The sequence below is a fragment of the Macaca mulatta genome, chromosome 14 (assembly GCF_049350105.2).
Source record: "Macaca mulatta isolate MMU2019108-1 chromosome 14, T2T-MMU8v2.0, whole genome shotgun sequence".
Classification (NCBI taxonomy): Eukaryota; Metazoa; Chordata; class Mammalia; order Primates; family Cercopithecidae; genus Macaca; species Macaca mulatta.
The window spans coordinates 1,361,429-1,501,865 of NC_133419.1; the positions used below are offsets into that span (position 1 = coordinate 1,361,429).

The 140,437-nt window shown below is 56.5% G+C and overlaps 3 protein-coding genes across 11 annotated transcripts; all 3 read right to left on the bottom strand.

Moving 5' to 3' along the window:
* Positions 1-6,409: 6,409 nt before the first annotated feature.
* MOB2 (MOB kinase activator 2) lies at positions 6,410-78,508 on the bottom strand. 5 transcript variants are annotated; one of them, XM_015113322.3, is made up of 5 exons: positions 78,424-78,508; positions 18,520-18,680; positions 18,190-18,283; positions 8,230-8,354; positions 6,410-7,443 (listed from the first exon to the last, which is right to left on the bottom strand). In XM_015113322.3, exons 1-5 carry the CDS (start codon positions 78,438-78,440, stop codon positions 7,127-7,129), a joined length of 714 nt encoding a protein of 237 aa, XP_014968808.1. In that variant the 5' UTR covers positions 78,441-78,508; the 3' UTR covers positions 6,410-7,126. The 5 variants fall into 5 exon arrangements, with proteins under 5 accessions (XP_014968808.1, XP_077817788.1, XP_077817786.1 ...); XM_077961662.1 differs by lacking the exon at positions 78,424-78,508 and adding an exon at positions 77,774-77,837; XM_077961660.1 differs by lacking the exon at positions 78,424-78,508 and adding an exon at positions 59,596-59,672.
* Positions 78,509-98,209: 19,701 nt separating this feature from the next.
* DUSP8 (dual specificity phosphatase 8) lies at positions 98,210-117,575 on the bottom strand. Of its 5 annotated transcripts, none has more exons than XM_077961657.1 (7): positions 117,435-117,575; positions 110,320-110,658; positions 108,573-108,711; positions 102,957-103,123; positions 102,169-102,328; positions 101,851-101,974; positions 98,210-101,621 (listed from the first exon to the last, which is right to left on the bottom strand). In XM_077961657.1, the coding sequence occupies exons 2-7, from the start codon at positions 110,548-110,550 to the stop codon at positions 100,553-100,555; spliced, it is 1,890 nt and encodes a 629-aa protein (XP_077817783.1). In that variant the 5' UTR covers positions 110,551-110,658; positions 117,435-117,575; the 3' UTR covers positions 98,210-100,552. The 5 variants fall into 5 exon arrangements, with proteins under 5 accessions (XP_077817783.1, XP_028688848.2, XP_028688847.2 ...); XM_028833015.2 differs by lacking the exon at positions 117,435-117,575 and adding an exon at positions 116,594-116,964; XM_028833014.2 differs by lacking the exon at positions 117,435-117,575 and adding an exon at positions 116,594-116,775 and having other exon boundaries at positions 110,362-110,658.
* LOC106993156 (uncharacterized) lies at positions 98,883-99,704 on the bottom strand. The gene is given in 6 exon segments (XM_077964788.1): positions 98,883-99,085; positions 99,088-99,105; positions 99,108-99,339; positions 99,341-99,492; positions 99,495-99,574; positions 99,682-99,704. Coding segments are annotated over 6 exon segments (708 nt in total).
* Positions 117,576-140,437: the final 22,862 nt, after the last annotated feature.

Sequence of the window (140,437 nt, forward strand, 5' to 3'; positions counted from 1 at the left end):
GGGCCTTTTCCTGGAGAATGAGCCACCTTCCCGCTCCTCACTTGGGAAGAGGCCGGATAGGATGCCATGACCCAGCCTTGGGAGTGAGGGGCCCAGGCTGAGCACAGCCCCGGGAGCTAGAGCGGGGATGGTCCCAGGCATGCCTGCCACAGAGGGCAGCCAGGGCCGAGGGCTCCACTGGCACGACGCCCTGGCCCAGCTGCCCCTCTGCCGCCGCCGAAGCCGAAGGGCAAGTCCAGGCCCATGCTGTATGAGGCCAGTGGCCGGGAGTCCACGCAGCCTGGAGGAGGCCAGGAGCAGGCCTCAGCAGGGTCCAGGCAGACTGCGGCATCCACAGAGCTGCCCTGGGAGGCGCACGCCCACGCACACTCCCCTCCCGTGTGAAGGACTCGGGCATGGCCGGACTGCACCCAGCTGTTTATCATTGGAGCAGGTGCTAAGCACAGGGCGGCTGCGGTGGGACGATGGGGTGGGGGCCACATCCCTGGTCTCAGTCCAACAGAAGCTAGTAGCTGTCCCACCTCCACTGTGACAAAACATTCCCAGACATTGCCATGAGTCTCCTGGTAGGGGACAGAATCACCCCCAAGTGAGAGCCACTGCCCTGAACTTCAAGCTGTGCCTGTACCCATCTCTCTGGAGGGAGCCAGGGGGTCACCATGTCTGTCAGGCTTGGTTAGCTCCACTCAGAGCCTGGGACACGGAGGGAAGCTGAGCCATCCCGTTTGATCCTGGACTGCCAAGTGGCTGAGCTCACAGGAGGTGGGTACCCCAAAGAGAAGGCACTTGGGAGGGGTTCAGGGAATCAGACTCCATTCCAATCCCTGGATTATCCAGTTTCCCGGCTCATTTTACCTTAAGAAACAGGCTGAGGAAAGGAATTTGGCTGCTACAGTTCAGCGAAGCAAGGACGGTCTGTGGGGTCACAGGCCCCAGACCGGAAGCCTTCCTGACCTGTGGTCCTGCACCTGCTTCTCTGAGTGGCTGACACACACACTCCTGGTCCTCCTCTCAACATTCACGGTGAGGAACCAGCCTTCTCAGGCACATGACCGGAGGCCCAAAAGGAAACAGTCTGTCAAGAACCCTGCCAGCTCCCCAGTCTGCTCAGGAAGGGGCTGTGTCCTGCAGTCCCACTTCTGACACCAAGCTCTCTTGGTGGTTAAGTAACAGAACCCAAAGCGAGCTAAGCCAGAATCTGCTGGTATTTCTATGAAAAATGAAAACAAATATGGCAGGACTCCTGATGTGGCAGACACTAGTCTCGCTTTACACCAGTCGGTCCTCACATCCTTTCTATGAAGAAATTAAGATGGAGATTGAAAAAGGATGTGGTGGTCGGTCTGCCCACCTAGAGGACGGCTTCGCAGTCCTGGTCCTCAGTTCTCAGGTGGCACATCTGGGGTCAGAGCCTGCCACGGCCTGGCCTGAGAGCTGGGGCCCTGCTGAACGAGCCTACTGGTGAGCCCACCCATGGCATGGCAGGTGGGTGGTGGGGACGGATCTGACTCGCCCCCCGCACAGGACGCGGCCCCAGCAGGCAGGAGGTGGCTGCTCCAGGGAGGGGCCCTGCACACAGCAGTCCTGGCCTGGCTCTGCTCTGTGGAGAGCCTGCGCTGGGCTTTTCCCAGTCAGCTGAGGGCAGAGGCACAGAGCCCGGCCGCCTAAGCTGTAAGATGAAACGACTCCTGGTGTTACAAAGCCTCAGAGCTTGCAGGAGGAGGCCGACGCCCGTGTGCCGGCTCCAGGGTGGGACGTTCCAGCTGCCCTGCTCCCATCCCCTGCCAGGGAGCTCACCACAAGTGGCCTGGCCCTGCCAACCCGTCCTGCCTTCCTCCCTCCCTCCAGTGGTGTGGTGCCCAGGCCCTCTGCCCTAAGTCCAGTGCCTCCCCACTCGCTCCAGTGACTTCTCCCCCTCCCACCCCAACTCCCCGCCACCAACCCAGGTCTCGGTGTGATACGGCAAGGGGTCGGGGTCCACAGACAGCCAGAGAGGAGGCAGCCGGCAACAGAAGGGGAACCAGCGCGACCTTCCAGGCAGCGGGGCCTGCTGGAGAGTGGGCAGGGCTGACAGACGTGCAGGGAACACGACCGGGGAGCCATGTTCGTGGCCAGACGGGCCCGGGAGACGACGCTGTGGGTCTCATGCCAGGGGGTTGGGCCCTCTTGTGCACCTGCCCCTAGGACCCTGTAAGAACACCGTGGCCTGTTAGGTAGATGCATCGTCTCCTGTGGTTTCCTATCACCGCCATAGTTAAGTTATTGCAAACTAAGAAGCTTAAAACACCAGTACCTCACAGTCCCAGAGTCAAGGACTGGGCAGGTCGCACTCAAGGGGGTCTGCCTGGTCTAGAATCAAGGTGTGCTCCTCCTGGAGGCTCCAGGGGAGGACCTGTGGCCACCTGCATCCCGGGGCCCGGGGTCTCCACCTTCGCAGCCAGGAGCGTGGGTGGAGCCTCCTCACAGCTGTGTCCTGCGCGCCCCAGCCTGAGTCCAGCTTCCACGATGAAGGCCGCGTGCTCTCACTGGGCCTAGACCACCTCTGCCTCTCAAGGTCAGCTGACTGCCTTAATCCCATTGCTGCTTTCATTCCCCTTTGCTGCCGGGGGGCACGTTCACTTCCACAGGACTAGATGTGGACACAGCCGGTGGCGAGGGATGTCTCCCACAGTACCCTCCCGCTCCCCCTGCTTCACACCCATGCCACGTGCGAATGCATCCCTCCCCTCGCGGCCCCAACAGTCTCCACCGAACACGGCACCCAGTCCCGTCCCAAACCTCACGTTCAGCTCATCAGTTTACAAGTCCCAAGTCGCACCCTCTAAGCCACCCCGATCAGGTATGGGTGACACTCTGGGCCTTCCACCCAGGGGCAGTTTCCGCTCCATCTGTGGACCCCAAAAGCTAGAAAACCAGTTACCTGCTCCCACAATACAACCGGAGAACAGACGCGGAATGCCAGTCGCAGGCATTCCTGTTCTCAAGGAAAGCCTGGCTGGGTGTGCTGGTCCAGCACTTTGGGAGGCTGAGGCAGAAGGGATCACCGGGGCCCAGGGGTTCAAGACCAGCCTTGGTAGTGAAACTTCACCTCCACAACATATTTCAAAACCAGCCAGGCATGGTGGCTCACACCTGTGGTCCTGGCTGCTCAGGAGGCTGAAGGGCGGGAAGTCGGAGGCTGCAGTGACCGCTCCAGTTTGGGTGACGGTGAAACCCAGTCGTTTATACGTGCATACACACACACACACATACACACACACACACACACACACACACGTGACACACAGAGAAAGCTGCAAGGTGCCTGTGTCGCTGCTCCCAAGAAATCCAAAATCCAGCTGGGCGTACTCCCTCGGGTCCCGGCAAGGCCTGGGAACTCCTTCTGTGGGTCCAGACTCTGCCTCTGTGCTGACACCTCCACCCTCAGGGCCACGCTCTTTGTGTGAAATGTGGCGAGTGTTTGCAGCTGAACAGTTTAGTCTGCTTCCTGCCTGCTGATTTTTGGGGGCCCAAGAGCCTTCCACCACATCCCCTCTGCCTCAGTCCAAGCCAGCCAAGCCTCTGATGGTGTAAGAGCCGCTCGTCGTTTCCACGGGGCTTTCCTCCGTAAGCCCCGAGGCTGGTCCACAGACCTCCCACAGCTGTCCCCGGCTTTCAGCATCTGCTTGGGTGACCCGGAGCATCCACCAGCCACAGGCTCGCCCTCCTCCAGGAGCTCCTGGTGTGGCCGTGACTCCAAGCACACATTCCTGACAGTGAATCCCGTGACATCAGCATCTTTAGCTGAGAATTCCCGACGGCAGGGTGCTCACCCCTCTGCTAATGTCCTTCCCTCACTTGGCTGACCTCAGCAGCGAAAGGGGGCCAGGCTGACCGCCCGCGAGTGCGGCCCACACATGGCAACGGGACAGAGTACAGCTGTGCCTCTACCCCCATCGACAGGGCTCTCCCTGGCTCCCGTTCCTTCCTTTCCCTCTAGCTCCCACCTGCACGTTTAACCCCACATGTCTGAGGACGGGTGGGTCACAGCAGCTGCGACTCTTCTCAACGCCCAGGCCGGTTCCTCCGAGCCCCTGGAGCCCCACTTGCCTCCATCCTTCTACCACCTGTTTAACAACATCACAGGCTTTTTCTATCACCCTCAAAATTCTTTCAGCCTCTGCCCGATTCCAAAGCCACTTCCACCTTCCTAGGTGTTTGCTACAGCAGCGCCTCATGCCTCAAACCAAAATCTGCCTTCATCTCCTGTTGCTGCAGTTGCCGTGAACTTCGTGGCTGGAGGCAAAACGAACTTATGTCAAACGGGCCTCACCGGGCAAGTCAGCAGGGGCACTTCTTTCTGGGCTCCTTCCTTTCCCAGCTTCTAGGAGCTGCTGACTCAGGCCCTTCCCACGCCGCCTTCCCAGCTTCTAGGAGCTGCCTGCGCTGCTGACTCAGGCCCTTCCCACGCCGCCTTCCCGCTCAGTGCCCTGGACCCTCCTGACAACACTGGGCCCATCCAGATAACCTCCCCATCCCCAGGTCAGTGATCGGGAACCCGATTCCATCTGCGGCTTCCATCCTCCTGTGCTATCTAAGGAGAGTCTCTCAGGATTAGGACACGGATCTCTTTTGGGGACCATCATTCTACCTTTCAGAACAGAGACCTCAGAGGCTGGGTGAGCTGGGGGGTGAGGGCTGAGCCCTCATCACTGAGACCCCGCTCAGTGTACAGGCCTCCTGTTCACAGAAGGAAATGGAGGCAGAGGCAGGGAGGCTTGGCCAGGACTCCAGGTCTTGCAGCAAGAACCCTTCCCAGCAGAGGACGGCGCACAGCAGTCCCCTCAGCCCAGGAGCGGGACGGTCTACCAGCCTGTGGCCTAGCAGCAGGCGCCCCCAACACCCAGCGCCAGCCCTCATCCCAGGAACCCTTCCCAAAGGGACTTGTGCCCGCAACTCCCATGTGCCCTGGGGACCCTGCAGCTGCATCCTGAGTGTGAGACCGGCATGAACGCGCGCCCTGGACACCTCCTAAGGCCGTCCCGCAGGCTCCACACACATTTCATCTGAGGCTCCAGCTGGAATCCCAGTGTCCTCCTAGCCCCTCCAGGCCCTGTGGAGCCGGTCCCCAGCCCCCTGTGCCCCGCAGCGCTCTCAGTCCAATCTTCCTCCTGGCCTCCGCTCGGCAGCCAGGCCCCAGGTTTGCCAGCATACAGCGACCCAGGCTGTGTGCCCGGTTGGCTCCCTGTGGCCTCAGCCAGGAGCTCCGTGCACACCCCAGCCGGGAGCCTTAGCCAGAGAGGGCAGCCCCACCAGGCCACCCGCCTCCGTTCTTGCCCTCCCTTGCCGGGAGACCTCCGTGCTGCCTAGGCCAGCGCTGGTCCCTGCCTCAGGCTCCTACACTCAGCCCCTTCAGTCAAGTTCTGTGGGTGTCCTGGGGCCTCCACTCTGGGGGTCCACGCAGAGCATCAGGGGACAAGGGCAGGTGGCACCCAGCAGGCCTCCCTCTGGGAACTGGGTTTGGCTCCAGGCACTGACTCACTGTGTGGCCCAGAGTCACAGTCAAGTGTGGGCCCTCGTGGGGAGGTGGTGGGCGTGGATGTCGGAGCAGATGCCGCCAGCTGACTCCAGCCATGTTGAGAAACCCAGAGGCTGTCAGTTCTTGAAGTGGGAGGCAGAGACAGGGCAGGGGAAGGGACTCTGACCTGCAGCTTGGTCCCTGGGAAAGCCAAGAACGGGCCTGTTGGCCACAGGTGCACCACGCAGGCTGAGCCCGAGGCCAGGGGAGCACCATGACCTGGACAGGCCCCACTAGCTAAGCAGGGGGCGGGGGGCTGCATGAGGTCACTGTGCAGCAGGTGCCACTGGCAGGGACCCAGAGTCCTGAGGTCTGTACCAACTAGGCCCTGACCCGGGAAGCCCCCTCTTCCCACTTCTCAGCCCACTCAGGTCCCGATAAGCCCCAGGCTTCAGTTTAGGGCCCCTCTCCCTGCAGCACGTGCCTACCCACTCCCAGGCTGAGGACACAAACCTGCTTGCCCCTGGGCCACACTGTCCCGGCCAGGAAGGGCCCCTGCGGCAGAGCCACTGTTTCGGGCTGGCTGGCCCAGAGCCCTTCGGAGAAGATGTTCCCAGCTGACTGCAGCCACATTTGAGGGTCCTCGCCACCAGCATGGGGAGAGGCAGGTGGCTGAGGTGGCTGGGGAGGGCAAGTGACACGGGGTTTGTGCTTCCCCCACGGCACCTGCAGGCTGGCTGTGGACCCTCACAGGCAGTGAGGGGCGAGTCTGCTCTGACCCCCACTCTCGGGGCAGCCTCCGAGGTGCCTGTTCCTGAGGCTGCCCACCAAGGAAGTGGCCGGGCTGCCCACAGTGTGTGTGTGTGGGGGGCGGGGGGGGGGGAACCGAGACGCTGAGACGCACACAGGCTCTGACCTGAGAGAATTCTTTTTATTACGAGTGAACAGATGAACTAAGGTAAGCGGGTCTCAGCCTTCTGCTGGTGCAGCATCTCCACGCAGGGCCTCAGCCCCGTCCTGGCCTTGCCTGAGGACTGCACCATAGGCGTTCCCTGGGCATGGAGGAGGCAGCAGGAAGGGGCGACAGGAGCAGGTGCAGGGCACCCCACACCACAGGCCTCCCCCACCTCTGAGCTGCCAACAGCCAAGACTCCTGGCAAGGCCAGGAGAGGAGGGGGTGAGAGGGAAGGAGGGGTCTCTGTGAAAGCAAGCCCCACCCCCAAAGCAGAGCAGAGACCCAAGTCGGCAAATCACACCCTCCTGGGGGAGACGCCCCCACCAAGTTCCTCCTTTGAGGCCAGCAGCACCCGAGGGAGGGCAGGGGCTGCACGGAGACCAGAGAAAGGAAAACCCCACAGAAGAAAACTCAAAGCTTCAGTCCACGCGTGTCTGCTGAACGAGCGAACGGGCCCAAAGGCTCTTCTCTACAAACGGCACGCATCCATCCGACAGGGGGCCGCAGGACGTGGCCGGGGCTGTCTGCGTCTGTGCAGCCCACGCCAGCGCAGCCCGGGGCCCTCTCAGACCTCACCACACGCGTGCCAAGCACATGTGTGCACACGCAGATGCAGGAGAGGACACACACCACCGTCTTTTTGCACACGTGCGCCCCTGTCCAGCCCGGGTGGCTCATCTCTCCTTCACGTGGTTCTGTGCTCCCGGGCCCCCGCTGCCGGCCCCATCCCCGCTGCCCCCACTGTGGACCCCGCCGGCCCCGCTGCATAGCACCTCGGTGAGGTCGTCCATGATGGCGGTCTCTTTGGGGTCCAGCAGGTTGAACTCCCGAGCAAAGAGGATGAAGTGGACGTAGAGCGTGTTCAAGTGTCCGTGCAGCTCCAGGGCCAGCGTCTCCTTGAAGTGGGCCCAGTAGATGTGCGCCAGCACGTGGAACAGGTGTCTGCAGATCTTCCGCACCAGGGACTCAAAGGAGCTGGGGAATTCTCTGCCTGGGGGAGGCCACTGTGTCACAAGCTGCAGATGTCCCTTGGCCCCAACAGAGGCCAGGCCCCTGGCACCCATCCTGGTGGGTCGGGTGCCTGCCACCCACATCCTGACCCTGCCACCCTCGGGGCTACGAAGTCCCAACAGCAATAGCTTCTGCCCACCAGCAGGCACCACAGGGACTTGCCAACCCCAGGTCCGGGCTGCTGAGACCCCCCTGTGAGCTCAGGCTCCGGAGGCTGCACCTGCCCTGAGGGCTGGGCGCTCGCTGGGCCATCCTGGCCACCTCCTCAGGGAGGGGCCTGTGACTGGGCACTTGGGCCCCCGTGTCTCCCTGATGGACACCTGGGGCCCTCTCTCGGGCCAGGATGGAGGTGGCAATGGTGGCACAGGCCTCTTCTGTTGTCCCCTGCTGTCCCTCTGGCAGCACGGGAGTGGCGTGGAGCCCCACCACATCCCACCAAAATCCGGACACAGGCTCCGCAGCTGATCCCCAGCCCAAGCCCCCACAAGGTGGACGGTGGTCTCTGCGTGAGCGGCACAGACCAAGAAGGGCCCAGAGCAGCGGCATGGCCCAGAGGGCCAGGGAGATGGCCCTCGACCCTGGCCGGGCTGACTCCTGCCCAAGGCTCCGGCCTCACCTCACAGCCCAGGGGACTCCATGCTAAGCAGGGGCTGGGGTGGTGCAGCTGCCGCCCTCCATGCCTCTGCCCCTCGCAGCACAGAGGTTTGGTCCTGAATGCTCCCTGCACCCCCGCGAGGATGACCGCCCAGTGCTGGGGGAGACGAACCGTATTTTGTGGGGAACACGTCCTCATCCGTCACCAGCTTCTGCACGGAGCTCATGACGAAGTCAACGTACTGCGGGGCCGTGCACTTGACCTTCTTCCCCCGCTCATCATACCAGTAGTACTGTCTGTGGGGACAGAGACACGGTCAGGGCATGTGCCTGCTGCACACCCACCCAGCCAGCGAGTCCCTCCTGCTCAGGTCATCTGCAGGCAGAGGCAGCGCCAGCAGCAGAGGTGTGGCGGACTCAGGCGTCTCCCTCCTCGGGCAGACACACTGTCCCCGCCGTCTGCGGGGACCACACTGCACTCCATGGAGGGGTCTGCCTGAGCTGACTTAGAACGACGCCAGGATCATGCCGGGGACCCTGCCAGTCACACGGCTGTACACGCGTGTGATTAAATGAAAGGGATCATCTTCATTTTCTCCACTTCTAAATGGCTTCAGTTGTATTCATTCACACAAATGTGTGCTGCTGTTTTTCTGCTGCATTAAGCACAGAGGCTCCTTCTCTGCCCAGGAAGCTGTGCTGTGGCTCGTGAGCCAGGCCCCACCCTTTGGGAGCGCCCCGCTCTGACTGCTAGAAGCCAAGTCCCTCTCCCGGGAAACCAGGCAGTGCAGTGGCCTCTGTGGCACCTGCAGTCCACAGACTGGCCAGGACAGGGACCGGCCCCGGAAGGCCCACCCCGAGGCCTCCTCTTGCCCCGGTACACAGGGCCGCCTGTCATGTCAGACTCGTGGCCCCTGAGCAGGCTGGAGCATCCTAGGGACATGGACACCCTGGGTTTGCCTCTTACTGTTGGGTACAACCATGACAACAAGGGTGTGCTCTAGTTCATAAGGTGATACCCAGCCCCTAACACCCTTCCAGCCCCAGCACACAACCAAGACCCAGGGCACCCACCTGGTGGCCACCACCCCTCTCCCCCTGCCATGGTGCTGGGCCTCAGTCCTCCAAGGCCATGCCTACAGCGGCTGCCCCCGCAGGCCTGAACCAGAGCATCTGGGGCCAATTCCCACCCACAGGCAGTGGAGAGTGCTGCGTTGGGAGTGCTTACACCTGAGACACAGCGGCTGCCCCCGCAGGCCTGAACCAGGGCATACTGGGCCGATGCCCACCCACAGGCAGTGGAGAGTGTGGTGGGAGTGCTTACACCTGAGACACGGCCAACACTATGGGTCGGGGTTTCCTCCCCGAGAGCCAGCTCCCAGCTCACCCCAAGTGGGAATGGGCCACACAGCACAGGGCAGCACTGGCCACTGGGCAAACGCCCCTCCACACCGAGACCACAACCACCATCGCCTCCACCGCCCCAGCTAGACCGATGGGCAGCCTCCCAGTACTGGGCTCCACACGAACCGCTCCCACCCTCCTCATCCAGCCACGGTTCCTCTTGGAATGGCCCCGGGTGGGGCAGTGCCGAGAAGGATGGATCCAGGCTCCACTCCGGAGGCCGTTCGTCTCTTAGCCGGCTCCGAGCATCGTGCCCTGGGTTCCAGAGCCCACCAGGCACCTGGGGAGATGCCCCAAGGGCTGAGACGGGGGCACTGGGGGCTCGCCCGCTTCCCGCACAGCCAGAGAAGCCATCCTTGCAGCTGGACACAGGACCTCCGGTGTCTCCGGGCACCCCTCTGCTGTGTCCAAGCAGCCCCTCAGCCTGTGCACTGCAGGTACCAGGGGGGTCACCAGAGTTACCAAGAGGCTAGAGGATGACACTGCAAGCCCCGCATGCTGGCACTCCGCCCTCTGCAAGAGAAACAGCCACCAGGCCACCTCCCAGCACCACCAGGGCCCTAGGACAACCTCCTCCCAGCACCCACCTCCAGAACACAAACCAGCTCTCACGTGTGCCCCGTGTGGGGCGGAGTCGGGCCACCCGAAGGGGAAGTGTGGCCCCAAAATGGACAGGCCATGAGGAGGGGGACGCAGTGCCCACCCCTGCTTCTCAGGTGCCATCCTCACCCTGGGGCAGCTCTGCATGACCTTCGCGCCCACCTGCCCAGGCTGTAGGCCTCACCGTGGGCATCGCCACCGGGCTGTCAGACCCTCTGAGAATGCAGAGACGACAGTCCTTTCAGTATCTGCTCCTCGAGAACCATGTGGAGAACGCACATATCCCCACTGTCCCGGGGTTCCCAGATGGCGTAGCGGAGGCCCAGGCCCCTAAGGGCCAGGCTGAGGCCCACGTTTCCAGGACAAGGACCCAGCCAGCACGGCCCAGCAGTCTGTAGGAGTCAGACACTGGCTCCAGGGACCCTGACACTGCCCGCTGACATCTGACGCACCTGGCCACAGGAATACAACAGGTCTCAAAACAGTGGAGGTCAGAGATGGAAACCCTTTTCCACGACGCAAACCAACAGAAAGTAGCAACTGAGGGACACTGCAGATTGTCCCATCTGTTCTGAAAGATGGAACACCACTGTTTCCTGTACTTTTTGAATTATCAGTAAACCGTTTCTGGTATACAGTTCTATGAATTTTATCCACACATGGACTCACGCATTCAAGACCACAATCAGGACACGCAGCGGCTTACGTGGCCACTCACAGCCGTGCTGCTCTGTCCCCAGCACCCCGGGGGTGGCTCCTCAGGAATGGGCCGCAGGAAGGAATCGCACCGTGAGGGTCCTCCCGATCTGGGCTCCTCTTGCACGCAGGAGGTCCCTGGGACGCAGTCACGTGGCGGGAGTGTTGGGCGTCCACGGCTCCTCACTGCCCAGATGCTGCCCCTGCAGACGGACATGGCGTGCTCATCTATCCACCTGTGTCCCTGCCAGCAGACACAGTGCCAGGTGGCCACACCCTCGCCAGCACCAGTGTCCCGACCGGCATGTGAGCAGCCGGACGTGGGTCTGCTCCTGGCTTCAGTTTGCCTTTCTCTGATTGCCAATGACACACGATTGCCCCGGCTGCCATCCTCACACCCTCTTTGCTGAACTGTCTGCTCATTTATTTTGCTGACAGTTAACTGGACTGTTTTGTTTTCTTATTGCTGAGTTGTATGCGTTCTTTATGTATTCTGGATATCAGTCCTTCGTGGGATGTGTGATTTGCAAATGTTTTCTCTCCCAGCCTGGAGTCTGCTTCTTTCTCTTAAAAGTGTCTTGAAGCAAAAGTTCTAAATTTTGATGAAGTCCAATTCATTGGTTCTTTTCCATCAATGGATCGCATCTTTGGTGTCAATCCACGAACTCTTTGCCTAATGTCAGGTCATGAGGATTTCCTATGGTTCCTTCCAAAAGCTTTGTAGTTTTAGACGTTTGCATGAGGCATGAGGGTTAGGTCAGCGTTTGGTTTTTGACACAAATGACTGCTTTTCCCAACATTTGTTGAACAGGCTGTCCTTTCTCCCTTGAATTTATTTTGCTCTTTGTCAAAACTCTGAGGGCCCCGTTTGCGTGGGTCTATCTCCGGACTCTCCATCTCTATCGACAGTCCTCTATCTCCGCACTCTCCATCTCTGTCGACGGTCCTCTATCTCTGGACTCTCCATCTCTGTCGATGGTCCTCTATCTCCGCACTCTCCATCTCTGTCGACGGTCCTCTATCTCCGCACTCTCCATCTCTGTCGACGGTCCCCTATCTCCGGACTCTCCATCTCTGTCGACGGTCCTCTATCTCCGGACTCTCCATCTCTGTCGATGGTCCTCTATCTCCGCACTCTCCATCTCTGTCGACGGTCCTCTATCTCCGCACTCTCCATCTCTGTCGACGGTCCCCTATCTCCGGACTCTCCATCTCTGTCGACGGTCCCCTATCTCCGGACTCTCCATCTCTGTCGACGGTCCCCTATCTCCGCACTCTCCATCTCTGTCGACGGTCCCCTATCTCCGCACTCTCCATCTCTGTCGACGGTCCCCTATCTCCGCACTCTCCATCTCTGTCGACGGTCCCCTATCTCCGCACTCTCCATCTCTGTCGACGGTCCTCTATCTCCGCACTCTCCATCTCTGTCGACGGTCCTCTATCTCCGGACTCTCCATCTCTGTCGACGGTCCTCTATCTCCGGACTCTCCATCTCTGTCGACGGTCCCCTATCTCCGGACTCTCCATCTCTGTCGACGGTCCCCTATCTCCGGACTCTCCATCTCTGTCGACGGTCCTCTATCTCCGGACTCTCCATCTCTGTCGACGGTCCTCTATCTCTGGACTCCACTGTGTTCCACGTAGCTGTGTACCCCTTCCTTCAACACCGCACACTGTCTTAATTACTAGAGTTTCACAGTAAGTCTCAAAAGTGTGAGATTCCTCTAACTTATTTTTTCAAAATCACTGTAGCTATTTCAGCTAATTTGTCCCTCCATGTAAATTTTAGAACTGGTGTACACTTGAACTCTGCTGGGATTTGGATTGGAACTGCACTAAATCAACAGATCAGTTTGGGTGAAAATTTGTGTCTGCAGTCATCTTCCAGGTGATAAGTGCAGTGCATCTCTCCATTTACACAGACCTTTGATTTTTCTGCATCAGCATTTTGTAGTTTCCAGGGTGCAGATCCTGGGAATGTCTTAAGTTTATAACTAAGGATCTCATTGTTTTTGGAGCTATTACAAATGGTATTTTAAATATTAATTTCAGTTTTCAATTTCACACTGCTGATATCCAGACCTATGACTGATTTGTATGTGCTGACCTTGCCAGATTTATTATTATTATTTGCTACAATCCTTGAGGTTTTCCCAATCACACTATGTGTGCACAGGGAAACAGCAATCCCCCCGTCCACAGGGGATGCACCGCAAGACGCCAGGGCATGCCTGAAGCCAAGGAGAGCCGCAAACCAGTATATGCTGCGCTTTCTTCCTGTACATACATTACTAAGATAAAGACAGGAGAATTTGATTGGCTGACTGAGATAGGGTCTCGCTATGTTGCTAAGTTGGTCTTGAACTCCTGAAGTGATCTGCTGCCTCAGCCTCCTGAGTAGCCAGGATTACAGGTGTGAGCCACCACACCCAGGGTAACTGATAAACAGGACAATCAGCTGCAGTGAGTGGCTGGTGTAGCATCTCAGGGGGTCCCTTGCTGGCCTTCTGCAGGCTCAATGGCCACACGCTGCTGCTCCCATCCTCTCACCTCTTCCACCCACAGATCCAAGTACTCGACACGCACTGTGGCTGCCACTTTCGCAGTTTCAGGTGTCACAGCAAAATTGACCTGACTTTTTTTTCCCTCCTTCACAATTTCATGAAGAAGAGATTTGTTCTTCCCTTAGACCTTAGCAACTTCACACACAATCTTTTTCTTTCTACTCAAGAACTTTCACCTTTTCATCTTTAGGTCAAGGAAGCACTTTCTGTCTTCTCTTTGGCATATCTGAATTGCCAGCACCAGTTCCTGTGCTTTGGGCCACCTCAGGTCACAGAGAGGCGACCTGAGCACAAGCACCCTGGCACTGCAGCAGTGGATCGCTCACGGGGGCCCAGGCACAGCTGGGCCGAGGGAGGAGGACGCACACCTGGAGCAGGACGGTGGAGACCGCATCACGATGCTCAGAACCGCGTGCAGTTTAAACCTTATTGCTTATTTTGGGAATTTTCCATTTACTATTTTCAGACCACAGTTGACCATGGGTAACTGAAACTGCAGAGAAGGGGGCCTACTGTTTTATTTCTTTTCCAATTTGGATGCCTTTTATTCTTTCTTCTTACCTTATGGCACTGCCTATCTGAGGCGAGTTTTGGTGTACTGTGCTTTCCAAAGAGTTGGTCCGTTTAACCCAAACCATAGAATTAATGTGCACAGAGATTATTTTCGCAATACTTACTTCCTATCCTTTTAACATGCACTGGGTCTACAGTGATACTCCTCTTCACATCCACAGAGTTTAGTGACATTCACTCCTTTTTACTGATCATTGTATCTTCTCTCTTATCTTTGTACTTACTACAGGTTTACCAATTTTATTATCTTTCCAAGTCATCACATTTTGATTTCACTCATTTCCCCTATTGTTTTAAAAATCAATTTCACTGCTTTCTGCTCTTATTTACTTTCTTCTGCTTGATTTTGATTTATTTTGCTCTTTTTCTAGTTTAAGTTGGAAACTTCAGATTATTGAAAGTCATCTTCTTTTTCTAAGAAAGCATTTAATCCTGTAAATCCCCTCTAAGCACTGCTTATGTCTCACCAGTTCTGACGTGCTGTATCTTCCTGTGCAGTCTGTTCAAGTTTTTTTCTTGAAGCATCCTCTCGGACCCGTGGATTACTCAGAATGTGTCGGTCTGCAAGTGTCTGGAGACCTTCCTGTTCTGTTCCTCATCTCCAGTTAACTCCGCCACGGTCAGAAAGCTTACTTCGTACCGTTTCCATTTTTTAAAATTGTTAAGGGCTCTTTTGTGATATGCTCCATTGTGGTGGTTAATCTTTGTGAAGTTGAAAAGCGGGCTGTTCTGCTGTTGAGGCTGCAGTGTCTGTGTGTGTCATTTCAACACAGCCGACTGGTGGGTCATCGGGCTCCATGCTCTCGCTAACTGTCTGTGGGGCTCTATCACTGAGAGGAGGGCTGCAATGCCCGGCTATCAGGTCTCCGCGCAGTTCAGTCCGTCCGCCTGCTTTGGTGGAGAGCCCCGCTGTCTGGTGCACACACGTTTCAGGCAGGATTTCAGTTCAGTCCGTCCGCCTGCTTTGGTGGAGAGCCCCGCTGTCTGGTGCACACACGTTTCAGGCAGGATTTCAGTTCAGTCCGTCCGCCTGCTTTGGTGGAGAGCCCCGCTGTCTGGTGCACACACGTTTCAGGCAGGATTTCAGTTCAGTCAGTCCGTCTGCTTTGGTGGAGAGCCCCGCTGTCTGGTGCACACGTTTCGGGCAGGACTTCTTCTTCAGGAGCTGCTCCTTTTCTAAATAGACAGCCTTTTTGTTCCTGGTCATTTCCTTGCTCGGAGTCTCCTTTGCACTGACACGGCCACTTCCGCTTCCCTCTGAGCGTGTTTTCTCAGCACATTTTCTGTCCTCTTACTTCTAACCTGCCTGCACCACAGCGTCCAGAGTGATGCAACACACAGGATGCTTGTGCCCCACATTCCTATGTTGAAAGCTTAACCCCAGATGCGAGGGTATCTGGAGATGGGGCCTTTGGGAGCTGATGAGGTCGCAAACGCTCATGAACGGAATTGGTGGCTCCCTCACCCCGCCTTCCTTCCAGCAAGAAGGCGCTGTCTGTGGACCAGGAAAGGGGCCCTCAGCAGACACTGAATCTGGCTATCAGACCCAGTGACATGGTCAGTGCCCCCTTCCTGGTCCACAGTGGATCTTCACCTTGGACTTTCAGCCTCCAGAACTGCAAGAAATAAAATTCTGTTGCCCACAAGCCACCTAGCCTACTGTGTTTCGTGACAGCATCCCAAATGAAATACGACAAATGAGCTTCCTGTAGACACCAGAGAGTTGGTTTATTTTAAAAATCCATTCTTATAAGCTGCGCTGTGACTGGTGTGTTTACACCAGTCCCGTCTGTTGTTCTGTTAGCATTTAGGTTTTCCATTATTTGCTGTTTGTTGCCTCTGTTTCTCATTCCTTAGGGTATTTCTTCTTTCCCGCTTTCTTCTGGGCCATTGAAATGTTTTTACATTTCATTTAAATTTACCGATTCTGATTCCGACTGTGTCTCTTCACACAAGCTCTGCAAGGCCTGCTCAAAGGGCTGTAACACGCACCTTAACCCACGTGCTCTCCACGGCACCCACACGTGCGCTTCCCCTGGAGCATAGCAGCTCTCCTGCCCACAGTCCCACCGCCACCACACGCCCCGCCGCTGCCACAGCTGCCCTGGGAACGGCGCTGCAAGGGCACTGTCAGACGCTGCTCTTGTCTTCTTGCACCATCACTGGCGTCTCCACAAACACTCAGCGGGGGGAGGCTCTCCTGTCAGGAGACGGCTGCAGGGAGCCCCTGGAGCAGGTCTGCTGGCTGTGAGGGCTCTTGGTTTTGAGTGACTCTGGACACTGGCTGGATGTGGAATTCTGGGGTGACCTTTCTTTTCTCCCAGCACTGTTAAGATGTGTGGGGCTTCCTTCTTCCTTCTGGTCTCCCAGGTTTCTAACAAGCGCCACGGTCGTTCACCGCGGCATCTCTCGTCAGTACCGGACCACCATTGTCTGGCCGCTGACAGACGACGGCTGCCGAGGGTTTTTCCTTCGCCCCCAGTTCTCGGCGTTTGATTGCGTGCATCTGCAAGTGTCTGTGAGCCTTATTTGGGGTTTGCTCAGCTTCTTAAGTCTGCAGGTTTGTGTCTTTGTGTTCTCAGCCATTACGGCTGCAATGTGTTTCTGGCCCCGCCCCCTTTCTCCCCTCCCTAGGAGTCAGACATCAGACTTTCTGGGACTGCCCTACAGGCCCCAGCAGGGAGGACACACGCCTCAACCCCAGGGCCCTCACACAACCCAGGCAGACTTGCTGGTCTTTTGGGTGGCAAGTGGCCCTAAGGCCCTCTGAGAAGCCTCCATGTTTCTCTTCGTTTGAGTGGATTTCTGTCCCTTGGTTTGAAAGGATTCCTGGGAAGGCATTACGTGAAATTAATTCACACACATCTACACATCTACCACCACCGTGATGCCGGCTCCAGATGAGAAGGACCGAGAGGCACATCTAGGTGGCCTAGGCCCTCCAACGGGATGCAGGTCTGCCCAACACCACATCCTGTGCTCCTCCAAGGACCCCCTTTCCAAACAAACCCAGTACCACAGAATACACAGGAGCAGAGCCACTGGGAAGGGTGCCAGGCCCCACCTGCCCAGGAGCAGAGCCTCTGGAAAGGGTGCCAGGCCCCACCTGCCCAGGAGCAGAGCTGCTGAGCCAGCGCTTGGCCACAGGTGGCTCCAGAGCCACAGCGGACACAAGGCTCTCGTGTAGCTCTCGGGCGCTGCCCTGCCACCTCAGGACCCGTCTCCATGCCTGATCCACAGAGGCCACTGCCCTCTCACATTGAACTTGCTCCTCTCAAGGCCATAAGCACTGTCCCCATCTTCCTGGGTCATGCCTGGCTGTGACACCTCATCTTCCTGGGGAATTAAGAGAGTGGAGCCAGCTGTTGTCTGCATCTGCCCCCGTGTCACCCATAACCAAACCAAGCTGTGACCCATCAGGGCCATGAGGGCGGGGCCCAGCAGGGCTAAAGCCAAGGGGTCGCCTGCCACCTGCCTGTGCAGAAGCTCCCCGTGGCTTCTTGAAGGCAGAACTCAGCTTTGTCTGGGGACCACGTCTCCCTGTGCCAGGGCCAGGAAAGCCATGTCTGTGGGCAAGATGACTTTCAGGACGCGCTCACAACACACGTTCTGTCCCTGACCTGTGTGCACTGACGACAATGGGACATCAGGGAAAAGCTTCCGCCCTCCTCAGCCGCACACGTCCCAGGCCAAGCCCAGCAGACTCAGCCTCCTCCTGCCTGCAACCTCCAAGGCTGCCTCCAGCAACCCAGGCCTAGCAGCGCTCCCCCCCGTGCTACGCGAGTGACGCGCTCAGGGCCACTAAGGGACACCCACTTACTGAGGAAATCAGGGCGCGGTGCTTCCAGGAGAGAGCTACCGGCACCGGGCGTGTTGGACGGTCACAGAGAAGGCACCTGAGCTCCCACGAAATGAGTGGCCGAGCAAGGAGCTGTGGCCTGCCCAGCCCAGCCCTCACTGTCCCACCCAGAGCTGTCACGGTAGCCGGTGGAGAAGGGCTCTCTGCAATCTTAGGTCATTCCCTTTGGGAACGTCTCTGTCCCTAGAAACACAGCCCATCAACTCCCACCAGCTCCTGCACCTTCTGGGCCCCACTGGGGACCCGGGTGGCTGGGCCACTGGCCCCGTCTATGGCCCTCCCACAGGAAGGTGAATGCTGTGGAAGGCTTGTGCCAAGGTTTCTCAGGGTCTCCAGGTAAGCACGGAGTCTGAGAGGACAGAAGCCCGGGGCAGCGGGGACTCAGAGCCCACCGGGTCTCCCAAGAGGGAGCGGGCTGCAGCCAGGCAGCACTCACGTGTTGCACACGGCCATGGTCTGGCATGCCTCTCCTGTGCAGAACTCCGAGATGGTGCTATACTGCAGGTTGATGTGGTGGAAAAATGTCGTGGCTGGAAGAGAAGAGAAGGAGCCAGATGTGAAAAACCCCAGAGCCGAGCCGCCCGGTCCACCCTGCTTCCAGCAACAGGTGCAGGAGCTCGGCTGGGTGAGCTCTGCCTGTCCATGGCCACTCTCTCCCCACAAGGCAGGGGGCTGCTGAGCACAGCTGCGGGGGTCCTCCTTGAGGAGGGGCTTCGAGGAGGAGCGGGGAGGAGGGAAGGGGACCCCGCCCCAGGCCCCTGCGCACTGTTGCTGGCCAGCCACTCGTTAAGGTCGATCTCGCGGGGCAGCACCACCAGCTCCTTGAACTGGAAGTCGGTGATCCTGGCCTTGGTGTGCTCAGGCTCCAGGTAGGCCTTCCTCTCCTCCGCAGCAGGCTTCTTGCCATTGGGCTTGGCTTTGGACTTCCTGCCAAGAGAGGAGACATGGTGTGGTCACTGCATGCCCATCAGACCCAGGGCCTGCCCACAGGGTCACTTTTGGCCAGCGCAGGTGTAGCGGCAGCTGCCCGAGCCCATCGGGGCAACCCTGACTCCCTGCCAGGCTCCAAGGACACCAACGGGACATCAACGGTGAGGCTGCTCCGCAGAGGAGCCAGTGGAGCTGCCCTGCATGGCGCCTCCAGGGAAGAAGGGCTGGCGCTCCCACTTGCCACCACAGGCCCCTGCACAGACAGCATCTTCACCCCTCACCACCTCCTCCAACCAGGGAGGGGCCGAGGATTAGGGCCCCCATCGCCCACCTTCCAGTTTTCCAGTGCTCTTGGAAGGACGGGCGAAGCAAACCCTCTCACTCCTGGCTTCTTTTGAGTTGGCCGGCCTGCCCCTGCCCCTGGTGGCCCTGGTGAAAACATACCGCAGGCCTTGTGAAGGGCACCTGCCTTCCTGGCTGGCCTGACAGCACAGGGCCCCTGGCATCAGGCGGCAGCCTGGCCTGCAGCTCCAGTGTCCCTGTTGTCCACCAGGCCTGGGGAGGCCACAGGGTGATGGGGATGGGGGACAAAGGTCTTTGCAGCAACCTGACCTTGTCCTTATTTTTTTCCTTTCTTGTTTTGAAAAGCTGCTAATGGTTTATTTAAGAGAGAAAAATGCTCCCTGACTGCCAGGGAAATGTTTCCCTTCAGCTTCTCACAGCAGATCTTCGCCTTAAAAGGCGACCAGCGCAGGCCTCTGGGGGCAGTGCTGGAGCGGCCAGAGCCAGGCAGTGGCAGGGGCAGGGGCAGGGGCAGGGGCAGGGCCCACGGGCCCCGGCGCTCCCACTCCGCCATCCCTCCAGAGCACAGGGCGTGGGGTCTGAGGAAAAGGAGGTGTAGGTGTGGATGGACCACATGCAGCGTAGGCACTCGGGGTCCCCATGGTACAGGGGTGGGACAGACCGGGACTCGAGCTTCCGTGTAGCCTACAGCCCCTCGCCCCAGTACAGCGAGGCACCCAGACTCCACACCAGCCTCTGCCAGGCCATGCCCAGTGTGTCCACCACAGGGAAGGCTCTCCCCATGACGCTGGGCCTGGCTCTGACCAGGAGGCAGGCCTGCACCTCCCTGCCTTGAGCACTCACGGCAGACCACACCCCCCGAGGCAGCGACAGCCTGGGCTTGGCCTTCCCATTTGGAGGGGTGGGTTGCAGTGGGGGCCCAGGCTGCCAAGTGGGCTACAAGCCATCTCCCTGCTCTGTGTCTTAGGAGCTGTGTCAATAGGCAAGCTCCTGGTGGGGGTTACCTGGCGGTCATGCAGGGCTGCCAGCAGGAGCAGCTGTCAGCTCGCTCACTCTCAGGGTGTGCCCCAGGGCCCACTAAGGGAAGCTGCCCTACTGACAGTTCCTGCCCTCTCGCCAGCCTTCCAGGCCGGGGCTACCTTCCATCTCTGGTCCTCAGAGAGGGTTGGGCAGGGCGGAGCCTGGAGACCTGGCTTCCCTCTCCCAGGCTCTGGCTGTGGTCAGGAGTGACCAGCACTGGCGCCTCAGCCTCCCTGCCTCTTCCCATCCGCACCTGCTCTCCTAGCACACAGAAGAAAACTGTGCACCAGGCCCCCCAGGCTGGGCCTCCCCAAGCTGCTCCCCCAGTTTCACCCTGTCCCCAGGACCCAGGGCTGGCCGGGCCCTGGAGCTTGGTGCACTGTGAGACAAGCCTCCTGCGAGCCCACCTTCTTTGGACCTGGTCACTCATTCCAATGGGGCAGGAGGACAGGCACTGACCCAAAGGTAGTAGGACCAAGGGGATGCGCAGGACACGGCCTCTGCTCCAGGAAGGGCTATGCGGGCACCAACAGAGGGACTTCCACGGGAGAGCCCCAAACGCCTGGCAGCACCCACGTCTCCCTCACCTCAAGTGCCCTCCTTCCCAGAAGAGCAGGCTCTCAGCGAAGGCCCAGGCCCAGGCAGGAAGCAGTCACCCTGAGGCAGCCCATTGCTCGGTCCAAGCCAGCAGCAGTTGCTGAGGAAGCCTTAGAGCACAGGACACCTCTGCAGCGCCCTCCTCGTCCTTAGTCACTCTTGGCTTTGCCCAGCGGAGAAAACAGATCTCTGCTGCGCCCCCCGCAGGCTCACAGGCTCTGAAACAGGCTCTGTGCCGTCCAGGCCCAGGGGTCTGCCCAGTCACGGCCTCAGTGGCCCAGCTGCCCCTCACCCAGGGAAGTGCCGAGGCCCTGCACCCTGCTCCCAGGAGCCTGGGGGCACAGAAAGACCAAGTCCTTGGATGTGGAGGGAGGACTAAGGGAGCAGGCCCCGGCCACAGGCAGGACAGAGATGGCACTGAAGGGACCAGGGAGTGGACACTGGACCTCAGCCCACCCACAGGGCTGCTGTGACCACTTGGAAGAAGCAGAAAGGCAGATGGTGCATGCACAACCCCCAAAACAAAGTCCCTCACACTGTTCCCAGTCCAACAGGTGGGCTCTGAGTCTGGGTCCCGCCTGGCGGCACCACGCACTTGGGAGGGGCTGGGCCGGAAAGAACCACCTCACTCCTGCCTCCCACACACTCACCAGACTCACCCTCCTCCCTGCTCCAGATGCCCTGCCCTGCCTGCCACAGGGGTCTGCACCCTGCTTGTGGGCACCAGCTGCTGCTCTGCCAACTTGCCCATCTTACACCAAGCCTAGCAAATTTCTCCTGGTCCTTTAAGAGCCTGTCAAATGCCACCCTCCCCATTCTCGCCAGTGGTACCCATGATACTGTGCCAGTCAGCCTCCTTGTCACCCAGCAAGCACGTAACCGATCCCTACTGGGAAGAGAGGCAATCCCTGCTGGACACGAATTTGGTGGGCAGGGGAAGGGGCACAGGGAGACATCAGTGCTGCTGAGCTCCTGTGGAGAATGCAGACAGCCACACAGTCACCACACAGGGGGCCTCGCCCTGCCAACAGCAGGTGCACACTGCTTCACAGGCAGGGGGAGCTGGGGAGTGGGCTGGGAGCTGCCCACTCCTCGTCCACCCTGAGGGACGAGGACAGCACAACCAAGTGCCCCGCGCCTGTGCCACGAGCAATCAACTTCATTATCACAGGGACGGGACCCTGGCCAGGCCCCACGGCCCACAGGAATGGGGTGCTCCCAGGCTCAGGGACCCCCACTCACCCAGAGCGCACTTGCTGTGGAAGTCAAGAGAAGCCTGCAGATCCTGAGGTGGGTGGGCAGCAGCAGCAGGTGGCCCTCGTCTGGCACTTCCCACCACAGGTCAATGCCAAGCGGTGGGGCAGGCACCAGGGGCCCAGAAATGCAAGTCCCCAAGCCCAGGCCTGGAAAAATACGGTGACCAGGCAGGGTGTGGGGTGCAGGAGAGAAAGGCCCGCAGGCACCGCCTCCGAGGAGGGCGTGGTCCTTGGACCCCACTCAGCCTTCTGCACCAGGCCCCTCGCGCTGCTTGGTCGGGGTGAGTGTCAGTGCTGGCTGGTCCGCCCAGAGCCTGAAAGTCAAGGCTCCCAGTGACCCCTTTCCCCAAGACCCGGCCAGGCAGAGCCCCCAGCAGCCACCCAGGGCTCAGCACACCTTGCTGCCCAGGGTGCACGCCACGGGCGCCTCCCGTCACCCCAACATGCAGGGGAGGGCATCACATGCTGGGGTGCTTGGCACCACCCCCACCCCTACATTTCTGATGTGGCCTTCTGGATGTTGGGTGGGGCCTGAGAACTACATTTCTAATACAGTGTTCTAACCCAAGTTCTCCCTGGGTGCTAACCCCACTTCCGTCACAAGGCCTCAGGCCGAGGGGTGGGAAGGCCCCCGGAGCCCCTGTCCATCTCTCAGCACAGCCTGCACTTCCCACAGGCTTCAGCCAGCCGGAAGCTGTGGAGTGTGACTTCTTCTCTTCTGAGTTTAACTGTCTGCCCCCGCAGACAGGTCAGCAGCCCCAGACATAGCGAGCTTTCACCAGCCTACTGTGCCCTCCGCAGAGAGGCCCACTGAGAATGAAAAAGCCAAGATGGCACAAGGAATGCCTGCAGACACCTCAGACCAAACGTCCACACAGGCAGGTGCCGCTGCTGTGCTAGAACCTCAGCCCCACGTGGCTGCCATGCTCTGCTGCGCCTCTGCCCCTCCACGCGTCCGGCTCCCAGCCAGGGTGAAGCTCCAAGCGTCCGGCTCCCATCACTTCCCTTGAAACCTCCCTAAGCCCCAGGGAAGGGACTCTGCCCGTCTTCCTTAGGGCCTGGCTGGGCTCCAGGCCTGCCTCTGTGTTGCCTGTGGAGCTGGTTTCAGCATTTGGCCTCAGACACAAACACGCTGGCACACACACACGCACACATGCCAGTCCCCTCACACCACTGATGTCAGGCACCGTTCCTGATTTGAACTCAACGAGTTCTGCCAACCTGCCCACACATTTCCAAAACCTCCCAGTTTCACCTTAAGATAGGACATCTTCGGCAGGGTCCCCGGGAGGCACCCTTGCGTCTACTTGTGGAGTCCTCCGTGTTGAACGCACAGGTGATCAGGAGACAGGGAAGGAACCCATGAAGAGAAAGATGGAGCCAGGTGCCCAGGGACAGGCAGAGGCACGGAGATGCAGACGCGTGCCACAGCCCCCGCCCCTGGAGGGCACGTCCAGCAGGCCACGCTCGCCTCACACCCCTACCAGGCAACCCCACCAGGGAGGACGCGCCCACTGCTGCAGCTGGCTGTGCCTGCCCCACTCCCCTGGCCCCTCATGCCCACACACAGGTAGGTGCAGACCCCCCCCACACACAGGTGCACGCGCCCACACACGGGCGCACATTCCCACACACGCCTGTGCACACACCCAGCTGAGTGGTGTGGACAGGGAGGCACCCCTGCAGCAGGTCAGAGAAAGTACAGGTAAGAAAAGTCAAAATGGATTTTCCGGCAACATCCCTATGGCAGCCAGCACAAAACCAGGTACCCAGGAGCCCCATGCCACTTCTCTGGACAAGGCCACACAAGGACAGGCTCCAGGTCACCTCTGCCTGAGTGGCTGAAGCCCCTGCCCAGGGCACAAGCAGCCGAGGGCTGGGACAAAGACAGGCACACCTGCTGGTGGCGGAGGCACCACACCCTGCGGGCTGCGGGCGGACGCGGCAGGCTCCTGCGCTGGCAAGGTGGGTCAGCCCTGAAGGCCGAGGACACCGAGCCCTGCTCCTCTCCCACAGAGCAGCAGGAAGTGCAGGCGGCTAAGGAAAGCTCGACTCGGCAGGGCTCCAGAGCAAACCCGCCAGGCTGGCCCGGGACTGCACAGCTGCCTCTGCCCTGGACAGCATGCCGGTTGCCCGGCACAGCTTGCTGCACAGCCGCCGGCCACACAGGGAGGGCAGCCATGGACACAGTCCGCTGCCTCCCCAGCCTGACGTCCTGGGGGCAAGAACAGGACAGACAGACAGATGTCCTACACACCGCTCCCCCAGCCAGGCCAGCAGGTGTTACCTGAGCATTTTGCTGACAGCCTGAAGCACCATTTTGCAGCAGAGTCCAGTTTGCGGGGACTGGCTGGGCAGGGCTTGGTCTTCAGGGAGACTGCAGTGGTCTCCCAGCATGATGTGGGCGATGGGGAGGTGGGGAGGGCAGTTGAGGGGAGGTGAGGAGGGGAGGTGAGGAGGGGAGGTGGGGCGGGGTGCTGGCTGGCCAGCACTCACAAGTGCCTGCTGCCGGGCCCTGCAGCCTCTCTCGGCCCTCCACCCTCACTCCCTGACCAATGGGACGCCTGGCAGAGACAAACAGCTGCTCCCTTTCCAGAGGCAAGGGCCGGCCAAGGCTGGTTAAATAAGGGAGCATCTGAATCGGCCTTTCCAAAGTGGCACAGCTGTCAGAAAAGGCGGTGGGGGTGGGACCAGAAGGGAAGGGACAGGGCCGTCCTCGGCCTGCAAGAAGGACCCATCAGAGAGGTCCCGGGGTCCACCTCAAGGTCCTCTGGTGCCAAGCCCCCAGGAAAGCCCTTCTGAACACAGGTAGCAGCTCTGCTGATGAGCTCCAGGTTGATGGCACCCCCTCACCCTTGTCCGGCCCAGCCCAGCCCAGTCACTACTCGGGCTGGGGACAGACAAGATGGGCCGCCCTGCCCTGCAGTGTGTACACAACTGGAGGCACTCAAAGTGGCTCTCCCACTGGATGGCCCTGGGGAGAGACGGGGCCAACCAGCTTCTGGGGTGCCTGGACGGTGCTGGGCTGAGGCTGCGGCCAGCCAGGGCCACAGGGCACCCAGCCCAACAGAAACGCCCAGAGCAGCTCCCCATGGGGGCACACGGAGGGGCACGGCCCTGGCCTTCCTTCTGGCTGGCCTGCACACAGTAAGACCGCCACGCCCCGAAAATGCAAACACCTGAGAGGACAATGTTGTCTCCTCGTCCTGAGTCAGTGTGGACCCCACTGGCAGCGACAGCCCCTGACAACACGGGCTCATCAGAAGCCCCACCCACCCACATGGGAGCCGTACTTCCTGTGCTTCCTGCCAATCAAGAGACCCCAGCATCTCCAGCCACTGCCCCTCAGAAGCTGTCCCAGCACCTCTGTCGGTGTGAAGCCCTGCAGGAGTCAGGACACAGCCCGCAGCACCGGCTGCTGCGGGGAGCACACGGCCATCAGGAAAGCAGCCAGGGCTCACCCCTATCAACACCAGCCACCATGGGAGCTGTGGTGTCTCGACTGCATGCACACACACAGCCTGGGCGCACGGGGAGATGGCCAGCACAGACACACTCTCCAGGAGCCACGGCGGAGGAGGATGGCCCCAGGCCAGCCCCGCCTCCCTAAGCAGCAGCAGCAGCAGCAGCAGCAGCAGGCCCAACAGGCTGCAGTTTCATTTTCCCCACTAGGCCAGTCCCTAAGCCACGCTCTGAGCAGTGCGGAACTCGTCTCTACAGAACGAACAGCCCGGTGAGGCTCAGGATGTCCACGTGCCCATGGGCCTTCCTCTGCCCTGACAAGGCCATCCCACAGCCCTGTGGTGCCACACACACCCAGGCACCGTGCTCCCGGCTGCCGCTCTGCCCTCAGGGGCTCCACCAACAGTAGGGACACAGGTGCTGGCAGATCACCCAAGCAGCAAAGGGAGCCACAGGAAGAGCGGGCTCCGGGCGTGGGGAGGCCCCCGTGAGTAGCAGGGCTGGGACCAGAAGGTGCACGATGCAGACCTGCCCACTCTTGGGAGGCATGAGCTGCTGGGGGCTGGAGGGCACAACACAAGGCACGCTGGGGATGGTGGAAGCTTTGGGCACAAGAAGCCAGAAAACGAGGCACGGCAGCGGTGAGGGTGGCATGGGGGAAGGGAAACAGCACAAGGTGCCAGGTAGGGTGGGCAGAGCACATCAAATGTGCCCAGTGGGTCTGGTCAGCACATGGCAGCTATGTGGCTTATGCCACTGTCCTGAGAAGGCTGGGCTGGCATGCGGAGGAACGTCCACCTTCTTCTGTGTTTGTTCACTGGGGCACACGTGCAGGGAGCAGGTATTCCTATTGATCAAAACTTAGGGGGTGCGGCGGTGGTGGGGAGGGCCAGCCGGAACCCACAGACACTGAGCTACAGATACCACACTGGGAAGAGGAGCAGACGCAGAGCAGGCCCTGCAGACTCCACGGGGAGCTGCCACAGAGGCCCGCAGGCCAGTGACAGGTGCCGGTGTGGCCTGACCCCGCCACCCCAGAAAAGGAAGAGCAAAAGCACCTTCCGGGCACAGCCAGGGCCAGGAACAGAGAGCACAGGAGCGGGGCAGAGGCACCGCGCAGTGGGGAGCAGTCGGAACCAAGGCGGGATGGGGCGGGGGCACGAGTCATATGTCTGTGTCGGAAGTTATTTTACCTTTAATAAGCTTTTCGTTTTTAGAAAAGTGTTAGATTTACAAAGAAGCTGCAAACACAGAATCCCCACAGCCCCACACTCACTCTTCCTATTGCTAACCCTTACACTAGCATGGCCTGTTCGTTAACAATGAACGAATCCATATTGACGCAGCAAGGTCCACACCTGACTGGATCCACGTGCTGCTCTCCTCATGATGAGGCTGGGCTGTGGGTGTGGGGAGGAAGAGCACAGAGGGAAACGTCCCTCTCGTCGCCCCGTACCCAAGGCCCGTCCTGTCAGCGCGGCTCATCGCGGGAGGTGCTGCCCGATCTCCTGGCTGAGGTTGTGACTGTCAGGTCTCCCCATGCAAAGATGCTCTCGTACTTCCCGTCCCGCACTGCGCTCTCGAAGGAAGCTGCTGCACGCAGCCACACTGAAGGGGCAGGGACCACCCTTTACCACGCTGACGGGAGGGGTAGCTATGGGAATTACTGGAAGTTCTGCACCAGACAGCGGCCTCTTCTCAGTCACTCGTTTATATATTCAGCCATTTGTTTATATTGGGATGAAGTCACAGCTATTGAGGCTGCACTCTGAGCTAGAACACAACACTGCTTTGTTTTGCGAATCACACTGTCCGTCCTTGGCCCTGGGGAGCTCCTGCCGTTGGCTGCTGGGTCCCCTGACGCGCCCCCATCAACAGACTTTTCATTCTGGGGCATGTCCTGACTTCCCGGCACTGTAGGGCGCTCCAGGTTCCTCCTGCATTCCCTGCCCTGGCCCGGGAATCAGCCCCTTCTCCAAGGAGCCCTGGTTCTTTTTCATTGGAGAATATTAAAAACTGGCCAGGCATGGTGGCTCATGCCTGTAATTCCAGTATTTTAGGAGACCAAGAAGGGACCATCACTTGAGCCCAAGAGTTTGAGACCAGCCTGGGCAATAAAGTGAGACCCCATCTTTACAAAAAATGTACAAATGAGCCAGGCTTGGTGGTGAGTGTCTGTGTTCCCAGCTACATGGGAGGCTGAGGCAGGAGGATCACCTGAGCCCAGGAGGTGGAGGCTGCCGTGAATCACACCACTGCACTCCGGCCTGGGGGACAGAGCGAGACCCTGCCTCAGAAAAGGAGTGAATGAATTAAACACTGAGACCCGGCCAGGCACGCTGATTCACATCTGAAATCTCAAGAGCACTTTGACAGGCCCCCAGGTAAGTGAGTCACTTGAGGCCAGGAGTTTGAGATCAGCCTGGGCAACACAGCAAGACAAGACCTCCCATCCCTAAAACAATTTAAGTTATCTGGGCGTGGTGGCACGTGCCTGTTGTTTCAGCTACTGAGGAGCTGCGGTGGGAGGCTCGCTTGAGCCCAGGAGGCTGGAGGCTGCAGTGAACCGTGACTACACCACTGCACTCCAGCCTGGGTCTACACAAACGAAAAACAACACACTAAGATCAAAGCACTGGGTGGGCTCACTGCTAGTGGGTGTCACTGCTTCCAGGCCCTCTCAGCTGGAAGAACACGGAGGCACACGTGTGTACACACATGCACTCAGACGCCTCAATCTCCACCTACATGGTGACATTTGTATCTACACTAAGCTAAGCAGGGGTTCCCCCTGAGGTCTCCAGCCCACTCCTGCAGCCATCACTGCCTCGACCACACTGGCCAGACGACCACACCTGCGCATCTGTAGCCTCCCCTCCAACGAGGAGCCTCCTGGAGAGTTTCGTGTTTTCAATCATTTTGTGAAAACAGCAGAAGACGAGCTCAAATGCTACGGAAGCAGCAAAGCAATGCCCCTGGCACCCTCACAAAGACACAGGGAAAGGGGGTCACTTAAAAGCAGGCACAAAAAAGTTTCACGGTTGTGTCTAGTGAAAATCAAAAAGAATAAAGAAGAGAGTAACACCCCCACTGCCAATTAAAACATCCCAGAAAGACACACACGTAACACAGACCAAGACACACAACACAAAGACACACACACAACACAGACGAAGACACACAACACAGACGAAGACACACAACACAGATGAAGACACGAAACACAAAGACACACACACAACACAAAGACACAACACAGGTGAAGACACACAACACAGATGAAGACACAACACAGATGAAGACACACACATAACACAGACGAAGACACAACACAGATGAAGACACACAACAGACGACACACACATAACACAGACGAAGACACAACACAGACGAAGACACACAACACAGACGAAGACACAACACAGATAAAGACACACAACACAGACGAAGACACACACATAACACAAAGAGAACACAGACGAAGACACACAACACAAAGACACACACAAAGACACACAACACAGACGAAGACACACAACACAGACGAAGACACACAACACAGATGAAGACACACAACACAAAGACACACACAGACTAAGACACAAAACACAGACGAAGACACACAACACAGACGAAGACACACAACACAGACGAAGACACACAACACAGACGAAGACACACAACACAGATGAAGACTACAACCCAATAAGACAGGGAAACAATGAGATTTAAGAAAATATTTGAGGCCGGGCGCTGTGGCTCACACCTGTAATCCCAGCACTTTGGGAGGCCAAGGCAGGCAGAGGTCAGGAGTTCAAGACCAGTCTGGCCAACATGGTGAAACTCCATCTCTCCTAAAAATACAAAAATTAGCCAGGCATGGTGGCAGGCACTTGTAATCCCAGCTACTCGGGAGGCTGAGGCAGGAGAATCGCTTGAACCCGGGAGGCAGAAGTTGCAGTGAGCCGAGACTGCACCATAGCACTCCAGCCTGAGGGACAAGAGCGAGACTTCGTCTCAAAAAAAAAAAAAAGAAAAGAAAGAGAAAATATTTGAAAAAAGAGGCAAAATAAGAATCAGGAATGAGAGGATAAACCATTTTTGAAATGACGTCTAAATTAGAAAGAATACAAAACCTCCACAATGTCCAAGTAGAAGACGGGAAGGAAGAATTTCTTCAAACAATAAAGGAAAGAAGAGATTTCTGCTTCCACTCGTGACAGAGTAACTGAAACTGGACCTCACCTCCACTGTCAACAACTACAAACTGGGTAGAATATATGAAGCTCCTGGCTTCAGACCCCAGATACCGCCGTGCAGGACGGTGGCCCCTGCGCACAAGCAGTGCGTGGGAGCCTCCCAGGCTGTAGGTGGGGACGGTGAAGCCGCACGGGGCCTGCAGTCCGGAGAAGCTGAGGTGGCAGGGATGGAAGTCTCGAGCTGCTGAGCTGTTGAAACCTGCAGGATGAGGAGGAGTCAGGATGGAGCTGCACAGAGAAGGGAGTCTAAACACATCAACAGCGATCCAAGGAAGCCTCTGGACAAAGAGCTGAGGGTGTCAGAGAGAACATCTGCAAGGCCCGGCAGAGAACAGCCCCGGGAAGCATGAGGAAGAGAAGGTTCTGGAGGTCACACGGGGCAGGAGACAGACATGTTCCCACACCCAGACTGGAGACACCTTGGGTGAACAGATTCAACAGAGATTCCACAATGGCTGTGCCATGGGGACTGGGCTACAATAGCCCAGAGTGAGGGGTTCTCTGGACCTGGCATAACAAAGCTTAAAAACAAGCCTCGGATGGGTCCTAGTTAACCAACAGCAAATTAACTGCCTGCCAGAACAAACCACACTGCTCTTTAAGGGAAGAAAACAGAACTGAGACTTTCAACAACATTGCCACCACAACACCTAGCCTACAAAAAAATTACTAGATAGAATGAAGCGGAAAAATGTAACTCATAACCAGGAAAAATAAGTGAACAGAAACAGGCCAAGAGATAACAAAGATCATGAAAGTAACAAAGACTTTAAAAGAATGAAATAAATATATTCAACGATTTATTTATTTACTTAGACAGTCTCCTCTATTGCCCAGGCTGGAGTGCAGTGGTGCAATATCAGCTCACTGCAGCCTCCGTCTCCCAAGTGATTCTCCTGCCTCAGCCTCCAGAGCAGCTGGGATTACAGGCGAACGCCACCAAGCCCAGCTAATTTTTGTATTTTTGTAGAGATGGTTTCACTATGTTGGCTACGCTGATCTCAAACTCCTCACCTAAAGTAATCTGTCCGCCTTGGCCTCTCAAAGTGCTGGGATTACAGGCGTGAGCCACTGTGCCCGGCCAATATATTCAAAGAGTTAGAGGAAAGGTTGGACATAATAAACAAAGCAATTAGGGCTCTCAAAAAATCGCAAACTCCACAAAAGAATAAACAAAAATTCCTGGAACTGAAGAATACATCCAAAATGAAATTTTTATGAGATAAAATTAACATCAAACAGTGCTAATGAGAAGATTACAATAAAAACATCACTTATTAAAATGTGTAGAATGCAGTTAAAGCAGGGCTAAGGAAGAAATTTATAACTATAAATGTTCATATTAGGAGAGAAGGCTTAAAATGAGTGATTCATACATCCACCTTAAGAAGCTAGAAAAAGGAAGTGCATATTAAATGCAAAGTGGAAGGAAAAAATAGAAATCTATGAAATGAAAAATAGGCAAATAATGAAGAATTAAACACAAAGTTAGCCTGGAAAACAAACAAACAAAAAAAACTGATCAATTTCCCAAGCAGACTAAGCAGAAAAGAAACAGAAAGCCAAGAGAGGAAGATCGGAAATGAAAGGGACACTCCTACAGACCCTACAGATATTAAGTGGGTAACAAGGCACTGCAAGGAACTAAATGCCAAGAGAAAATGCAGATGAAACAGACAAATTCACAAACACAAGCTACCAAAACGGACATACGAAGAAGCAGAAAATCTGAATTTATAATTAAAAACCTTTCTACAAGGAAATGGCAGGTGCAGGTGGCTTACGGATGAACTCTACCGAGGATATAAGTAAGAAATGATACCAACCATACACACACTCTTTCAGAAAATAGAGGAGGAGGACCAGCATAATGCTGCTGCCAAAGTGAGACACGGCACTCCGAGAAAAGGGAAATTACAGCCCCATATCCTTCATGAACGTGGATACAAAACTCCGTAAGAAAATAGGAACAAACTAATTCAACAATGTATTGAAAGGGTAATACAGCATAGCCAACAGAGATTCACCCAGTAATGTAAGTTCAGCTAACACTTGAAAATCAATGTCATTCACCACATTAAAGAAAGGAGAAAAAAAGGCCGGGCGCGGTGGCTCACGCCTGTAATCCCAGCACTTTGGGAGGCCGAGACGGGCGGATCACGAGGTCAGGAGATCGAGACCATCCTGGCTAACACAGTGAAACCCCATCTCTACTAAAAAATACAAAAAACTAGCCGGGCGAGGTGGCGGGCGCCTATAGTCCCAGCTACTCGGGAGGCTGAGGCAGGAGAATGGCGTGAACCCGGGAGGCGGAGCTTGCAGTGAGCTGAGATCCGGCCACTGCACTCCAGCCTGGGTGACAGAGCGAGACTCCGTCTCAAAAAAAAAAAAAAAAAAAAGAAAGGAGAAAAAAATATGGCCATCTCAAGTAGATGCAGACACAGCACATGGCAAAACACACGTGCAAACTCTCAGCAAACCAGGAACAGAAGGGACCACACTCAGCTGAGAAAGAACATCTATAAAAAATCTAAAGCTAACATCAAATGCTGCTGATGGAGTAAAGATTTTCCCCCTAAAATCAGGAACAAGGCAGGGGCTCTGAGCATTTCTCACTCTCACTACTCTTATTCGGTGCCACTCTTACACCAGTGGCACAATGAGGCCACTGTAATGAGGCAACAAAAAGGTGCACAAGGCATAAATACTGGAACGGAAAAGGTCATCTTGTTTGGCAGGTAACGCGGTTATGTAAACAGAAAAGTCTAAGGAAACTGGCAAGTCTGCTAGAACTGATAAGTAAGTTTAGTGGCATCACAGGGCACAAGGTCAATATAGAAAATTAATTTTATTCCTATACAATAGTAACAAATAAATGGAAAATACAATTTATAAAACTGCTATTTACAATACAATTTTTAAATTCAGGAATAATCTTAAACACAAACGTACAAAACACCTCTCACAAAACAATGCTGAGAAAAATTAAAGACCTAAACGTGAAAAAATTTATCATGGCCATGGATTAGAAGACTCAATATTGTTAAGAAGTCAATTTTCTTAATTCAATACAATCCTATCAAAATCCCAGAATAATTTCTTATTTTTAAAAGAAATTAGCAAGAAGATTCTTGTTTGTTTGTTTGTTTTGAGACAGAGTTTCGCTGTTCTTGCCCAGGCTAGAGTACAGTGATGTGACTGATCTTGGCTCACTGCAACCTTTGCCTCCCGGGTTCAAGTGATTCTCCTGTCTCAGCCTCCTGAGTAGCTGGGATTACAGGCACCCACCACCATGCCCAGCTAATTTTTGGTATTTTTAGTAGAGATGGGGTTTCACCATGTTGGTCAGGCTGGTCTCAAACTCTTGACCTCAGGTGATCTGCCCACCTTGGCCTCCCAAAGTGCTGGGATTACAGGCATGAGCCACTGCGCCTGACCTAACAAGAGGATTCTTAAATGCACATGGAAATGCAAAAGGACTTTGAAGGATCCAACCATTCTTGCAAAAGAAGACCCAAGTAGCAGGACTCACACGAATTTCAAGACTTACCTTAAAGCTACAGTATTAAACACCGATATAAACATAAATAGAATAGTGTTCAAAACTAGCCCTACACTTACATGGTCAACTAGACTTCAACAAAGGTGGGAAATCAATCTAAGGGGGAAGGAAAATGTTTTAAATAAATAGGTCTGAGAAAACTGAGTATCTCTGAAGAAAAAGAAACCTTCAATCCCTACCTCACACCAAGACGGATCAGAAATTCAGACATAAAAGCAAAACTACAATGCTTCTACAATAAAACATGGGAGAGTATCTGTGCCAAGCTCGAAGTAGGCAAAGATTTCCTAGAATGCAAAAAGCACTAACCAAAAAGTGACAAAACATATTTCATCAAAATTAAATCATACACACACTTCTATTCAATATACTATTAAGAAAAATGAATAGGCAAACCACGGATGGCATATATCCAACAAAAGACTTCTAGCTAAACTACAGAAAGCAGGTCTACAGTTCAACAATAAAAGAGACAGCTCAATGTTTAAGAAGGGCAAAAGATTGGAATAGACATTTTACATAGGAAGACAAATAATGGCCACTAAGTACAAGGGCAAGTGCCACGGCCTCCAGAATGGCCAAACCTGCACAGACTGAGAACACCCAAGGCATGGAGGAGGCAGGAACCAGGAGACTGACGTGCTACTGATGGGGCTAGGAACTACTGAGGAAAAAGACACAACTACTGAGGAAAAGGGCTGGCAGTTTCTTAGAAAGTTAAATGTGCATGTAGGATTCCATAATTCCGTGGCTAAGTACTGACCCAAGAGAAACAAAAACAAACATCCACATAAAGGCTCCTACAAGAACGTTTACAGCAGCAGTGTTCACAATAGCCAGACACTGAAAACAACCCAAAGTCCACGAACAGAAGAACAGCTCAACAAACGACAGTATATTCACACAACAGAACACCACTCAGCACCCCAAAGCATAAAACCACCACTAAGATGCAACACACAGCTAAGCCCCACAGATGTGATATTGGGGAAAAACGCCAGAGACAAAAGCAGGGATCATTTGATTCCATGTATCCGATGTTCTAGAAAAGTCCCAATCAGTCTCTGATGAAAACAAATCAGAACAGTGGTTGCCTATTGGGAGGGAGGTGGCTGGCAAACAGTGAGGGCTGACTGGGAAGGCACGTGCTGGTGTTTTCCGGGAAGATGGAAACATTTTGCATCTTGACAGGGGTGTGGGCTACAGGGGAATTCATATTCATCAAAACTCACCTAACTGTATACTTGAGATCCGTGCATTTCATTGTTTGTAAATTATATGTCAATTCTGAAAAACTAAAAGTTTCTACAAAGGAGGAAAGAGAGAAAGCATTTAAGAGAAAGCGGCAGACAAAATTAAAGGAAAAAAAGACTTGCAACCACGTAGGAAAAGGCACATGTCACCTCAGACCAACCCACACCAAGGTGTTCTAGTAATATTACTAGACTTATGACAAACAGAAAATCCTTTGATAAAAGGTAAGTTTGCATACAAAGGAAAGAAAATTGTATTTCCATTAGATGCCAGTAACACTTTAAATCAGAAGGCTATTGTCATTGACAGAATTCCCACGAACTCACAGGTTGAAGCCCGTACCCCAAGTGCTGTGATGCTATTTGGGGATGGCGCCATTGGAGGTAATTAGGGTTAGATGAAGTCATGAAATAGGGTGGGGCCCTCGGGATGGGATTATTGGCCTTATATGGAGAGGAAGGTTCTAGGCAGAGGTCAGCAGTAGCTGCAAACAACACGAAAACACAACCAGATATTACGCACCTCCTCTGGAAGAACACAGCCACCAGCGGAGCCAACTGGCCTCCAAAGAAGAAGAATGTGAATGCGATCAAGGTCTAAATCTAGCTGCCAATTTACAGGAAATACAAAAGAACATGCTAAACAATACCACAGCATGCAATTAGCAAAATTCAGACCCTGGGAGACACCACAGGAAGAGCAGGCAGGCTCCGTTAACAAAGTAAGTGAACGGAAAAAAACCAAACAGGAAGCGCAGAGTGGATCCAGAGACATGGGGCAGAGCCTGCAGCCTGCAGACCACTCGGCACCGTGCCGTCACCTCTGGTCCAATGTCGCCTAAGGTGCTGTCCCTGTAGGGGCTAGCTGAGGGTGGCCCTGGAATTTGTGCTATTTTTGCAACTTCTTAGGAATTTATAATGATTTCAAAATATAAAGTTAAGAGAGTTTCACAATCTGTCATCCAAGTGCAATGCATGGGCCTTATTTGAATCCACATTCAACTCTCTAAATACAAGTCATGAGACACTAGAGAAACATAAAGGCTGGATACTCAGTGCTACGAAGAAAGCACTACTTTTGGTATGATAATGAGACATCTTATGTTTAAGGAAAAGAATCCCTCTCTTTATAGACATACAGAAAACAGTCACGGATGAAACATGTTCTGAATTTCCTTCCAAATCATCTGGGTGATGCGGGAAAATTACAACTGAGTTGGGTGTGAGCCTGAACACATGGCTTTGAACACGTGTACCCACCAAAATCACTTACCCTTCTTTTAAAATTAGTCCATGAATCCAACCTCTATCAAAGAAACGCACAGAATTTCTCGAGAGATGCTGCCCCATGAAACCCCAACCAGTCTTTTTCCTAATGACAGCTTTCCATCGGTTCTCCCAGCTCCTCCGAACAGCAGAGCTACCTGAGCTGAGCGATTTATGTTCCATCCCAGCATTGCAGCCGTGGTAGGGGCACCACGGGGCCACAACGGAAGAGCTCGACGGTCAGGTGTGGCTCGAGGATGCAAGCTCTTCTCAGCAAGGGTGCACGCACAGCACTGCTAGCTCACAAAACTCATGTGCGTGTGTGCACGTGTGTGTATGCATGTGCGTGTGTGCATGCAGCACAAAACAAGAGTTCACGATGTTTTACTTCTAACCAAAGATCACATGTTCAAGGAAGAAAGGAAAATAATCCCTTCCTTGGAGTCAAATCAAACCACAGGAAAAGTCCCATAAATGGCCGAATGGCAGAATCAGTAAACGACGTTTTAAGTCATGCTAACTCTATCCCATCCATCCAGAAAGCCAGAGGAAACATGAGATGTGGTAAACAGAGAGAAAGAAGATTTTTCTTAAAATCCAAACTGGACTTCTAGATGTGGGCATGAAGATGTCTGAGGTGAGCACCATGTGGGCCGCTGCAAAGCCAAGGTGGCTGAACTCAAAGACACAGCAGCGGCAACTCCGCAGAGGAAAACAGAGCGGAAGAGGACTGAAGATGAACAGCCCATGCCTGAGCTCCGGCCACCTAACGAGGACAAGCCACAGGCTGGAAAACATCTTTCAAAAACACAGATCTGATAGAGGACTTCTATCTAAAGCAGACAATGACCTCTTACGACTCAGTAACAAGAAGGCAAGTCACCCAATAAAAAATGGGCAAAAGACTGAACAGAAACTTCACCAAAGAGGAGATAGGGAGCTAGGAAGTGGGGAGAGAAGTGTCCCAGAAAGGCAGGAGGAAACCGGAACCCCGGGGCGATGGGTGTGTTCCTCTCTCCCTGGCGTGGCCGTGGCTTCAGGGGTACACATGCACATGTCCACACTTGTCAAGCTGCACCCTTTAAACACAGGTGGTTCACTGTATGTCAAGCAGACTGCAGTAAAGGTATAAAAGAAAAGCAACTCCTCACTGGGCTCCTGGCTCAATGGCTGCCCATTGTCCCCCTTTAGACTAATGGGCATCTCAGACTTGGGGCATTCCCTCCAGAACTGGCTCCTTGGGTGTCCTCCGCAACTCCGGACACTTGCTCCATCCTCCCACTGCCTCAGAGGAACGCAGGAGTCCTCCCTGGACCCCCTCAGACCCCACCTCCACCCATCAGCAGGTCCTCACGGCTCTGCCCACAAACCACGCCTGGAGGTGTCTCTTCCCCCCACGTCCCCCACCCACACACCTCCGCAGGCCTCCTGTGTCACTACCATGGTCTCAGGCAGGCCCCCTTGTGCCCCCACCCTCCAATCCACTCTCCACGTGACTGTGAGTGTGATCTCGGCAAGTCAGCTCTGACCCCACCCCCAGCTGCTCAAAGCCCCTCACGGCTCCTGCGCCGTGCAGCGAATGAGCCTGAGTGCTCCCCACGCCGCCTCTGTGCTCTCCCCACCTCCCCTCGCTCTGGTCCCTCGAGTCTCCTCTGCGGCCTGGGCACCCAGCATGTTCACGCTGCGGGGCCAGCCACCTGCCCTTTGCTGTGGCCGGAGCGCTCCTCCTCAGACATCCCATGTTCTCGTCAGCCATTCGTTTCCTACGTCTCTGGCCGCCCTACCTGGCGCTCCTCAGTCCGCGACCGACAGGCACATCTGTCCAGCACTCCTGTTACAATGTAAGGCCTCTAAGGGCAGGAGTCTTGTGTCCACTGTACTCCTGGCACCCGGAACAGGGGGACAACAGGCAGTCAATATTTGTTAAATGAATAAAAGAAATGCCACGTCAGCATCAGAGCAAGAAAGCAACCCTCAAAGCAGAGAGGTGATGGGTGAGTGGAGGGCAAGCAAGTGAAACCTGTCTCCCCTCTCACTCATGTTCTCAGTCCATGCCTGTGCCCTGCAGTTGCACAGTGACATCCAGGGTGATGCCAACACCCAGGGTGCCAGAGGATCCTCAGCGGCACTGACGCCCTCCCGTCGGGTGTGACGTCTGCATGAAACACTCTGCCCCGGTGCTTGCCAGGGCTCAGTCACCCACACTAGGGCGGACTCCAGCACTAAACGAGCACTCAGCTAGAAGGCAACCACAGCCCCAACACTGGCCATGGCGGCATCTGGGGGGAGTGGACCTCAGGACTTGTGGCACCTGCGCCAAGGGAAGGGACTGGGGGAGAGCCAGTCACGTGCCCTGTCTGTTGAACGTGGGATCTGGTACAGTTGAAAAGGGCCTGTGGCAGGGCGGCCGGCTAGGCAGCGAGTGTCGGATCTGCGGCTCTTCCCGTCCCTCCAGGCTTGCCTCCTGCCCCAGCCGTGATGGGAGCAGGGTGCTCCTAGAACAGGGAGGAGACTGGCAGGGGCAAGGAGGTGGGAGGAGGCAGCCTTCGGCTGCACTCCAGACAGCATCCCACCCTTTCTCAGTAGCTTATGCAATTTATAGCTGAGAAATGGCCCATGAGGTCGAAAATCACAATGACGGCTGCACCAAGGGGGATGTCAGACCTGGGAGGGTGAGAAGGGAGGTCTGGACTCAGGAGGCAGTTTTCTGGGGCCACCAGGGCCTCGTCCATGGAAGGTCTCACAGCACCTGCCCACTGGGCAGCCCGCACGGCTGGCGGCTCCTGGCACCCATGCTATGCTCTCAGCTGCCCCAGAAGCTAAGACTGTCAAACAAGTGGCACTGAAAACCCCCAGGTGACAGGAGAGCCCCGTGTGTGAATTCTTCCCCCACAGCTCCCTTCAGAGTAGACTCAGCCAGCCAGAGAACTCGAGGTGGAGGCTGCAGCGAGCGGGGAGAAACCCACGCTGTGTCTGCACTCACGCACGTCAGGACAGCCAGGGCAGGGCACTCTCGGACCCCCAGAAGACCCCCAGGGCTTACGCAGCGGCTGTGTCACGAGACGTCTGCGGCACGGAGGGAACGCCTAGGCTAGGCCGGGGACCTGCTCTCCCGACCACACAGCAAGCCCAGCAGCCACCCGAGGGGGAACTGAGGGGAAGGGGACCACACTGGGGCACAGACGCCGAATGGCCGGCTTTGTCAGAAGACTCTAGGCGAACCGTGGAACAACGTGCAAGGGAAAGGAAAGAGCCTCGTTCACAGAGAACCTTCTAAGGGCCGGGTGCCACATGAAACAGGTGTGTGTGTCCCAGGCACCCCGACTTCAGCCAACAGGCCTCTGCACGGCAGAGCCAGAACAGACGCCACAGCCTCACCGGACCCTCCGCTACTAAGGAGTCCTTTGATTGGAAATCAAGGCTGCCTCCCTCTAAAGCATGGTCCTGCTGCAGAAAAAACAAATTTAGCCACCCAGCCCAACACTTTGGGAGGCCTTGGTGAGAGGATCACTTGAGGTCAGAAGTTTGAGACCAGCCTGGGCAACATAAGGAGACCCCCCCCCCGTCAAAGAAATCTTCAACATTATCTGGCATGGTGTACCTGTAGCCCCAGCTACTTGAGAAGCTGAGGTGGGAGAACGGCAAGGGGCCAGGAGCTCAAGGCGACAGTGAGCTCTGATTGCGCCCCTGCACTCCAGCCTGGGTGAGAGCATGAGACCCTGACTGCCTGAGTAAATAAATGATAAAGGAAACACAAGTGTGCATTTTAGGAAACAAACACACTGCCTTTGAACTTGGTTCCAGGACCCACAAAAATGGCTTTTGAAGCAAGTAGACCCCAAGGTAGGGATCGGCAACACTACCCAGAAAGGAACCACACCCACATCAAGCTGAAGGTTGATCTGAAGGGGATCGGGGGCCTCTTACAGGGCCTGCCCACAGAAGGGAGCAGCTGGGTTCTGGGAACAGCCAGTCCAAGAGCAGCGCTCCAGCCGGCTCTGAATAATCAGGCTTCAGAATCCCTCAAGTTCCTCAACCGGCAGCCCCCAGATCTGGCCCGCCCATTTTACTGATAAGGATGCAAGCTCCACAGGGTGTTCACACAGGGTCCTGGCACCACCACCGCCATTTTCAGATCTAGAAAACAGACCCTGTACAAACACTGAAAAGTAACACTGGAGGTTCCAAGCCTCGCCAGCGTCCTGGAATACAACCTCTGTAGCGGCAGGCGTAGAGAAGGTTTAAAAAAAAATATCTAACTGGGCGCGGTGGCTCACGCCTGTAATCCCAACACTTTGGGAGGCCGAGGCAGGTGGATCACAAGGTCAGGAGTTCAAGACCAGCCTGGCCAATACGGCGAAACCCCGTCTCTACTAAAAATACAAAAATTAGCCAGGCGTGGTGGGGTGCACCTGTAGTTCCAGCTACTCGGGAGGCTGAGGCAGGAGAATTGCTTGAACCCAGGAGATGGAGCTTACAGTGAGCTGAGATCACGCCACTGCACTCCAGCCTGGGCGACAGAGCAAGTCTGTCTCAAAGAAAAAAAAACAAACAAAAACACCTGTACTGGCTGGCAAAGCACTGCAGAGGGAGCCCAATGGAACACAGTCTTTTTAGGATGCACGCCGCACCCTCGTGCTGAGTATCTGGATGGAGCCTCCTAATGCTGCAAGAGGAGCAGAGCAGGTTATTTCCACACCCATTTTACACATGGGAAAATGGATGATAAAAAAGCTCCCCAGCCCTGGTCACATGGCACAGGGCAGCCACCCATACACACATACAAACACGAACCCCCTGGTCGCATGGCACAGGGCAGCCACCTATACACACATACAAACACGAACCCCCTGGTCACATGGCACGGGGCAGCCACCTATACACACATACAGACACAAACCTGCCTCCAGCTGAGTGGACAAAGAGATTTTCCAGCACTTCATCTACCCAAGTTCATAACTGTTCTTACAAAGAACAATCCTAACAGAGCTGCCCCCTGGATCAGCCCCACTCCATTCAGGCTCCCATGGAAGTTGTGTGTGTCTGTGTGTGTCTGTGTGTACCTGTGTGTGTCTATGTGTACCTGTGTGTACCCTGCCAGTGTGAGTGTATCTGTGTATCCGTGCATGTGCGTGTGAGTAACTGGTTGTCTGGCAACTGTTCTCCCTTCTTTCTTGCTCCTTCCCTGCCCCCAACCCCCAGCTTGTGACCCCCCATTCCTCTCGGTCCCCTAGGACCCTGAGCAAGCCACAGGTGCACAAACTCAAGCCCACTACAGGCCGGACGCTGGCTCCTCCACTCTCCCTCCAGGCATCTTCTAGGGTCTGCACACCCCTCACTGGTCAGGTGCCTCCTCCCCCTGCACCCTCAACCTCCCGGCCTCGCTCCTGCTGCTCACAGCAGGCCCCGCCCTCCCACCTGGCACAGACTCTGTCTACTTTCCACCCTGCCCCCATCGCCACCACCAGATGGTGACGTCAGGAAACCAGGGTTTCACCTGCTTCCTTCACGGCCACACCCCAGCACTCACACCCATCCTGGCACCGGGGTGGGGACCCAGAGGTGTTTCTGGTGAGCTCAGGCTGTACCTTCACACTGTCCCCTTCCCTGGGAGCTTCCCAATGTAACGTTCAAAGGGCTCCGAGGGCGCCTCCAGCATGTGCACGTGTTCTCAACAGGGTCTCATCCGCACAGCAGTCTAGGCCCCTGCTACTCTCCCAGCTGTGGGGAGGGCCCCACCACCAGCCTCGAGGACCTATCCACCATTTGTCCACTTTCCTCTCATTTTTGTAAAACTGGCACAAGACGCAGTAACATCTCCAAGCCACGGGGCAAGGCCTGATCCCACACACGAGAGGACTGCCCACCCGGGCTCCAGACAGCAGCTCGGCCCCGGGGCAGCCTGGAGCATCTCCATCACTGCGCTTCCAGGCCCCAGGAGGATGAACAAGCCAGTGGCAGGGCCCATGAAGCCCAAATCCAGCCCCCAAGTGCTGGACACTCAAGATTTTCAGACCCGGGGCGTGGGCTGGTACCAGAACTTGTCTCCTGTCCCACCTTGTTCATGCCTGCTGTCCCACCAGTGAAGACAGAAATAAACTCAAATGTGGACACCCAGCCCCCCAGGGGCCAGCCCTAGACCAACCGAGGAAGTGAAGATTCAGCCCAGGAACAGCAAAGCAAACACACAGGACCCTACATGTGGAAGTCAGCCACCAGGACACAGCGCAGACAGACGTACTCACAAGCGGCACTGCAAAATGAAAACACCTGTACTTCACTGGACACCACTAAAACAACAAAGACAAGCCACAGACCAGAAGAAAACATTTGCAAATCACACAGCTGGTAAGGCACACAGCTGGTAAGGCACTAAGTCCACAATAAAGAACTCTCAAAACTCAACAATAAGATGGCATCTAATCTAGGGAAAAACAGAGAAGATTCTAACAGACGTTTCCCCAGAGACATAGGACCGGCTAGGACCACCAAGCGTGGCATGCAAGTCACGGCCACTGTCCGAGCCCGCCACACCCACCAGGATGGCAGGAACCTACGGCAACCACGAGGGCTTGAGAGGCGGTGGGCAAACTGGAGCCTTTGCACACCACTGGGGGGCAGAAAGGCCACAGCCACTTTCAGGAGACTGTCCCACGTCACACACATGCCTCCCGTGGGACCCGGCAATTCTGCACGCCAAGAGCAGGAGATAGCCTTGTAGACAGCCCTGACTGAGCACGTGCCTCCAGCACTGGAGACGACCTAAATGACCACAAACTGGTGAAGGAACAAGTAGACTATCTTATCCACACAAGGCCGCTTCTCACCACCAGCAAGGAACAAGTTTCTGACACACACACACAGATGGATCTCAAAGCATCTAGCTAAGTGAAAGAAGCAGACACAAACAAAGCAGGAACTCTGACTGCATTTACGTGAAATTCCAGCAAAACCCAAATGACAGTGCTGGAAGCGTCCCATGGTTGCCGAGGGCGCGTCAAGGGGTTGGCTTCAAAGGGGCACGTGGGGCCTTCAAGCATCATGCATCATGACCGTGGGGTGCGTATGAGGCTACATGCATTTGTCAGAACACACCAAAGCATACGCTGTATTGCATATAACCTATACATACAACAAAACACACGCTTTAAATTGGTGAATTTTACTGAATCTAAATCACACCTCTAGAAAGCTGACCAGACACACACAGAGAATCCACAGCCTGAGGAGAAGCCCTGGACTCCCAATGTGCAGGACTGGCCCGCACATCACCATGGGTTAGAAAGCTGACCAGACACACACACAGAATCCACAGCCCGAGGAGAAACCCTGGACTCCCGATGTGCAGGACTGGCCCGCACATCACCATGGGTTAGAAAGCTGACCAGACACACACACAGAATCCACAGCCCGAGGAGAAACCCTGGACTCCCGATGTGCAGGACTGGCCCGCACATCACCATGGGTTAGAAAGCTGACCAGACACACACACAGAATCCACAGCCCGAGGAGAAACCCTGGACTCCCGATGTGCAGGACGGGCCCGCACATCACCATGGGTGAACCCCGCAGGTATGACGGTGAACGGAGACAGCAAACGTGGCGGGGAATGGCTTCGTGACTCCACTGACATCAAGCTCATGGGCCGGACGCAGGGACTCCCGGGGGCTGCTGGTTTTCCCACTGCATAACACGGGCTGGTGTGGGTTCACTGCGTGCTTTCCTGTGTGTGTGCGCTTCACACCTAACATCCGAAAATGAAACGTTTGACAATGTTTCTAAAGCAGAGGGCTGTTGTGCTCATGATGCTTTATTTTTGCTAAATGGTGCTTACTGTATGCTCACTGCATAGTTCCCAATTGTTTTTTGCTGTTTATTTTTTTGAGACGGTCTCACTCTGTCATCCAGGCTGGAGTGCAGTTGTGCGATCATAGATCACTGCAGCCTGCACCTCTGCACTCAAGTGATCCTCTCATCTCAGCCTCCCAAAGTGCTGGGATTACAGGCGTGAGCCATCACACCCGGTTAATTTTTAATTTTTTTTTTTTTTTTTCTGTAGAGACAAGGTCTAGTTATGTTGCCTGGGCTGGTCTCCAACTCCTGGGCTCAAGCAATCCTCCCGCCTCGGCATCCCGAAGTGCTAGGATAACATGCCTGGCATCAGTTGCTTTTATATGAAGGATTTCACAATCACAGAAGCTGTACCTGTTTTCAAGATGGAAAGAAGGAAAGCCACACGTCAGGAATGGGGAAAGCCCAGGGCCACCTGGAGGGCAAACTATCCTTAGGGCCTGGGGCCCAGGGTCCTTAACCCCACCCCCAGCCACAACCCCCAGTGAACACACCCACGGGGGACCACACCCAGAAGCCAGCAGCTTCAGATAGCCCCAGGAGGCAAGGTCAGCCACACGCCAGGCTCATCCCCTGCAATGTGAGAAGTCGCTACTCCCGGTGATAGAAACATCTCAGGAGCCACCCAGCTGGGTACGGCGGCTCACACCTGTAATCCCAGCACTCTGGGAGGTCAAGGAGGGCAGATCACAAGGTCAGGAGATCGAGACCATCCTGGCTAACACAGTGAAACCCCATCTGCTACTAAAAATACAAAAAATTAGCCAGGCGTGGTGGCGGGCACCTGTAGTCCCAGCTACTCGGGAGGCTGAGGCAGGAGAATTGCTTAAACCTGGGAGGTGGAGGTTGCAGTGAGCCGAGATCGTGCCACTGCACTCCAGCGGGTGACAGAGGGAGACGCCATCTCAAAAAAGAAAAAAAAAAAAAGAAACGTCTCAGGAGCCACCTGAGAAAAGCTGCTCTGCGACCTCGGACAGTCAGGAGCGCTGCATGGAGCCTTGGACGTCACAGTAGTCAACCCCCACGAGGAGCCTCCATACTGCGCATCAGAGGCGGGGAAAACTGGCATTGCCACATACTGCGCATCAGAAGCAGGGAAAACTGGCGTTGCCACATACTGCGCATCAGAGGCGGGGAAAACTGGCGTTGCCACATACTGCGCATCAGAAGCAGGGAAAACTGGCGTTGCCACATACTGCGCATCAGAGGCGGGGAAAACTGGCGTTGCCACATACTGCGCATCAGAGGCGGGGAAAACTGGCGTTGCCACATACTGCGCATCAGAGGCGGGGAAAACTGGCGTTGCCACATACTGCGCATCAGAGGCGGGGAAAACTGGCGTTGCCACATACTGCGCATCAGAGGCGGGGAAAACTGGCGTTGCCACATACTGCGCATCAGAGGCGGGGAAAACTGGCGTTGCCACATACTGCGCATCAGAGGCGGGGAAAACTGGCGTTGCCACATACTGCGCATCAGAGGCGGGGAAAACTGGCGTTGCCAAGCAAGTAAAACCCGGGCTGGAGTCGGGGAGAGACCGCTCAGGACACACGCGTCCATCGGCAACACCAATCCAAAGGAGACCACAGACCATGAGGAAGACGCAGTCTGGACTAGGAGGGGATGCGCGGGGGGGGCAGGTTTCTGCAGGGAGAGCCACTGGTGCGGGGTGGACACGGCCCCCTAAGCCCCGCAGTTGCCCTCACACAGCAGCCAAGGTCATTCCTTCACATGTAACTGTCCCCCAAGAGAGGAGAGCAGCGTGTGGAAGGGGAAAGAGCTTATTCCTACATGCCCAGCCCAGAGCAAAGCACAAACCCATCCTACCCTGGCTCGTCTCCTTTTCCCAAGGGGGTCCACAGCCCAGTCGGCAGAGGAGGAGAAAGTGCCATCAAGTCTACCCCAAACCCATCCCTGCTCCTAGCAAGCTGGCCAACAAGCCTTGCACCAAGGAGGAAAACGCCCAAAACACAACAGCTTTCTTCCACGCCACGCTGGCAGGAGACAGCGACAGCCTCTCTTCCTAGTGCAAGGGGCCTCTCTTCCACAGCCGACCTGGAGGTGCCAACGTCCATGGGGCATGGACAGGCTGTGGCGCTGCCAGCATGCAGAGATGGGTTGAAGCAAGCCAGGGTCATCCTAGCCCTGAAAGAAGTCCCATGCAGCGCCACAGGCCTCGTACCCTCAGACAGTATGCCTTCGAAGCACAGCACAGCCCGTGGGCCCGGGGACATCCAGGAAGGAAGACACGGGCGGCCGGGCTGGGGGTCAAGTGTCCTCCTGGGGTGAGGGTGATCACTGACTGCCAGGAGGCCAGGAGCCAGGTGGAGGTCATGCAGAAAGAACTGCCTGAAGCCATCAGCGGGAGGGCCGGGGGCCAAGATTTCAGTATAAATTTAGAAGGCAGAGTAATGTACCACTGCACCTCCAAAACTGTCCATTTCAAGTTCAAGTCAAGCCAAACTCTGAACACTAAAGTGGCTACTGGAGCCTGAGCCTGTCTAGTCATTCTCCTGGCCCCCAGCCAACCACTGGCTGTGTGGGAGGGCAGGGGCCTCCAGGGATCTCTGACCCCTCTCCCTCCTGAAGCCCAGGTTTCGCTCATCCAGGAAAACCCCTGGGCTGGGGGACAGGTAGGAGGACTTAAGGGCCCCCATCTATCATGCCACTGAAAAAAGCGGAGGAGCCCCCACACTCACCTGCTCACGGCAAGGCGGAGGGGCGTGGACTGGTGGTTAAAACAAACAAGAGCGCTCATGACCCCGCAGGAGCTCACAGGCACAGAAAAGCCAGGGGACAGGTGAGACTCGGCCTCTCTGTCACTCTGCACTCTCCCCACCCCCAGCTTTACCAAGCCCAGCAGGCGCTGAGCACAGGCAGCTAGTGCCCAGGCTGCCTAAGAACAGGGTGGTGGAGCCCTGCCAGGCCACCCCACCCTTCTCTGGCTGGTATAAAAACCTTGGCTGCAAAATTTAGTCCAGGCTGAGTCCCTGAGTCCCACAGGAAGGAAGCTGGGAGCCCCACAAGGGAGGAGCAGTGGCCTGTGAGAGCACAACCCCCACCCCTGGAGCTGGTGAGAAGTCAGCCCGAAGTGCCCACTCGCCGACCCCTGAGGACCCCTGGCTGTGGGGACCCTCTCGGTCACGGGTCAGACCCCAGGTCCTGCCATGGCCATCTGGCCTGCAGGGGCTCAAACAGAAAAACTGGAAATCAATGTTTTTGTCAGTATTTTTTTCCCCAAAAAATACTGAGATCAGTCGAGAAACAGCTTTTCCTTAGAAAAATGCCAGAAAGAAATGGAAATGTGCCCCTGCACTCTGGAACTGTGGGGGGTCTCCAAAGACAGACACAACCCCGAGAGATGCACGGAGGTGACTGATGCCCTGCCCTCCCCTTCACAGAACGCAGCAAAGCCACCCACCATAGGCCTGCGGGAGAACGGGCACTCCTGATATGCGCGCAGGCAGTTCTGGGTGGGCAGGGCAGCTTCCTGGGCACATATCGGCTACACTGCAAAGGGTGTGGTCAAACGTCACTGCACAGACCCCCGAGGTGATAGTTCAAACAAACACCATCCTCCCTGTCCTGCTGTGGACGCTGGGTGTGGGGTGCGCCTGGGGCAGGGCTCTGGCCGGAGGTGTCTGGTAAAGGGGGTAATAGGGTGGCCTCCAGAAGGCTGGGAGGAAGGCAACTGAAGACCTGGAAGCCCACTCCCAGGGGAAAAAGGCACCAGGCGGGCAGGTGGGCTGCTCCTGCAGGGGCACATTCCCCTCTAATTGGAAATGCTGTTTTCGTCTTTGAAACTGGAGAAAATGCGTCATATGTGGGAGTACCCCACATTCCAAGGGTGACAGGCACAAGGCAAGAGGGAAAACTAGAGTGGGAGGTGCCACCGCCCATACTTCAGATTCCTCAAGTGGGGGTCCATGGCTGAGGCTGTGCAGGGAGGAGACACAGCACAGGGCACCCTTGGGAACAGAGGGGTGCAACAGCTGTCCCCCCCGCAGGGCAAGGTGGCCTGGCAGCCCAGTCCCTCATGCACAGAGAGTTCCACGCAGCCTCTGCACTGGCCACCCAGCCAGCCCTGATCCAGCCTCGGGCCTCAGTCAGAGAACCCTCCTCAAACCAAGTCACCAGGGCCTGCCTCTCCCTCTCAGGGTCAGGCACATGCCCCCTCAGGCCAGCCTTGCCCCGGAGTCCTCAGCCCCAGGAGCCTGCAGACTGTTCCTCCCACCCCCAACGTCGTTCCTGCCAGCCTTTGTCCAATGTCACCTAGGAGACCCCAGCCTCCACCTCAACCAGCAATGCCATCTGCTCTGTGTCTTGCTGGGTCCTATCAGTCCAACGGGAGCAGGAGTGGGAGCACAGCAGTGATTTTCTGCTCTGTCCTAGGGGCTGAGAACAGGGGCAGTGCTAGCAGGTGGAACCTGAAAGCGTTTGAGTGAATAAGCTCCTCATATACAAATACGAATGTCCGCAAACCAGTAAGAACAAAATGACCATCATCCCCTCCCCAAAAAAGGGGCAAAGAGAACACCATCCACAGGCAGACAATTACTACAAATGGTCAAAACTACAAGAAGATCAACTTCCCTAATTTAGAAGCAACTGAAGACAAGACCCTCCAATGACAGCCAGTGCTAGGCACCCCTGGCTGAGAAGCTCCTCAGAACGTTGAGAATGTAAAATGGGAATTTATCTCAAGTATTCAAACTCTGAGTGACTACGAATAATAAACCTGAAAGAAGCATTGCTCATGAAAGAAAATGCTGGAAACTGCCTAACACACTCACAGGGCCTCTTTAGCAAGTCCGGCTATGCAGTCATCAAAGAGGGAGAAGAGCCCAGCAGGCAGGGACCCAGGAGGTCAGCGCCAGGGCTACAGGGGACCCGGAGGTCAGCGCCAGGGCTGCAGGGGACCTGGGAAGTCAGAGCCAGGGCTGTGAGGGCACTCGGGTGGCCAGAGCCAGGCTTGCCTGGTGACAGCTGGAAGGTACATACCTCCAGAGCTTTAGGGGTAAGCCTGTGTATTTTACTTTCTTTATATTTCTATGAATTGTTGGAATTTTCCATGTCAAAATACATCATCACCACAATCAGAAGAAAAAAAAAAACTATTTTAAGCCGGGCGCGGGTGCTCAAGCCTGTAATCCCAGCACTTCGGGAGGCCGAGACGGGCGGATCACGAGGTCAGGAGATCGAGACCATCCTGGCTAATCCGGTGAAACCCCGTCTCTACTAAAAAATACAAAAAACTAGCCGGGCGAGGTGGCGGGCGCCTGTAGCCCCAGGAACTTGGGAGGCTGAGGCAGGAGAATGGCGTGAACCCGGGAGGCGGAGCTTGCGGTGAGCCAAGATCGCGCCACTGCACTCCAGCCTGGGTGACAGAGCGAGACTCCATCTCAAAAAAAAAAAAAAAAAAACTATTTTAATTTCGGGAAGAGTGAAAAGGCCTACAAAGAAAATGCCCAGCTTCTCCAATGCAAGCAGAAGCTGCTGAGGCACAAACAAGGCGAGAGCTGTGGAGACAGGCTGGGGGGCTGTGGCCACCCCATCAGGTGGGCTCCTAGGTGGCTGGTACCACAGTCAGGACAACTCACTCCATCAGTAGAACTTTCTTCAGGATGGAACACAGGGCTTGGGTTGAATTTACCTCCGTTTTAAGAAGTAAACTGGTTTTCCCTCAAAATGTCTTTAACAAGTAGACACTGCAGGTCCAACAGGGAGAATGAGAAGCGTGGGCGGGCACCACCAACACGTGTGTCTCAGGACTGCCGGCAGCAGGCACCCCTCCACCAGTCTCGGGTAAGGCGCTGTCACTCCGGTTGTTCACACTGAAGCCAGGTGCAGCCTGTTCAGAATGTGGAAGACCCAAGATGGGCCTGAGGCAAGACGGGTGGCAGAGGTGGCCCCCCAGTGACACACTGCTGGGGAAGAGCCCTGGGCCTCCCCGGGAGGCTCCAAGCCGTTCCTGACGACAAGTGGCAAAATCTCATCTCTGACTCCCCACTGCCGGCACAGCCACACACGGTGGTCCTGACGCCCGTTGCCCACTCTCTCCACATCCTTAGACCCTTCCTCTCTCCTCACACTCGACCTCCTCAGAACTTCCTGAAGGCGGTGCTTGGGAAGTAATTTTTTCAGAATTCACACATGAGAAAATATTCTCATTCTATTCTCACAGAATTGATGTACTGATGCCGAGGTCTACTCTGGAAATCCTTTTCTGAACACGTTTTGAAGACCGTCTTCTAGTTTCCAGGTTGGAATTCATATTCTGGTTCTCAGTACACTGTAGATGACCTGGTGCTAGGCTCTGAAAGTGTCCCCAAAAAGCATGTGCCGGAAACGGAACACCCAGTGCTGCAGCGCTAGGAGGTGGGGCCTGGTGGGCGGTGCTTAGGGGTGGGGCTGGAGGTGGGGCCTGGTGGGCGGTGCTTAGGGGTGGGGCTGGAGGTGAGGCCTGGTGGGCGGTTATTGGGGTAGGGCTGGAGGTGGGGCCTGGTGGGCGGTGCTTAGGGTGGGGCTGGAGGTGGGGCCTGGTGGGCGGTGATTAGGGGTGGGGCTGGAGGTGGGGCCTGGTGGGCGGTGATTGGGGCCTAAAGGGCTGGAGGTGGGGCCTGGTGGGCGGTGCTTGGGGTACGGCTGGAGGTGGGGCCTGGTGGGCAGTGATTGGGGTGGGGCTGGAGGTGGGCGGTGATTGGGGTGGGGCTGGAGGTGGGGCCTGGTGGGCGGTGCTTAGGGGTGGGGCTGGAGGTGGGGCCTGGTGGGCGGTGCTTAGGGGTGGGGCTGGAGGTGGGGCCTGGCGGGCGGTGCTTAGGGGTGGAGCTGGAGGTGGGGCCTGGTGGGCGGTGCTTAGGGTGGCGCTGGAGGTGGGGCCTGGTGGGTGGTGCTTAGGGGTGGGGCTGGAGGTGGGGCCTGGTGGGCGGTGCTTAGGGTGGCGCTGGAGGTGGGGCCTGGTGGGCGGTGATTAGGGTGGGGCTGGAGGTGGGGCCTGGTGGGCGGTGATTAGGGGTGGGGCTGGAGGTGGGGCCTGGTGGGCGGTGATTAGGGGTGGGGCTGGAGGTGGGGCCTGGTGGGCGGTGATTAGGAATGGGGGAGGCTCTGCCCTCCGAATGGATTAATGTGATTCTGAAAGGGCTTGGGGCTCTGAGTTCCACCTCCGGCCCTTCCACCTCTCCCCACGAGGTGACACTACACAAAGGCTTTGGGCAAACATGTGACCCTCAATCTCGGAATTCCAAACCTCCAAACTGTAAGCAATAAACCTCAGTTCTCTGTAGACCACTCAGTCTCAGGTATCGTTTCAGCAGCACAAACAGACGAAGGGGTTTTGTTTTGCTTTGTTTTTCTCTCTGGAAGTTTTAAACATACGCTCTTTATCCCTAGCATCTTCTGATGTCGCCTTTTCATTCACTGCATTGGACACTGTGTGAGCCAATTTCACCTGTGAATTCATTTCTGGAAAAATGTGGCATTCCTTTGACGATTTCCTCCCTTCTATTTCCTGCTCTTCCTGGAACTCCTACCAAGCTATAGCGACCCCTGCCTGATGCTCGGTTTCGTACCTTTGCGCTCCTGATGTCTGCGCCTGATACCCTGCCCCGCGCGGTCTGCCTGCTGGGAACGGCGCCCAGCACCATCTCCCACGCCTCACTGGCTGTCTGATCCTCCTCTCAGGCACTCTTTGCTGTGCGCCGGACGCTCCTTTCTGTACACGTCTGCTCTTGCTACTTGGTCTTTACAACTCTGAGGAGACTCACGAACGCTCTGCTTTACTCTGTGGTTTGGGCTGGCTTCCTGCTTTTTCATCTGCTTTGGTCTATCTGGTGACCCCAGCCCTCACATCACACGTGGCAGGAGGCACTGCAGAGCTCGCTGACGGCTCCAGGTGCACGGAGGGGGGCTACGCTGGGGGAGTCTGGCTGTATTCAACACCTTTCCAGCATCACAGGAAACGACTTACCAGATTGAAGGGACTCACCCAGCATCCACATCATTGAATGCAGAGGCCACATCAGGGAACACACTGACATTTCAGAACACGAAGGGACACGGGGCAGCCCATCCTCCCCACTCGCAGTGCCTGAGGGTTTTTTCTCTTGGCTGGGGAGACTCCCATTCTCTGCCTGGAGGGTGGACCTTACCTGCTGGGGTCCTGAGGACCCAGTGTGGGGGGTGGCAGAAGGGGACATCCACAGTGGATGCGGAAAGCTGTCAAGGCTTCGTGTGCAGGATGACGCCCTCCACTGCGCCTGGGTCTCAGTGGACAGTGCTATGATACCACATGCTCGGACTAATCCTCCAGACTCAGATCAGACATGAAGGGGTGTCCAGCTGCTTCTAAATACACCTCCAGCCTCCAGGCCACCTCTGCTGTCTTCAGCTTCGCCATCCAAGGGGCTCCCAGACTCCACCACAGCTTCTCCGTGAAAACACTTCCCCTGCTGGTCAGATTTCAGGTTTCCTGAGTTTGCGTTCATTCCACCTGAGCCTCAGCTTTCCAACTTCCAAAATGTGTCTGCTCCTGTCTCCTCTGCACTCTCTGCTCCTGTGGGTTTCTGCCTCTCTGAAACTCCCCGGGAGCTTATCCAAGTGGGGTCGGGAAGCAGGGCCAACACAGAGGCTCACTGGTGCTCGTCAGTCAGAACCCTGTCTCTCCGCTCTTCAGCGTGCTAGTGGGACGGGAGCACCCAGGGAACAGCAAGTGCACCATGACGCGGAGACTTACATCGCCGCAGGCCACGTCCTTGTCCTTCCCAGAAGCCCCCACCCACAGCTGCTGAGCAACACCCACACTGCTTCTCTCTTCACACAGTGGGCTCACAAGGAGTCCCGCCAAGCAGGAGCTCTGAGCCACAGCACAGAGTGCGCTGGCCCAAGTCCACGCCTGCATGCAAGCTCAGCCATGCGTCTGCTGGCAATAACCGTGGAACGAGCTCGTGAGGTTCAGAGAGTCCCACCCCGACAGGGAGAGCCGCCGGGAGCCGCAATCTCAGCAGTGACCGGTTCCAGGTCCCCACGCACTGTAAGAGTGGGGGCAGCGGTGGACGGCAGTCCTTGAGCAGGGCACTACCTTCAGAGAGACCTCGACAAGTGAACACTTACCCCAGGGTCGACCCTGGGGCAAACACAGACCTCCTCCCGGTGCCCCCTTCAGAAAAGGTACTCAAACACCGGCCCCCATCATGAGCTGGGCATGGAACCAGGCACGGGTACTACCGGCCTCCTGGGCTTGGAGCTCAGTAGGGGAACCAATCCCGGGCCCTTGACCTAACAGGTGTCAGAAGGCCTCACACGAGACTCCAGCACTGCGGCAGGGAGGTTAAAGTAAACAGGACAGAGGGGTTCGATTAAGACAATACCTTTTCTCACCGTCAGGGGTGAAGGCGCTGATGCCAGCCGGCGCCCACTCAGGTGAGCACACAAGCTCTCCCGCCGCGGCTGCACCACATGCCTGATAAAGGGACGGCCATGCATGTCCAGCTCCTCAGGCACATGTGCACACATGTGTGCTGTGCAGCACTGGCACCCCATTCCTGTTCTGTCCCAGGCATCTGGTGCACTCCCCGGTGCTCACCGGCTCGACCCCACAGCAGCACGAGAGACCTTACAGAGGGAGTCACACTCACGTGGTCGGGGTTCCAGAGTGGAGTCACACTCACGTGGTCAGGGTTCCACTCTGGTTCTGTCTGTGCTCACAGCCAGGACCCTGCAGGCTGGGCCCAGCGCCCGGCTCCCTCCGAGTGGCCAGCAGCGCCCTCTGGTGGAGACTGGCTTGGCCTCCGCGGCACTGCATTCCCATTGCAGTGGCCCATCCAGTCCCCAAGTCCTAGAGAAGGCCCCTCTCTGTCCATCAGCCCTGGCAGGGTCCTTGGCGCCCTGGTCTTGGCCCCCATTCTCCACACCTGCACTCCTTGGCTCTCCAGGAACTACAGGCCTCAGGGGCACTCCTGGGAGCAGAGAATGGGATCGGCCTGGACCTTCCTCAGAGGCACAGCCTTCACAGAGGCACGAGGGGCTTTGCTGCAGAGGGGGCTGCCACTTATCAACCAGACGGCCTGGGCTCAATTCCCAGCTGCGGGCCCTGGCCAGTGACATCACCTCTCTGCATTTTCCCACCTATAAAACAGGAATGCTGACCTCCAGTGTGTCCTGAGCAGGTGGAAGACTATGGCCCTCCCTGGGGAATCCAACACCAGCCCCTGGACACTCCTGGATGCTCCTGAGCATGGCAAAACCAGCAAAGTCACCTCCCAGCGGCCCAAAAGGAGTGACCATGCCAACAGTGACTCGACTGCTTCTGGACACACCATCTGAGCAATCATTTTCAGAATTAACAGAACCAAGGTGACAAGAAAAAAGGCACTTCTGTGGCAAGCTCTGCTCCGAGTGGCCACGGAGAAGTTGAATCTTCTAGCTGTGCAAACAGAAGATGCCAAGTACTGGCTGCTTTCTAGGTCTCTCTAGGTCTGACTGTCACCCCTCTCCTATCACTCCTAGGGCAGTACCCAAAACACCCACTGCTCAGCGGTGGCCACATGAATCGGAAGCACGGCATCCTGAGGCCACGGTGAGCCAATCACAGTAGACAGCTGGTAACGAGGACACGAAATAGGCCTCACCAACGACCAGAGCAGCCCGATGCATGCGAAACCACACACCACCCATGGAGCGGGGGCAGGGAAAGACTGGCACCCGCCCTGTGGGGGAAGGGGACAATTAGACAGTGGTGAAACCTATCAGGCCGGAGGTGGATGGGTGTCCCTGCTCAGACACAAGCACAGGAGAGACGGGCCAGTGCGGGCCCTGCTGCTCGAGCACTGCACGGTGGGGTGGACTGGACTGCCACTCACAGACAGAAAGCAGAGAAATCGGAGTCCAGTCCTGTTCACAGCAGGGCTGCGTTCAAATGCAGGGCCTGCAGGTGGTGCCGTGAGGCAGGATCCAGAACAGAGGAGAAGCCCATTTCTGTTTCAGACAAAGAAATGAAGACAGGCATTCCAGGTTCAGCACACAGGCCCCTGTAGGGAGGGATGGAGGCCTCCGTGCTACTTTTCACCACTGTAAGGTGAAGCATGTGACTTTACTTTTATAGTCTCTTTTTCAACAATGAAAAAAAACATTACATAAACCAAAAATAAAACACAGAGCCAGGACAAGCCCCGCCAGGACAGTTGGGCCGGTGCCCAGCCTCTGTGGCCCGTTCCAGCACGACCCCAGCCTCACTGATAGGATGCAAAAGGCAGACAGTGCCCGGGCGCCAGGCTGCCCAGCCCCACTTCCCCTGGTGGGCACTCACCCATGTGCCACCTCCTCAGCCAGCAGTGCTCTCCCACCCTCCGGAGCCACAATGGGCACATACTACCCGAATGTGCTGGCTCCACCCCCTCACCTTATGGGTGTTCAACCCCCTGCCTCTCCTTCTCCACCACCCTCCGCCATGCCACAAACAGCTCTGGCTGAGGCCACCCTCAGCTGGCCACGTCCTCAATTCCCAAACCTGTAACACAGGGGCAGGCACCTGTGGAGGCTGATCATGGCCTCCCCTGCAGCCATCCACCACAGCTCCTTCCAGCTCCTTCTCTCGCACCAGCTCTTCCTCTTGTCACCACTACCCCCGCCTCTGGTTCCCTCAGGCACACGCTTCCCCCACCTCTGGCTCCCCCAGGTACACGGAGGTGAAGTGTCAGGCATACCAGACACTTCACCTCCAGTTCACTGTGTCCAGAGATGTCTGACATAGGTACCGTATCTGCCTCTGAGAGGCGCCCCCAACGCCTGCCATCTCTCCAGAGACAATGCCCTGCCACAACTGCCCAGGGACACCTGGCCGCCATCTCCACCACCTCCCTCCCCAGAGTGAGGCTTGTCAATTCCCTCCGTTACCGGCCAGAGCACCCTGGAAGGGTCGAGCACGGCTGGGCCAGACGCAACTCCCACCTCTCAGCACCTCAGGCAAGATCCTACCACTTTGTCCCTCCATTTTGCCACCTACATAACAGGGTCACAGTAAGCGCCCTGCAGGGTGTGGCAGTGAGCAGGGGGACAGTCAGAGCTCCAGGGCCCATCACGCCAGCATCTGTGCCAGCACTGTGCCCGCTGTGACTCTGCCTGGTGTCGCAGCCAGAGGTCACTCTAACTGGCCACGTAACCTCCACAGAGAACGGAAGAGGCTGAGAAACAAGGGGCTGGGGACAGTAGGAAGATGCTGCCTGCTCTGACAGACACCCCCCCACCCCGCCCATTCCCCCCGTTGGAGTCCACCTGGCTGTATTCGACAACGCCAGACAGGATGTAGAGGGACGCTGCCCTCCACGGCTCACCTCCAAGAGCTCACTCAGGAGGGGAAAGGAAGGGCCACGAAAGGGTGAAACGCAATGGCTTCTCCATCCCGTCATACTGTGTGTCCGCAGCAGTTACTCTGCAGAACTGCCAGGTACAACAGCCAAGACACGGGAAAACCTCAATGCCCAATGAGGAATCAAGGGACGGGGAAAGTGGTGCACACGCTCCGTGGCGACCCCTGTGAGACTGGCCTGCGCGCGGGAACAGCTTCACGTGTGCGACAGCAGGGGGAGCAGGAGCTCCGGGCCAGACAAGCCTGGGGGGAGCTGGGCCCCCATGGCCCTGGAGCTGCCTGCCTAGGGCTCGTCGGCACAGCCAGCCAGCCAGGCCCCCCTTTGTCTCTGCAGCAATAGTTCCGGGTAGAGCCCAAGACGTGCATTTCTAACAAGGTCCCAAGCCAAGCAACCCGCTGATAAATCTAGTTTCACCTACAGCTGCCTCCTTATATATTTTAAGTTCCACCTAAAGGTTTCTTTGTGCATCACGAACCATGACAAGTGGAGGTGTAAACAGATCATAGCCTATACTTGTGCCAATCACCAAGTTTTGGCCAATCACGTGTAGCTAACTGTTCGAGCTGTGTTCAAATAAGGCAAATGGTGAGCTGTAACCAATCGGCTGTTTCTGTGCCTTTCTTCCGTTTTCCGTAGGTCGCTTTCCTCTTCCTGTCCATAAATCTTCTCCCACCACAGGGCTGCTCTGGAGTCTATGAGTCTACTCTGGCTCAAGGGGCTGTCAATCCAAGAATCGCAGGTTGTTCAATTAAAGTCCTTTACATTAGGTTTTTCTTTTACCACTGCCCTTGCTGGTGCCCACACCCCACCTGGGGAACCACTGCCCTACGGCACCAGGCACACACCTGACCTCTCTGCACCTCCATTCTGGGGCAGAGATGCAATGGGGACCAAGTGGGGCCATGTGCACCCAGTTCTCAGCAGCACGGGGCCGGCACGCAGCAGACTCCCTTTGGGGGTGAGCGAGTATAGCAGAGGGGCTCCGATGCGTGCTCTGCAGGGTCCTCCACACCCACCCAGCACATATCCGTCCACTGGACACCTGCCCCAGGACTGCCCCGGGGCACCAAACCCAAGAACTCACTGCCCTTGCCTCCCAGGGAAGGCCAGCAAGTGAAGGAATGAAGGACAGGACGGAAAGGAACCACGTATGTTTCCGGCAAACGCTGCGGAGGACAGAAACCCAGCATGCTACAGGGGAGCAGGAGGCTGGGGTGTGAATCTGGGTCATTTCTGGGCAGCCTCTGGCCACCCCAGCAGAAGCACAGGAAACACAGACTGTGGTGCTGATCAGAGACGCAGGACATGGAACAGAGCGGTAAGCTTTACACCAGCGAGGGCGGCGAGTGCTGGAAACCCGAAGGCATTCTGGTTGTCACCACACGGGGGACACCAGGAGGAACGTGTCCACAATAACACACAGTGGGCTTTATAAGAAGTTACCCCGAAATCAGGTGTTCAGGATAAGGCTGTGCTGGAAAAGGAGGCTCAGATGGAATCAAGAGTGTCCAGAAATCACCAGCTGCCTCACTTGACACAAGCTGTCTGCTCAACAGACTTTAGAGTTTCCAACCTCATAATTAGTCAAAAGGGATTTTAATGCAACCATTCAGTAATACGAAATCAAGAACTATGATTGCAAAGGAGAAGCAAAAGCGATTTAATGTTCCTTTTAAACAACGAAAAACTAAATACTACTGAATCAGTGGAGAAATGAAAAACAGAGTCTTGCTAATTTTCATTAACGAAGACCGTCTTAAAAGTCTTCAGTTTATGACCAGCCTAGGCAAGATGGCAAGACTCTGCCTCTACAAAAAATTTTTTTTCAAAATTCGTGGGGCACAGTGGTGCGCACCTGTGGTCCCAGCTATTCCAGAGGCTGAGGTGGGAGGATCTGTTAAACCCAGGCAGTCAAGGCAGCAGTGAGCGGTGACTGCACTACTGCACTCCCGTCTGGGCAACAGAGTGATACCCCGTCCCTAAACAAAAAACAAACGAACAAAAAAAAACTATTTCGGAAAGAAATCCAGGCTGTAAGGTGGCCATGTGGGGCCTGCCCACTGTTTCTGCAGCTCACTCTGCTGGCCCGGGGTCAGATCCCCAGCTTCTCAGGATCATGTTCTGTTCCCTCTGCTCCCAGTCTCTCCTCCCGTCCCCAGGGAAGGGCTTGGTCTCCACGATGTCAGGAACTAGACTGTGAACCTGCATGTCAATAATGAGAGTGGGGCTTCCAGAGGGCAGCCATGCTTGCTGCCCTGCCCCTCTCAGGCTGCAGCCCAGGGAGATGCCACTGAGACACTGGCCATCGGGCTGGCCACCCCCGGGCTCCCTCCATCCTCATGGCCCTGCTCTGTGCTGGCAATTTCCACCAAAGCCCCCCTCCCAATACGCAGCAAGCCTGATCTGCTATCACTCTCGCTCACACTGTGCCTCTGGGTCTCCCCTGCGTCTCACACACAGTGACTTCTGAGCCGGTTTCAAAGTTTATCCTGAACAGGGCAGAGTCTGACCCCTTCACCATCTCTTTCTGTGTGGGTGCACCCAAGTGTTTCCCTGCTGAAATGCATTCTATTCTATGCTGGGATAAAGATGCAAGTCACTCTCAAACTGCTGAGGAAAAGACCCGTGTGCATGTACTGAGAGAGAAAATGATAAGGCAGATACGGCAAAAATGCTGACACTGGCCAATCTGGGAGAAGATATGCAGGAATTATTTACACTACTTTGGCAACTTCTAACTTTGAAATTATGTAAAAATTTAAAAATGTAAACGTCAGAAGCAGCCGGGGCCAGGAGGTGGCAGACACGCCCAAGGGAGCAGCAGTGTACCTGACAGCCGCTTCTCCACGGCAACGCCAGAAGCTGGAGGTTGGCAGCCTCATGTCGAAAGTGGGCTGAAAGAAAGTCAACCAAGAAAACGACACACAGTGAAAAGCTCTGCCAAGAATGAAGGACAACTGAAGGCATTTTCAGACAGAGACTGAGAGGGCACCCCCAGCAGAGTCACCTGAAAGAAAATCCAAGAAAGCTCAAGGCTGCAGCATAAGCGGAGGAAAACTGGTCACAGACGCAAGGACAAAACCAGAAGGACGGAGGAGGAAGGAGAGGGTACAGCCCAAGAGATGGAGCACAAAACCAGCCAACCTAAACAAATACCAACGTACAAGACAGCAGCATGTGGGGGGTCTAAAGTGTACAGAATTTAAAGCACACCAAGTGCTTACAACTCGAGAGGGGAAGTGCACAGAAGCGGTCTAGTATCTTGGGTACTTCGGGGAGGCGGATAAAGCCATTAATCAGCATCAGACCCTGGAAGTTTAGGGCGTGCTGTAAGAACACCACGAAAGGAGGGATGGGCACGGTGGCTCACAGTGTGATCCCAGCACTCTGAAGGTGAAGGTGGGCGGATGGCTTGAGGCCAGGGGTCTGAGACCATCCTGAACAACACAGTGAGACCCTGTTTCTACAAAAAATAAAATAAAGGAAAGTACCTAACTTCCAAGGCAATTTGAAAGAAGGATGATTAAAAAATAAAAAGAAGAAATTCAAACAAAGCATGGGAAGATCAAAAGCGCAAGCAAGATGGGAGTTGACCCAGCAGCGAGCACACCAGGTGGAAAGGGTTAGCAGGGACCTGACGCCCGCCTGGCTGGCACGGTGTTCAGTAGACATCTGCCATCACGTGCGGTGCATCTAAGGTTCGGGGTTTTCCCGGGCTTACCCCAAGGTAGACGCCAAGGGCTCTTTCCCATGGCTTGGGGCCATTTGCACGTCCTTCTTCATGAGGCATCTGTTCAAGCCTCTGCCCGTCTTCTACGCGACGAGCTGTTTCTTGTTCTTTGTTGGAGCCCGTGGGGAAGTCTGGATCTAAGTTCCGGTAAGTTCTAGGTACGGTAAATTCCCCTGCAAAAGTTGCTTTTTTTTTCTGAGACAGAGTCCTGCTCTGTGGCCCAGGCTGGAGTGCAGTGGTGAGATCATGGCTCGCTGCAGCCCCAACCTCCTACGCTCAAGGGATCCTCCCACCTCAGTCCCCCTGAGCAGTGGATGCCACCACACCCAGCTAATTTATTTTTATTTATTTACGAGGTCTCACTATGTTGCCCAGCCTGGTCCTGAACTCCTGGGCTCAAGCAGTCCTCCAGGCTCGGCCTCCCAAAGTGCAGGGATTACAGGTGTGAGCCACGATCCCTGGCCAGCCTTTTCAGTTTTTGAGGAGTATCTCTGATGCTTAATTTTAATGTAAACCAAATTATCTATCTTTTCCTTTATGAAGAGTACTTTCTAGTCCTGTGTAAAAAACTTTTCTTAACCCATGGGTCAAGAATAGCATCTTCTCTAACAGTGTTGTTTAGGAGTAATATAACATAAGCCATAATCTGGGCCATGGATATAATTTTAAATGTTCTAATGGCCCCACTGAAAAGTAAAAGAAACAGCCAAGATTAATTTTATTTATTTAACCCAATGGATGTAAAATATTTTCGACTTACAATCAATACAGAAAATGCAAAGTGCCGCTGTATTTTTCTCAGTCTAGTGTATTTTACATTCAGCACATCTCCAGCGCTGCCTGGCTACATGGCTGGAGGCCGTGCTGGACAGCAGTTCCAGGACCTTCTACACTTAAGACCTACATTCTACTAGGCTCAACTCTTCTTTGTAGGGTGTGAGGTACAGGCCAAGGTTTTTTTAAATATGGATATCTGGTTGGCCACCGTGACCTATGGAAAAGACTGGCTATCTGTGCCATCTCTTTTTTCTTGTCTGGATCACTCTTGCCAGATTTCCCACTGTACTCCTGTTTTCAAAGAATCCAACTCTGGCCTCGATGAGTATCTCTGTGGAAGACTGACTTTCCACTTTGTCAACTTCCGCTCCAGCCTCATTTCCCTCCATCCACCGTCTCTGGGCTCAGCTACTGCTCCCAGAGTGACGGATGCCTGCGGGCTGTGAGCCGCTCCTGGCTGGCGTGCACCCTGCAGGTCTCGGCATGGCATATTTTTGTTATCTTTCAGCTAAAAAGTACGTTCTAATTTCCATTACAAATTCTTCTTTGTCCCACTGGTTACTTGGAAGTGTGCTTCCTAATTTCTAAATACTAGGAGTATCACTTTGCTGATTTCTAGTTTAACTCCGCTTGGGTCAAGAGCATGCTCCGGAGGACTTCAGTTCACCGAGATGAGCGGAGGTTTTGGTCAATGTTCCATCAGTGTGTAAAGAGGCACAGCCTGTCAGGGGTGGGTTCCCTATTCTTCCCGTCAGGTGAAATGCGTGAGTCTGGCTTTGAGATCTTCAAGCTGGCTTGTGAGTACGGCCAAGCTGAGCTGCTGGGACAAAGGCCCACCGTCCCAGGCCCCAAGTCCTTCCCCGGTGTTAGCCCAGAGCAGGGGTCGAACTTCACTCTCCAACACGTTCCGGGGCCCCGGGCTGTGGGGCAGTCCTGCATTCTCACCAAGCACTGTCGAGGAGCCGCAGGAAGGGACGAAGAAGAGGAAGGACAAGCATCTTCCAGACGGTGACTAGAAAGCTCCACCTGCCCCCACCTGTGCCTGACCTGAGGCTTGGGACACAAGGGAGGCTGGAGTTCAAGTGCCTGAGAGACCACAGCCAGAGAAGCCTGCACGGGGTCAGGAAGACAGTCGGGAGTCGGCAGGTCACAGCCCTGTGCCCATAACAGGTGGCAGGAAGGAGGCTCAGAGACCTGACAACAGCCACAAAAAGGACACCCGTGCGCACAGGCCAGGTGTCTCGGCGGAAATGCGGACAGTGGAGGGCCAGCGGGGCTGAAGCGCAGGTGGGCCACACAGGGTGGGGCTGGAGAGAGACAGAGGACTTCACCCCACAGGCAATGGGGGTCCACCAAAGTGCCTTGTGTATAGGAGGATGACATGTGGGTCCTCTCGGGTGGCTGTGGTGGAGCAGGAGTCAAAGATAAGGACACACATCCCCTCCACCACCAGGTGCCTGTGGCTATGAGAGCCTGGGCCTCAGCCCAGCGAACCGCGGGCTTGCTCAGGGAATCCAGCAAAACCCTCACAGGCTTCTGGATGGAGCACCGCGGCATGGATGGCAAGGTGTGAGGGCGGCAGAGCGTGGCCTTCCCGAGCAGCAGGCTCCTCCACGCGCCACCACCGTAAACTCAGGCTCTGTAATGGGACCCACCCACGCAAAAGGTCCTCATCTGAAAGGGCTCCACCCTCACCCTAGAGCCCTCCACATGTCATTTTAGGGGACATTTTATTTATCTATTTTTATTTTTATCTTTTTTGCGATGGAGTCTCGCTCTTGTCACCCAGGCTGGAGTGCAGTGGCACATCCTGGCTCACTCCAACTTCCGTCTCCTTGGTTCAAGTGATTCTCCTTCCTCAGTCTTCCGAATAGCTAGGATTACAAGCACGCGCCACCATGCCTGGCTAATTTTTTGTAATTTCAGTAGAGACGGGGTTTCATCATGTTGGCCAGGCCGGTCTTAAACTCCTGACCTCAGGTGGATCCACCCACTTCAGCCTCCCAAACTGCAGGGATTACAGGCGTGAGCCACCGGGTACCATTTCGTTATTTTGATTAGAAATGAAATGACCTGCCCAGGCACGGTGGCTCACGCCTATCATCCCGGCACTCTGGGGAGGCTGAGGCGGGTGGATCACTTGAGGTGATCCCCAGCCTGCTGGGGAAGGGCAAGGAAGGTGGCCGCGGGCCCCAGCATAGTACAGACTGATGCCCTTCAAGTCCATGCTGCACCGTGGGCCTGGACGGAACAGGCCTCCCGCCCCACCTTCACGGAGGGCACTCGCGGACAGCCACTGCACAGCACAGCGAGTCCCCGGACCCAGGCCTGTCCAGACCCTCGTGGGAGTGGGATACGAGCTCCACAAAGGTTTTGGGGGGCACCCAGGCCCCAAGTCCCCATTCCACCACCAGGGCAGCTCAGGAGCCAGGACACTCTGGTAGTGAACCCTGGGACCTGCTGCACTCCTGGGGACACTGCACAGCTCAGGAGTCGACAAACCACAAATGCTGCTACTTAGAACCTGTGTGTCCTGGCCGGGCGCGGTGGCTCAAGCCTGTAATCCCAGCACTTTGGGAGGCCGAGACAGGCGGATCACGAGGTCAGGAGATCGAGACCATCCTGGCTGACACGGTGAAACCCCGTCTCTACTAAAAATACAAAAAACTAGCCGGGCAAGGTGGCGGGCACCTGTAGTCCCAGCTACTCGGGAGGCTGAGGCAGGAGAATGGCGTGAACCCGGGAGGCGGAGCTTGCAGTGAGCTGAGATCCGGCCACTGCACTCCAGCCTGGGTGACAGAGCGAGACTCCGTCTCAAAAAAAAAAAAAAAAAAAAAAGGAACCTGTGTGTCCAACAAGGAGAAGGCAGCAGAGGAGGGAAGACAGCCGGGCAAGGAGCGCGCCCCTGATACCACCACGCCCGCCAAGAAGCCGTGTCTGAGGACAGCTGTGGCCACAGGATCCTGCGTCGTCAGCACAGAGCCGCCTGCGGTCTGCCTCGGAGGAGGGCCGGAGCAGCACGGGGTCACAGAAAACGCGCTTTATTTTCACATGAATTATAAATACCCAGGAACCCTCACACAATTCAGCTTGGCCCAGCACTTCTTCAGCCAAAAAGGTAGGAGGCCTTCCCAGCAGGAACAACAGAATGTCCTTGAAGATAAAGGTTTTAATGACAAAGGGTTTCTAAACCTCCTGACAGCAGCCACCTCCAGAAAAGCCCTGGGTCTCCACGCTGACAGTGCAGGAGTGAGCGCCAAAAAGCACTCCCAAGGCAGGGCACAGCGGCTCACACCTGTGATCCCAGCACTGTGGGAGCCAGAGGTGGGCAAACTGCTTGAGGCCAGGAGTTCGAGACCAGCCTGGCCAACACAGTGAAACCCCATCTCTACTAAAAATAGGAAAATTTGGCCGGGCACGGGTGGCTCACGCCTTTAATCCCAGCACTTTGGGAGGCCGAGGCGGGCGGATCACCTGAGGTCAGGAGCTCGAAACCAGCCTGGCCAACGTGGCGAAATCCCATCTCCACTAAAAATACAAAAATTAGTTAGGTGTGGCGTGGCGTGGCCTGTAATCCCAGCTACTAGGAAGGCTGAGGTAGGAGAATTGCTTGAATTCGGGAGGCAGATACTGCACTGAGCCGAGATCGTGCCTCTGCACTCCAGCCTGGGTGACAAGAACAAAACTCCATCTCAAAAAAAAAAAAAATTACACTGGCCTGGTGGCACGTGTCTATAATCCGAGCTACTTGGGAGGCTGAGGCACGGGAATCGTTTGAACCCGGGAGGCAGGCGGAGGTTACAGTGAGATGTGATTATGCCACTGCACTCCAGCCTGGATGACAGAGCAAGACCCTGTCTCAGGAGGAAAAAAAAGCATTCCCAAGACCCCAAGTACAAGAGGAAGCAAATCCCTTCTGTGCATCCCAATGCAGAGCTCATCTCAGGGAGCTCTGTGTCCAGATGTCCAGGAGGCAGCCAGCTGGCCAGGCAGAGGCCACCCTGGGTGGTCAGACCTACCCAGCGCCTGCTCCCTGCCCTCGGCACGCCAGGTACAGCAGGGGTACGTGTGGGTCTGTGGAGACGATGAAGCCCGCACCAAAGCAGAAGCATTTGTTACAAATTTAAGAAAGCAAGGAGGACACGGGAAATCATTCAGCAGAAAATGCTGCTGTCACGAAGAGAGAGATGGCCACCTTTGGGAAATGAAGGTGCCCACTCTGCTCTCGAGGAAGCAGCAAGCCTCAACTGCGCACCCGCCACACAGTCACCCCCAGCCCCAGGCAGTCTCAGGCCGCACATCCCAGAGGCCCCATGGCATGAAAAGAGTATCTCTGAGGGCATAACACCCGACACCCCACGCGGGGAAGTCAAATCACTTCTGGAGCACAGCCGAGCAGACACCAGGCCTGCATCCCCGTCAGCATTAGGGGTGGTGCCTGTGGACCATCTGCGGCTTCACGTTCCACCATCCCCTCCGACAGCTAAGAACAGGCTGAGGGCAGGCGACAGGAGTAGGAATCGGGTGGCAACAGTGGATGGCAGCGGCCAGGGAGTGGAAACTACAGGCCACAGAGTCAACCACGGTTCCCTTGCTCAGAGCCCATAACTACTGCTGTCCACTGAGCTTCCAAGAGGGCCTCAGTCTTCACCTGGGGCTTCCCGAATTCACCTGGTTGTCTAGGAGGACTAGTATTTCTTGAGAGATGGTGAGAAACGTGGCCCTAAGCCCTCTGCGTGGCCCTGTGCCCACTGCCCTCTCCATGCTCTGCGGCGCCTCAGTGACCAAACATGGTCCCAACCTGCACCAGGCCACACCGAGGCCCCAAACAGGTCAGTGGTGTCGGGTGCCAGTGTGGCCTGGATTTCTTCCTGACGGAGGAACTAACCAGTGCACAGCTCCAGCCACTTGGAAAGGGGGCAGGTGGGAGGTTGTAAAAGAAAGTAAGGGATAGGCCAGGCAGAGTGGCTCACACCTATAATTCCAGCACTTTGGGAGGTCAAGGCAGGTGGATCACAAGGTCAGGAGTTCAAGACCAGACTGCGGGGCGCGGTGGCTCAAGCCTGTAATCCCAGCACTTTGGGAGGCCGAGACGAGCGGATCACGAGGTCAGGAGATGGAGACCATCCTGGCTAACACCGTGAAACCCCGTCTCTACTAAAAATACAAAAAAAAAACCAGCCGGGCGAGGTGGCGGGCGCCTGTAGTCCCAGCTACTCGGGAGGCTGAGGCAGGAGAATGGCATAAACCTGGGAGACAGAGCTTGCAGTGAGCTGAGATCCGGCCACTGCACTCCAGCCTGGGTGACAGAGTGAGACTCCGTCTCAAAAAAAAAAAAAAGACCAGACTGACCAACATGGTGAAATCCCATCCCTACTAAAAATACAAAAAAAAAAAAAAAAAAAGCCGGTTGTGGTGGCAGGTGCCTGTAATCCCAGCTACCGGGGAGGCTGAGGCAGGAGAAATGCTTGAACCCGGGAGGCAGAGGTTGCAGTGAGCTGAGATCAATCATGCCACTGCACTCCAGCCTGGGCGACACAGTGAGACTCCGTCTCAAAAAAAAAAAAAAAAAAAGGGCTGGTGAAAAGAAGAGCACCCCTCAGGCACCAGCCAAGGGCAGGAGCAGGCCTAGGGCCACCAGGTGCCCAAGGTTTCCTGGCACTTGCCCTCCCAGGCTGCTCCCTGGGCCCCAGGTCTCCCTGGCCCTCTGGTCTGACGCCCAGCGTACCTGTCCTCTGCCCTTCTGCAGCCCAGGGCAGTTGCGGAGACACTGCCGCAGGCTCCAGCACTTCCCATCATTTCTGCCTGGGCTTTTACCCGTCTCTTCAAGAACAAGCTCTAAAATCTTAACACTCAAGATTAATACCCTTAAAGAGAACCCATGCCAGTCAGTCGTAAGAAAACTGGACCAGTTCAAGACAAAGTAGGCAAAGACCAAGCAGATGATGGCATGGCCCACTGTGCACAGAAGCATCAGCCACACCAGCCCTCCCACAGGAAACACAGGCTAAACCCTGGCACCACTCTCCGCCTGTCAACGTGGCAAAGATCTTCTTCAGAAAAGACCAACACGAGTGGTGGGCACCGACCTGTGGAAACACCAGCACTGACCCCACGATCTCTTTGCAGGGGCTCAGGAAGCATCACACAGCCTGGGAACATCCCCATTCCCACCGGCAGGGGAGCAGCGGACAACTGGCCCTGGGGAGCAAGGGTCCCACGACGGAGTGAGGCCGGTTTTAATGTCGAGTGCAGACTGTCTCTGGGAGGTAGGAGGTTTTGCTTTTGATTTTTTTTTTTTCCTGTATTTTGTGTCTCTACAATGGACACATAACACCAAGTCCCAGGGGAGCAGGGACGTGTCCTTCTTCCAAAGGTCCCCCCAGCACAAGGCACACAGGACACCAGCAGGGTTCAATGGGTCCTGGGCAGATGAGTGGCTGCTGAGCACAACCTGAGGCCAGGCCCTGCAGAGCCAGAGGCAGGCACGGGTCAGTCCCACTCTCAGCACCACTCCTGGACTCCATCAGCCGGCGCTGCCCGCTGTTATAAAAGCACCAACCCAGAGGGAGCTGCAGTGACAGGGAAGGATCCTCTCTGCCCCACCCTGTGGGGCCGGAAACTGGACCCAGTAAACCTCACCTCCCATGCGCCTTCCCTCTCTGTTGGGAACCACTGAGCCCATGCTGAGTTCCCGTTCGCTGAGTCAGAGAATGGCACTTGGGAAGCCCTACAGGGTCTGTCTTGCTGAGCAGCCAAGGAACCCGCCCAGGGCTGATGAGACCAGTCAGTGCAGAGACACGTCCGGTGAAAGGGCGTGCAGTGCCTCCGCAGAGAAGCCTCACCAAACACGAGAAACGACAAAAGCCCACAAACAGCGGCTTCTTAAAACACTGTGGACACAACCGCACAGGAGCAGCTTATCTGCTCACAGCCTGTTTTACACGATCTCTGCCTTTCTTTTTTGCTAGGACCAGGCTGCTGCTAGGTAAGTCCCAGGCAGTGGCTCGGTGGGTTCTGGCGTGTGCCCCCCATACCTCCCAGCACAGTCCAGGCCAGCACTGAGCACAGACAACCCCACAGACCGGCAACTAGGGCTCAGGAGCTCCTCCTAAACGAGGGGCTGCCTGAGCAGTCTCTCCCTAGAGGCATCTCCCGGGCCACACTGAAGCCCTGTCACAGTGATACTGGACTGCACCAAGCTGAAAGCTTGGGTGAAGCCATAGAACATGCCGGGCCATGGCCTGCACAGGCCGACACTCACCTGAGTGGGCGCCACGAAAGCTCAGCAATGGAAGCGCAGGCCATCCAGTGTTGGCTCTGCCTCAGCGGCCCTCGGTGGCACCTGGAGACGGCACCCGCCCCACCTGCACAACCCCATGGCCCACAGTGGCGCCGGGCCGTATGCCCTGGTAGGAAAACTAAACGGCAGGAAGAGGAAGGTAGCACGGGACGAGGGCCGAGCCCTGCCCAGAAGTTAGGGGGAGAGAGAAAAAGCCTGGGTCTCTGGGGTGGCCAGCCAGGGCCTCCTGAAGGAGGCAGGAGGACCAGGGCCTCCTGGAGCCCTCCTCCGTCTAGAGGCGGTTTGTCCACTCCTACCCACTCCCACCCCCAGATCCAGGTGGCTCTGTGACTCCCTGACCAACAGAAAGTGGCTGAGAGGATGTATTGTCTTCCAGCCATTTCCACGATGGCTCTCCTGGGATGAAGGCCTTCCTGGCAGAGGCAAAGGGAGGCCACAGTGGGGAGCCCTGGAGCCCAAAGTGTGGCCTGGGACCATGAGGTTAGCACTGTCTTTACAATAACACAAAGGTGCCACGTGCCAAAGCCTTGTGGAAGCCACCTGGCCTGTAAAATTACAGCAGGATAAACACAGAACCTGACAGAATCCAGCTCTTGAGATCCGCAAAAAGTAAAGTCACTCTGTCTGACGCTAGAAGATAACAGGTTTTTTAAAAAAATTTTTAAATGATACTTATGTTAAGATATGCTAGGTTTTTAATTCTTTCTCAATGAATTAAAGTTGTTTTACATTCTCAATTTTAATTTCTAAAAAGATGAACATTAATAGCTCAACTCATGTAAACTCAATGAGGACTTTGTTTTAGAGGCAGGGTCTCACTCTATCACTGAGACTGGAGTGCAGTGGTATGGAGCTCACTGCAGCCTCAACCTCTTGGGTTCAAGCAATCCTCCCGCCTCAGCCTCCCAAACGACTGGGATTAGAGGCACACACCGCCACATCTGGCTAATTTTTACTTTTTTGTACAGATGGGGTCTCCCTATGTTGCTCAGGCTGGGCTTGAACTCCTAGTCTCAAGTGATCCTCCCACCTTGGCCTCCCAAAGTGCTGGGATTACAGGCACAAGCCACCATGCCCAGCCTCAACAAGGACTTTAAGGGGTCCGGACAGCAAGAAGTCAAAAAAACTCTGCTCTAGGGTGAGGACATAAAACTCTGCCTGGAGAGATCCATGGGGGGACTGTGGCGCCCCAGCAGACAGCCACGGCAGCAACGCCCCTAAGGGTTGCCAGCCAGTCACCACTGGTGGCAGTGCAGGAATAACCTGTGGGGCCAAAGCCCCACCCACCAGCTCACAGATGCGGGAAAGGTGATGAGTCCTCATTCTAGGCCCAGAAGTTCCAGGGTTGATTACTCAGAAAGAGGTAAGCAAGACCCACCCACAGCCAAGCCAGGGGCTGCTGAGCCACGCCCAAGATCAGAGACTTGTGCATTTGGTGCAGCGCCTGACACCTGACCCTGGTGGCTGACCATGCGGCCTGCCTGCCAGTCGTGGGCGTAGGATGCACACCACACCCTGGCCGCACTGCCCGTGCCAGGGGCAGAAGCGGGGACCATGAAGTCGTGTGTTCTGCTGAGAGCATCAACCAGAGCAGAGCCGCTCAGGAGGGCACACGGTGCTGCAGGCCTAGCATGTCACACGCAGAGCCGAGGCCGCCCGCTGGGAAGCCCACCGCCGGCAGGGAGCGCAGCCTACGCACCGAATGATGCCTCACGGTAATACTCCCCACAGAACCCTGCAAGGGTTCATTTTATTCTATATTGTTATCTTTAACATTAAAAACTTGGCTACCAGTGACACTGATTATTTCTTTTAACCCACAACATCCACAAGATGGCTGCCAAATTGAGAGCAATGTGACCTGCCACCGAAGCCTCCTGAGCGCACTCTGAGGTCTCCTCACTGTTCCTCCCGTCCTCAGACGGTCCCCCGTGCCCAAATGAGCTCAAGGGCTTTGCTGGCACAGCTCTTCAGCTCGGAGGCGATGCAGGTGATACACAGCCAGGCTCACTGGTTCTGCTCACAGAGGCTTCCCTCCCTGCCCCTTCATCTATTCAACTGATACAGGAGCTAAGTCACATGCACTCCTGCTGGCTAAATTTGACACAGCCCATTCATCAAAATATCATTAAAGACGACAATCGACTGAAAAATATTAAATAAATAAAAACCCACACGTCCGTGGAACCATGAGCGGGAGGAGGCAAAGGCAGCCCTTCTGAGACAAGGCACCAGGGAGCCAGGGCTCCCTCCACAGGCCTGCATGGCGAGTACCCTCCCTCACCTCCTCAGCTCAATAGCACCTTCTCAGAGGCCTTCTAGAGCCCCTATTCAAACAGCTCTCCTGCACACCCCATCCCACACCTCCTTACCTCCGTCCCCCTCGGCTCTCCCGCACACCCCCTCCAGGCACCCCATCCCACACCTCCTTACCTCCGTCCCCCTCGCTCTCCCGCACACCCCCTCCAGGCACCCCATCCCACACCTCCTTACTTCTATCCCCCTCGGCTCTCCTGTGCACCCCCTCCAGGCACCCCATCCCACACCTCCTTACCTCCGTCCCCCTCGGCTCTCCCGCACACTCCCTCCAGGCACCCCATCCCACACCTCCTTACTCCCGTCCCCCTCGGCTCTCCCGCACACTCCCTCCAGGCACCCCATCCCACACCTCCTTACTTCTATCCCCCTCGGCTCTCCTGTGCACCCCCTCCAGGCACCCCATCCCACACCTCCTTACTCCCGTCCCCCTCGGCAGTGGGGAAGCTGCCCAGGGGTGGCCCGTTGCCTCTGTTTATGCGTGTCCCGAGCGCTCAGAGCAGGCGGCACGCATGCAGGTCTCCAACAGGAACCTGACTCAACCCAGATTCTCAGGCCCACACTCTTGTGTTTCATGACACCGCTGCTATGACAAATGGTCCTGTCACATGTGGCACAAAGAACAGGGCATGCAGCAGAAGGGCAGACATGCTGGGAGGAGGAACCCAAAGCAGCCTCCCATGTAGAGGGCCGGCCGCAGACTATGGGGAGAGGCTAGGGCTGTGCATGACAAACTCAACACAGACAAGCCATGCTCACACCAGCAGCTTTCAACCCACGCCCAAGCTAATTTTATGCTCCCTGGGCTCACGCCCAGGCCTGGCCCCAGGCTCAGGCATCCGGCTCCTCAGGGCCACCTGGCACCATCAGGCCTTTCCATGGGCTGAGAACAAATCCCAGCAAAGCAGGAGTTAGGAGCTTCCACAGACGGTGCAGGCCAAACCCCGAGACAACAGCCCCACGTGGGCTCCTGAGACTATGCTGCTGTGGGGACAGGGTCTGCCAACCCACAGCCTGCACAGCCACCATGTCTGGAGGGGAAGAGGCGCTGCTGAAAGGGTGCTTGGAAGAAAAGTCTCCCAACCCTGCAAAGGTCATAGGCAAAAGGGAAACAGCATGGTGCCTCTGTGCTTTCCAATCCTCCAGCTCGCCTGCTTTCTGCAGGGAAAAGCTGAATACCTTCGTAGGAGCTCTTTGCCTCCCTGCCCGCCACAGCAAAATGCTCGATGACACAGACCAAAATCACCACCAGACAGGGCAAAAAACAGGAGCTGTGGCACTTAGCTCCCTCACGTTAGCCCCGGGACATCCACAAACAACTGCAGGGATGAATAAACAGACATTCCAGCCCAGGGAGCTTCAGAGAAGGGAGCCAGGGACAGCAATGCGAGTGTGGCCACAGTCCACGGGCCAAGCAATGCCACAGATCACACGTGGCCTGGAACCCCTGCCCATCATCTCCTTCTTTTCCCTTTAAGCTTCCACATTTTATGTTTGTACCAATTGTTTCTACTTCCGCTGAACACCAACGGGTGTGCCCCAGCCAGGAGAAATCCTGTGCAGAGAAAAAACAAACACGGTGAAGGCAAAGAATGGGAGGCCCTTCTGGCCAAGGCAGACGGGAACAGCACACGCCCTTCCCTTCCAGACAGGTCTAGCACTGGCAGGAGGCTGCACACACACAAATCACCACGGAGAAACAAAGGCCACGGCCGTGCGGCTCCCAACTAGCACTCAGTGGCCCTAACAAAAGTTGCAGTGGGCCCTGATGTTTCTAACCCACACCACTGTGTGGACAAAGGAAACACTGGGGTGACAGTGGCACGGCACGGGGCTCCTCCCTCACAGTGGCCTCAACGCCCCTCTTACCATACCGGATGACCACAGCAGAGACCACAGCTGCCTCCGGAGGGGGGTCTGCTGGTGCACCACACCCCTGTTTGATCTGACAGCAGCACTTGGCAGGCAGATCCCTAGCGTGGCTGGCTTTCCCAGGGCTGGGGGAGGCCTTCACGAGTCAGGACACAAGGGTGGCACCTGGTGGTGGCAACACTAAAGCAAAAACCCGAGGTGGGGGCTGCACTGTCTCAGATACACTCACGATGAGAAACGCAGTCCTGCTGTTTACCAGCCCCCGAACCACGGACGCCGCCTGCAGCTCCCCTGGGGGGCTCACCCCCAGCTTCAAGGACACGTGTGCAAGGGTTCCTAGGGGGTTTATGGGGAGGCTCCTTCTAAAAAGGGCTCCATGTATCCACGACCATTGCTTTTTTTTTTTTTAACTCTGTCACCCAGGCTGGAGTGCAGTGGCGCGATCTCCGCTCACTGCAATCTCCACGTCCCAGGTTCAAGTGATTTTCCTGCCTCAGCCTTCCGAGCAGCTGGGATTACAGGCACGTGCCACCACGCCCAGCCAATTTTTTGTATTTTTAGTAGAGACGGGGTTTCGCTGTGTTAGCCAGGATGGTCTCAATCTCCTGACCTCGTGATCTGCCCGCCCCGGCCTCCTAAAGCGCTGGGACTACAGGCGTGAGCCACCGTGCCTGGCTGACCACTGCTCTTTTTAAGGGGAATTTGGAAATAGGAGGGGGTGATGGAGAACTTTTTTTTTTTTGAAAAAGAGGACTCTGAATGCACCACCACCCTAGGTAAACACTTCTGAAACCCAGGCCTAAGAGCTCCCTGGTGGAGCCCTGATGGAAAGAGGCTATTCCTGAAACCAGACCTTCCAGGGCTGCCTGCTGGAGATACAGAGGCCCTGGGCCACGGCTTCTCTGCTCATGCCTCTGCATGTGCTGCTGCCTCTTCCTGGGCCACCTCCTTCCTCCTTTCCTCTTGGAAAAGCCCTTCATACCTGCTCTAACTGAGCCCCCTGCTTTCGGCTGCACTCATCCACTCAATTCTCCTGCTGCCTGTGGCCCTTCTCTACCAGCCTGAGAGCTCTAGGAAAGCGGGAATGGCTGTGTCTCCATCTCTGGACCTTCAACCCATCACAGAGCCTGGTACACCGCAGCCCACGAACTCAGGAACCTGGGGCCCCCGGCTGAGGAAGAGGCCCAGCTCACTGTCCTAAAAGTCACGGTCACAAACCGTGGATCAGTGGTGGAAGGAGAGTGGCAGGTGCACATCTCCACAGGACGGAATCGCACTTGGTGATGAAGAGCACGGAGCTGCAGACACATGCAACGCCATGGATGGACGTTCGCAACACTGCACCGCGTGGGCCAGGCACACAGCCCATGTACTGGGATTCCATTCACATGAGTCAGTTCATCCACACAGATGGCGGGAGACTGGTGGCCGCCTCGGGGCTGAAGGTGGGGATGGGGAGCAGTGCCAGTGGACATGAGGCTTCTCTGGGGCACGACGGCAAAGTTCTCAAATTAAACTGTGGTGATGGTTACTCGGCCCTGTAATTTTACTAAAAATTATTTAATTGCAAACTTAAGTTAACTTTATGGTATGTAAATTATACCTCAATGAGGCTGCTAAAAGAACTCTAGAGATTCAAGCAAGTTCGGCCTGGGTGTCCTCATAATCAGAATCAATTGTCAACCCACCAGTAACATCCTCCCATGCGGCAAAGAAAAGAAAGAAGAAAAACAAAGTTGTCAATATTCCATTCACATTCCTGCAGAGACACACACTCACGAGATTTTATCTGTCAGAGAGGAGGACACCTGAAGGCAGCTGGGAGAGCCAAGTTAGTAAGCACAAGCTAGCGGCCCCAAAGAGGCCCTCCCCACTCACCTGCAGCCTGTCTTCAATCACAGCTGAGTTAGTAAGCACAGGCCAGCGGCCTCGGAGAGGCCCTCTCCACTCACCTGCAGTCTGTATACAATCACCAGCACTGTGGTGCCACAGCCCCAGCCCGCTAACCCACAGCTCACCTGCTGCTTGGAGGGTAACCAGGACACTGGTGTCAAGGCATCATGCAGCCTCAGAAGGAGCAAGGAGAGCCCCAAGGAAGCGTGCCGGAGATGTGTGCCCCCCTGCCCTGGCTGTGGCCAGCTGGTGAAGCTGCCTGCAGGAGAGGGGCCTTTCCCCGCAGACTCCACCACACCGGGCCCTGTGCAGGGCCCGCGGGAAGGCAGTTACGTTCCCATCAGTCGGGAGGGGAGGAAGTGTGCTTCCTCTCGTGTATTCCCGGATGCACAGCTGCTCCTGGGCTGTGCGTTCTGTTGGGTAACACTGACTGCGCACACACCTTTTCACAAATGCCTGTTGTCAGTTAAAGACAAGACAAAAGTTTCTCCTACACTCCAAACACTGTGTGGTAGAGTTCCTCCCTCCCCTAGCCTCCACGGAAACCACCGCAGCTCAAGCTTCTCCTCTCCACCTGCCTACAACTCAGCGGCGAGGGATGACGTCCTGTCACTGGCTGCCCAGAATGGAACAGAGCTTGTCTACAAAAAGTGGAAACTTTTTTCAAGTTACGAATTACTCTTCATAAAAGGAAGAAAGAGAGACGAAAAAAAGTTTACCTTTACAGCTACTTCACCAGCAAACTCAAAGCAATGCCAAGCAAAGGAAACCTACGAGAAACAGATGGTGGAGAGCCGTGCCTGCAAACCTCCAGAAAAGCCCCAGCCACGCTCATCACCACCAGTCCTGACGTGTTGGGCTGTTCCGGTTTCCCGAGCAGGTTTCCCTGCAGGCCCCCCCTCCTCAGGAGCGCTGATGATAAGGCTGCGAGAATGCTCAGCGGGCCAGGCTCTTAGCTCTTCTCCCAGCGACAAGGAAGACGTGGCTTTTCACTTGCACATCTACAGAACACTCTTCCGGTTCTAACGATGATCAGAAGAGAACGCAGCAGGCAAAGGCACTGTTTGCTGCTACCGTCGAGTCCACACTGTCATCTGAGATGAACTAATTCAAAGAAATCCTTTCTTTAAAAAAAAAACTTTTAAGACATTAGAGACCTGTATTCCAAACTAACTACTTGACTATGAATGCTTTGAATTAATTTAAAATATCAAGAAATAGTCAAAAATAACACATTTCCCTAATCCCAGACTGACACCTAGTTGAAGGATTAACGGCCAACGAAAGCCCTGGCAATGACCACACAAAAGCTGCTCAGACAGAAGCAAGCTCCTTCACTCACTGCTGAGCCCTCTCCAGTGGGAGAGCCCGATTCAGCGAGCGAATGAGAAAGACCTGTGGGTCTCTGCAGCTCGCTCACTCTTCAGCTTTTACAATTTATTTTTATCGTAGATGCTCAATAAACACGTGAAATGAGCAGAGACAGAGTAGCCCCTGGGCCCTCTCTGCTCTGCATCCTTAGATAGCAGCTTAAAAACAGGCTCTGGAAGAAAAGCAGTACTTGACCACTAAACTGTACCACCTAAAACAGGAAGCACAGCCAGGCGCGGTGGCTCACGCCCATCCTAGCACTTTGGGAGGCCAAGGCAGGCGGATCACCTGAGGTCAGGAGTTCAAGACCAGCCTGGCCAACATGGTGAAACCCCATCTCTGCTAAAATACAAAAAAATTAGCCGGGCGTGGTGGCAGGTGCCTGTAATCCTAGCAACTCGGGAGACTGAGACGGGAGCATCGCTTGAACTCAGGAAACGGTGGTTGCAGTGAGCCAGCCGAGATTGTGCCACTGCACTCCAGCCTGGGGAGCTGAGCGAGAGTCCGTCTCAGAAAAAAAAAAAAAAAAAAGGCAGCACGTATTTAAGGAATTGTTAAAGAATTCATGATTCACAACGTCCAACAGATTTAAAACCACGTATGCAAAGATAACTGCACTCCACCCTAATCCCACTTTTAAATCTCACTGCACTCTTGGAACTGCCCACTTTTACAGCCAGGCAGCAGCAGACACCCCTTCCCTGGCCAGGGCCCTCTAAGGCAGCAGCTCCAAGGTCCTCGCCGGCCTTCCCCTGGCACCCAGACCCAGCCTGGGCCCATGAGATGAGTGCACCACCGTCCTTCCCTGGAGGACTACTTGGTTACCAAAGTCTTAACAAGGGTCACAAGAATCTATCTGTCCCCCAGGCTGGGCGTGATGGCTCATGCCTGTAATCCCCACACTTTAAGAGGCCAGGGCAGGTGGATCGCTTGAGGTCAGGAGTTTGAGACCAGCCTGGCCAACACAGCGAAACCCCGTCTCTCCTAAAAACACAAAAATCAGTTGGGCTAGTGGTGCACGCCTGTAATACCAGCTACTTGGGAGGCTGAGGCAGGAGAATCACTTGAACCCAGGAGGCGGAGGTTGTGGTGAGCCGAGAACGTGCCACTGCACTCTGGCCTGGGTGACAGAGTGAGCCTCCATCTCAAAAAAAAAAAAAGAATCAGTCCCCTGAAAGCCTAGTAGTGGTTAATTTCCGAATATTCACAATGATGACAGCAAAATCCACAAAGCAAAGACCTCAGTGAGTTTAAAAAGACCGACTGCTGGTCAGCTTCCAGGTACAAAGTACCTGCTACTTATGAATGTACACAGGCAATAATCACACATTCACACAACGCAGTCAGCTGCCTCCTCGGGAACCCGGCTGACTGGGCTGGTTCCGCTGACACGAATCCCTGTAGGTTCAACTCGCCCGCTCAAGAGTCTACTCCCCACTCGGAGGCCTGGGTGCTTCCAACGCAGTCCCTCCCAGTAAATGCAAAAAGGAAGCAAGCGCCTATGATTCGGAATCAAGCACACACAGCTGTGTGGCCTCGATTCTCAGTGTCCGTGGGTTTCAGAGGCCTTGCACGAAACACCTCTCCACACTAACAGTAGCCAACATTTACCACATGCCAAGCGCTGTGCTAAGCCTTTACCTGGGTCTCTCCTTCCACAACCAAGCACTGCAAGTCGTACGGTGTCCGCCTTACGGGTGATTTTTTAAAGGCAGGTGATTTAAAGAAAGAGGTGAAGTGACCACTTACACAGCTAATAAGCAGCAGGGCTGGAACAGCAGTGCTGCCTCTTCAAGAAGTCATGAGCCGGCGAGGCCCAGTGGCTCACACCTGTAATCCCAGCACTTTGGGAGGCTGAGGCGGGCGGATCACGAGGTCAGGAGTTCAAGACCAACATGGCCAAGATGGTGAAACCCCGTCTCTACTAAAAATACAAAAATGAGGCAGGCATGGTGGCGGGAGCCTGTAACCCAGCTACTCGGGAGGCTGAGGCAGGGAACTGCCGGAACACAGGAGGCGGAGATCGCGCCACTGCACTCCAGCCTGGGCGACAGAGTGAGACTCTGCCTTAAAAAAAAAAAAAAAAAAAAAAGCCATGAGCCCTCCCACCCCATGGCTGGTCCCCCGAGCCACCAGCACAGCTGCCCTGACCCCAGCACTCTGGCTCCAGGCTGATCCCCGCTGCACCGGGCACTTCTGCGGTCTCTTGATTCATCCCATGCTGCTTGTCTTCCCTGGTCTCCCTGTCACTAGAGTCCACGCAATGAGACGCCAAGAACGGTTCTAATTCCTCTCCTTGGTTATCCTGACAACACCCCGCACCGACCCCGCGCCCCCACGCCACCCTTCGACTCCCAAGGGCCTGAGAGACACTGAAGCGAAACGCCCATCAAGCCTTTCACCTCACTTTCCGAACTTCGGGGTCTACACAAGCCCTTCCACCGGCCAAAACCACGAGCAACGGCTCCCCACTCCCACCCCAGACCCCTGGAACGAGGACGCGGACTCCGGGCAGGCACCAGAGGGGAAGCTACAGGGACAGGCAGAGATGCGCAAGGACCACGCTATCGGGTGAAAATGCCTGTCCTTATTGTCCTTACAAAGCAAAAAAGTTTTTAAAAAAAAAAAACACTTTACCCAGAATAACTGCTGCGGGCAACGCGGCGACGCTTTAGCTGCTGCACCGCTCCTCCGGTTTCCAGCAAGCTAAACACAGAAGCGGATGGGAGGGGAAGGCGGCTGCGGCTCCCCAGCTAGGAGCGAGCAGTTTCTCCGGCTTCCTTCCTACTCCACCCTCCTGCCCCGGCCGCCCGTGGACCGCAGCAACATCTGCGCCTCGCCCGGACCCTCCGCGGGTCCGCAGCCCGCAACAGCCAGTCCTGCTCCCCTCCCCGGCCACGGCCCCGCGGGGACCTCAGGAAACTGGGGGTCTTTCACTTCTTTTTCCTTTTTCCTAAGGAACTTGTCTCTACCGGTGTTCAAGTTACTTGGTCCAGAAGCGAGCCCCGCGCAAGGAGCGGAGCGGGCAGCCCAACCTGCGAGGCCCCGGCCCACCGACAGCCGGGCGCGCGGGGCGGCCGGGCCAGGCCTCTGCCGGGACCAGAACCGGGCTGTCCCCGAGACGCCCGCCCCGGCCCGGCCCGCCCAGGACAGGCGCGTCCGCTCCGCCCGCTCCGCCCGGGCCCGATGCCCTTGAGCGGCGGTGCCCGCACCGAGCCCCGCAACCCACCTGCGCCCCGGCCGCCCCGCCCGGCGCCCGCCCGAGCCCGGCCCGGCCGCAGACTCACCCCATGAGCCAGTCCATGGCTGCGCGGGGCCGCCGCGCCCGCCGCCCGACGCGATCGGCCTCAGCCCCGGCGTCCGGAAGTAAACACTCGCCCGCCCGCTCGCTCCCACACGCGCCGCCCGCCGCCGCCGGAAGTGACGCGCCCGCGCGCCGCCTGCTGGGATGCGTAGTCCCGGCCTCGCACCCTGCGCTTCCTGCCCCGCGTGTGTGCCTGGGTCCATGGGCAGTCCCCGCGCACCTGGACTGTCTCCCCACGCCCCGGCTGTGCTCTCCCCTTGGGCTCTCTCCGCGCTGTCCTCCACGCCCTGGACGGTTACCTCCCGCCTTTGGCGCTCCCCTTGCTGCAGGACTGTCCCTCGCACCCTGGCTGTCCCCTTGCTCCCCGGCCGTCCCCCTGCGCCTCCGGCTGTCCTCTCCCTCCTTTGGCCGGCTCCTCGCTCCCTGCGCTGTCCCCGCTCGGTGGGCTGTGTGTCACCTCGCTCTTGGCTGTCCCTCCCCCATCCCTGACTCTCCCCTCGAGCCCCTGGGTGTCCCCATGTCCCCTGGGCATCTGACCTCCTGGCCACTCTGTCCCGGGCCCGGCCCACAGCAGTTACTCAGTGACTGCCTGTCAAAGGGCCGGATTCCCCATTCTCCCCCGGGGAAGATGCTCGGAGGAGCTCAGAACCAGGACAGGGAGAACGCAGAACTTGGGGGAGAGCGGAGAGGGACTGCTTCCCCCGGCTGGATACAGGGCGGCCGGCGGGGCTGACCGCGGAGGGGGTGAAGTCGGCTGGCCTGATGGGGCCACTTGTCTGAAACCCAGCGGCTGTGTCACTCCACCATGCTCGTCAGACAAGTGACTGCATCAGGAAAGCTGACCTCGCCCCCTCCAGGGTCAGCCCCGCCTGCCGCCCTGTTTTGAGCCGGGGACTCGCCCCCTCCCCGCTCTCCCCAGGTCCCCTCCTGCCACCTGGCCTCTCTTCAGGCTTGAGAATGCTTAGGTATCAGGCAGGGCTCTCAGTTGCCATCAAGAGAAAGGCTTAAGGTGAAAAGGAATTCGTAACAGATCCTGGGTAGCTCACGGCATTGACCAGAAAGCTCGAGAACTTCTAAGACCATGCATCGGGGAACACCTCCGGTCACAGTGGCCTCCGTTCTTAGTCCCTTCTCTCCGGTTTCGCCCCACAGTTGAGGCCAGCAAGTGAAACCTTTCAATGCCAGACACCCACTGCTGCAGGAGGCTGCGTGACGTGGTTATGGTCAGTGGAGTCAGAACAGAAGTCGGCCAGGGAGGCTTCCCGTCCGAATGAGAGGACGACGCCGCCGCAGGGAGGCGGTTTGACTGATGCTTCTGCACGGGCAGGATGCCTGGAGGGCGGGAACCAGGTAATGGGACTGCCTTGGTGGGAGGCATTGCCAGAAAACAAGGACCGAGAAGACAGGAAGAGCTTGGGACTTAGATGACTCCAAAAAACAGCTGCACCAGCCACAGGCTGCCTTCTCCGGAGCTCTCGTTATGCGCGAAATGCAGGCCCGCCCTGGAATTTCTGCTGGTCACAGCCGAGCCTCTTCCCGCCTGATGTGTGAGCACAGAGCTGGGACAGTAAAGGCGTCACTGCTGCAACCACAGGGCGCCAGCGTCCGGGATCCCTGAGTGCTGGTGCTGGAGATGCAGCCTCCGCCGGCCAAGCGCTGCTGCTGCTGCTGCTAGCATGGGCCGTGCATGCTGCTTCCTGTTCCAAGTTGGGCAGGTGCTGCTGACAGGGAAACTGAGGGAGTCTGTCTGCACCGCCGCTGGCAGCTTCTCCAATGCAAGGCAGACACGGCCTCCTCCTTAACTTTCTCCAGGAAGTTAATACGCTTAGACGGTGAAGAACGAAACGACCCACAACAGTCCCTCTATTTCCCTGCTTTGTACAAACACCGTTCTGCCCACACCTCCTGTTACTGCCCTCATAGTACAGCCGAACCTTGTAGAGGTGAACCCCCACTCTGTCCAGGGCCTAGCCCACAGCTTATCAGCAACGGCCAGGAGTCTGGGAGGCGTCCACTCCTGCTGCGTCGCTTTCCTGGTTGTAAAGCTCGTGGGTGAACATTGCAGACTTAACCAGCAAAAACCACCAGAGATAAAGTAGTGAGGAAAGACAAAGAGGAGGAACACGCATTTAACACACGGCATCTCAGGAAGTAAGAAAAGACAGACACATGCCACCAAGGTCTGACTGTTGAGTCATAGGTTGAGTCAGAGGTTGCAGTGAGCGGAGACCGTGCCATTGCACTCTAGCCTGGGCAACAAGAGCCAGACTCCGACTCAAAAAAAAGAAAAAAGGGACAAGTAACAGAACTGCTTGTACTGCAGCCCCAGCTAAACCTTGTTCTCAATCTGGGGCACATTTAAAGCTTTTGTGGACTCTTGGGTCTCTTGCTAATTAGTTAAGAACAGCACATTCTGTAAGCACTGGTCAGAGAGGACAGGTTACCTTCCTTGTGTGGCCGAGGTTGATGACTTCCTTCTCCCTGCTCCACGCTCACTTTACTTCAACGAACCGCTTGCTCAGCTGGCTGCATCTCTACCTTGCAGAGTGACCCAATTTGTCATTTCTGATGACGAGGAACCCTTGGTGCCCCTGCCTGCTCCTAGATGCTGACCTCTTCCAGTAACGGCTCCCCTGAACGTGGTTGTCCTAGGGAGTGCCTCTGGCAGCCCCTCCCCAGGTTCCATCCACATTCCTTCCAGCCCCACTGAGTGCCAGCAATCCTGGTGACAGCCTGCCTGACTTGGACAGGTTGCTTAATGTCCCTGTGCCTCAGCTTCCTTTTTAGTGGAACGGGAATGATATTAGCAAACTTGTCCTAAGAAATCCGTCATTAGGCACCTGGTGCAGGCAGAGGTGAGGAGCCATGGGGGAGTGGGTGGGCATGCTGGGTCCGTGGCCCCTGGCTTAGGCAGCTCTCCTGCCTCAGCCCATCCCTCCTCCCCTGAGGATGGTGTGCTGCCCAGCGCACCCCACGCATGTTTTCATGTGTCCCGCCCAGATCACATGTTGTGTGCTATCCCATGGTGTTACATATCGTCTGATCTAGAGCCCAGTGGCAAGCCGGAACGTGCATCTCTAAGAACCATGTTTATTTCTTAAGAGGATAGGGCTTTGCTCCAAAGCCCTGGGGCCCTCCTAGCTCATCCTCCTGGTAGAGCTTGCCACCATCTCCACGCAGCAGCACATGGGGCGCCACTGGATCTGTTGAATCAGAAGTGACAAGTGGCCAGGCGTGGTGGCTCACATCTGTCATCCCAGCACATTGGGAGGCCGAGGTAGGTGGATCCCTTGAGGTCAGGAGTTCATGACCAGCTTGGCCAACATGGTGAAACCCCGTCTCTACTAAAAATACAAAAATTAGCCAGGCGTGGTGGTGCGCGCCTGTAATTCCAGCTATTCAGGAGGCTGATGCAGGAAAATCGTTTGAACCCAGGAGGCGGAGGCTGCAGTGAGCTGAGATCACACCACTGCACTCCATCCTGGGTGACAGAGGGAGGCTCCATCTCAAAAAGAAAAAGAAAAAGAAAAGAAAAGAAAAGAAAAAGGCTGGGTGCGGTGGCTCACAACTGTAATCCCAGCACTTTGGGAGGCCAAGGTGGGCGGATTACCTGAGCTCAGGAGTTTGTGACCAGCCTGACCAACATGGTAAAACCCTGTCTCTACTAAAAACACAAAAATTAGTCAGGCATGGTGGCAGGCACCTGTAATCCCAGCTACTTGGGAGGCTGAGGCAGGAGAATCGCTTGAACCCAGGAGGTTGAGGTTGCAGTGAGCCAAGACCATGCCATTGCACTCTAGTCTGGGCAACAAGAATGAAACTTAAAAAAAAAAAAAAACAAAAAGGCCGGGCGCGGTGGCTCAAGCCTGTAATCCCAGCGCTTTGGGAGGCCGAGACGGGCGGATCACGAGGTCAGGAGATCGAGACCATCCTGGCTAACACGGTGAAACGCCGTCTCTACTAAAAAATAAAAAAATAAAAAAAAACTAGCCGGGCGAGGTGGCGGGCGCCTGTAGTCCCAGCTACACGGGAGGCTGAGGCAGGAGAATGGCGTGAACCTGGGAGGCGGAGCTTGCAGTGAGCTGAGATCCGGCCACTGCACTCCAGCCCGGGCGACAGAGCAAGACTCCGTCTCAAAAAAAAAAAAGGTGGAAAGGGACAGAACCGCTTGTACTGCAGCCCCAGCTAAGCCTTGTTCTCAATCTGGGGCACATTTAAAGCTTTTGTGCACTCTTGGGTCTCTTGCTAATTAATTAAGAACAGCACATTCCGTAAGCACTAGTCAGAGAGGGTAGGTTAGTTGCCCCACATCTACTTCCATTTCCTTCTTCTTCTCTTTGCTTCTCCCCCTCTTCCTCCTCCTCTTGTTACTTACTAATTAAATGCTGATCAATATGACGACAGGAAAAACTCTTTTACCCAGCTTCCCAGGTAGGCAAGGTGGCTAACGAGATGTAAAATGAAGTTATTGCCTAGCTTCCAGGAAATCCTTTCTGTCCTTCCTGTCTACCCCAACCCTGGCCCAGTCTCCTGCTTTCTGACCAAAATAGAAAAACAAATGATGGCTGGAGCTCTTGCAGCCACCTTGGAGCATGAGGAAGTGATGATGGCAGAGCAGAAAGGCAGAAGGAACCTGAGTTCCTGTGAAACTCAGAACCCTCCACGATAGTCCTGATTTTCTTACCAAGGTGCTGACGTTTTTTGAAAAGAAATATGGATTAAATCATCATTCTCCCGAATTTCTGCTTCTTGAAGGAAAAGACAATTGTCTAAATGACACATCCGTCAGTGTGTCATGGTGCTGGAGGTGCAATAGCCCATCCTTTACTTTGAAAAGAAGGTTTTCATATTCTCAGACCATTAGATACCCAAAATGTTGCCAAGCCCCTAAATGTTCATGGGATATATCTCTTGGCAAGCACATGTATTTTTTTCTCTTTTTCTTTCTTTCTTTTTTTTTTTTTTTTTTTTTTGAGACAGAGTCTCGCTCTGTTGCCCAGGCTGGAGTGCAGTGCGCAATCTCGGCTCACTGCAGCCTCCGCCTCCTGGGTTCGAGGGATTCTCCTGCTTCAGCCTCCCGAGTAGCTGGGATTACAGGCGTGCGCCACCATGCAAAAATAAATTTTTGTATTTTTAGTAGAGACAGAGTTTCACCATGTTGGTCAGGCTGGTCTCAAACTCCTGACCTCGTGATCCACCCACCTCGGCCTCCCAAAGTGCTGGGATTACAGGCGTGAGCCACCGTACCCAGCCACACGTGTATTATTTAGCATCTAGAGTATCCAGGTCCTCGGCTCTGGGGCCTGTGAACATGGCATCATTCATATGATATGATGTCCTGAGAGACAATCAAAATCTGTGTGGACTAGGCCAGGTGTGGTGGCTCACACCTGTGATCCCAGCACTTTGGGAGGCCGAGGTGGGCAGATCACGAGGTCAGGAGTTTGAGACCAGCCTGACCAACATGGTAAAACCCCATCTCTACTAAAAATGCAAAAAAAAAAAAAAAAAAAAAAAAAACTAGGCTGGGTGTGGTTGCACACACCTGTGATCCCAGCACTTTGGGAGGCTGAGGCGGGTGGATCACTTAAGGTCAGGAGTTGGAGACCAGCCTGGGCAACATGGTGAAGCCCCATCTCTACTAAAAATACAAAAAAATTTAGCTGGGCATGGTGGTGTGCACCTGTAATCCCAGCTACTCCGGAGGCTGAGGCAGGAGAATCACTTGAACCCGGGAGTCAGAGATTGCAGTGAGCCGAGACCTGAGTTTGTAGGACCCTGAGGCCTAAGTGGGAAGGTATACTGCCAATCTCTCCAAATAAAGACTCCCTGCTTCTGATGTTCTCTGTTTATTGGGATTGAGGTGGGTGTGACTGCCTGATCAATAGATGAATCATAACTGTTGATTGGCTCCAATAAGGACACCACATCTGGAAGAACAGCTGCAGTTGGAATAAAAACGCCTGGCTGATTTTTATGTTTTTAGTAAAGACGGTGTTTCACCACATTGGCCAAGCTGGTCTCGATTACAGGCGTGAGCCACCGCGCCTGACCCACAGATGTTGTTTGTTAAGATGAGGTCCTGGTGGAGTAGGGGGCTTCCAATCCTGTATGACTGGTGACCTTATAAAAAGGAGGAACTTAAGCCAGACACGGTGGCTCACGCCTGTAATCCCAGCACTTCGGGAGGCAGAGGCAGGCGGATCACCTGAGATCAGGAGTTCGAGACCAGCCTGGCCAAGATGGTGAAACCCCATCTCTACTAAAAACACAAAAATTAGCTGGGCATAGTGGTGGCTATAATCCCAGCTACTTGGGAGGCTTAGGCAGGAGAACTGCTTGAACCCCAGAGGCAGAGGTTGTAGTGAGCCAAGATCGCACCACTGCACTCCAGCCTGGGAGATGGAGAGAGACTCCATCTCAAAATAAATAAATAAATAAATAAATAAAAGGATTGGGTAGCGGGGAGTTTGGACACAGACTTACATAGAGAAGACAGTGTGAAAAGACACAGGAAGGAGAAGGTCATCTACAACACAAACCGAGGAGGGACCCCTGGAGCAGACCCTTCCTCACAGCCCTCAGAAGAAACCAGCCCTGGTGATGCTGACAACGTCAGACTTCTGGCCTCCAGGACTGAGAGACAGTTCATTTCTACAGATTGAAGCCACCTCGTGACAGCTCCTGCCCTTTCTAATCAGGCTCTTTCCTTCTGCCTGGCTCTAGAGTGGCCCTGGGGGCTGCTGTGCCCACTGGGAGTTCCTGGCTAGAGAAGAGAGGGGACCGATTTTCCTAATCATGCTTCTGTCTAGGCTGGGGACCCCTTGGAGACAGGACCTGTGCGGAGATCCTCGGGCAGCTGTCCTCCACGGTGGGGTGGAACGCCGAGGCTTCCAGGATAAGGATGACCTCATGGCATGTTTCCGGGGAAAGAGCTGATTCCCCAGTCAACCGCTGACTCCAGGACGCAGGCTGAGCCCTGCGGGGTCATTCGTCATTCACGGACTCTGCTCTGACCCTGTCTGGCCTTCTCTAGGGCCCACTCATTGCCTTTCGGGGCCAGCAGGGGATGCAGCTGGTGCTCAGCGTCCCCTCTTTGTCCCAGGCTGTGCCGCTGAGAGGCCTTGGCACGGGGTGGGCCTCGTGACACGCACATCCTCCCACACTGCAGAGCCTGGAGGACAATGGCTCCCTCTCACCTATGAGCTGGTTCTTGTGCTTGGTTCAGTCCGCAGTGAGGCGGAGGGTAGCCACAGATGCCAGCGCCTGTCTGGGCAGCCCCTCCGTCCCCAGCACCCCCATGGTTCAGCGTTCCCTTTACCTCCTAGACCCGAACAGAGTCTGATTTGGGGACGGTGGCGCAGAAGCCGGCCCTGCCTCCCAATCCCAAGGCGCCAGCTCTTCTGAACCTTCAACAAACGCCTCAGACACCCTCCTGCTGATCGCACTGTACCCCCTGTCCTGCTGCTGCTCCCTCACTTAATCCCCAGGCAGTGACAATCCAGGAAGGTGGCCGAGGCTCCTGGAGGGCCAGAGGCTTTTCCGAGGTTACTCAGCGAGCAGGTGGGGAGCTGGGGTTCCAGAAACATCTGCTCTCAAGCCCGCCATTTTCCCACCATGACCTGCCTCCCAAAGGGACGCTCCTCCCTGGGTCTTGAGAAAACAGTCAAGGTGGGTCACCCTTGGGAGCAGGCTGGGGAGTGTTCTTCAGGCTTCAGTCGTCTCCGCTTCCCCTCCAGAGGCCAGGACAGCCCCTGTGTTTGGCTTAGCTCTCCGTGGGGGCCTGGTGCCCCTGGGGTGACCGGAATGCAGGCAGGGCATGGGGAGGCTGATAATCAGTGTCTCCTGGGATTATGGCTGGGGCCTTCCCATGAGCCAAGTGCAGCCAAGGGCTCTGTGTGTGTGACCCAAAGCAGCTGCCGGTGCTCTCTGAGAAGGTGCCCTCTGCCTCCTATCTTTAGGTGCGGCTAAGTAACCGGGCCACGGCAGCACCACAGGGAGGCGGGCTGGGTACCCCTGCTCACCTCTGGTGGGTGCTGCTACCCACATCCAGGGCTGCCACCTGCCCACTCACGCAGGACCCTCCAGGCCACTTCCTCCCCTAGGACCTGCAGGCAGCTGCAACAACCCCCGTCAAAGCTCCCGCCAGCCAGGATCCACTGAGGTCCAGCAGAGGGAGGGCTGGAGCCTCTGCTCACAGAAAGCTGCCGTGTCCTGGCAGGGCGCAGTGGCTCAGGCCTGTAATCCCAGCACTTTGGGAGGCTGAGGAGGGTGGGTCACCTGAGGTCTGGAGTTCAAGACCAGCCTGGCCAACATGGTGAAACTCTGTCTCTACTAAAAATAAAAAAATTAGCCAGATGTAGTGACGCATGCCTGTAGTCTCAGCTACTCACGAGGCTGAGGCAGGAGAATCGCTTGAATTTGGGAGGCAGAGGTTGCAGTGAGCCATGATAGTGTCACTGCACTCTAGCCTGGGTGACAGAGCAAGACTTTGTCTCCAAACTATATATATGTGTGTATATATATACATATATATGCATATATGTATATATATGTTTATTATTTTGTACACACTTGTGTGTATATGTCAGTGTATATATATTTTATATATAAATATATATATTATATAATATATATTATGTATATAATATATATTTATATATAATATATGATATATTATGTTACATATTATATATTTTATATATAATATATAGTACGTTATATATTATATGTTATATGTTATATATTATATGTTATATATTATATATTATGTATACTTTATATATATCTTTGAGACAGGGTGTGGCTCTGCTGCCCAGGCTGGAGTGCAACGGCACCATCGCAGCTCACTGCAGCCTCAACCTCCTGGGCGCACAAATGATCCTCCTGTGTTGGCCTCTCAAAGCCCTGGGATTACGGGCATGAGCCACTGCGCCCCATTTCTGAGTATATCTTTTTGGGGCACACAATTCAACTTGTAACAGGTGCATTTACCGGCCACATGATTCAAAGCACCTAGGGGTGTGCTTTCCCTGAGGCTGAGACAGGGCTCCCTGAATCCCGAGTTTCAGCTATCGCTCCTCCCTGAGTTGTTGGGCTCACCATGACTCAGTGTTAACTAAACCCTGGCTTCCCAAATGGTAGCTCAGGCCTCTTTCAGGAGGAGGTAACTCCTAAGGCAGAGCTTCCTGTTTCTCACCCGTCTCCAGCTGGGTGGACTCCACCCATGTGAATCTTCAGAGGCCATTTTCAAAAGTTTTGCTAACCTCAGCCCTCATTTGGGCTTCACTGCTCCTTCCTTGGCTTTCTGCCTTCACCTACTGGGATGGGCCTCAAAGGTCATGGGTGGGTTTTCTCGAGCACAGAAGGGGGACATTTTCTGCTGCATGGTCGGCTCTGCTGGCCGTCAGCTCTCGAGCCTGGCACGGTAGGAAGCTAAGTTCCTCCTGCTCTAGGCCCTCACACACAGATGTCTGTAGGGTGCTGGAGGACAGGAGGTGAGTGGATGAACATCGAGAGTGGGGCCTGTGTGTCCCGTCATCAGAAGGCAACCCAGGGCAGGATGGTCTCCTGCTGGCTGTCCCTGCCCAGGGCCCAGGTTCAGTGTCCCCAGATCTGCTTGTTCCTCAGAAGAAGGTGAATACACAGCCATTTGTGCAGCATTGCCAGCGTGCTCCAGCTCCTGGCTGCCTGCGTGTCCCCAGCATGGACTGGAGGGAGCAGGCTCAAGGCCTTGTGCTCCGGTATACTGGTCAGCTTCCTGGGCCCGGCACAGGCTGGCACTTGGGTGAAGCTGGATTTCGAATGGAGCTGTTAATGAGTCTCAAGGAGGATGCAAAATTCACAGAGACGCCCACTTCAGAGCCACGGTGATGCCCAAAGCTCCTCTCCCTCACAAGCATCTGCCCTGGTCTTGGGACCCCCATTCCAGACCAGAGCTCAGACAGGGGGAGCCGCGCTGGAACTCCCAGCTGAGCTGGAAGGGGCGTGGGGCCTGACAGGCCTGCGGAGGGCACTTTCTTATAGCCCAAGTCCCCAAGGGGCCTTCCTGCCCCCCTCTCCTGGGGCCCCACCCATTGCAGAGAGGAGGAAGGGGCAGGAGAGTGACGGGAAGGGGCTCCTGTTTTCCATTCCCAGGAGGGGGTAGGGGTGACCTGGGGAAGGAGGTGCCCATTCCAGCAGAACCCTTCCAGTAGTTGCTGCCTGGCACAGTGGCCAGAGGTAGCAGGCTTGGGGAGGGATAGGGGACCCCAGGGGACTACCTGGATCCTGCAACTCGGGAGGGTGGTGGCAAGAGAGGGAGAGTTCCCCAGGCAAAACCAGGACTCGAGGTCCCAATCCCCATCGCTCTTCACCCTCATCTCCCATGGGAATCATTCTTGAGAGGTGCCAGTGATCTGCAAATGCAGATGAGGCCTGAGGCTGGGACGCAGGCCACCTGCCAGCCGGTGAGTGCAGGGTGGGCAGAGTTCTCGTCCAGACCTGGGCAGAGAGCGCTCAGGGCAGACAGGGTCCAGGCTACCGTGGGTTGCTCCTTGAGGCCCTGATGCCCAGGGTCACCTGCAGGCCATTCCTTGAAGCAAAGAGGTGACTGACCTGGGGAGTTGGGAACTTGCCCTTTTTGTCCACAATGACCACCCTTCCTGCCACCCCCACCCAACCGGGATCCTTCCAACCACCCTTACTGGCCAGTGGTGCCAGCCCCTAACAAACCACCCTTTCAGGCAGGACCTGCAGGTTTGGTCCCCTCAGCCTGGGGACAGAGTCTGAGATCCTTGGGAGCTGACTGTTCCCTGCCCCCTCCCCACCTCTAGGAACTACTTCATCCTGTGCACTTGGCAGAGCGCCGGGACCAGGCTGGGTGCGTGGTCCGTCTCCATCCCATGCACTCGGCAGAGCGCCCGGCCCAGGGTGGGTGTGTGGTCCGTCAGGGGCTCCCGTGGCTGCAGTCGTGGGCTGTCCTGCACTGTGGGGGCTTCGAACGTGCTGCTCTTGTTGGGAAGGAGGAGCTCCTCTGCAAGAACTGCTTATCACTCAGGGCCTTTCTCACATGCCGCTTCCTCCAGGCAGCCTTCCTGCCACCCTCTTCCTGAGTGGTGACCACCTCTTGTACACACCTGTCACATAAACCGCTGATCTCAGAGTGATGACAAAGGCTTGTTTCCCATGTGCTGGGGCTCCTGGGGCCATCCCCAGCACCAGACAGAAGGCTTCCATACATGTTAATGGAAAAAAATCCACAAAAAGCAGGAACAGGAAAGTCAGTTACTGACATTCCACCCCTCCCCAATTCCCATTTTGCAGACAAGACCCGGAGGCCCCAGAGGGCCCAGTGGGTGCGGCACAGTGTGGAACTGGCCCCCGCAGAGCCAGCCTGTGCACAGGCTCCCTGTCTCCCTGTGGGAAGGAGGAGGCACCAGGACTGCTCCAGCTCCCTCTCCTGGATGGAGACACTGAGGCCCATGACATAGGCACGGTACTGGCAGGACAGCTCTGCCCTCCAGGGCACAGTGGGAGCTGTGGCTGCCCCCACAAGCCATGCAGAGCCTGGAGCTAGATTGGGGTGTGGGAGAAGTTGTCCCTGTGGGAGCCCATGCTCTGGGAGGTAGGGTGGGCGGTGCACATGGCCAAAGCGTGGCCTGGAGGCGTGGAGGGTCAGGGAGCAGTGAAGGAGCAAGGCCTCGGCCTCTTGAGGATGCACCCACACAGGAACTACAGATGGAGGCCAGGAGGCTCAGCCTTCCTCCTGGCTCTGTCTCCAGCCAGCTGGGGTTCACTATTGTCCCCTCCATCCACTGGGTAGGGACCCCTAGATTACAGGTCCCCAAATGTACACGTCTCATCAACAGGTGCAGCAGACTCCCTAGGGAAACTTTGGAAATACAGATCCCTGAGACCTGCTCCCACAGAGGCTGGCTGTGTAGGTCTGGGCAGGGCCCAGGGACCTGCATTTAAAGATCCCCCCCAGGCAATGCTGAAGGGCAGGAGGGTGGGAATCCCCGGACCAGATAAACCCTGACAGCCTGACAGCTTTTGCTCATCAAACCCATGCGGGTCCCCGCCTCTTGGGATGCTGGCTCTGCAGGCTTACCGCCACGGAGCCCGTTTCCAGGACTGGTTGCCTGCAGTGTGGTGAGGGCAGTCTGAAGGGCTCCCGGTGGTGGCCACAGAGTGTGCACACCTCCTTCTCCCACCGATACCTGTTATGGGTGGGGTTGAGCCTCACACATTCGTATGTCAATGTCCTGACCGCCAGTACCTCAGAATGTAACCTCATTATTTGGAACTAGGGTCACTGCAGATGAACCTAGTTAAGATGAGGCCACACTGGAGTAGGGTGGGTGGACGGCCTTGTAAGAGGCCACAGGGAGGGGCTGAGGCAGATGCTCCCTCCTGGCCCTCCACGGAGCCCACCTGCCTACACCTGGATCTTGGACTTGTGGCCTGGAGACCTTGGAGAGACTTTTCTTTCCTTTCTTTTCTTTCTTTTCTTTTCTTTTTTTTCTTTTCTTTTCTTTTCTTTTCTTTTCTTTTCTTTTCTTTTCTTTTCTTTTCTTCTTTCTTTCTTTCTTTCTTTCTTTCTTTCTTTCTTTCTTTCTTTCTTTCTCTTTCTCTCTTCCTTTTTCTGTTTTGTTTTGAGACAGAGTTTTGCTCTGTCACAAAGGCTGGAGTGCAGTGGTGTGATCTCAGCTCACCGCAACCTCCACCTCCCGAGTTCAAGGGATTCTCCTGCCTTAGTCTCCTGAGTAGCTGGGATTACAGGCGCCTGCCACCACACCCAGCTTATTTTTGTAGTTTTAGTAGAGACCGGGCTTCACCATGTTGACCAGGCTGATGTCTTACTGGTCACCTCAGGTGATCCGCCTGCCTCAGCCTCCCACAGTGCTGCGATTCTAGGCGTGAGCCCCTGCGCTGGGCCGGAGAGACGTTTCTGTTGAAGCCGCCTGGTTTGCGGTGCTTGGCTCCAGCAGCCTCAGGCCACACACAATATCCCAGGGCGGCACCCTCAATGCCAGGCTCTGCTGGGAAGTCAAGGGTCGAGGTGAACATGCCCTCTGCACGGTAGGGGATTCAGAGTCCCGCCCTGCACCTGGGCTGGTGAAGAAGCGCAGCGCACATCCGCAGACCAGGGAGGGGCCCTTCCAGGAATGCTCTTTGTAGACAGCTGGGTAGGGCTGGGGCGGACTAAGGGGCCTGCGCGGTCTGGCGGAACCATCCAGGTGAGGGCGCGGCGGCGGGAGAGCCAAGAACAGCAGCTAGGTGTACTGCTTACCTGAGAAGGAGGGGTGGCCGCGAAGGGGGTTGGAGGCGTTGGGATGGGGGCCCAGCCAGATGCAGGTGGCCGCTGCAGCTTGGCATTGCCCGGTCTGGAGGACAGGGAGGACACCTGGCTGGAGACACATCTGGTCACCGACTGCGTGCGTCCCTGGGGCCGCGGTGTGGGCGACCTTCCTGCGGGACCGGCAGGCCCAGAGCAGGTGCAGGTTGTGGATACAGCTGAAGCAGCCGACGGACCCAGGGGAGGGCCTTAGAAGTAGGATGGGCGGGGGCCGCAGGCTGGAGACAGGGCTGTGCCTTCCTCCCAGCAGGTGGGTCCCCGACGGGTGGGCGTGCGTGCAGGGCCCCAAGCCAGAGAACCGGCCCCAGCCTCGGCGGGCGCGGGCAGCAGATGGCGCTGCCGGGCTGCGCTCCGCCTCGGGTTCGGGGAGCGTCGGGTGGGGGTGGCCGGCGAGCCCAGGTCGGAGCCCGAGGCGGGAGAAGAGCGCACACTACGGCCCCCGGGCGGGGCAGGCAGGCTCCGGAGGGGCCCTCGACCAGCCCCTGCGGGACAGGTATTTGCCCACCCGGGCCCCGGACCCGGAGCCGCGCTGCCCAAATGCTTGGAGCCGAGCAGGTGCTCCCCGCGCCCGCCCTCCACGCCAGCAGTGCCTGGGGACCCGGACCCGCGAGGGGCGCGCAGGACTCGGGAGCCGAGGAGCAGCGGCGCTTTGAGGATGGAGCGCGCCGCGGAGGGCGGTCTGGGAGTGGGCGCGGCCCCGCCGGGCATGAGGTCATCGCGAGCAGCGGGCGCACCCACCGCGCCTGCCTCTCGGTCCTCGGAGCCCCCGGCTGCGCCCGCAGGTTGGGCAGGTTCTGGGCTCCGGGTGGCGGGGCGGGGGGGAGCCCTGGGGCGGGATTGTGACTGGGCGCTTCCTGCGGGGTTGGCGGCCCAGATGCCGGCGCCACCCGCGCCACCCAGCGATGCTCTGGGCCCCCTACGTCGGGGCTGACCTCACCGCCCAACCTGGCGGACCCCGCGCGCGCTAATGGGACCGCGCCCACCCCACACTGGCCGGCAGCCGCCGTCCTTGCGGCTGCGGGGTCCTTGTCCTCAGGGAGGGCGGGGCGCTACCAGTTGCACAGAGAGGTGGGGGGACCCAAACCTCCCTTCGCCCACTCCAACCCCTTCCTACTGCCCTCAATCCTGCCCCTCCTCGAGTTTCCTGTTAGGGTCCACACAGGCGAAGGGCCCTATCGGCCGCGCCTTGCCAGCCCTAATGCGCTGTCAGAGGGGGAGGCCCCACAGTGGGAATCCGGACTGAAGTCACTCCCTGGCGCGGCTGGGGGCTCAGGGTGGAGGGCTCAGGGGTGTCCGCGAAGGGCCTGCGCCCTTCAGCCTCAAAGCGCCCCCAGTCCTGTGGTTTTCTGTTCCTCTTTTGGACCCCCAGCCTGTGAGCACCCGCTGGGTAGGTGGGCAAGAGGTGACCAGCAGAACCAGGCACCGGGGCCGGGTCTGGCTTCCACACTGGCTGCAGTGCGCCCTGTCCCAGGGCGGCAAAGTCACTGAGCCCCATTCCCGCTGCTGGCCGGAGGGTCGGGTTGGGCGAGAAAGATACAAAAACTGCCCCACAAGCCCCCCTCCTGCCCCAGGACGCCGCCCCCACAGGCCAGGCGCTGGGCAGGCCTAGTGTCCTCTGATGTCGCCAATCGGGCCTGTGCTCCAGGGCTGTCGGGGGCCTCCTGGGCCAGGAGCTTGACGGAGGGAGTGGGGTGGGGAGGTTGGAGAGGCACCGGAATCTCTTTCTGCTTGGGGGAGGGGGCGGGCGGACATCAGGAGGGGCCACTGCCCTGCAGATGACCCAGAGCAGAAGACTGGGGGTTGTGGCCAGGGCGGGCTCCACCCGCCCCGACCCTCGCGGCAGGGAGGCCCCGCCCACTGTCGGGCAGGTTCTTGACTTCACCCTGCTTCCCCAAACGTTTCCGGGTGCAAACGCCCCTCTAGGCTGGGGCGGGATGGGGGAGGGGAGCCCTAGAATGGAGTTTTGTTTTCTTCCTCTGGCATCAGGTGCTCAAGTCCAAGCTCCTCCCTCCACCCGCCTCTGGCCCTTCCCTGGCTTCTATTTCCAGCTCTCCTTGGCTATTTATAGCTGCGACGGCCGGCAATTGCGTCAGTCAGGGGCAGGCTTCGGCCGGCGATGCCATTGGTGCCACCAGTCCCCCCACATCCCCCTACCCTTCCCGGGCAGTCACCTGACCTGCGAGGTCCTGGTCGGAGGCCCCAGGTGTGTGGGGGGCCGGAGTGCGTTCTGCAGGTGCGCTCAGCCTTGAGGGTGCAGGTGCTGAGGCAAAGTGGGAGGGCGCTGGACTTGGTCGGGGGAGCAGAATTCCTGGCGGGGAAGGAGTAAGTGCGTCTTCCCCTTTCCTTCCCAGAGCTTCCTCTTGGGAGCTCCCTGGGGACAGGCCACTGTTCCTTGGTTTCACGGTGGTGTCTGCAAAGACTGGGAGAGATGCCCCTGGGCCTAGCACCTGCTCCCCGTCCCCCACCTTCCAGAATGAAGGTCCTTCACTGAGTTCCTCTCCTCTCAACCCCCTACTGAGGCCTCTGTCTCCCCAGCCTTCTCACTCAACTCCAGTTCAGCTCCCATACCCCTTCCCTCCCTGAGGCCACCCCCATCTCAGCCCCTCTGGAGGGGAACATTGAAAGGTTCTGAAGCAAGAAAAGTCTCCCTGCTCAGTTTGGAAGGACCCAAGGGCGTCCATCCATGCACCTGCCTAGTGTTTGGCGAAGTCCTGCCCTGGCATCACCCTGCTTGGGGGTGGGAGGCACACGCATGTTCCCCTCATCCCACCAGGATCCCCTCTAAGCTCTGGTCCTCACAGTCAGGGGCCGCTCGTTTCACAAACAAGCCATCATCACACCTTCAGGGCCTAGTGTCTTCTATAGAGGCTTCTAAGCCAGGAGCCCTATTCTCAGGGACAGGAGTGGGGCCTGGGACTGTGGGCTGCCTTAGAGGTCTAGGGGAATGGTGCCTGAGAGACCAGGAACCAAGCCCAGTCCCAGCTTGGCCCCTGACCCTCTAAGGGACATTGACCAAGCCTGTTCCTCTCCCTGGGCCTTGGAGAGGGTCTCTCCTGTGACGTCCCACTCCAAGACAGTTAGTATGTGGTTTATTCTGGCCCTCACCCCGGACCAGAAGGCTGTGCTTTGTCTGGAGGGACTGCGCCCCCGAGCCCCAGCTGCCTGCAGGGATAATTGAGTTTCCCCACGTGCTCCCACCACCCATACGAGGCATTTGTTGTGAAGCTCTGCTGAGAGGCTCCTAATCAGCCCCTCCTCTCCCACCCTCTGTCCAGGTCCTGCCCCGTGCCCTGTGCCCTTCCAGGGAGGTAGGGGCACCCTCTGCTGGTGTCCATTGTGTAGGCCCCTCAAAGACTCCATGGCTTCCCCTTAATAGCAAGTCCTCCCTCCATCTTGCCCCCAAAGAACCACTCTTCTCAGACACTCCCCCAGACCACCTGCCATTCAGAGCCCCATCGAGCTGCACCCTCTTCTCATCAGGCCTTGCCTTGGCCAGAGGCCTTCAGCTTCTGCCTGGCTCCCCGCAGGGCGCTCCTACCTCTGCCCTTTCTCCCACGCTGTGGACCTTTGCAACGTCCTCCTGCCCCACATGCCCCTCCAAACACAACCTGGCCTTCAGAGCCCAAAACTCTCCTCCTGGAAGTCTTCCTGAGAACTGGCCCTCAGCCCTTTCTCCTGCTCAGAGTCTCTTCAGTTCTGAGCCCCGGAAGGGCCTTGATAAGTCCATCCACAGGAGTACAGTGGCAGCTGGCAGGGGTGCCACTGAGACCGGCCTCCAGCTCACTTCCAGGGACTGCTTGGCAGGCAGAGGAATGGTGCCTGAGAGACCAGGAACCAAGCCCAGCCCCAACGTGGCCCGTGACCCTCTAAGGGACATTGACCAAACCTGTTCCTCTCCCTGGGCCTTGGAGAGAGTCTCTCCTTTGATGTCCCGCTCCAAGACAGTTAGTATGTGGCTTATTCATTGGACATTCACTGCCTTCTGTATGCAAAGACCAGGTGCCCGTCTGCAGTCCAATGGAGAATGGAGGTAAGCACACAGCTTTAATATAAGACTAACAGAAGTGCAACTAATGCAATATAATATTATCACCCACCCACCTTTGCTCCCTCCCTCCCTTTCATTTACCCATCCATCCACCTCCTATCCACCCACTTATCCACCCATCCATCCATCTGTCCACCTTCCTGTCCTTCTACTCACTAGCCACCCATCCACTTGTCTATTTATAAATACCCATTTATGTATTCATCCATCCATCCATCCATCCATCATACTCATTCCTCCACCCATTCATCCATCCACCCACCTACCCCACTCATCCCTTACCCATTCATCCATTTGCCATCCATCCATAATCCATCCATCCATCCATCCATCCATCCATCCATCCACTCACCCAGCCACCCCACTCATCCCTCCACCCATTCATCCATCTGCCCATCCATCCATCCATCCATCCCACTTATCCCCCCACCTATTGATCCATTCATCCACCCACCCCACTCATCCATCTACCCATTCATCCATCTGCCCACCCATCCACCCATTCATAGATCCATCCATCCGTCTACCCACCCACCCACCCCACTCATCCCTCTACCCATTCATCCATCTGCCCATCTACCCACCCATCCATCCACCCATCCATCCATTCATCCACCATTCATCCATCTGCCCATCCATAAATTCACCTATCCATCCATCCATGTCTCCCTCCCTCATCCACCCATCTACCTACCCATCCAAGACCTATCCAGCAACTAAAGCCCTTGTCCTGGGGGGAGACACAAGTGCAGACAGGGCATCAAGCCTTTAGGGGACTCTGTGTAGCAGTTGGAGGCCGTCCACCAGTGTTCACTCTTGCTTCACCACCTACTTTGGGCAGCTCTTGGACCTCTAGGAGCCTGATTGAGTTGGTAAATGAGATCCCTCCTTCCATCTGGAATCTTACACTGCCCCCAGGGTCCTGAGACCTATGTGCCCCCAGATGGGCATCCTAGGAGAGGCCCTGTCACCCACCTCCTGGAGCTGCAGGTGCTCCTGTGCACAAGGGGTAGGGGAGCACCTCGGTGCCGCTTGAGTCAGCCATCAGCTCTTTCCAGGCCTCAGTTTTATTGACTGCTAGGGGCTGCCAGAGTTATAAATAGATGTTCTTGAGCCAAAAATAGCCTTGTGGGAGCATCAGACTATGTTTCTAGCTTTCCTCCTTTTTGAGGACTCTTAAAGATGCAGGATTCAAGGACCCTACCTCCTCCTGCAGCCCCCAAGGAGGGGCTGGTCCCCTCCTCTTCCCTTGTCTTGCTTCCTCTTCTTCCCATCTCATGAGCGCTCACACACACATGGTCTGGACAGCGTCACTGGTTGGGAGGGGTCCCTGGGATAGGTATGCTAAACCTGGAAGAAGCTTCATGAACCAGAGGTCTGTGTGGTGAGGACATATCTGGTATCCTCCACTGCAGTGTAGACAAGCCTCACTCTGGGCTGCATGCACACTGTGAATCTTTGCAGCCTGTGGCACCTGCAGCAGCCAGGTCTGCCCTCGGGGTGGGGGGCTCTGCAGGTCTGGCTGGGGCTGCCTCCAGGGAGAGGACCCTGGAGGCTGGGTACAAGCCTGGGGGAGACAAACCAGTACTTTCTACCGCATACCCTGGTGTACTTTTGATCCTTGTATGGTGTGCACATTACTTAAGATTTGAAAAGCTAGCTGGAGGCCAGGCACAGTGGCTCCCGCCTGTAATCCCAGCACTTTGGGAGGCCAAAGCAAGCAGATCACTTGAGGTCAGGAGATTGAGACCAGCCTGGCCAACATGGTGCAACCCCGTCTCTACTAAAGTAAAATACAAAAATTAGCCAGGTGTAGTGGCACATGCCTGTAATCCCAGCTACTTGGGACTCTGAGGCATGAGAATTGCTTGAACCCGGGAGACGGAGATCGCGCCATTGCACTCCAGCCTGGACCACAGAACGAGACTCCATCTAAAAACAAAACAAAACAAAACAAAAAAAACGCTGGTTGGAGACACTAAAGGTAACTAGACCCCTATTTCTGCTGGTACGTACATGCACCCACACACATGCACACAGCACACATGGAGGGGCCGGGAGGGAAGCCTCTAGCTGTTCACGCTGGGACTGTGGGAGTGAGGGGAGTTGTGGGTAACACTGAGATTTTATATCGTTTCAAGTTATTTAAGCTTTTACTAGCATGTAACCACCAAAAAAGTGTGTTTTACACCCTAAGGGTGCAGCTGAGGACCTGTGCCCATGCCTGGCCCTCAGGGACTATTCTGAGCCCACCCACGGTGTGAACCTGGGGCAAGTTTCCAGGCCCAACACACGGGCTCCTGGCCTCAGGCCTGCCTCCCAGCAGCCTCTGCCCCCACCCTGCCCACCGCCAGTCTGAAGGAAGAGGCAGGGAGTCGTGGGGAAAACATCCACTTTAAGCTTTATTACAACACATTGTCTCCAAATACAAAGGGAGGGGCCCGGAGCGGAAGGTGCAGCCGCGGCGGGAGGGGCTCTAAGGGGGTGCGGAAGGGCCGGCAGCCCAGTCCACAGAGACTGGAGGCTCGGCGGGGGACCTGCACCCTCTCCTCCGCTGGACTTCCCAGCAAATAACAGGAGGGGCCGGGTCCATTGTGGGGCGATCCCAATGCCAGGCAGTGGCCGGGTGAGAGGGGTGGGAGAGAGGCTTGGAGAGGACTCAGGGCCCAGTGGGGAGAAAGCCATCAGGTGGGGCCCCAGCCCGCCTCCCGCAGCACTGGAGGAGGCAGTGGCCAACACAGGACCTTCTTCCCCACCCTGGCAGCTCACTTTGGGGTGACCAGTGCCTCAAGAGTGGGAGCAGGGACAGACTGAGACAGACAGGACCACCCCCCCACACAGCCTGGAGAAGGGACAAGGGGAGGGGAGGAGGGGGGCCCAACCAGTGGCCCCGGACCACTGCCTCCTGGACAGCACAGGGGTGGGGGGCGAGAAGCGGGGAGCCAGTGCATCCTCCTCACCCAGGGCCTCCTCAGAAACCCAATGCAACAGACAGACGGGAGGCAAATTTACATAATTAATAATAATTAACCAATAATAATAAATACTTAAACCTCTAATCCATAGATTGCAAATACAACAATGATAGCTTATTTTGTTGGGGAACAGGAGTGGGTGGGGACAGAGGGAAGGGGAACAGGACTTTTGCTGAAAGGAGGGATGACACACAGGGCTGTGGGTGAAAAGAAGAACAAATAGAAGAAACGAGAGAGAGGGCGGCTGGCCGGGGCGGGGTGGGCACCTCCCTGGCCCTGCTCTGGACTCAGGACTGGGTCCTACCTGGGCCGCCTCTCCTGCCAAGCCCTTGGCCTCTTCTCATGGTGACTGGCCCCACTCCTAGACCCTTGGACATCTGAAGGGCAGGGGTCCCAACGGCCTGAGAGGGTATAGGGCAGGGGCAGCAGGCTGACCCACCTGGGCCCAAAAGCCACCTGTGTTTGGGGGCTGGCATGCCACCTAGAGAGCGAGTGCCCTGGGAAAGGGGTGAACGGGAGTTTCTCTCTTGAGAGGCCCCCATGGGTGTCGGGGCAAACAAGGGAGCTTTATCTGCCTTGAGGCAGCGCTCCCTAAGTGAAGCAGGCCTACCACAGAAGCACAGGGGCTTGGCTGGCGCCTGAACTCCCTGTGCGAGCAGCACCTGCTTGTGGAACCCCTCGGCCTGCAGGCCGAATTCCAAGTTCCGCCTGGGGCCTTGCTAGGTGGGGGACGGACCTGGAACAGGACTCTAAGCCCACCCCCTCCTCATACCTGGGGGTCCAGGGCTCCCTGCCCAGTGGAGCCAGCACTGGCTAGCCAGGCCCCTCCTGCCTGACTCCCAGAGGCCAAGCTCCTCTCCTGCAGTGGTGCCGCCCTGCCTGAGAGGCAGCTCTAGGGGCATGGGCAAGGGAGAAGGGAGCCCTCTTAATGGCCTTGCTGAGCCACTCTGTGGCTGGACTGGGGCTCTGGCAGGAGTTGGGGGCACTAACACCCCTGTCCTCCCCTGGCCTCCACCTCATCTGACACTCCAGAACCCGCTGCCCCAAGCCCCTACACACTGTTCTATTCCTCAGCCTCTCTGAACACCCCGGCACCATGGGGCCTAATGCCTGTCCTCCCCTGCCAGGGAAGAGCTCTGGGGCAACAGGTAGCGGGGTGCCCTCCCTGCCACCAAGATTTGGCGCCTGGAGCTGGTGGAGGGTTGGCCGCACCGCTCCGGGGCACACCAGCTCCTGCTCCCCCAACCTATGGCTTTGGTGCAGAGCCCTAGGCTGGCGCAGAGAAGGGAGAGAGCAGGAGAGGTTGGTGGGGGAAGAAGGGAGGTTCTGCGGCTCAGTTTGTGGCAAAGAAGTTTTTTTTTTTTTTTTTTTTTTCCTTTTTTTCACCTTTTTCTTATGTAAAAAGTGCACGAGAGCTCGGCAGCCTTTGCAAAGGTCAGCAGGGTTTCCCAGGGCGGGGGAACTGGGAGGGGCCCCAGGCCTGGCACCCAGCTTGCGACTGAAGGTGGCCTCGTATTGCTTAGAAACGTGTGTTTCAGTTTAAATACCAGACAGTAAAAATAGAGCTCGAGGACCACCCGCACTGTTGCCAAATCATTGCCAGAATGAACAGCTTAAATAAATAAAAAATCGAAATATTTACTTCTCGATAAAAATCCCAGTAAAACCATTTACCTTTCTTTGCATTATATATAATATATATTTATAACGGGCCCGGCTGCGGGCGGCGGAGCCGAGGGCAGCGGAGGGGTCAGGACACCTCGATGACCTCCACGCTGCCCGAGAAGCTCGCCTGCTTGCCCAGGGCGGCCAGCTCCTCGCCGCGCGCACGCCCCTCCACCATGCCCTCCTCGAACTCCATCTGGCAGCTGCGGCGCTTGAACTGCGTCTCCGGGGCCGGCTCGTCCGGCCAGCCGGTCCGCGCGTCCCGGGGCTCAGCCCTCGCTGCCTCCCGCCGCCGCAGGTCGCTGCTGCCGCCGCCCGGTCCCGGGGCGCCCACCCGGCCGAAGGGCGCAAACAGCACCCCGCCCGCCCCCTGCGCGCCCTCGGGGCTGAAGCACCAGGGCCCGTCGGGCGACGGCGTGCCCGGGGAGTCGAGCGGCGGTGCCCAGGCGCCGGGGCCGGCTGGCTGGCCAGGACCGGGCAGCCCGGGCGCCGACAGGACCGAGAGGCCGTGCCGCGGAGTCTGCCGGGCCGCGTCGCCAAAGTTCAGGCCGAGGCTGTGCGCGGGGGAGCGTGCGGGGGAGCCGGCGGGGGGCCGGGGTCGCCGGCGGGGCCGTGGGCGCGCCTCGGGTGCGGCGTCGGGGCTGTCCGGGCTGGGCGAGGGCAGGCCCAGCGCGGTCCCCGATGGGCTGTCCAGCTTGCAGAGTTTCGGGGCCTCGCCGGGGTCGGGGGGCCCGGGGCCGTCGGGCCGCCTGCTGGGGGCGTAGGCCGACTTGATGTCCAGCGAGAAGGAGCGCTTGAGGCGGTTGGTGTCCTGCAGGCGGTCCGAGGAGAGGTGCAGGCCCCGCAGGCCCTGTTGCAGCGCGCTGGTGGCCGGGGGCGTGGGGGGCGTGGGGGGCGCGGGGGGCTCCCCGCCCGTGCTCAGGCCGCCCTCCCTGGCAGCCGCATTCCCGGTGGCAGCGCTCTCTGAGGTAGGTGGTGGCAGCCGTGGCAGCGGGGCCCCGGCGGCAGGGCTGGGCGGGGGCTCCGGCGTCCCTGAGGGGGTGCCCGCGTCGCTCTGCAGGACCGCCAGCAGCTTCAGGCTGCGCTCGTACTCCAGCAGCTGGCCCAGGAAGTTGAAGTTGGGCGAGATGGATGGGCGCCTGTCCTTCACGAACCTGCGTGGGGTGGGGGGGGAGAGGCTTAGTCCCAGGCGCCCGCCAGGGCCGGGCTGCCCACCTGACGTCACCCGCTGGGCACCCATGAGCTCATGTGCGCCAGGCTGGTCTCAGGCCCTCCTCCCTTGCCAGGGGTCCTGGACGGTGGGGCCATTCTGGTGCAACTGGGCAGCCGAGGGAAGGCAGGTGACGCCGTGAGTCACAAGCGCGTGACTGGGGAAGGCGGTACCTGTAGGCGTCGTCGGAGGACATGCCCATGGTCTTCATGATGTAGGCGATGGCGATGGTGGCAGAACGGGAGATGCCAGCCAGACAGTGGACGATGACTTGGCAGCTGGAGAGCTTGGCTTTATCTGGGCAGGTGGGCCATGGGGGCCAGGTGAGGGCTAAGCCTGCACAGCTTCTCCCTGGCCCAGGGAGGGGACCCCACCTGCCCGACTGCCAACAGTTCGGGCTACTTCCCCGGGACCCCTCCTGTGCCTGTGGCCACGCCCAGCTCTAGCCTTCCTCTAGCCAGGCCCCCGCCCTCCGCCCGCCACAGGCTCACCGATGAACTCGATGGACTTGTCCAGCCAGGGCAGCAGTTTTTCACAGTAGTTGTCATTGATGGGGACCCTCATGAAGCGGCTCTCGCAGATGAAGTCAGGCTTGGGGCAGGAGTTGCTGGCGTTGAGGACGTAGCTTATTCCATTCTGCGTCATCAGATCCTGGAGGGGCGGGAGGACGGGTTGGAAAGGGGTGGGAGAAGCTGGGGGCGGGAGTGAAGGCGGAGGCTTTTCCTGCCCTGCCGTCAGGAGGGCCTTCAGAATCCTGGGGTGGTCCTGGGAGCCTTGGAACCTGTCCCGGATCCCAGTGTATCCAGGGGTGGGCCCAGGAGGCCTCTCTGGTCCACCCTGGCACCCTGGGCCTGTGTGGGGGGTGGGGGCATGGCTGGCCTCCATCTGCAGGCCCCACCCATGGCCGGTGGTGGGCTCCTAGGAATTTTATGGTTGCCTGGGTGGTGGCTTTTACCCTTTTCCATCATCACCATGTTTAAAACACGGGATTCTTTCAGAGTTGGACAGGGGCCCAGTGACATCCGAAGCTTGGCATGCCAGCTTCCCGCTCCTCCCCCAAGCCCTGCTGGGCCCTCCCCCAAGCCCTGCTGTGGTCCTGCCGGGGGCAGGGGTGGGAAACCTGGGGTCCTCCTGGGCCCCCACCCATGCTTCTCCCACACCCAGCTCATCCACTGCCTTCAGCTCCTTTCCTCCCTCATCCCCCACGCTGCTGCCAAGCTGCCTCTGGAGCTCCTGCCCCTTTCCCATTGACCGCCCCCCAAGTGCACTGCACACACACCTTGTTCAGGACGTCTTTCTGCGAGCCCAGGTAGAGGTGAGGCAGGATGCGGGTCAGGCCCACGCTGGGCACAGGCAGGCAGGGCTGGGAGAGGCTCATGGGTAGCAGGGCAGCAGGCTTGCCCTCACAGAGGCCGGGGAAGCAGGAGGAGAAGGTGGCGAAGCCCCCTGTAGGAGGAGGCCCGTCAGGTGGGTTGAGAGAACACCTAGGCCTCCCCGTCCGCCTAGGGTGCCCTGTCCACCTAGGGCACCCCATCTACTGCTGAGGATCAGTCACACCCAGCTCAGACCCGAGCCTCAGCCCAGCCAGCAAGCCTCTGGCAGCGCACCTGCTCTGGCCGCGGTGGGGGAGGGGGTGCTGCCACACATTTACAGCCCACACCTACGCCCACATTCCTCCTCACGCTAATTAGGGCCTGACCCAGCCGAGGACGCTGCTATGATGCCGGTAAAGGTGGGGTTGAGGTGGCTGGCCAGTGCGGCAGGCACTGGACCCAGGCAGGGGCAGGCTCAGAGGTCACAGGAGTCTCCTGCTGAGGGTGTGGGTCACACAGCCCAGAGGAGAGGCCCTCATGAGCACCCCCGTCTCCCATACCCACGGCTGGGAGCCAGGCTGGGCCTTCCTCCTCCCCTGCGCTGATGCAATGCCTCCCTGCCTCCAGCTGGCTGGGAGTCCCAGGCCTGGGCTTAGGTGCCAGGACCAGGAGGCCAGGGCTTCCGAGAGGCCCTCCCCCTCCCCAGGCATGACATCACCCTGGCACAGCCCTGGGGGCATTTGCCATCTGGTTATGGCTCTACTCCACCCAGCAGGGGAGGACAGAGAGTGGAGGAGCCCTGGGCACTGGGGGCACACGGGGCAGGCAGTGGGCACCCACTGCACATGTGACCGGCGTGTGCTGCTGCCTTCCACACACGTCCAAGTCTGAGGCCATAGGCTGGTGGGAGGAAATCCTCTGCCCCGCACCAGCTGGAAAGACTGAAGTGTGAATCCCTGGATGTCTGACTCAGTGACCATGGGCAGTGCACACCTTGGCTCTGGTCTCTGCTTCCTCCTCCTGCCTGCTGCACAGCATCGTGCGGCTCCAAGAAGATAATGAGCACGAAGACACATGGTGAGAATGGACCTGGCTGCCCCTGACCTGGTTGGGGTGACCACCAAGGTGGACCAGAAACTGGGCAGCACCCACCTGGTGGCTGCCAGCTCTTGGGGGGGTGGGGCCAGCACGGCCCAGCGCCACCCCAGTGACACTTCCCAGGATACGAGCCCCATGGCAAGCCAGCTCCTGCTTGTGCAGAGCCTGAGGCAGCTGGGCTGAGGCCTGCCCTATCCCACCGTACGAGGCAGGGGAGTGACTGCGGGGGCTCAGGGCCTGGGAACCCCAGGGCTCTTTTTTGTCCTGGTTTGCAGAAGAGGCTGGTGCCACATGTGCAGTGGGTGCCCGCTGCCTGCCCCGCGTGCCCCCAGGGCTCCTCCACTCTCCGTCCTCCCCTGCTGGGTGGAGTACAGCCACCCTGGATAACTCCTGAGGATAGGGGAGTGTGTGCAAACCCCTAACCAGAACGCCTGCTGTGCCAGCTCCCCGTGTCCCTAAAAAGGGCGTGACGCTGGGGGCCTGTGGAGATGGGAGAAGCTCCAGGCTGGGTGGGTTGAGGCAGCAGCCTTGGAGGAACAGTCCCTTCTGTGGGAATCTGCTGGCTGGACAGGGGGAAGCAGGTGGGTGACTTGTCACCAACGACACCCCAGCTTGCAGGTTCCCCTGAGCAGAGGCCGGGCTGGGCACTGTAGCTTCCGCTCACTGTTCTGAGCTGGGGGAGCCCTGGATGTTCCTGCTGCAGGACAGCCCCAGGGAGGGGGAGGGGCTGCACCACTTCCCTGCAGACTCCTCTGGCACCTGCTGCCTCTCCTCGTCCCCGTGCCTCTCCCAGGGATTTTGTGCCTTACTCTCTGCTTTCTCCAGGGCCTGGCCAGAGGAGGTGGTGGTGGTGGTGGTGGTGGGGATTCCATCAGAACCCTCCCACCTCTCCCAAAGGAGGTAAAGGCAGGGAAGTCTCTGGACAGGTGCAGAGACCTGACAGCTGTGGCAGCAATTCCCCGGGAAGCTTCCCAGGACCTCCCCAGGTGGAGCAGGTAGTGTGGATGTCCCTACAGACCCCACTGTGGACGCCAGGCCTAGCAGGGACCGAGGCTTCAGGGATGTCAGAACCACCCAGGCTCTGGGGGGTGAGTAATAAGCGAGGGGTGTTGGGGTTCAGTGGACCCTTTGTAGGTCCCAGCACTCTTTGGGCCCTGGGGAGGCACCCCTACCCCCAGGCATCTCCAGAGGCACCTTCCCAGTATCCCTGCTCCCTGACTCGGGGGTTGCTGGGGTGGTGCCTGCAGTTCACCTGCTATTCACAATGAAATCCCAGACTTGAAAAAAGGCGTGTGTACCAGGATGTGTGCCCGCCCCGTGCCACCTGGGAGATCCTGCAAGCGCCTATGGCCACAGTTACAGACACGCTTCTGCCCGCCACCTCCGTGACCCCCGGACTCCCTGCCAGGGCGGGGGCCGCCACCCCACCCACTTGCAGTGCAGTTGCCCGGCTGAGGGTCCAAGGCCGACTGCGGGCTGCTGCTTAAAGGGCCAGGACCCTCTCCCATCCCGTGCCGCTTGTCCCCCAGCATCGTGAGCAGCACAGCTGGAGTGGGGGAAGAGGAGTGGCAGGGGGAGGTGGGGTTCACAGCAGTCCTGGGACCCCAGCACGGCCCGTCCCACCACTCTCTCCCGCTTCCCGCAAACCTGCCCTGCTGTGGGGAGGACAGAGGCTTGTTCCTCACGTTCCGGCCTCTGCTGTCCCCGCAAATGGGCCACGGAACTGTGTCACCTGTGCTGCGGGACCCCGGAATGTCCTTTCTCCTGGGTGAGGGGCAGCACCCCTGCCCCACCCAACATATTCTTTCCCACTCTCCCTGGTTCTTCGAAGAGCCAGCCAGAGCAGGGGCTGTGCCCACCACAGGGAGGGAGGGAGTCTGAGGGCACAGCCCGTGGGCCGGCTTGGGTGCTGCCGTGAACCCACGCGACACCGTGGGGCCTGGGGCTCCTTGGCAGCTGCACTTCTGGAGAAAAGGGGACACGGCCTCAACCTTGCAGGGCAGATGTCAGCACAGAAACGCAGCTCAGAGGGTCCCGAGAGTCGGTGGGCATGACCAGGCCCCGGGAGTGCCCTCCTGGCAAATCCCAGCCCAGGCCCGGCCCCTCCCATGCCCACACCCACACCCACATCCACCTGCACACCCATGCTGTCCCACCCACCAGTGCTGGGTGAGGGCCCCACCCCGCAAACCATCCCACTCTGGCCTTGGGGGAGACAGGCCCTTCCAGGCTCGGGACTTTCCTGGGATTCGCCTGGGGGTAGGGAGGTGCCACTCTGGGACCCTTCTCAACCTCCGAGAAGGGTCTCCTGGCTCCCATTCCTGGCTAGGGCAGAAAACTGGCCCTTGGGAGGGGTCCTATTACACCTGGTGAGCTGTAAAAAGCCCCAAACTATTCTCTCTCCCCTCCCCTACCCACTAGTTCCGCCCTCAAACTTAACCTAGGGGATGAAGGTTGTATCAGAGTGCGTCATTCTATGGCTTCTGGTTCTGAGAGTTCACACGTATGTATACAAAAACCAAATCTCACCAGAGAGGCACAGGCGAGTACATACACAAATATACCTGCATGTGCATACATGCATATACACATGCGCACGCACACACATACATGCACACACACACACACACGCTCACATACACACACGCAGAGGCAGATGCTGGTCACCAGACGCCCAGAGTCATGCACAGATGCACAGACACCCCCTGACCATGACCAGGACCACACAACAATGCAGGGTGCTGGACTTACACACAGACAGGTGGGGAGGGAGCCTGGCCTCAATGCTCTTGCCCAGGACACCGGACCACCCTCGAGCCTCCGGGTGCCCTTCAGGTCCCAGGACATGGCATCTTGGGAGGTTGGCCTGGTCAAAGTGGCTGTTACCCCCTCATCCGCCTACAGCCGCCCTCAGGCTGGGTTGAAGGCACCTGCTTCCATTGGACACAGGGCCAACGGCCTGGCTTGGCTGCCCACTCCCCACCCCACCACGCCTGCACCCCACAGTCCCCCATGCCCTCTGCTTGCCTGGCTCAGCCCCTGGTAACCCAGGCCAGGTGGCAGGAGCCTAGACAAAGACCCCAGACCTGGGTGGGGGAGGGTGCACGTCCCTGGGACAGGCCAGCTCCACCGGGCTCTGGGACCTGGGCCGACCCCAGGAAGTGGATTCTACAGACACACCCTCAGTCACGGCCCAAGGGAAGAAAGAACCCTCTGGGACCACGAGTGTGTGTGTGTGAGAATGTGAGTGTATATGAGTGTGCGTGTGTATGTGGTGTGTGAGTGTATGTGAGTGTGTGTGTGTGTGAGTGTATGAGTGTGCGTATGAGTGTTAGAGTGTGAGTGTATGTGTGTGTGAGTGTATATGAGTGCGTGTGTGTGTGTGAGTGTATGAGTGTGCATGTGTATGTGAGTGTTAGAGTGTGAGTGTGTGAATGTATGTATGAGTGTATGAGTGCGTGTATGTGTGTGTATGAGTGTATGTGAGTGTATGTATGAATGTGTGTGTGTGTGTGCACGTGTTATAAGTGTGAGTGTATGTGTGTGTGCATGTATGTTATGTGAGAGTATGTGTGTGTGTGTGTGTGAGAGTATGTGTGTGAGTGTATGTGAGAGTGTGTGAGTGTGTGTGAGAGTGTGTGAGTGTGTGTATCAGTATGTATAGGGAGGTGGCTTCCCTGCCTCCAGGGCTTAGGGCCCGTTGCCCAGGCTGCTTTTGGGCCACAGGGATCCCTGGAGGCTGTCTGCTGGGACCCAGTGAGCAGCCTTGATGCCAGGCTGTTGCCAGGCAACCTGCACTTAGCTGGGCTTTTGGGGGCAGGGGGACTTCCTCGGGACCCCACGGCTCCAACTGAGTTTCCAGAGGACGGGGCCTCTGCCTCCCGCTTCTGACAGGAGCCCCGGGAGGGAGAGGGGCTCCCAGCCTGCATGCCTCGCCCTACACCTCCAGAGCCCAGCTGTACTGTGAGGTTTCCTTCTGTGTTGAGGATAGACTCATTGGTGGGTCCTGAAGTGTGGGGGTCCTGGGGAGAGGATGCTGGGGCCTCAAGAACCACAGATGTGACCAGGCACGGTGGCTCACGCCTATAATCCCAGCACTTTGGGAGGCCGAGGCGGGCGGATCACGAGGTCAGGAGATCGAGACCATCCTGGCTAACACGGTGAAACCCCGTCTCTACTAAAAATACAAAAAATTAGCCGGGCTAGGTGGCGGGCGCCTGTAGTCCCAGTTACTCGGGAGGCTGAGGCAGGACAATGGCATGAACCCGGGAGGTAGAGCTTGCAGTGAGCCGAGATCACGCCACTGCACTCCAGCCTGGGCGACAGAGTGAGACTCCGTCTCAAAAAAAAAAAAAAAAAAAAAAAAAAGAACTACCAATGTATGGAGATGCCCCTGTGCCCAGGAGACGCTTCCCTGGCGCCCCAGCCCCAGCCCCACTGCTGGCGGAGCGAGTACCTCAGGGAGGCATGGGTCCCAGACTCACCCGTGAGGATGGCCACGCTGTCGAAGCAGCCGTCCAGCTTGCTCAGCAGGATGGAGAGGAAGCTGTCTGCGGCCAGCACGCTGGCGTCCCGCGTGCTCTGGTCATAGACCACCACGTCCTGTGGCTCCGTGGCCTCCACCTGGGGGCCATGGGGCAGAGGTCAGCATGCTGCCTCCACCTCTCAATGCCCTGGCCCTGTCCCAGCCGCACTGGCCCAAGGGAATAGTAAGGGCATCAGATGATGGGAGGCAGGCAGCTGTCACCTTGCTGCCTGGAGGGGAGGGCAGGTGCGGTCACGCACCTCACACACTCTCCATCTGCCAAAGGCCCAGGTGCACACACCCACACCACACAGCAGGCCATGGGGGCCCGGAGGGATGGGCTCCTGCCCTGTGCAGCTGTGCCCCCATGCCATGCACATGGGTGAAGGGCACGGGTACTCTGGGGCAGGCCCGTGTGGAGGAGACACAGGTGACTGCAATGGGAGCCCAACATAGGACCTGGCTGGGTTCCTGGGGTGGTGGAGGGACAGGGAAGCTCAGCCCATTTCAGGAATTCCAGAGGCAGATGCCTTTGGGTGTGGGCTCTCAGTGGGGCTAACTCTGCAGCCAGCAATTCTGCTCCCCACCCTATCCCCTCCCCAACCCCCAGCGGAGAAACAGAGGGCTGAAGCAGGACCCCAGGCCCCTGTACCAATTCTGGAGGCAGTAGCTGGAAGCTGGGTTCCTCCTGCCCTCCTCCCCCACCCCAAGGGCCGGCCCAGATGTTGAGCGGCTTTTGCTCAGACAGCACCGGTGCCCCCGCCCTGAAAGCACACTCAGCCCTTAAGCCAGCTGAGCCGCCAACCCCAGGCTGGGGTGACGTCATCGGCAGCCAATGGGATCGCACTCTGCCGGGAGTCCTCGCTGGGGGTCATTAATCACCGGATTCCCCTTGTTGGAAGCCAAAGGGAGCCGCTTCTGGCCTTGGGGCGGGCGGACTCCTGGCCAGTGGCCATCCCACTTGAGTTCTCCCATTTCCCAGTTTTGAACAGGGCATATCAGTGACCCAGACCCCTCTCAAAGCCTCCGGTGCCAAGAGCTTGTCTCCCTTGTCCCCCTGTGAGGCAGTGGAAAGAGGAGGTGCCGCCACCTTCACAGGTCAACAGCCCCGCTGGCCCCTCCCCAGCTGCACCTGATGGTCCTGGGCGGAATGAGCTGTCCTTCCCCAGAAGGATATTCCTGGGGGGCCACAGAGAGAATTCTGGGTCCCCGAATACTCTGCGGGCTGGGGGGAGCTGTGGGACAGGGACACCGACTGCTCACGTGTGCCTTTTGACCACCCCTCCTGTCCTCACAGCAGGGGGAGTGGACCACACAGCTGTCCCTGTCCCGTGCAGGCCAGCTGGGCCGCTCCCACTGCCATGTGGTCACACCTTGCTCTTCTGTTCACGGCTCCCCTCTGTGAACCTGGGCCAGCCCCGGCCACACAGTCCTATCTGTGTGGGGAGGGCCCGGCACCTCCGTGCAAGAGCTGAGCGAGGAGGCCCTGGAGGGAGGGTAGGGAGGGGTGCTGCGGGAGTATGTGGGGGGGTGCCCTGAGCAGGGGCAACAGGCAGTGGTGAGAGGCAAGTGCCGGGGGGCTGCTCCACACGTCCCCGGCTGTGACCCCAAGGAGCCGAATTTGGACCAGAGGGCAGAGGAGGGGGTGCTGCCCGAGCTGAGGACCCTGGAGGTGGTGCACGCCTGGCGGGCAGTGGGCTGGGTACCTGGCTGCGTGCAGCCGGCTGGATGAGTTCCGCAATGGTCACCTTGCCCTGCTGCAGCCGCCGCTTCACCAGCTTGGAGCAGCAGATGTTGACGGAGCTGAGCACATGCCAGCTGTTGTACTCCACGAAGGAGCGGCTGTCGATGACCAGCGGCCCCCCAGGCCCGCCCCGCAGCAGGCTGGCCAGCTTCTTGGCGTCCATAACCTTCCTCGGGAGCCGGTCCCCGGCCATGGTGGGGCAATGGGTGCTGGGGAGGGTGACCCCTGAAGTGAGGGGGGGCTGCTCCGACGGCCCAGGTGTGGCCTTGCGCTGGGAGTGACCTAGCACATGGTGCCGGACCTGCAGGGACAGGGGGACGGTCAGCAGTGCTGCAGGTCCCTGGGTGGCACCCAGAGGCTCCCCAGGACAGATCGGAGCTGGGACCTGCGCCCACCAGGACATCTGAGCCCAACGTGTGCCCGTGGGGACCCTTCTCCCTCTGGTGAGACCCCGTCGAGGTCACAAGGCCAGCAGCAGGATGCAACAAGGCAGAGGGGGGCAAACGGGCCCCACAGGGAAGGGTCTGAGGGCTGGACGAGGCCAGGGGTTCTTCCTGCGGGCCCTGGGGTTCACCCACCCTTAGGCATTCCAGAACATTCCATCTCATCCCTGGGACACAGCCATCTCCCTGCTGTGACCTCTCCATCTTTTCCACCACAGGACCCCCAGCAAGTCAGGGGTCTGGACAGCGCCTCACCCTCCCTCACGGTCCAGCTCTCTGCCCTCCTCCAGGCTTGCTGTCTTCACACCTGCCCCTCCCTCCCTGGACTCCCCAGGGAGTCCAATCCCTGCAGACTTGACTCCAGCGCAGCTCCATAAGCCGATAATCCAGCCCCTGGTGGATGGTGGCCTTGGGGCTGCCTCCACTGGAGAGTGGGCTCCCGGGGGCAGCTGGATGGCAGGCAGGTGCGGGAGGGGCTTGGGCACGGGGGCACGACTCCTTTGCCACTGCTGCCCTCCTGGCCTGCAGGCTGAGGTTTAGTGCACGCCGCGTGCCTGCTGGGGGTGAGTGCCCAGCTCCTGCAGGGGTGCGTCGCACCCACAGAGTGCCCCTCCCCCAGCGGAGCCTGGGGTCTAGGGAGCCCCTTCAGGGGCTGATGGGGCCCAGGATGGGAGGGGTGGGGCAGTCCTAGGAGGAAGGTCAGTGTCGGGTACCCTGCAGGGACCAGGCCCTTGGCATGGTCTGCAAAGGCAGACTGCCAGGTAGGCAGGGGGAGTAGGGATGTTTGAGGATGGAGCCTCTGGAAGCCCCTCCTGCAGGCTTGGTGACAAGCCTCTGTCACTGCCCCACTGCCGGGCCCCATCTCCCTGTCACCTGTCAAGACTGGCCTTCCTCTGGGTCCACTTTAGACTCACAGCCCTTAGGAGGCACACAGTGTAAGGATGATGAGTTTGCTTCAACTATGGGGAAACTGAGGCTTGGGGCAAGGGTGGGACCTGGGCCACACCTGGGTCACACACAGATGGGCACTGGGTGTTCCTGCAAGGTCATCTCCCTTGTGCCCCCACGACTGCCAGCCAGTCAGGAAGTTTACTCCACCCAGCTCAGGAGTGAGGGAAGGCTGGCAGATAGGTGCACCCTGGGCCCTGTGCAGAGCGGGCTACGGTGGGCAGTGGACCCTCAGCAATTCAGACCCCCAACCCACAGCCACAGGGGGAACTGGGGGCAGCCACCCTGAGGACACCCGTGCACTGCCAACAGCAGGCTGGGGACAGAGGCCACCACCATTTCTGGACTCTCCAGGTCAGCTACCAGGCCGGCGGGGGCCAATGGGAGAGTTCACAGAGCAGCAGGTGCAAGGCTGGTGTGGACCTCGTCCCTGGCCCAGCCCTGACTCCACACTGAGGGGCAGGTCCCAGCTCCTACCTGCCCAGGAGCCCCAGCCTCCCATTCACTCTCCTTCTCCAGACACTTCAAGCTTGGCCCCTGCCTGGCCCCTCCCGCCTCGACTAGGCCCAGGTCTCTGTGCATTCCCACCACCCATCCTGCTGCCAGAGGCCAGGGAAACACCTGGCTGTGGACGGGCAGCCTCAGCTGACCCCACAGCTGACACCAGGGACTGCGGTGGCACCTGGTCAGCGGGGCCTCAGGATCCCAGTCAGACACCATTCCTGGGCTGGTGCTCCAGCCTCCACCACAGGATGGGGAACGAGGCCTGGGAGCCCTCCCCAGGGCCAGACCCAGCAAGTTCAACAGCAAAAGAGCCTGCGGCCTGCCTGCTGTGGAGGGTCTCTGCCTGCCAAGGGGGTCCCTGACTGCCTGCAGAAGAGCCTCAATGAGCTGTTTGTCCTTCCTGAGTTCTACCTGAGACTTGCACAGGTGGTGAGAGGCGAGGGCCCAGATGTGTGGTCCTGGGGAGACAGCAGCTCCAGGTGCCCCATACGACACCCAAGGGCCCAGCTCAGAGGCCCAGAACCCCGAGAAGGCCGCAGTAGTAGGACACTTGGGCTGGGGGTCCTTCGAGGAGCCGCCCCTGGCCTCAATGTCCTCATCTGTTAAGTGGGGGTGGATTCTCTGTCACTGAAAACAACAGAAGCAAACACGGCCCAGTGCAGGGAGGAGGGCAGGTGTGAGAAGAGGCCCTCGCCCTCCCTGCAGCCAGGGCCTAGGCTTCATACAGCCTTGAGTCCTGATACTCAGTGAGAGACTCGGTGCAGCCAGCCAGGCCTGAGACCCAGAGGGAGGGGAGGGAGGAGGGCAAGTCCAGCTGCAGGGCAGTGGGCAGGGGCTGGAGGGGCGGGAGGATGGGTCCCGGCCTTTACCTGTCCCTGCTCTGCCTCCCAAGCAACCCTGAGCTGGAGCTGGGCCTATCACCCACAACAGTATTGTTATTTGCAGCCGAAGGGGACTCATTAGCAAGTTAGCACCTCCACTGTCGTCATGGCAACGGCAGAGGTGCCAGGCAACCGCTGCTCCTGCGGCAGCCACCACCACGGAGCAGGCTCCTCTGCAGAGTGGGCACGCGCCCCTCCCTGCTCTCTTCCACCCACCCTGGCAGGTGCCCGGCAGTGCAGAGCCCAGTCCTCAGCCCCTCCGCTCTACTTGGTCCTAACCTTCCTTCCCACTCCCAGTACCTGCTGTGCCCAGCACGCTCCCTGCAGCTCACTGGCTCCCCACCCCCTCGGAGGCCTTCTCTGTACTGCGAAGGGCTGACCAGGTGCCCCCTCCTGCAGGAAGCCTCCGTGCTGTGCTGGCCTCTGGGAGAGCATCCTCACAGGGTCTCCTTGGACCTACAGCTCCCAGGGGGGCATGTCCCTCACCTCTGGTTCCCCAGATGCTAAGGATCGGGGCCCAGCTATGCCAGGGATGGGGCAGGTTGGGTGGGGTGGGGAACGGAGACACTAAGGACAGCCTGGTGCAGATCAGTGGGGCCAGCACTGGCCATGTGGGAACAGAGGTAAGGAAACGTGAATGGTGTTGGTCTCACGCCTCTCCTTTCACGGCACCACATGCCAAGCCCTCCTGAGTACTTGTGGCCCTGCTCTTCCAGTGCCTAGGGGCTGGGGGGTGACAGGCAGGGCTGGGGACAGGATGCCCCCTGGCACAGCCCCATACACCCTCTTCAAAGGTCTTTGAGCCCAGGAGGAAGCAGTTTCCAAGTCCAAAGTCACAAGAAGGCTCCTCCCAGGCCCACACCTTCCAGGAGGCACCAGGTAGCCACCCTCCCCTGGGACACAGCACGCCTGGCTCCGGTGCTGCATGCACACTGCCCTCTAGGTGTGCCAGAACACACCCCTTTGCACACCCACTCCACACACACTGGTGTCCCTTACCCACAATCCACCTGCCCTGTGTGCAAGTACCCACGCGTGAATGTGTGCACACATGTGGTGCTGGACGTACACTAGAGTACACGCACGTCCTTGCCCTCTGTATGCAGAATCCCCTGAGAACCCCAGGACTCCAGTACCCCGGGGGCCAGCTCCAGACTCCTTACACACACAAACTCCCACACCCAGCGCCTCTACACAGCACATTCCTGTCCCTGAGCACAGATGGGACCAGGGAGTCCCAGGCCACCCCCAACTCTCAACTGACAGCATCCTCGCCACATTACCTTCTGCTCAGCACCTAGAAATGGGGACTCATGACCTTCAGAGATAGCTGCCAGGACTGTCAAGCATGGGGGGATGGGACTGTGTCTCCCCCTTACACCTAGGCAGGCTCTTCGAGCTGTCTGGCTCACTGTCACCCACGGATGCCTCTGGAGGCAGAAATCGTCACAATAAGGAGGCTGGGGAGAGACTGGTGGGTGGCGACTCTGGGAGGCAGCGACCCTGCACTCATGCAGGTCAGCTCTCTTCCCTCACTGGGCTCCCCCAAATGCCCTCATCCCTGCATCCCCTCAGCTCCCTGGGCTAGTGGTGCAGGACCCAAGCTGGCCTACACTCTGTTCCGCTGGCCTGGGGAAGCTGTGGACCTGGGAGAAAGTGGGGTAGGGCTGGGGGCTCCCTCCGATCCCAGAACAGGGTCCGGGTAGGGCAGGGGATGGGAGGGCTTGGCACAGGGGGCCGTGAGGACATATCCAGGTTCCCTCCCTTCCCACCGGGCCTGTGTCCCTCCTCCTGGTCACTGTGCCACACGCTAAACACCAGGACCAGCCTGGGGCTTCCAAGGTTCACTGCCCTGAGCAACTCCAGCAGAGGGAGCCTCAGCCGGTGCAGTTCTCATGTCCAGAACCACCTCTCTCTCGCTGTGGGCCTGCCCCTTTCCTTGCCTTCTGCAAGAAGTGACACCTAGGTCTCACCAGGCCCCAGCCGAAGGCCCTTCGAGACACCTGCCCAGTGGCAGCCTCTAGGCCCTGACTTCAGCCCCAGCCTGAGAAGAGAAGGGTTCTGGAGCAGAGACTGACTCTAAGCTTCTTTCTGCACCTCTGTTCATGGGACTTTATTCCCAGAAACCTCCCCGAGGACAGAGGGCACCAGGGGAATAGAACCTGCCCAGCCACACTCCTGCAGCCCCAGGCTGCCTGAAGCAGGAGGTATTTCAGGGAGACTTCAGGATGAACTTCCAGCTGGGGTCACATGATCTGCCATGCGCATCCAGTGCTTATTATCAGTGAATGCATGGGACCGTCCTCCTGGTGGAGGGCTGGGGGCCTGGGGTGCTACATTCACCCCTGCACCGCCTAGGTGCAACAGTGTCTCTGGGTGGGCTGTGCCAGAAGGGAGGCAAGGGAGAGTGCCCGGGCTTGGACCTCCCCTCGGAACCCCCGCAGGGGCACAAAAGGAGCTTCCCTGGCTCGCAGCACCCCACCCCCACCCCAAGCTGCATAGCAAGAGCACTGCGGAGCCACACTACATCCTGCCACCCCCTCCTCCATCCCACAGCGTCCCCGCCCCCCATCACTGCAGCACAGAGCCCCTATTCCCCTCAGCAGAGGCCCGTACACACACCCCGGAGCAGGGAGACGGAGGCAGATTCTCCCAGAAGGGGTGACCCTGTGGGGGCTGGGCCTATTGTTGCCCCCTCCCCTCCAAGCCAGACTGTTAGGTACCCCCACCTGGTCTGCTCCGCAACCCAGGCTGGGCAGCTAGGCCTAGCGAGGTGGCTGCAGCAGCCTGGCTGTGCCAGCCCCTCCCCCAGCGCCGCGGCTGCCTCTGCAGCAGGCGGAAGGGCGCAGGGGCTTTATCCCTCAGGGGCCGGCTGGGCACCCCGGGGTGGGGGTGCGGGGCGGCCTGGACATTTGGGGGGATGGATCTGCAGCCCTCCCCTGCGACAGGGGACGGCCCCTTCTCGGGTGTCCCACGCCACAGGCCGTCGCGTCCCTCCCACGGCCGAGGCTCCACACCTCCCGGACCGGCTCCGGGCCAGGGTCCGCCTGCTCCGGCTCTGGCCCCCGCGGGGGTGCCGTTCGGGACGTTGGGGGGTCGCGCAGATCCGCGCTGGATCTCAGGTGGCCCTGGTGGGTCCCGGATTTTTGTCCCCCCCGTTGCGCACCCAAAGAAGGAGCTGCGTGGAGAAGGACGGCAACGCGGCGGGCGGGCGTGGGCTGGGCCCGGGTCCGCCGGGCGCTGCGGAAGGCGCGGAAGGGGCCTCCCTGTCCCGGGCGTCCTGGCCGGCCGGGGCCGCTCACTCCGGGGCCGCCTCCTCCTCCCGGGCGCCCGCCGGGTGCCGCTGCCCCAGCGCCCCCGACGCTGCGCCTTCCGCCCCCCGGCCCGGGCCGGTGAACCCAGTCCCCGGCGCCTGCCCCCGTCCCCGCCCCCGCCCCGCCCTGCCGGCGCCTCCGCTCACCTCGCTCGCGCTCGCCTCGGGGGCGCTCCGGGGACCCGCGCCGCGCTCAGGGCGCCCGCTCGGCTGCGCCGTCCATGGGCCCGGCGGGGGCCCGCGCAGCCGGGGCAGGGGCCGGGGGAGCGCGCGGGCCGCGTCGCCGTCGCCGCCGTCGCCGCCGCCAACGCCGCGGGGAGCGCTCGCTCGGGCCGGGGCGCGCGCACTGCGGGCGGGCACGCGCGCTCGCGGCGCGCATCCCAGCCCCGCGGCTCGGCGGGCGCGGCCGGGCGGTTCCGGCGCGGCTCGGGCTCGGGCTCGGGCTCGGGCTCGGGCGTCCGGCGTCCGGCGGGGCGGTGTGGGGGGAGCTGGCTCGGCCGCCGCGCTCGGCCGCGAGTGACAGGCCCGGGGCGGAGGGCGGGGCCGCCGGCGGGGATGAGGTCATGCCGAGCGAAAAAAGCCCCTGACGTCACCTGCAGCCAATCAGCTCGCGCGGCTCGGGGGCAGGTGACGTCAGCGGAGCCCGGGCTCGGGGTGAAGCCGAGGCGGTGGCCGCGGGGGGCGGGGTGCAGGGTGCGGGTGGGTCGCGCTGCCGCCGCCTTCTGTCCTCACCCCGGGACCGGCTCTTAAAGGGACCACGCGGCGTCCGGGCCCCCGCCTCCAGGAAGCCCTCCCGGCCCCGCGCTCCGCGTCACCCGGGCCCCCAGCCGCGTCGCACAGACCCCGGACGGTCCAGCCGAGCGGCCCCGGGCGCGACGTCCTCCCCCGGCCCGGGCAGGCGCCGGCGCCGCTCCCCACTTCGCCCGGCCTTTGTTGGCGCGGGGCCGCCGCGGGGGAGCCCTCCCCAGACCCGGGCGCGGCGTTTTACCTGCAGCGGCTGCGCTCGCCCCGCCGCGACCCCCGCAGGACGGAGCCGGAGCCCCCTGCACCCGGGCGGACCGGGGACCCTCAGAGGCGAGCCGGCTGCCTCGGGTCACACATCCGCGAACTCCGGGGGCGGGCTCCCCAGGACGCCGCCGCCCCCCACGACCCCCGCCCTCCCGCTTCCGTGGAAAGCCGCCGCGACGACCCCCGTGCGGGTTGTTGAGGGGCCGTCCTCCGCCGACCGCTGTGGGAACACCTCCGCGCGTGCGGCGGGACGCGGCGAGTCAGGGGCAGGAAGAACGCACGGGTAATTGCACCTTGGGCAGGTGTTGGGCGGGAGCAAGGGGGTCAGACTCGCGCTGCAGGGGGAGGGCGGGGAGGCCTCGCTGTTCCGGAGGAAGGGGACAAAGACCCCTGCCTAGGAGCCTGGGAGTCTTTGAAGGTAATGATTTTTTTTGGTAGGGGTGTCTCCAGACACCCCAGACATTTCTAAAAGGCCTCCTCGCCGCTGCCTGGTGGAGAGGGAGCGTGGGGGGATCCACCTTCTGCCCCCAATCCCCCAACCAGCCTGGACCCCCCAGGGTCACCCTGGGGCTCTGAAGGGGGCTTCGGTCGCTGGTTGAATGAAGGGCCACAGAAAATGAAGCCGGCGCAACGACCGCAGAACCCTCAGTCGGCACCAGGACCCTGGAGCTCAGGGTGCGAAAGGTGATGGCTGGGGGTGGGGAGGACTGTGGGCAACAGGGGGTCCTGAGCGGGGTTCGGGGCTCCCCCTTTCCATACTCAGTCTTCCTGCCAGCCTCAGAACTGAGTACACAGTTGGCGATTAATAAGCGCTTGCAGCTCCCCTCCCTGGCCAGCCTGAGGGGAGCGGCAGTGGCCCTTATGGGATAGGGGTGGCGGTGGAGTGCGTTCCTGGCACAGAGCTGGCACACAGCACAAACGAATCCCTTGGCGAGAGTGGGGCCGTCCCGGAAGGAAGCCCTGGGAGCCTAGGGGTTGTTGGGGTTGGGACTGCGCCCCGAAGCGGGAGGGCCCTGCGAGAAGGGAGGCCCTGGCTGAAGGGGGATCCTGAGGCCGGAGGTGCCAGACCCGGATGCGGGGCCAGGTGAGTAGGGCTGCAGGATGCAGCCTTGCTGGGTTTGAAAAGTGGCGGAGGCTTGGCCCTGGGAGGGGCAGGAGGATTCAGGCTGAGACCCAGAGGGGGCAAAGCAGGTCCTTGAGGAGGCACACAGGCCTGGAAGGGCCTGGGACGCGAAGGCGTGGCAGCTGTTGGCCATTAGATAGAGGGGCTGTCGCCTGGGGAGAAGCCTCACCTGGCTTGTTCCCCTGCCAGGCACAGGTGAGCCGGATGGGAAAAGGACGGGCGTGTCTTCTGCCCAGGTGGGATGTGGCCAGCATCTGCCTGTGGCCTGGGAGTGCCCATTGTCCCCTAAGAGCTCTGGTTATACCCTGGGCAGCTACTGGCCAGGCTGGAGCAGGTGGCAGGCAGCGACCTTGAGCCCTTCCTGGAGGCTGTCAGGGGATGGTTTGGAGGGGAATACAGCTTCCCTGGCAGGGCCTGGGCTGTCCCTGGGGAGCGGAGTGCCCTGGGTGGCGATTGTTATAATCCTCGTGGTCATTTTCATGCAAATAAGCACTGAGAGCGTTAGGTTCTGCCCCCAACCAGGGTGGAGGGCTAGGGAGGTGGCACCCCGGAGAGGACGGTGGCTTTTCTGCAGCCCCGCTGCTTGGTTCCACGTTGCCTTTACACCCAGCAGGTGCCGGCCCGGGCGGTGGGCGCAGGGGCCTGGGTGTCCGACCAGGTCAGCTCAGCTCAGCTCAGCTCAGCTCAGCTCAGCTCAGCTCAGCTCGGCGGCCGCACCGCCTCCTGGCACAGGTGTGGACTCGGGTGGGAGGCGCTACCCAGGGAGGGGGCTGCGGTGTCAGTCCCGGCCCGGGCCTGTAGACGCCGCCTCGGGGGTCTCTGGGGCTGGGGAGGATCCTGCGAGGGGCCAGGGAGGCTCCAAGGCAGCGGCAAGGGTCTGGCGGCGTCCAGCAGCCTGGGGCGGGACCTGCGCTCCGGGCAGGGCAGGTGGAGGCCGAGAGGGGCCGGCCTGGCGGTTCGCGCGCGCCCTCTGCCGTCCGCGGACCGCGGCTCAGGCTCTGCCGCCTGAAGCTCGTTTTGCCTCAGGGAGGATGTCCAAGGTCGTTTCTTAAAGCATCCTTGTTGTGCAGAAGAAACAGTGGGGTTCACTTTTCTCGCTAATGTGCATATAATTGTTGCAACTAATTATGTGTGGCAAACCTCCATGCCACTATTTTCCCAACCTTTTTTAAGTCAAGGCATAGCTAACTCAATAAAATGCCTATTCCAGCTGTTCAAGTAGGCTTTCTCTCCAGTTATTTCTTTAAAAACCTTATTATTTTTTATAGTGGTAAAATACAATAGCATGTAGTAACATGCGATGTACCATATGAACTATTTTAAGGTGAATTTGGCGCATTAAGTACATTCTCTTGGTGTGTAACCATCACCACTACCCATCTCTGGAGTTTTTACTCCAACAAAACTGGAATTCTACTCTGTCCTCATTAGACACCAACTTCCCAACCCCCTCCCCAGCCCTTGGCACCCATTATTCAAGTAGATTTTTTTTTTTTGATGGAATCTCCTTCTTGTCACCCAGGCTGGAGGGCAGTGGTGCAATCTCAGCTCACTGCAACCTCCATCTCCCGGGTTCAAGTGATTTCTCCTGCCTCAACCTCCCAAGTAGCTGGGATTACAGCCGGCCACTACCATGCCCGGCTAATTTTTGTATCTTTAGTAGAGATGGGGTTTTGCCACGTTGGCCAGGATGGTCTCGAATTCCTGACTTCAAGTGATTCTCCCGCCTTGGTCTCCCAAAGTGCTGGGATTACAGGCGTGAGCCACCGCACCCAGCCAGCAGATGGGTTTTGACAACCGTATACATAGTTTTATTACCATCATTGTGAGACCTTGAAACTTTATTACCCCGGGAAGTTCCCTGGTGCCCGGTCCTCACCCTCTGACCTGTCACTGTGAGTTACTGCTGTTTGTTCGTACACTTCATAGAAATGGAAACAATGGAAACAAACAGTGAGAGGACTTTTGCCCCTGGCATCTTTCACTCAAGGAAATACTTTTTTTTTTTTTTCAGACAGAGTATCTTTGTCCCCCAGACTGGAGTGCAGTGGCGCGATCTCAGCTCACTGCAACCTCCATCTCCCAGGTTCAAGCGATTCTCCAGCCTCAGCCTCCCAAGTAGCTGGGACTACAGGCACCCACCACCACACCCATCTAATTTTTGTATTTTTTAGTGGAGATGGGGTTTCACCACGTTGGCCAGGCTCATCTCGAACTCCTGACCTTAGGTGATCTGCCCACCTCGGCCCCCAAAGTGCTGGGATTACAGGCGTGAGCCACCTTGCCTGGCCTGAAGGAATTGCTTTTGAGATTCCTCCACATTGCTGCTTTCCCGGAACCTGATGATAATGTCTGTGTGGTTCTGTATTTCATGGGTGTATGTCAAGAGTTGAACCAATTCTTTATTTTTTACATATTAGATTATTTTTTCATATCTGGGCTATAAAAAACTGCAGCAGGCCGGGCACGGTGGCTCATGCCTGTAATCCCAGCATTTTGGGAGGCTGAGGCGGGGTGGATCATGAGGTCTGGAGATCGTGACCATCCTGGCTAACATGATGGAAACCCCGTCTCTACTAAAAATCCAAAAATGTAGCCAGACGTGATGGCGGCGCCTATAGTCCCAGTTACTCGGGAGGCTGAAGCAGGAGAATCGCTTGAACCTGGGAGGCAGAGGTTGCAGTGAGCCGAGATCGCGCCACTGCACTCCAGCCTGGGCGACAGAACGAGGCTCCATCTCAAAAAACAAAACAAAACAAAAAGCAAACAAAAAAAACTGCAGCAGATAGCATCCTATTATATATGCTTTAAAAAAAGATATGGGGTCTCACTATTTTATCCAGGCTGGACTGAACTCTTCCCGGGCCCAAATGGTCCTCCTGCTTCAAGCTCCCTGTAGCTGGGATTATAGACACGTGCCACCACACCCAACTCTTACATGTTTATAACACACTTCTCAGATTATCTTTTTTTCTTTCCTCCTTCTCTTTCTCCTCCATTTCCTTCATTCCTTCCTTCCATCCTTCTGTCCTTCCTGGTTTCCTTCTCTTTCTTGACAGGCTGTCACTGTGTCACCCAGGCCCAGTGCACTGGTGGAAATACAGCTCACTGCAGTCTCAACCTCCTGAGCTCAAGGGATCCTCCCATCGCAGCATCCTGAGTAGCTGACACTATAGGCATGTGCCAGCATGTTCAGGTAATTAAAAAAAAATTTTTTGGCCACATGTGGTGGTGCCTGCCCATAATCCTAGCCACTCGGGAGGCTGAGACACCAGAATTGCTTGAACCTGGGATGCGGAGCTTGCAGTGAGCCAAGATCATGCAACTGCACTCTAGCCTGGGCGACAGAATGAAACTCCATCTCAGAAAAAAAGGATAAGTTTTTTTTTTGTTTTGTTTTTTGTTTTTTTTTTTTGTAGAGATGAAGTCTCACTATGTTACCGAGGCTGGTGTCAAATTCCTGGGCTCAAGCAATCCTCCTGTCTCAGCCTTCCGCCTTCCGGAATGCTGGGATTACAGGATTATTTTCTTTCCTAGTTTTTGTTGTTGTTGTTGTGTTTAGATGGCATCTCGCTCTGTTGCCCAGGTTGGAGATCTCAGCTCACTGCAACCCCCACCTCCCAGGTTCAAGCAATTCTCCTGCCTCAGCCTCCCGAGTAGCTGGGATTACAGGCGCCTGCCACCACGCCTAGCTAATTTTTGTAGTTTGTTTCACCATGTTGGCCAGGCTGGTCTTGAACTCCTGACTTCAGGTGATCTGCCTGCCTTGGTCTCCCAAAGTGTTGGGATGACAGGCGTGAGCCACAGTGCCCTCTGCCCCCACCTTCCATGTCCCCAGATATTGCAAAGTTGCCCTGAGTGGGGAATTCTAATACACACCTCACCAGCAGAGGGCCGGGCACGGTGTCACACCTGTAATCCCAGCACTTTGGGAGGTTGAGGTGGGTGGATCACCGGAGGTCAGGACCAACCTCGCCAACATGGTGAAACCCCATCTCTACTAAAAGATACAAAATTTAGCCGGGTGTGGTGGTGGTCGCCTGTGATCTCAGCTACTTAGGAGACTGAGGCAGGAGAATCACTTGAACCCAGGAGGCGGAGGTTGTGGTGAGCTGTGATTGTGCCATTGCACTCCAGCTTGGGCGACGAGCAAAACTCTGTCTCAAAATAAAATACAATAAAACCCATGCCAACACTTGGGATTTTATGCATTTTGATTATAGCTGCATTACTTGATGGACTGACTAGGAGGGCACTGGAGTGTCCTCTCATGCAGACTCCGTATTTAGTTTGAAGATGCCCTTCTGTATTGCTTTATAATCTTTCCCAGGGAGGCCTTGTGGTCTTCCCATTGCTTAGATGACTCCTGAGCTTATGATTTTGGTTGCGTTGTGAAAGGCCTCTTATAAAAGCCACGATTTCTGACGTGTTGTTGTCTGTCGTGGGCTGGCTGTGGATCACCCTCTCTGACTTCTCTTACTCCTTCAAGCAGGCCTGTAGGTTCACTTGGATTTCCTGGGTAGACAGCCGTATCATCTCTGAATCATCACTTTTGTTTCTTTCCAGACCTCACATTGCTTGTTTCTTTTCCTTGTCGTATTGCGCGGTCTGGGATCACCATGCTAATGCTAAGTGGACAGGGTGATGGTGGGAGTCAGTCTCCCTGCCCCAGAAAGTAGCCAGATGCAAGGCTTAGTGCACACGTTTTCTGAAAGGGTGAATCCTAGGGATGCAAGAGTGAGGGAGGAACCCAGCGAGCCAGGGAGGAGGTGAAGCTGAGGCGAGGCTGCTTCTTACTCAGCTGCTGCGGCTTTTCTGGAAGTTGCAGCTCGGCTGACCACGTCTGCACACCCTCTCCCACAAGACCTTACAGCGACGCTGCACCTCAGAACAATCCACAGGGAGGAGGAAGGGAGAACAGCTTCTCTGCAAGCTCCTTCCTGTCTGCTGCTGTCATAGGTCAGAGTTGCTCTCCCAGAGAATTAATTTCCCTGCACCTTCGGGTGGTGGTACTGGCCCCTCTTGGCAGCTGCTGGGCAGGCCAGAGCGTCGAGGGTTTGGGTAAGCTGTAGCATTGTGCAGAAGCTTCTGGAGCTCCTGTTGCTGCAGGAATGTGATGTTCAAATAGCAGGCTGGCGGTCCCTGGGCAGCAAGGCAAGGCACTAAGGCTGGAGCACGTAGGACCAAGCAAATGAGACACGCAAGTGGGGTCTGTACGGTGGATCTCTGTTCTGCTCCTGACTTCAGAGGGAATATTCTAGAGTTTCCCAGCATGAAGAAGTTGCTCGCCAGGCCTGGCCCCAAAGCTGTCACCTGGGTGGCTGGCTGGAGCATGCATGCAAACAGCCATAGAAGTCGCAGTCCCCGTCCCCGCCACCGCACCCCACATCGGGGAGTCATACCCCAGCCTCGTGCTTCTCCCAAGGGCCATTAGATCAGGAGACAGGGGTGTGGGCAGCACAGTGGGGGTGCCGGTGCATGGGGGGTGCCCAGGAGGAGTCGGTTCTAAGGCAGCCACCCGCTCCACAAGGGTCTGGCACCACTGAGGAGCTTTTGGTCTCAAAGGACACTGAGTAGCCATTGGTTACTTCCCATAGCCACATGGGAGCTGGATTCCCCGGGTGCTTGCCCCACCCATCTCATCTTTGGGGGCCCCTGTTGAGTAGCACCTCCACAGTGGAGTGCGGCCGGGTCGCTTGGAGAGCATCTGTCTTCCCTGTGGTTGGTTTTGTCTGGCGTTGTAGAGACTTTGGTTTTGGGGGGCTCTAGCTTCATCCAGGGTGTCTTTAGACCCCGGATCATTGTGGCCTCTGGCTCGGGGCCTCTGGGCACTAAGAAGGGAGGCGGTGGAGTCCTCTTCTCTGAAGAGGTGGGTCCTGATAGCACTCAGCCTTTCTTTGGGTGGGGGCTCACTCTCCAGCTCTCAGAGTGCCCCGACATGGCCAGAGGGGAAGAACCACAGCCGCAGGCTTGGGACAGCTCTCCCCGGCAGACAGCAGTCCCTGGGTTCCATCAGCCCTGGGAGTGGCTCACGGCCAGGCCATACTGTGGCTGTCGGAGTAGAAATCCACACAGCAAGGGTGCAGAGCAGGGTGGAGCATGGAGGGCCTGTGGGAGTCACCTGGCTGTGGCCCCTGACTCTGGGAGCATGACCAGTTGTCCCTGCTCCCGTGCCCAGACCGTCGCCACCCTCTGTGTTGACTCGGGTGGCTGGGTCCCTCCTCTCCCCTCTCTCCAGGTCTCCATCCATGGGGTCCCCCAGGGCCTCTGCTTCTTTTTTTTTTTTTTTGAGACAGAGTCTCGCTCTGTGGCCCGGGCTGGAGTGCAGTGGCCGGATCTCAGCTCACTGCAAGCTCTGCCTCCCGGGTTCACGCCATTCTCCTGCCTCAGCCTCCAGAGTATCTGGGACTACAGGCGCCGCCACCGCGCCCGGCTAATTTTTTGTATTTTTAGTAGAGATGGGGTTTCACCGTGTTAGCCAGGATGGTCTCGATCTCCTGACCTCGTGATCCGCCTGCCTCGGCCTCCCAAAGTGCTGGGATTACAGGTGTGAGTCACTGCGCCCGGTTTTTTTTTTTTAATTAATTTATTTTTAAATTTAAGACAGAGTCTCTCTTATTGTCCAGGCTGGAGTGCAGTGGTGCGATCTTGGCTCACTGCAACCTCTGCCTCTTGGATTCAAGCGATTCTCCTGCCTCAGCCTCCCAAAGTGCTGGGATTACAGGCATGAGCCACAGCGCCCGGCCGGTGGGGCCATTCTTTACGGGCTGTCAGGGAGCTCTGCAGCACGTGATGTTAGCTCAGCTGTATTTCTGTTTCCGTTTTGTACTGACTCGTTGGTTTTTGAAGTGCTTTTCCTCCATTTACTGAGATGGGCATGCATTTTCCCTCCTTTGTTCTGTGAGTCGGTAACTTGCATGGATTGGATTTTGAATGTGCCATCAATCTTTCATCCCTGGTCATGATATATTTGCTGAATTTTCTTAGATTTTTACATTTGCTCATGAAATGTTTGGAAAATATATTTTCTTTCTTTCTTTCTTTCTTTTTTTTTTTTTTTTTTTTGAGGTGGAGTCTCATTCTGTTGCCCAGGTTGGAGTGCAGGGGCGTGATCTCAACTCACTGCAACCTCCGCCTCCTGGGTTCAAGTGATTCTCCTGTCTCAGCCTCCCAAGTAGCTGGGACTACAGGCACCTGCCACCACACCTGGGTAATTTTATATTTTTAGTAGAGACAGGGTTTCACCATGTTGACCAGGCTGGCCTTGAACTTCTGACCTCAGTTGATCCACCCGCCTCGGCCTCCCAAAGTGCTGGGATTACAGGCGTGAGCCACCGCACCAGGGCTTTTACTTTTATTTTTTGCAGAGATGCAGTCCTGCCTCAAGCAATCCTCCTGCCTTGGCTTCCCAAAGAGCTGAAATTATAGGCATGAGCCACTGGACCTGTACTCAAAAATTTCTGCTATCATTTCTTGTTCAACTTAGGAGTTATTTAGAAGTCTAGGACTTAATTTTCTCACATTTGGAGATTTTAAAAACATTTCTTTCTCTTATTGCTTACTAATAATAATTTGATTCCGCTATGTCAAGGCCCTTACTCTGTAAGATTTTAATATATGTGAGTTAGGTCAAGCTGGTTAATCATGATGTTCAGATCTTCCATACCTTGACTGACTTGTTTTATCTCCTTGTTATATCAGTGAGAGAGAGAGATTCATTAAAATTCCCAGTTATTCCTATACATTCCCAATTATGGTCCCAGTTGTATTTGTGAATTTATCTATTTCTTCTTGTAGTTTCGTCGATGTTTGCTTTATATGTTTTAAAGCTCTGTTATTTGGCACATGGAAGTTCAGGATTGTTTTCCGTTTGGTTGCAGGAACTCTCCTGTCATCATGAAATGTTATCTCTAATAATAGTTTTGTTTCAAAGTCCACATTGTCTGATCTTACTATCATTATACCAGGTTTCTGAAAACATTAATGTTTGTCTCATATATCTTTTTTTAAAAATTCTTTTGCTTTCTGTCTTCCTGGATCTTGATATTTAGGGTTTGTTTTTTCTAAACAGCATGCATTTTATTTAACTTGTCTCTGTTTTCTTCTTTTTTTTTTTTTCCTTTTTGATTTTTTTTGAGACAGAGTCTCACTCCGTCACCCAGGCTGGAGTGCAATGGCACGATCTCGACTCACTGCAACCTCCGCCTCCCAGATTCAAGCAATTCTTGTGCCTCAGCCTCCAGAGTAGCTGGAATTATGGGCACGTGCCACCACACCTAGCTAATTTTTTGTATTTTTAGTAGAGATGAGGTTTTAGCCTGTTGGCCAGGCTGATCTCGAACTCCTGACCTCAAGGGATCAGCCTGCCTTGGCCTCCCAAAGTGCTGGGATTACAGGCATGAGCCACCATGCCTGGCCTTATTTCTGTCTTCTGTTAGCTTCCGGGTTATGTATTCATTATCCTTTAATGGCTACCTTAGAGATGGTTTTATTTATTTATTTATTTATTTATTTATTTATTTATTTATTTGAGATGGGGTCTCACTCTGTTATCCAAGCTGGAGTGCAGTGGCACAATCACAGCTCACTGCAGACTCGACCTCCCAGGCTCAGGTGATCCTCCCCCCTTAGCCTCCTGAGTAGCTAGGACTATAGGCACCTGCCAACGCACCCTACTCATTTCTGTATTTTTGGTAGAGACGGGGTTTTGCCATGTTGCCCAGGCTGGTTTTGAACTCCTGGGCTCGAGCAATCCATCTGTCTTGGCCTCCCAAAGTGCTGGGACTACAGGCGTGAGCTTCTGTACCCATCCAGAGATTATGCCTTATATCTTCACTTACGATAACATGTTATCAGTTAACAATCTGGTGTCTTTGTAAACAAGGAAAGAACCTTACAACTATTTAATTCTGTGTATCCCTTTCCTGACTTCCGTGCTGTTGTCATACATTTTACTTCCACAAAGTTAAAAAATTTTACGGGACATTAAATATTTTATTTATTTATTTATTTATTTATTTATTTATTTGGAGACAGAGTCTTGCTCTGTTGCCCAGGCTGGAGTGCAGTGGTGCGATCTCGGCTGACTGCAACCTCTGCCTCCCAGGTTCAAGCAATTCTCCTGTCTCAGCCTCCTGAGTACCTGGGATTACAGGTGCCCGCCACCATGCCCAGCTACTTTTTTTTTTTTTTTTTTTTGAGATGGAGTCTTACTCTTGTTGCCCAGACTGGAGTGCAGTGGCACAATCTCGGCTCACTGCAACCTCCACCTCCCGGGTTCAAGCGATTCTCCTGCCTCACCCTCCTGAGTAGCTGGGACTGCAGGCGCCTGCCACCACACTCGGCTAATATTTTGTATTTTTAGTTGAGATGGGGTTTTACCATGTTGGCCAGGCTGGTCTCGATCTCCTGGCCTCGTGATCTGCCTGCCTCGGCCTCCCAAAGTGCTGGGATTATAGGTGTGAGCCACTGCGCTCAGCCCTTGGCTACTTTTTATATTTTTAATACAAACAGGGTTTCACCATGTTGGCCAGTCTGGTCTCGAACTCCTGACCTCAGGTTTTCCGCCCTCCTTGGCCTCCCAAAGTGCTGGGATTACAAGTGTGAGCCACCATGCCTGGCCCAAACATAGTTATTTTAAAGCCCTTGTTTCCTAACTCCAATATGTGGCTTATATGTATTCTGCCTCGACTGTTAGCTTTTTGCATGGTTATTGATCACCGTTTCCTGCTGTGTCCTGTATCTCGTGCTCTCTGACTGTCAGAGGTATGCCTCAAAGGACTGTTGGGGTCTATATCTAAGGACTGTGGGGGGATCTATATCTAGGGACCATGGGGGTCTATATCTAAGGACCGTGGGGGTCTATATCTCAGGACCGTGGGGGTCTGTATCTCAGGACCATGGGGGTCTATATCTAGAGACCGTGGGGGTCTGTGTCTCAGGACTGTGGGGGTCTATATCCAAGGACCACGGGGGTCTATATCTCAGGACCGTGGGGGTCTATATCTGGGACCGTGGGGGTCTGTATCTAAGGACCGTGGGGGTCTATATCTAAGGACTGTGGGGGTCTATCTAAGGACCGTCAGGGTCTATATCTAAGGACCATGGGGGTCTATATCTTGTGCTTCCTGACTGTCAGAGGTATGCCTCAGCGGACCATGGGGGTCTATATCTCAGGACCGTGGGGGTGTGTATCTCAAAACTGTGGGGGTCTATATCTCAGGACCGTGGGGGTCTGTATCTCAGGACCGTGGGGGTCTATATCTCAGGGCCCTGGGGGTCTATATCTCAGGACTGTGGAGGTCTATATCTGGGGACTGTGGGGGTCTATATCTAAGGACTGAGGGAGTCTGTATCTAAGGACCATGGGGGTCTAGCTGCTCTCTTCCAACAGCGAGTGGGTGGCCCCCCTCTCTAGTGCAGACAGGGAGAGGAGCTGAACATTTCGTCTACCCACCTGGTTAGGAATTGGGCCACTGCAGTCACTCGTCCCTCTGTGTGACTCTCCTGGAGTTTTGGTTAAGAGTCTGGCCAGTCTGTGTCTTCTCGTCCCTGAGCGGCTGTCAGAGAACCACTTCTTCCCCTGAGCTATTGCAGGCTTAGCTCTTTAGTGGTCTGCTCAGGCAGCTTCAAAATCTGGAAAATGTCTTAAGGGCCAGATTAACCTGTGCCTGAGGCAAGACCCCTTCCTCTAGAAAAGCTTTGTGTTCTAAGCTCCACAAGGCTACACAAGACTTCAGTGCACCTGCGGAGGCCTCAGACCTCACTTCCTAGCCTCCCCAGAAATGTGCAAATGTCCCAGTTTTCTACCCCAGCCCCTGTGATTGCCAAGAGCCCTGCTGGGTATTTCTCCCAGTAGAATTCCTCTTCCCCAGTCGGATCGAGGCTCAGCTCATACTCAGCACTGGTTAATTCCCTAAAGGGAGAAAAGCTGACATTCAGTTCATCTTGGAAGGGCTCTCTCTGAATGTTTTCATCTGGTTCTTGTTGCTTCTACAGTTCTCCAATGTCTTTTTTATAGATACATTTTTCCAGTATTTAAAAATTGTGGGCCGGACGCTGTGGCTTATGCCTATAATCCCAGCAGTTTGGGAGGGTGAGGCAGGCAGATCACTTGAGATCAGGAGTTTGAGACCAGCCTGGCCAACGTGGTGAAACCCCGTCTCTCCTGAAAATACAAGCAAAAAACAAAACAAAACAAAACAAAATTAGCTGGGTGTGGTGGCTCATGCCTGTAATCCCAGCGACTCAGTAGGCTGAGGCAGGAGAATAGCTTGAACCCAGGAGGCAGAGGTTGCAATGAGCAGAGATCGTGCCACTGCACTCCAGCCTGGGCAACAGAGTCAGTGAGACTCCATGTCAAAAAAACAAAACACAACAAAAAACTGTGGTAAGATACATACGGTAGGATTTCCTGAAGTTATTTATTTATTTATTTAATTTTACCATCTGAGTTCTGTAATTAATGTGGCCTTCTCTGGTTGCTTCCATATACATCCCCTCTGGAATGTCATATTTACATTCTTCTGGCTTCTTTTTTCTTTCTTTCTTTCTTTTTTTTTTTTTGAGACGGAATCTCGCTCTGTAGCCCAGCCTGGAGTACAGTGGCATGATCTCAGCTCACTGCAGCCTCCGCCTCCCGGGTTCACACCATTCTCCTGCCTCAGCCTCCTGAGTAGCTGGGACCACAGGCGCCCACCACCATACCTGGCTAATTTTTTGTGTTTTCAATAGAGACGAGGTTTCACCGTGTGAGCCAGAATGGTCTTGATCTTCTGACCTCGTGATCCACCCGCCTCAGCCTCCCAAAGTGCTGGAATTACAGGCATGAGCCACCGCACCCGGCTGCCAGTATCTTTAATTCAGACTGCCAGCTTCCAGAACCCTGAGAAATAAATACACTTCTGTTGTACATGCCAGTCCATGGTGTTCTGTTACATCAGCCCAAAGAGAATAAGATCACATGGTAACAGGCCATGATGACCCCTCAGTGATTGCTTTTGCCTGATCAAGGCAAGGCACCCCCGCCCTGAGCCAGATGCTGGGAGGGTGTGGTAGAGGCTGCATGGCGAGGGACTGAGCCAGGTGGCTGCTGGTGCTCCTGCCTCTGACCACCACCATGTGTCCAGGATCCCTGCTGGCCAGGGCACCCACTTGCAGCTCCAGTCTGGTTCAGGGCAGGTGTGTATGGTTCCCAGGGGACCCAGTGCAGCCACAGATGCCCCCCACCTTTCTCGAGAGGGAAATAAACAGATAAATATACCAAGACAGCTACGGGGTGCTGGGTTGAGCAGTTTATTGGATGTTTAAAGGACAGAGATCTGAACTCCTAGTGACTGCAGAGTGAGCAAGCACCCTGAGTTGTCCTGCAGGGATGTCCGTGCTGGATGCGGTGCCAGCAGGCAGGGCTTGAGGACAGGCATTTGCTGCAGGTGTCGGGTGGGGGGAGGGAGGGGCTGGTCTCTAGATGCCTGGAAGAGAGGCCTTGAAAGTCATTCTTCTTGGATGCAGAGGCCCATGGCATTTCTTGGTAGAAGGTCAAAGAGAAGTGTTCATGCTTGGCAAGACAGGAGGGTGGGAGATAGGGCAGCAGGTGGGGAAGGAGAGTCTGGCTCACTGGGTGCCAGGAAAAGGAGGTAAAGGCTGGGCAGGAACCCCTGGCTCCTGACCAGGAATGGCCATGGTAAGAGTCCTGCAAAACCGAAATCAGATCTTGCACTGGCAGCACACGGGGACACAGCAGCTGGACTGGGAGCAGCAGGGCTTACAGCAGCTGGACTGGCAGCAGGATGACCCACAGCCTGAGGAGCAGCAGGGCTTGCAGCAGCTGGACTGGCAGCAGGGTGACCCACAGCCTGAAGAGCAGCAGGGCTTGCAGCAGCTGGACTGGGAGCAGGATGGCCCACAGCCTCCCTTAGAACCCCCACAAGAGCCACAGCTGGAGCAGGAACAGGCTGGGACACAGCAACACACAGGCTTGCAGCAGCAGACAGGCACACAACAGCTGGAGCCACAGCCCCCACAGCCGGAGCCACAGCCCCCACAGCCGGAGCCACAGCCCCCACAGCCGGAGCCGCAGCCCCCACAGCCGGAGCCACAGCCTCCACAGCCGGAGCCGCAGCCCCCACAGCTGGAGCCACAGCCCCCACAGCCGGAGCCGCAGCCTCCAGAGCAGCCACAGCAGCCCATGGTTCTGGTGGATTGAGGGTGGAGCAGGCAGAGGAGCAGGTGAGAGGGAGGTGCAGGTGTGGAGCTCCCTGAGCCTGGGCTCTTTATATCCCTGCCCAGGGTCACGTGTGAGGCTGGGCACATGGTCACTTCCTGGTTCCTGTTTGTACCATTTTTAGGGCCCCTTTTTCTTGTTTCCCCTAGAAATCTGCCTCTTGGTGTATGGGCTGCTCAGTGGGCCTCAGCTCTCTTGCTGAATCTGTGTCCAGACTTAAGGGAGGCCCCCAAGGGTCTAGCCTCTCCCTGTCACATCAGATTTACAAAAGCATCTATTTTAGGCCGGGCGTGGTGGCTCACATCTGTAATCTCAGCACTTTGGGAGGCCTAGGCAGGTGGATCACTTGAGGTCAGGGGTTGGAGACCAACCTGGCCAAAATGGTGAAATCTCATGTCTACTAAAAACACACAAATTAACGGGGTGTGGTGGCTCACATCTGTAATCCCAGCGCTTTGGGAGGCCGAGGCAGGCAGATCACTTGAGGTCAGGAGTTCGAGACCAGCCTGCCCGGCCGGGCGCGGTAGCTCAAGCCTGTAATCCCAGCACTTTGGGAGGCCGAGACGGGTGGATCACGAGGTCAGAAGATCGAGACCATCCTGGCTAACACGGTGAAACCCCGTCTCTACTAAAAAATACAAAAACAAAAAAACAAAAAAACAAAAAAAAAACTAGCCGGGCGAGGTGGCGGGCGCCTGTAGTCCCAGCTACTCAGGAGGCTGAGGCAGGAGAATGGCGTGAACCCGGGAGGTGGAGCTTGCAGTGAGCTGAGATCCAGCCACTGCACTCCAACCTGGGTGACAGAGCGAGACTCTGTCTCAAAAAAAAAAAAAAAAAAAAAAAAAAGAGACCAGCCTGCCCAACATGGCAAAACCCCACCTCTACTAAAAATACAAAAATTAACCAGGCGTGGTGGTGCATGCTTGTAACTCCAGCTACTTGGGAGGCTGTGGCAGGAGAATCGCTTGAACCCAGGAGGTAAGGTTGCAGTGAGCAGAGATCACACCACTGCACTTTAGCCTGGACAACAGAGCGGGACTCTGTCTCAAAAAAAAAAAAAAAGAAAGTCATCTATTTTAGTTGAACAGATGGTATAAACAGTAATATATTTAAAACATGTAAGAATAAACCCACTCAACTTGGGAAAAATGGCATAAATAAATGAAGTCTCTGTTAATCCATCTCTCCATATTATTTCTGTCCCACCCTAATTTCTTGAATTTGGAATTTACCACTCTCATGAAGGTTCTCACACTCCTACTCAATATGTGTGTTCCTTTAAAAATGTTTTGTGGCCAGGCGCAGTGGCTCACGCCTGTAATTTCAGCACTTTGGGAGGCTGAGGTGGGCGGACCAATTGAGTCCAGGAGTTCGAGACCAGCCTCACCAACATGGTGAAATCTCGTCTTTACTAAAAATACAAAAATTAGCCACGTATGGTGGCATGTGCCTGTAATCCCAGCTATTCGGGAGGCTGAGGCAGGATTATCGCTTGAACCTGGGAGACAGTGGTTGCAGTGAGCTGAGATCGCACCATTGCACTCCAGCCTGGGTGACACACCAAGACAGTATCTCACACACACACACACAAAAAAAAGTTTTACATGCTGAAGACTTCATGTAATGGGTATCATGCTGTATTTCTCTTTCTGTAAATTGCTTTTGAAAAAAATAGGTGCTAGGCTGAAGAGATTTTCTCTAGGGGATACATATGGTTCTAGTTCATTTTCTCCCATCTCCAAATATACATTTACTTACCTATTTACTTGTTGATGGACATTTTGTTTCCTTTTTGTTGCTATTTCAAACAAACTGCAACTTTCTTGCCCAAAGCGCCTCCTGCGGGTGTGGGTGCCCGAAAGTCAGAAGGTTCTTGTGACCAAGCTGTCCTCCCAAGGGGTCCTCCCAGCCAGGTGCTATCCAACCAGCATTGCCAGAGAGCTCCTGTTTCCCGGCGCCCCCACCCAAACTTGCAACTGTCAACTTACACCCTTAATGTGGGTGTGTCACTGTGGTTAATCCTCCCTCTTCCTGGTTACTAGCGATGCCGTCCCTCTTTCCATATGGTCACCCGGCGTTCGAGTCTCGTTATTTCATGTCCTTGGCCCACTTTACAAAACTGAGGTACTTGTTATTATCATTATTATTAAATTTTGAGATGGAGAGTTTTGTTCTGTCTCCCAGGCTGTAGTGCTGTGGTGTGATTTTGGCTCACTGCAACCTCCGCCTTTCAGGCTTAAGCAATTCTTCTGCCTCAGCCTCCCAAGTAGCTGGTATTACGGACATGCGCTACCACGCCCAGCTAATTTTTGTATTTTTAGTAGAGACGAGGTTTCACTATGTTGGCCAGGCTGGTCTCAAACTCCTGACCTCAGGTGATCCACCTGGCTCGGCCTCCCAAAGTGCTGGGATTACAGGCGAGAGCCACCGCGCCTGGCCGAGATCATTATTATTTTTATTGGTGTCCGAAGTTCTTTGAATTTTCTGGATTTTTTTTTTTTTTTTTTTTTTGATGGAGTCTTGCTCTGTTGCCAGGCTGGAGTGCAGTGGCGTGATCTCAGCTCACTGCAACCTCCACCTCCCTGGTTTGAGTGATTCTCCTACTTCAGTCTCCCAAGTAACTGGGATTACAGGCACATGCCACCATGCCCAGCTAATTTTTGTATTTTTAGTAGAGACAGGGTTTCACCGTGTTGGCCAGGCTGGTCTTGAACTCCTGACCTCAGGTGATCTGCCCACCTCGGCCTCCCAAGGTACTGGGATTACAGGTGAGAGCCACAGCACCTGGCCTTCTGTTTCTTCTTAACATAGATGTCATTTATTTTAAGTTTTTCAAATGTATTGGGATGTACTTTTCATAGTCGCCTCTGTTTTTGGAGATGGGATCTTGCTATGTTGTCCAGGCTGGGGTGCAGTGGCCATTCACAGGCAGCGTCATAGGTCACTGCAGTCTTGAACTCACTTCTAGCCTCAAGCGGTCCTCGACCTCTTAAGTAGCTGGGACTACTACAAATTAACACATTTGGCCGGGCGCGGTGGCTCAAGCCTGTAATCCCAGCACTTTGGGAGGCCGAGGCGGGCGGATCACAAGGTCAGGAGATCGAGACCACAGTGAAACCCCGTCTCTACTAAAAATACAAAAAATTAGCCGGGCGTGGTGGCAGGCGCCTGTAGTCCCAGCTACTCAGGAGGCTGAGGCAGGAGAATGGCGGGAACTCGGGAGGCAGAGCTTGCAGTGAGCCGAGATCACGCCACTGCACTCCAGCCTGGGCAACAGCGTGAGACTCCGTCTCAAAAAAAAAAAAAAAAAAAAAATTAACACATTTGACTACTACAAATCCCTACCGTGTGCCACCACGCCCGGCTTAGTAGCCTGTTTGTTATTTTTAATAACTGCTAAATTTGTCATTATTTGCTTTCTTTTCTGTCTTTCTTTTTTTTTGACAGAGTCTAGCTCTGTCACCCAGGCTGGAGTATAATGATGTGATCTCGGCTCACTGCAACCTCTGCCTCCTGGGTTCAAGCGATTCTCCTGCCTCAGCCTCCCGAGTAGCTGGGATTATAGACACCTGCCACCTTGCCTGGCTAATTTTTGTATTTTTAGTGGAGAAAGGGTTTTGCCATGTTGGTCAGGCTGGTCTCGAACTCCTGACCTCAGGTGATCCACCTACCTCGGCCTCCCAAAGTGCTGGGATTACAGGCGTGAGCCACTGTGCCCAGCCTATTTGCCATTTTTCATCCCTGCTTCATGTTATACATGCTTGTTCTCCTGCCCAACCCTTTTTTTTTCTCATCAGTTTTGCTAAATATTGTTGATTTTTTTTGTCTTTTAAAAGACCAGATTTTGGTATTGTTGATTCTCTTTGTTGTATGTGTTAAACATTTTTATTTAGTTCTGCTCATATCTTTATTTTCTCCATTTTTTTTTTGTACTTTCTCAACATTGTGAGTGTCGGGGTGCGTGACTGTCTGCTGGACGTGGGGTCAGGCCAGGAGGCGAGGGATAGGGAGTCGCTGCCATCCGGGATTCTTGTCTCTCCCTCCTTCCTTCCCTCCCTCCCTTTTCTGCAGTCATTTTCATCCAGCTGCTTTCAGCCTTTCTTCATGCTTTCAGGTGAGGGCTGTGTCTTGTGACTACTGTGGGGCTGCTTTAAAAGCTCCCATATTTTGGAGTCTCTGTCCTTTACCTGATGCGCTAAGCCCCTGGGGTTTGCTGTGATTTCTGACATATGTGGGCTGCTCCCTGCCACCCTGTGCATTTCACCGTCCTGTGGTAGAGATTCCTTCCCCTTAGATGGAGTTTTTTAATTTTTAAATTTTTTTATTTTTTTTATTTTTTTTTGAGACGGAGTCTCACTCTGTCTCCCAGGCTAGAGTGCAGTGGTGCGATTTCGGCTCACTGCAAGCTCCGCCTTCTGGGTTTACGCCATTCTCCTGCCTCAGCCTCCCGAGTAGCTGGGACTACAGGCACCCGCCACCGTGCCCAGCTCATTTTTTGTATTTTTAGTAGAGACGGGGTTTCACCGTGGTCTCGATCTCCTGACCTTGTGATCTGCCCGCCTCGGCCTCCCAAAGTGCTGGGATTACAGGCGTGAGCCACCACGCCCGGCCAGATGGAGTTATTAAGCTTTTGTTTTTGTTTTTGTTTTGCTTTGCTTTGACTGACTTAGAAGTTATATACTCTATTCCCATTTTAAGCAGCAACCTTATACATTTCATGTGTATTTTTAAACAAAACGTTGTCTACACGTGATGGCCCTCTCTTCCTCCTCTGCTGAGAGTCGTGCAGGGAGCTGGGACAGCTCCTTCCCCTGCCCAGCTCCTGCTACCTCAGCTGTGGGCGTTTCTCCAGCATCTTAGCTCCTCCCACGTTACTCATTATTGTTTATTTACAATCAGTGTTTGCATAAACTCACCAGGCAGCCACCATCAACTCTAGGCGTGGTTCTTGCTTACACCATTCTTCTTCCTTCCGGGCTCAGCTTCCTTCTTCCTGAAAACATCCTCCGGAAGTTCCGTCTCCAACATTCATCAGTGGACAGCCTGAGGTCTCACATGGAGGTAGCTTGTTTCCTGCTGCTGGGCTCAAGCCGTCCTCTCTCCTCAGCCTCCCCAGTAGCTGGGACCACAAAAGCACCACGCTCAGCTAATTTTAATTTCTGTGTAGAGATGGGGTCTCTCTAAGTTGCCCAGGCTGGTCTTGAGTTCCTGGGCTCAAGCAACCCTCCCGCCTTGGCCTCCCAAAGTGCTGGGATTACAGGCGTGAGCCACTACTCCTGGCCTGCCCTCACTTTTGAATAATGCTTTGGTTGGGCACAAAATTCCTCAGTGCTTGAAAGACGTCAGCGGCGACTGTTTTGTCTGTTGCTGCCATCAGTTTCTCTGCCCCTCCGCTGGAGTCCCAGTCCCCAGCCTTCCGTGTCTGCTGTGGAAGCTGGAGTCCCTGGTCTTCTGTGTCCGCTGTGGAAGTTGGAGTCCCTGGCCTTCCGTGTCTACTGTGCAAACTGGAGTATCTGGTCTTCCATGTCTGCTGTGGAAGCTGGCTTGCACATTTGATTCTTCCACCTGCTTCATGCCACGTCCTTCTTGGACCAAGGGTTCCAGTTTCCACCTTGGGAGACTCTCCCAGTCTCACCTCTCCTGAGTCTCTCTCAGCTCTAGTTGGACAAATGTCAAATCTACTACATGTCCCCATGTGTCTTTTGTTTATTTAGTTTTTATTTTTTGAGATGGAGCCTCGTTCTGTTGCCCAGGCTGGAGTGCAGTGGTAAGATCTCAGCTCACTGCAACCTCTGCTTCCCAGGGTCAAGCAATTCTTCTACCTCAGCCTCCCGAGTAGCTGGGATTACAGCGCCCACCACCACGCCTGGCTACGTTTTTTGCATCTTTAGTAGAGAAAGGGTTTCACCGTGCTGGAGGGTGGTTTCAAACTCCTGACCTCATGATCTGCCCGCCTCGGCTGCCCAAAGTGCTGGGATTACAGGCGTGAGCCTCTGCTCCCGGCCCCCATGTATCTTTTTTTTTTTTTTTTAAACAGTTTTATTGAGATAAAATACACATATCATATAGTTTGTCCATTTAAAAGTCCACAATCTGGCCAGGCACAGTGGCTCACACCTGTAATCCCTGCACTTTGGGAGGCTGAGGTGGGCGGATCACCTGAGGCCAGGAGTTTGAGACCAGCCTGGCCAATATGGTGAAACCCCGTCTCTACTAAAAATACAAAAATTAGCCGGGCGTGGTGGCACGCGCCTGTAATCCCAGCTACTTGGGAGGCTGAGGCAGGAGAATGGCTTGAACCTGGGAGGTGGAGGTTGCAGTGAGCTGAGATCTTGCCACTGCACTCCAACCTGTGCAACAGAGTGAGACTCCATCTCAAAAAAATAAATAAATAAAAGAAGACCTGGATAAGTGGAGAAACATATCATGTTCATGGATGGAAAGTCTTAATATTAGCCAGGCGTGGTGGCGGGCGCCTGTAATCCCAGTTACTCGGGAGGCTGAGGCAGGAGAATTGCTTGAACCCGGGAGGTGGAGGTTTGCAGTGAAATGAGATTGCACCACTGCACTCCAGCCTGGGCAACAAGATTGAAACTCTGTCTCAAAAAAAAAAAAAAAAAAAAAAAAAAAAGATGAATGATCAACTGGGAGAAGATATTTGCCATTTTCCATATTTATAACCACTAGAGGCTAATGTCTAGACACGAACCCTGAAAATCAACAGAAGAGGACAGGAGGCCCAGTGGAGAAGTGGGTAAAGCATAGGAAAGGACCACCCACAGATGGCTGGTGAGGACGCGAAAAGACCTTCGACCTTGTTTTTAATCAGGGTTAAGCAATGAAAACAAAACGCCACTCATTTTTGAAGAGAATGAAAACCCCTGCAGTCTTGCTGAAGAATAGCGCGTGGTGTGTAGCGAGAGGAGTGAGCAGCAATGGCTTACCTGCGGCATACAGCCGGAGTCACTACGTGGCTTCTGCTTTTCAAGCACGTACAGTGTAATGGGGTCCATCCATCACACAACTATACTAACTCTGTACACGGCCTTGAGGAGGAGCAATCTTTTTGGTGGTTGTAAATTGCATTTTTTTTTTGGTATGGCCTTTTGATTCTGGGAAGCACATTCGTTCTATGGCTATTGACTTTTTGGATCATGAAAGCATCGTTGCTTACTGAAGAAGAAGATGGCGATATGGCACTGGCTCAATGCTTCAGTCGCCTTCCTTCCAAAGCAGATGTTTCTCAAGAAATCTGGGGCCGGGCGCGGCGGCTCCCGCCTGTAACCCCAGCACTTTGGGAGGCCGAGGCGGGCGGATCACGAGGTCAGGACATCAAGACCATCCTGGCTGACACAGTGAAAACCCGTCTCTACTAAAAATACAAAAAATTAGCCGGGCGTGGTGGCGGCGCCTGTAGTCCCAGCTTCTCAGGAGGCTGAGGCAGAAGAATGGTGTGAACCCGGGAGGCGGAGCTTGCAGTGAGCTGAGATGGCACCACTGCACTCCAGCCTGGGCGACAGAGCGAGACTCCATCTCAAAAAAGAAAAAAAAAATCTGTTCTCCCAGACTCCCTGTTTCAGCATCCCACTCATCAGTCATCGAAAGCTCGTTCACTAGGTTCACCACTCCTGGGTGTTACGCTGAGGAACAAGGATATTCATCACGGGGGATTCTGTGGCAGCAAAGAGCTCAAAAAAGGGTGATGGATGTGGGAAAGGGGGGGCAGGAATCTAGTGGAACACACTTCAGTGGCCAGAAATAATGCGTTGTATTTTCATGTGGCAAAAAAGCACCAGATTTGCTTAAAGGGCGAGAAACAGAGCAGAATTTATAACCATCATGAGTGTAGATAACATACACAAGGCTGGACGCAGTGGCTCACGTCTGTAATCCCAGCACTTTGGGAGGGCCAGGCAGGTGGATTACTTGAGTCCAGGAGTTCGAGACCAGCCTGGGCAACATGGTGAAACTCTATCGCTACAAAAAATACAAAAATTAGCCGGGTGTGGAGTGTGCGACTCTAATCCCAGCTACCTGGGAGGCTGAGGCAGGAGGATCGTTTGAGCCTGGGATGTGGAGGTTGCAGTGAGCAGAGATCGCACCATTGCACTCTAGCTCTAGCTTGAACGACAGAGCGAGACCTGTCTCAAAACCAAAACCAAAACCAAAAACATACACATTGAAAAATGTTACATATTTGTCATGACTATATGCAAATGTATGTAAATAACGTATGGAAGATGAATTGGAAAGATACCTGCAAGGACAGATGCCTACGGGTGGAGAGGGTGATGGCACTTGAGATAATGATGGAGAAAAAAGTTAAAACAACATCTATATAGGATTCATTAGCTCAGGACTGTGATCTAGAAAATTCTCAGCATATATATGATGCATAAATATGTATATATTTGTTTTTTTTTTCAGATGGAGTCTCGCTCTTGTTGCTCAGGCTGGAGTGCAGTGGTGCAGTCTTGGCTCACTGCAACCTCTGCCTCCTGGGTTCAAGCGATTCTTCTGCCTCAGCCTCCTGAGTAGCTGGGATTACAGGCGCACCTCGCCCAGCTATTTCTTTTGTTACTTTTAGTAGAGACAGGATTTCACCATGTTGGTCAGGCTGGTCTCGAACTCCTGACCT

Coding starts and splice junctions, on each gene's coding strand:
- MOB2 (XM_015113321.3), bottom strand. CDS start 24,256: ATGCTGGGAGACCACTGCAGTCTCCCTGAAGACCAAGCCCTGCCCAGC. Junction 18,681..24,146: donor GCTGTCAGCAAAATGCTCAG/GTAACACCTGCT, acceptor CTCTCTTGGCAG/GAAGTCCAAAGCCAAGCCCA. Junction 7,444..8,229: donor CGTGTTCCCCACAAAATACG/GTTCGTCTCCCC, acceptor GGCCTCCCCCAG/GCAGAGAATTCCCCAGCTCC.
- DUSP8 (XM_077961657.1), bottom strand. CDS start 110,550: ATGGCCGGGGACCGGCTCCCGAGGAAGGTTATGGACGCCAAGAAGCTG. Junction 108,712..110,319: donor AGCCGGCTGCACGCAGCCAG/GTACCCAGCCCA, acceptor CATGGCCCCCAG/GTGGAGGCCACGGAGCCACA. Junction 102,329..102,956: donor AGAAAGACGTCCTGAACAAG/GTGTGTGTGCAG, acceptor CCGCCCCTCCAG/GATCTGATGACGCAGAATGG.